We start from the raw sequence: 144,179 nt of genomic DNA, 5'->3' as shown, positions 1-144,179 counted from the left end.
CCAGCTCATCTACAGCCACAGCACACTGGATTTGCCCAATCTCTCCTGATCATGGAAGCTGAGCAGTGTTGGTCCTGGTTTTAGTACTTGGATGGGAGACCACAAGGAAATACCAGGAGCTGTGTGTATTTTTACAATACTAACACCGTTCTCTTGATGCATTCCATTTTGAAACATTGGGGCAGATCTATTAAGCCTGGTGAACTGATAAAGTGCAAGGTGATAAAGTACCAGCCAGTCAGCTCCTAACTGTCATTTTTCAAACCCAGCCTGTGACATGGCAATTAGGAGCTGATTGGCTGGTACTTTATCACCATGCAAATTATCATTTCACCAGGTTTAATAAATCGGCTGCTTACTCATTTATGTACGAGTAGTTAGAAGTAGAAGAACTCTAACAGAAACCACTAAGCTCATCTACAGCCACACCACACTGTATATGCCCAATATCACCTGATTTTGGGCCTGGTTTGTTCTTGGATGTGAGACCACCTGGGAATACCAGGTGCTGTAGGTAGTTTTATACTACCAACACCGTTCTCTTGATGCATTATATTTTGAAACTTATTCATTGATGTACCAGTAGTTAGAAGTAGAAGTTAGAAACAGCAAAAATCATCTACAGCCGCATCACACTGGATATGTCCAATCTCATCTGATGTTGGAAGCTAAGCAGTGTTGTGCCTGGTTAGTTTTTGGATCTCAGGTCCTGCCTTCTGGTTTGGCCACGGCACCTCGGAAATTCACCAAGGTCATGGCCGTGATGACGACCCTTCACCATCGGTGGACCAGGGAGGAATCTCTCCTCCCGATAAACATTCTGGAATTGCGGGCAGTGTTCAATTCATTGACACTGGCCCTGCCTCTAGTACAGAACAGGCCTGTTCAAGTACAATCGGACAACGACACCACGGTAGTGTACACAAATCATCAAGGCGGCACTCGAAATTGCATGGCAAAGCTAAAAGTATCAAAAATCCTCAGTTGGGTAGAACGTCATCTGCCAGCAATATCGGCAGTGTTCATTCCCGGAGTCCTCAACTGGGAAGCGGATTTCCTCAGTCGTCAGTACGTTCACGCTGGAGAGTGGAGAGGCCGCAGCAGAAATGTCTGCACTGGTGTCAGTAGGTGACTGAGGCAGGGATGACTGGGAGATAGTGGGTGACTGAAGCATGTATGACTGGGAGATAGTGGGTGACTGAGGCCGGGGTGACTGGGAGATAGTCAGTGACTAAGGCAGGGGTGATAGGGATATAGTGGATGACTGTGGCAGGGGTGACAGGGACAGTAGGAGACTGAGGCAGGGGTGACAGGGATAGTGGGTGACTGAGGCAGGGGTGATAGGGTGACAGTGGGTGACTGAGGCAGAGGTGACAGGGATAGTGGGTGACTGAGGTAGGGGTGATATGGAGATAGTGGTTGACTGAGGCAGGGGTGACAGAGATAGTGGGTGACTAAAGCAGGGGTGACTGGTATAGTAGGTGACTGAGGCAGGGGTCGCAGGTATAGTGGTTAACTGAGGCAGCGGTGACTGGGAGATAGTGGGTAACTGGGGCAGGGGTGACAGGGAAAGTGTGTGACTCAGGCAGGGGTGATAGGGAGATAGTGGGCAGCAGATCACTGCCTCGCTGACAGCAGCACATCCCTGCTTCACTGACAGCAGCACATCCCTGCCTCATTGACAGCAGCACATACCTGCCTCACTTATAGCAGCACATCCCTGCCTCACTGGCAGCAGCAGATCCCTGCCTCACTGGCAGCAGCAGATCACTGCTTCACTGACAGCAGCACATCCCTGCCTCACTGGCAGCAGCAGATCCCTGCCTTACTGACAGCTGTATTCAGACCTGATCTCTGCTGTGCATATTCACACAACAGGAGATCAGGTCTGAAGTGTGTGTGTGTGTGTGCTGGTGCCGCAGTGCACCGGCACATGCCAGAGATGCGATCAGCATCTCTGCCCAGTGAGCGCCTCTGCCAACACATACTTATCTTGCATATGAGATCTCTTGATCATGAAGATAGTTCTCACAGGGTGAGGTTCATCCATTACATTTTAAAGTAGGAAGGTACAAATTACATATTCAAATTACATATATGTGCTGGATTCAAATGTTTTTCCCCCTTCCTTTCTCCATTGTGCCCATCAGCAGCTATTCTAATGTTGCTGCCAATGGGTGTGACACATTCATTTCTTCTGTGGGGTACACTGGACTCCACAAGGATTCACATTGTGGTGTAGAGTAGGATCTTGATCTGAGGCACCAACAGGCTCAAAGCTTTTGACTGTTCCCAAGATGCTCAGCGCCCCCTGCTCTATAACCTCGCTTCCATGAACAGGGAGCTCAGTTTGTAGTTGGTGCCTTCAGTAGCAGGACACTTAACAGGGGGCTGCCTCAGGCAGCCTATACTTAGCTATTAATTTTGACAAGAAAAGAAGAACTTTTTTTATAAGAATGTACAAGGGCTGCAGCAGGCTAGGTCTAATAGACATCTTTACTGCAGCTCCATCACTCCCAGCGGCGCAGTATACTCCCGTGCCCTGGTTGCTGGGTCACTGCAGCGGAGGCTCCGGTTTCTTCCTAAGGTCAGTCACACACACACCGCCCTCCGGGATCACGAGGCCGCTGATGAAAGGGAGGTAAGGGGCTTCTGTGCCCACACTATACCGTGATCCAGCATGGCTGTAGGGGGCGGGCCGTGTGCGCACTGGCGTGGACACTGATTACTGGGCAGCCGCTCCACTAGCCACCAGGGACAGTTAAGGAGCACAGCTCTGGGGGGTTTTCTCCTATATTAACCCCATTTTGTACTACCTGCAGTGCATTGTGATAGGTAATAGAGCCTGATTCAGGTTGGATTGCAATCACAATAAGCAATCCAACTGCAAAAATTGCTAAGAGCATACGCATGCGCCTGCATTTTCTGTGACTGTCAATCGGTGCGGGGGGGGGGGGGGGGGGGTCAGCAACACTCCATTTCAAAGTCGGAGATGGAGCGGTGCGGGGGCAGGGCTTCAACGGAGAAACAGGAGGCGTGGTCAGAGCGGCTGCATGACATCACATGCAGCCGTTGCGATCACAAAAATGGTGGCGGCTTCCTGCGCACACGTACAGTCTGCACCAACAGGAGGCTAACCCATTTTTTATGATCACGCTGAACTGCACTGAGACTGCAATTTCAGCGTGGTCAAGAAGGGAGGCGGCATGCTGGGTGGCCATGCCCTGTGATGGGTGGCCCCAGCATGCGAACCAAAGGATTGCAAATTCTGTTACTTAGCAGAATTTGCAATCCTTACTGAATTAGGCCATTGATTACAAAATTGTAAACAATATTTGAAGTTTTTCTTCAGGGACTAACACAAAAGATGCTTGGGGCTACTAACACATGGGTAAGCCACGTAAAGCTTCCCATGGGTCAGTGGCATCACAACGGGGTTGCGGCACACACCCGAGTGTCACCCGCCAAGTGGGGTGACACCAAAGTGCCGGCTCTTCTTCAGTGACAGAATATGGGTGTTTTACTGTGACATTACGTGCAACACCCAGTTTCTGTCACTGTGCAGGAGCCAGCACCACTCACACACTAGTCCCCGGGTACAGCCCCCAACCCCCGGGATACCCGCAGCAACAAAATGGTGATTCAGGCCACGCCCCTACCTATGAGACCATGCCTCCTTTTTACCATTGCGCTGCTTATCTGCGCGCACTGCATTACAATCTCCCTCGCCGCCTCTCTGTGTGTCACCAGTGATAGTGACACCTCTGCCATGCTTGTAGCAGCTGGTCCTAAGATCTACGCCTCCAGCCCTGAGTGTTTTCCCTTGTGACTTGTTGATCATCATTGCGAAGCAGATGCTTACAGAAAACTGCAGGGGTTTAGATTGAAAAGAAAAACATTGACGAACCCATCATTTCAGCGACAGGGTCTGCCACACGACTGACTGAAATGACTGGTTGGTTTGGGCCCCCACCAAAAAAGAATCAATCAATCTCTCCTTGCACAAACTGGCTCTACAGAGGCAAGATGTCCACCTCATCATCCTCTGATTCCTCACCCCTTTCACTGTGTACATCCCCCTCCTCACAGATTATTAATTCGTCCCCACTGGAATCCACCATCTCAGATCCCTGTGTACTTTCTGGAGGCAATTGCTGGTGAATGTCTCCACGGAGGAATTGATTATAATTAATTTTGATGATCATCATCTTCTCCACATTTTCTGGAAGTAACCTTGTACGCCGATTGCCGACAAGGTGAGCGGCCGCACTAAACACTCTTTCGGAGTACACACTGGAGGGAGGGCAACTTAGGTAGAATAAAGCCACTTTGTGCAAGGGCCTCCAAATTGCCTCTTTTTCTCCACCATTCTTTCAAAGGTGACAGAATCATATGCAGTGACAGTAGACGACATGTCAGTAATCGTTGCCAGGTCATTCAGTCTGGACCAGATGTCAGCACTCACTCCAGACTGCCCTGCATCACCGCCAGCGGGTGGGCTCGGAATTCTTAGCCTTTTTCTCGCACCCCCAGTTGCGGGAGAATGTGAAGGAGGAGCTGTTGACGGGTCACGTTCCGCTTGACTTGACAATTTTCTCACCAGCAGGTCTTTGAACCTCTGCAGACTTGTGTCTGCCGGAAAGAGAGATACAATGTAGGTTTTAAATCTAGGATCGAGCACGGCGGCCAAAATGTAGTGCTCTGATTTCAACAGATTGAATCCTGGTTAAGCAAATTAAGGGCTCCAGCCACAAGTCCCACATGCCTAGTTGAATCGCTCTGTTTTAGCTCCTCCTTCAATGTCTCCAGCTTCTTCTGCAAAAGCCTGATGAGGGGAATGACCTGACTCAGGCTGGCAGTGTCTGAACTGACTTCACGTGTGGAAAGTTCAAAGGGTTGCAGAACCTTGCACAACGTTGAAATCATTCTCCACTGCGCTTGAGTCAGGTGCATTCCCCCTCCTTTGCCTATATCGTGGTGGGCAGATGTATAGGCTTGAATGGCCTTTTGCTGCTCCTCCATCCTCTGAAGCATATAGAGGGTTGAATTCCACCTCGTTACCACCTCTTGCTTCAGATGATGGCAGGGCAGGTTCAGGAATGTTTGGTGGTGCTCCAGTCTTCGGCATGCGGTGGCTGAAGGCAGAAAGTGGCCCGCAATTCTTCGGGCCACCGACAGCATCTCTTGCACGCCCCTGTCGTTTTTTAAATAATTCTGCACCACCAAGTTCAATGTATGTGCAAAACATGAGACGTGCTGGAATTTGCCCAGATGTAATGCACGCACAATATTGGTGGCGTTGTCCGATGTCACAAATCCCCAGGAGAGTTCAATTGGGGTAAGCCATTCTGCGATGATGTTCCTCAGTTTCCGTAAGTGGTTGTCAGCTGTGTGCCTCTTATGGAAAGCGGTGATACAAAGCGTAGCCTGCCTAGGAACGAGTTGGCAATTGCGAGATGCTGCTACTGGTGCCGCCGCTGCTGTTCTTGCTGCGGGAGGCAATACATCTACCCAGTGGGCTGTCACAGTCATATAGTCCTGAGTCTGCCCTGCTCCACTTAACCACAGACAAGTGGACATTGGGTACAACTGCATTTTTTAGGACACTGGTGACTCTTTTTCTGAGGTCTGTGTACATTTTCGGTATCGCCTGCCTAGAGAAATGGAACCTAGAGGGTATTTGGTACCGGGGACACAGTACCTCAATCAAGTCTCTAGTTGCCTCTAAATTAACAATGGATACCGGAACCACGTTTCTCACCACCCAGACCTGAGTTATCCGCTTTGCAGCAGGATGACTGCTGTGATATTTCATCTTCCTCGCAAAGGACTGTTGGACAGTCAATTGCTTACTGGAAGAAGTACAAGTGGTCTTCCGACTTCCCCTCTGGGATGACGATCGACTCCCAGCAGCAACAACAGCAGCGCCAGCAGCAGTAGGCGTTACACTCAAGGATGCATCGGAGGAATCCCAGGCAGGAGAGGACTCGTCAGACTTGCCAGTGACATGGCCTGCAGGACTATTGGCTCTCCTGTCTAAGGAGGAAATTGACACTGAGGGAGTTGGTGGTGTGGTTTGCAGGAGCTTGGTTACAAGAGGAAGGGATTTAGTGGTTAGTGGACTGCTTCCACTGTCATCCAAAGTTTTTGAACTTGTCACTGACTTATGATGAATGCGCTGCAGGTGACGTATAAGGGAGGATGTTCCGAGGTGGTTAACGTCCTTATCCCTACTTATTACAGCTTGACAAAGGCAACACACGGCTTGACACCTGTTGTCCGCATTTGTGTACAGGATGCATACCTTCATGTCCCCATTTATCCACCTCATCAGGCGTAACTCAGATTTGCGGTACAGGACTGTCATTGCCAATTTCAGACGTTGCTGTTTGGTCTCTCCATGGCCCTGAGAATTTTCACCAAGGTAATGGCGGAAATGATGGTGCTCCTGTGCAAGCAAGGTGTCACAATTATCCCGTACTTGGGCGATCTCATAAAAGCGAGATCAAGAGAGCAGTTGCTGAACAGCGTATCACTTTCACTGAAAGTGTTACAGCAACACGGCTGGATTCTCAATATCCCGAAGTCGCAGTTGATTCCTACTACTCGTCTGTCTTTCTTGGGCATGATTCTGGACACAGACCAGAAGAGGGTTTATCTCCTGATAGAAAAGGCCCAGGAACTCATGACTCTTGTCAGGAACCTATTGAAACCAAAACAGGTGTCAGTGCATCACTGCACTCGAGTCCTGGGAAAGATGGTGGCATCATACGAGGCCATTCCATTCGGCAGGTTCCATGCGAGGACTTTCCAATGGGACCTACTGGACAAGTGGTCCGGGTCACATTTACAGATGCATTGGTTGATCACCCTGTCCCCCAGGGTCAGGGTATCACTCTTGTGGTGGCTGCAGAGTGCTCACCTTCTCGAGGGACGCAGATTCAGCATTCAGGGCTGGATCCTGGTGACCACAGACGCAAGCCTCCAAGGTTGGGGAGCAGTCACACAGGGAAGAAATTTCCAAGGTCTTTGGTCAAGTCAAGAGACTTGTCTTCACATCAACATCCTGGAACTAAGGGCCATATACAATGCCCTACGTCAAGCGGAGACCTTACTTTGCGACCAACCGGTTCTGATCCAGTCAGACAACGTCACCGCAGTGGCTCATGTAAACCGCCAAGGCGGCACAAGAAGCAGAGTGGCGATGGCACAAGCCACCAGAATTCTTCGCTGGGTGGAGAATCACGCAAGCGCACTGTCAGCAGTGTTCATTCCGGGAGTGGACAACTGGGAAGCAGACATCCTCAGCAGACACGACCTACATCCGGGAGAGTGGGGACTTCATCAGGAAGTCTTTGCACAGATTACAAGTCGGTGGGAACTGCCACAGATAGACATGATGCCGTCCCGGTTCAACAAAAAGCTACAGAGGTATTGCGCAAGGTCAAGAGACCCTCAGGCAGTAGCTGTAGACGCCCTAGTGACACCGTGGGTGTTCCGGTCGGTCTATGTATTTCCTCCTCTTCCTCTCATACCCAAGGTGTTGAGGATAATAAGACAAAGAGGAGTGAGAACAATCCTCATTGTTCCAGATTGGCCACGGAGGACCTGGTATCCGGATCTGCAGGAAATGCTCACAGAAGATCTGTGGCCTCTCCCTCTAAGACAGGACCTGTTGCATCAGGGGCCCTGTCTGTTCCAAGACTTACCGCGGCTGCATTTGACGGCATGGCGGTTGAATGCCGGATCCTAGCATTCCGGTTGAGGTCATCCCTACGCTGATAAAGGCTAGGAAGGATGTAACGTTAAAACATTACACCGTATATGGCGAAATTATGTTTCTTGGTGTGAGGCCAGGAATGCTCCTACGGAAGAATTCCATCTGGGCCGTTTCCTTCACTTCCTACAAACTGGAGTGAATTTGGGCCTAAAATTAGGCTCTATTAAGGTCCAGATTTCAGCCTTATCCATTTTCTTTCAAAAAGAATTGGCTTCTCTTCCAGAAGTTCAGACTTTTGTAAAAGGAGTGCTGCATATTCAGCCTCCTTTTGTGCCTCCGGTGGCACCTTGGGACCTTAACGTGGTGTTAAGTTTTCTAAAATTACACTGGTTTGAACCACTTAAAACAGTGGAGTTAAAATATCTCACATGGAAGGTGGTCATGTTATTAGCCTTGGCTTCGGCTAGGCGAGTGTCGGAATTAGCGGCTTTGTCACATAAAAGCCCATATTTGGTATTCCATGTGGATAGAGCGGAATTGCAGACCCGTCCTCAATTCCTACCAAAAGTGGTCTCATCTTTTCATATGAACCAACCTATTGTGGTGCCTGTGGCTACGCGTGACTTGGAGGATTCCGAGTTACTTGATGTGGTTAGGGCTTTGAAAATTTACGTGGCCAGGACGGCTAGAGTCAGGAAAACTGAAGCGCTGTTTGTCCTGTATGCAACCAACAAGATTGGTGCCCCTGCTTCAAAGCAGGCTATTGCTCGCCGGATTTGTAACACGATTCAGCAAGCGCATTCTATGGCTGGATTGCAGTTACTGAAATCGGTCAAGGCCCATTCCACGAGGAAAGTGGGCTCTTCTTGGGCGGCTGCCCGAGGGGTCTCGGCACTACAGCTGTGTCAAGCTGCTACTTGGTCGGGTTCACACACCTTTGCAAAATACTATAAGTTTGATACCCTGGCTGAGGAGGAACTCATGTTTGCTCAATCGGTGCTGCAGAGTCATCCGCACTCTCCCGCCCGTTTTGGAGCATTGGTATAATCCCCATGGTCCTTACGGAGTCCCCAGCATCCTCTAGGACGTTAGAGAATATAAGATTTTAAACCTACTGGTAAATCTTTTTCTCGTAGTCCGTAGATGATGCTGGGCGCCCGTCCCAAGTGCGGACTACTTCTGCAATACTTGTATATAGTTATTGCTTCAATAAGGGTTATGTTATAGTTGCATCGGTCCTGCACTGATGCTATGTTGTTTTTTCATACTGATAACTGGGTAGTTTATCACAAGTTATACGGTGTGATTGGTGTGGCTGGTATGAATCTTGCCCTGGATTAACAAAATCCTTTCCTCATACTGTCCGTCTCCTCTGGGCACAGTTTCTCTAACTGTGGCATAGAGGGAGGAGCCAGTGCACACCCAGAACTAAAGTCTTTCTTAAAGTGCCCATGTCTCCTGTGGAGCCCGTCTATCCCCATGGTCCTTACGGAGTCCCCAGCATCCTCTACGGACTACGAGAAAAAGATTTACCGGTAGGTTTAAAATCTTATTTTCTACTTTATTCTTTTCTATCCTAGTTTATTACGACCAACTCTCATCCAAGGAGTTTGATATTCTACTACCTGCATGCAATTTAAATTGCTTAAATTGTTTATATGGTTGATTTGTCCTTCACAATCCATAATCTGCAACTTGGATGTACTTGTGTCATTGAAAATCTTATAATAAAAATGTATATACAGATACTCAACCTGTATATTGAAAAAAAAAAAAGTTATAAGACATATGCATTCAATATTTGAAGAAACAAAATAAAATAAAGCTATCTATTGGGTTTCACTAACAAGCACATTGGAAGACTTGACTACTGTTAAAAGACATGCATTACATGGTATAGAGCCACAAACCACAATGTAGTAAAATAAAAACAAACTTACATGTGTATCAAACCTATGTGAGGCTTACATTGATAGTGCAAGATCAACACTCTATCAACTGTGCAAACTAGACTGCACATAAATGCCATAAAATTTATCTGAGATTTTAGTAAATAAGGCCCGTTGCTGTCCGGGTCACGCAGCCGTCACGGCCCGCCCCCATACGGTCCGGTCATGTCTGCGTTGTCCTGACTGTGCCCCCAAAATGGCGGCACAACGCCGCTGGCCCGACTCCTCCTGCCCAGTGACCGCCTCTGCCTGTCAATCAGGCAGAGGCGCTCACTGGGCAGAGATGCTGATCGCATCTCTGGCATGTGCCGGTGCACTGCGGCACCAGCACACACGCACTTCAGACCTGATCTCCTGTTGTGTGAATATGCACAGCAGGGATCAGGTCTGAATTAGGCCCTATATACAGCTGTCAGTAAGGCAGGGATGTGCTGCTGCCAGTGAGGCAGGGATGTGCTGCTGGTAGTGAAGCAGTGATGTGCTGCTGTCAGCGAAGCAGTGCTGTGCTGCTGTCAGCGAGACAGGGATGTGCTGCTGTCAGCGAGACAGGGATGTGCTGCTGTCAGCGAGGCAGGGATGTGCTGCTGTCAGCGAAGCAGGGATGTGCTGCTGTCCAGTGCCAGATTAAGGTCCATATGGGCCTGGAGCTGAAATTTATGAAGGGCCTATTTTATGCCACGGCAGGGGATGTGAAAACACCATGGGTGTGTGACTAGTAATGTTAGGGGTGTGGTTGATGTTGTGAGGGCGTGGTCTGCACAGGAGGTGTGACTAGCACCTACCTTGAAAAACCTCAGTCTCCCTCACTTCTTCAATTATATCAACAGTGTAATGTGACAATCTAAAAATGACCAAAGGAAAACATCTCTTGTTAACGTGACTGTAATATAGAAAATGGTGCACTTAGTGATGACATAAATATGAAACCTCTCAACGAAAGAGGTTACAGGTCGCTCAGCGATGTCATGAATGTGAAATCTTTCTATATGTAAAAAAAAAGTTTACTTTTGTAATAAGTAGTTATACTGAGAAGGAATGGTGGGGTTGGATGTAGAGATGAGCGCCTGAAATTTTTCGGGTTTTGTGTTTTGGTTTTGGGTTCGGTTCCGCGGCCGTGTTTTGGGTTCGAACGCGTTTTGGCAAAACCTCACCGAATTATTTTTGTCGGATTCGGGTGTGTTTTGGATTCGGGTGTTTTTTTCAAAAAACACTAAAAAACAGCTTAAATCATAGAATTTGGGGGTCATTTTGATCCCAAAGTATTATTAACCTCAAAAACCATAATTTACACTCATTTTCAGTCTATTCTGAATACCTCACACCTCACAATATTATTTTTAGTCCTAAAATTTGCACAGAGGTCGCTGAATGACTAAGCTAAGCGACCCTAGTGGCCGACACAAACACCTGGCCCATCTAGGAGTGGCACTGCAGTGTCACGCAGGATGGCCCTTCCAAAAAACACACCCCATACAGCACATGACGTAAAGAAGAAAAAAAGAGGCGCAATGAGGTAGCTGTGTGAGTAAGCTAAGCGACCCTAGTGGCCGACACAAACACCTGGCCCATCTTGGAGTGGCACTGCAGTGTCACGCAGGATGGCCCTTCCAAAAAACACTCCCCAAACAGCACATGACGCAAAGAAGAAAAAAAGAGGCGCAATGAGGTAGCTGTGTGAGTAAGATAAGCGACCCTAGTGGCCGACACAAACACCTGGCCCATCTAGGAGTGGCACTGCAGTGTCACGCAGGATGGCCCTTCCAAAAAACCCTCCCCAAACAGCACATGACGCAAAGAAAAAAAGAGGCGCAATGAGGTAGCTGACTGTGTGAGTAAGATTAGCGACCCTAGTGGCCGACACAAACACCGGGCCCATCTAGGAGTGGCACTGCAGTATGTATGTATAAAGAAAGAAAAAAAAACCACGGTTAGGTGGTATATACAATTATGGACGGGCTGCCGAGTGCCGACACAGAGGTAGCCACAGCCGTGAACTACCGCACTGTACTGTGTCTGCTGCTAATATATAGACTGGTTGATAAAGAGATAGTATACTCGTAACTAGTATGTATGTATAAAGAATGAAAAAAAAACCACGGTTAGGTCACTGGTATATACAATTATGGACGGGCTGCCGAGTGCCGACACAGAGGTAGCCACAGCCGTGAACTACCGCACTGTACACTGGTTGATAAAGAGATAGTAGTATACTCGTAACAACTAGTATGACGACGGTATAAAGAATGAAAAAAAAACCACGGTTAGGTGGTATATAATACAATTATGGTTGGACGGACTGCCTGCCGAGTGCCGACACAGAGGTAGCCACAGCCGTGAACTACCGCACTGTACACTGGTTGATAAAGAGATAGTAGTATACTCGTAACAACTAGTATGACGACGGTATAAAGAATGAAAAAAAAACCACGGTTAGGTGGTATATAATACAATTATGGTTGGACGGACTGCCTGCCGAGTGCCGACACAGAGGTAGCCACAGCCGTGAACTACCGCACTGTACACTGGTTGATAAAGAGATAGTAGTATACTCGTAACAACTAGTATGACGACGGTATAAAGAACGAAAAAAAAACCACGGTTAGGTGGTATATATTATAATACAATTATGGATGGACGGACTGCCTGCCGAGTTCCGACACAGAGGTAGCCACAGCCGTGAACTACCGCACTGTACACTGGTTGATAAAGAGATAGTAGTATACTCGTAACAACTAGTATGACGACGGTATAAAGAACGAAAAAAAAAACACGGTTAGGTGGTATATATTATAATACAATTATGGATGGACGGACTGCCTGCCGAGTTCCGACACAGAGGTAGCCACAGCCGTGAACTACCGCACTGTACACTGGTTGATAAAGAGATAGTAGTATACTCGTAACAACTAGTATGACTGACTATGACGGTATAAAGAATGAAAAAAAAACCACGGTTAGGTGGTATATATTATAATACAATTATGGATGGACGGACTGCCTGCCGACTGCCGACACAGAGGTAGCCACAGCCGTGAACTACCGCACTGTACACTGGTTGATAAAGAGATAGTAGTATACTCGTAACAACTAGTATGACACTATGACGGTATAAAGAATGAAAAAAAAACCACGGTTAGGTGGTATATATTATAATACAATTATGGATGGACGGACTGCCTGCCGACTGCCGACACAGAGGTAGCCACAGCCGTGAACTACCGCACTGTACACTGGTTGATAAAGAGATAGTAGTATACTCGTAACAATTAGGATGACACTATGACGGTATAAAGAATGAAAAAAAAACCACGGTTAGGTGGTAGGTATATAATAATAAATAATACAATTCTGGTCGGACGGACTGCCTGCCGTGTGCCGACACAGAGGTAGCCACAGCCGTGAACTACCGCACTGTACACTGGTTGATAAAGAGATAGTAGTATACTCGTAACAATTAGGATGACACTATGACGGTATAAAGAATGAAAAAAAAACCACGGTTAGGTGGTAGGTATATAATAATAAATAATACAATTCTGGTCGGACGGACTGCCTGCCGTGTGCCGACACAGAGGTAGCCACAGCCGTGAACTACCGCACTGTACTGTGTCTGCTGCTAATATAGACTGGTTGATATTTAAAGAGATATTAGTAGTATACAACAATACTATACTGGTGGTCAGGCACTGGTCACCACTCCTGCAGCAAAAGTGTGCACTGTTAATTAATATAATTGTACTCCTGGCTCCTGCTAACAACCTGCAGTGCTCCCCAGTCTCCCCCACAATTAATTATAAGCTTTTAATTTATACATTGATGACTGTGCAGCACACTGGGCTGAGCTGAGTGCACACAGACTGAGTCACACTGTGTGACTGACTGTGCTGTGTATCGTTTTTTTTTTCAGGCAGAGAACGGATATAGCAGAGAGAAGTGAACGGATATATTATATTAAATAAAAGTTAACTAGCAACTGCACTGGTCACTGACTGTGGTAAACTAACTCTGTCTGCGACTCTGCACAATCTCTCTCTATCTAATCTATCTATCTCTATTCTAATGGAGAGGACGCCAGACACGTCCTCTCCCTATCAATCTCAATGCACGAGTGAAAATGGCGGCGACGCGCGGCTCCTTATATAGAATCCGAGTCTCGCGATAGAATCCGAGCCTCGCGAGAATCCGACAGCGTCATGATGACGTTCGGGCGCGCTCGGGTTAACCGAGCAAGGCGGGAAGATCCGAGTCGCTCGGACCCGTGGAAAAAAAAGTGAAGTTCGTGCGGGTTCGGATTCAAAGAAACCGAACCCGCTCATCTCTAGTTGGATGGTGTCGCCTGGACAGGGCAGAACAGGGAAAACTGAGGTGACCCAGCATATAGATAGATAGATAGATAGATAGATAGATAGATAGATAGATAGATAGATAGATAGATAGATAGATAGATAGATAGATAGATTCAAACCCAAATTGCTAATATCCAATACATAGCTACAGTATAATGTATTAGGGGCTCCTGACTGGGGAATGGCATAAGACACACGGAGACGCACCATCTTATGGACATGTTATAGGAGTGTCACTGCAGTTGTAGCGAAATCAGATGATTCATCGCTAACATTGGAGGCAGTAGGTCTGTCAGAGATCTGCACATAGCATGGGGCAGGTGCAGGTTTTGACGTTTGTGTTTTAAGATCAGGATAAAGTCGCACACACTACAGAGGCAAAAGATGCACACAAAGATGTGCCTGAGTTTGACTCAGAATCAGGCCCAATTTTTGGGTTATTATATATGTTTTAATGGGGTTGGTATCAGGATCCCGATGGTTGGCATGCTGGCTGTCAAAAATAAGATTTTACTCACCGGTAAATCTATTTCTCGTAGTCCGTAGTGGATGCTGGGAACTCCGTAAGGACCATGGGGAATAGACGGGCTCCGCAGGAGACTGGGCACTCTATAAGAAAGATTTGGTACTATCTGGTGTGCACTGGCTCCTCCCTCTATGCCCCTCCTCCAGACCTCAGTTAGGATACTGTGCCCGGAAGAGCTGACACAATAAGGAAGGATTTTGAATCCCGGGTAAGACTCATACCAGCCACACCAATCACACCATATAACTCGTGATACTATACCCAGTTAACAGTATGAAATATAACTGAGCCTCTCAACAGATGGCTCAACAATAACCCTTTAGTTAGGCAATAACTATATACAAGTATTGCAGACAATCCGCACTTGGGATGGGCGCCCAGCATCCACTACGGACTACGAGAAATAGATTTACCGGTGAGTAAAATCTTATTTTCTCTGACGTCCTAGTGGATGCTGGGAACTCCGTAAGGACCATGGGGATTATACCAAAACTCCCAAACGGGCGGGAGAGTGCGGATGACTCTGCAGCACCGAATGAGAGAACTCCAGGTCCTCCTCAGCCAGGGTATCAAATTTGTAGAATTTTGCAAACGTGTTTGCCCCTGACCAAGTAGCAGCTCGGCAAAGTTGTAAAGCCGAGACCCCTCGGGTAGCCGCCCAAGATGAGCCCACCTTCCTTGTGGAATGGGCTTTTACTGATTTAGGATGCGGCAATCCAGCCGCAGAATGCGCCAGCTGAATTGTGCTACAAATCCAGCGAGCAATAGTCTGCTTAGAAGCAGGAGCACCTATTTTGTTGGGTGCATACAGGATAAAAAGCGAGTCAGTTTTCCTGACTCCCGCCGTCCTGGAAACATAAATTTTCAAGGCCCTGACTACGTCCAGTAACTTGGAATCTTCCAAGTCCCTAGTAGCCCCAGGCACTACAATAGGTTGGTTCAAGTGAAAAGCTGATACCACCTTAGGGAGAAACTGGGGACGAGTCCTCAATTCTGCCCTATCCATATGGAAAATCAGATAAGGGCTTTTACATGACAAAGCCGCCAATTCTGACACTCGCCTGGCCGAAGCCAAGGCCAATAACATGACCACTTTCCACATGAGATATTTCAAATCCACAGTTTTAAGTGGCTCAAACCAATGTGATTTCAGGAAACTCAACACCACATTGAGATCCCAAGGTGCCACAGGAGGCACAAAAGGGGGCTGAATATGAAGCACTCCCTTAACAAAAGTCTGAACTTCAGGCAGTGAAGCCAGTTCTTTCTGGAAGAAAATCGACAGAGCCAAAATCTGAACCTTAATGGAACCCAATTTTAGGCCCATAGTCACTCCCGACTGTAGGAAGTGCAGAAAACGACCCAGCTGAAATTCCTCTGTAGGGCCCTTCCTGGCCTCACACCACGCAACATATTTTCGCCAAATACGGTGATAATGGTTTGCGGTTACTTCTTTCCTGGCTTTTATCAGCGTAGGAATGACTTCCTCCAGAATGCCCTTTTCCTTTAGGATCCGGAATTTAACCGTCATGCCGTCAAACGCAGCCGCGGTAAGTCTTGGAACAGACAGGGCCCCTGCTGTAGCAGATCCTGTCTGAGCGGTAGAGGCCATGGGTCCTCTGATATCATTTCTTGAAGTTCTGGGTACCAAGCTCTTCTTGGCCAATCCGGAACCACGAGTATCGTTCTTACTCCTCGCCTTCTTATTATTCTCAGTACCTTTGGTATGAGAGGCAGAGGAGGGAACACATAAACCGACTGGTACACCCACGGTGTCACTAGAGCGTCCACAGCTATCGCCTGAGGGTCCCTTGACCTGGCGCAATATCTCTTTAGCTTTTTGTTGAGGCGGGACGCCATCATGTCCACCTGTGGCCTTTCCCAACGGTTTACCAACAGTAGGAAGACTTCTGGATGAAGTCCCCACTCTCCCGGGTGTAGGTCGTGTCTGCTGAGGAAGTCTGCTTCCCAGTTGTCCACTCCCGGAATGAGTGATTTTCCGCCCATCGGAGAATCCTTGTGGCTTCTGCCATCGCCATCCTGCTTCTTGTGTCGCCCTTGTCCAAGAGGTCCCACTGGAAGGTCCTTGCATTGAACCTGCCGAATGGAATTGCTTCGTATGAAGCCACCATTTTTCCCAGGACTCGTGTGCAGTGATGCACCGATACCTGTTTTGGTTTCAGGAGGTCTCTGACTAGAGATGACAGCTCCTTGGCTTTCTCCTGCGGGAGAAACACTTTTTTCTGTTCTGTGTCCAGAATCATCCCCAGGAACAGTAAGCGTGTGGAAGGAACCAGCTGTGACTTTGGAATGTTTAGAATCCAGCCATGCTGTTGTAGCACTTCCCGAGATAGTGCTACTCCGACCAGCAACTGCTCCTTGGACCTCACCTTTATTAGGAGATCGTCCAAGTACGGGATAATTAAAACTCCCTTTTTTCGAAGGAGTATCATCATTTCTGCCATTACCTTGGTAAACACCCTCGGTGCCGTGGACAGTCCAAACGGTAGTGTCTGGAATTGGTAATGGCAATCCTGTACCACAAATCTGAGGTACTCCTGGTGAGGAAGGTAAATGGGGACATGCAGGTAAGCATCCTTGATGTCCAGGAATACCATGTAATCCCCCTCGTCCAGGCTTGCAATAACCGCCCTGAGCGATTCCATCTTGAACTTGAATCTTTTTATGTATGTGTTCAAGGATTTCAAATTTAAAATGGGTCTCACCGAACCGTCCGGTTTCGGTACCACAAACAGTCTGGAATAGTAACCCCGTCCTTGTTGAAGTAGGGGTACCTTGACTATCACCTGCTGGGAATACAGCTTGTGAATTGCCTCTAGCACAGCCTCCCTGCCCGAGGGAGTTGTCGGTAAGGCCGATTTGAGGAAACGGCGGGGGGGAGACGCCTCGAATTCCAGCTTGTACCCCTGAGATACTACTTGAAGGATCCAGGGATCCACCCGTGAGCGAACCCACTGATCGCTGAAATTTTTGAGGCGGCCCCCCACCGTACCTGGCTCCGCCTGTGGAGCCCCACCGTCATGCGGCGGATTTGGAAGAAGCGGGGAAGGACTTTTGTTCCTGGGAACCTGCTGTGTGTTGCAGCTTTTTTCCACTTCCTCTGCCTCTAGACAGAAAGGACCCGCCTTTTCCCCGCCTGTTTTTCTGGGGTCGAAAGGACTGTACCTGATAATACGGCGCTTTCTTAGGCTGTGAGGGGACATGGGGCAAAAATGCTGACTTCCCAGCTGTTGCTGTGGAAACAAGGTCTGAGAGACCATCCCCGAATAACTCCTCACCCTTATAAGGCAAAACTTCCATGTGCCTTTTCGAATCTGCATCCCCTGTCCACTGCCGAGTCCATAAGCCTCTCCTAGCAGAAATGGACAATGCACTTATTCTAGATGCCAGCCGGCAGATCTCCCTCTGTGCATCTCTCATGTATAAGACTGAGTCTTTTATATGCTCTACGGTTAGCAATATAGTGTCCCTGTCTAGGGTGTCAATATTTTCCGACAGGGAATCTGACCAAGCAGCAGCAGCACTGCACATCCACGCTGAAGCAATAGCTGGTCTCAGTATAACACCAGTGTGTGTATATATAGACTTTAGGATAGCCTCCTGCTTTCTATCAGCAGGTTCCTTTAGGGCGGCCGTATCCGGAGACGGTAGTGCCACCTTTTTTGACAAACGTGTGAGTGCTTTATCCACCCTAGGGGGAGTTTCCCAACGTGACCTATCCTCTGGCGAGAAAGGGAACGCCATTAGTAATTTTTTTGAAATCACCAATTTTTTATCGGGGAAAGCCCACGCTTCTTCACACACTTCATTTAATTCTTCAGATGGGGGAAAAACTATTGGTAGTTTTTTCTCCCCAAACATAATACCCTTTTTTGAGGTACCTGGGTTTATATCAGAAATGTGTAATACCTCTTTCATTGCCTCAATCATGCAACGAATGGCCCTAGTGGACATTAAATTTGACTCATCGTCGTCGACACTGGTATCAGTATCCGTGTCGACATCTGTGTCTGCCATCTGAGGTAGTGGGCGTTTCAGAGCCCCTGATGGCCTTTGAATTGTCTGGGCAGGCACGAGCTGAGAAGCTGGCTGTCCCGCGTTTGGCATGTCGTCAAATTTTTTATGTAAGGAGTCGACACTTGCACGTAATTCCTTCCATAAGTCCATCCACTCCGGTGTCTGCCCCGCAGGGGGTGACATCACATTTATAGGCATCTGCTCTGCCTCCACATAAGCCTCCTCATCAAATATGTCGACACAGCCGTACCGACACACCACACACACACACAGGGAATGCTCTTAAAGGAGACAGGACCCCACAAAAGCCCTTTGGGGAGACAGAGAAAGAGTATGCCAGCACACACCAGAGCGCTATATAATGCAGGGACTAACTGAATTATGTCCCCTTATAGCTGCTATAAGTTATACTGCGCCTAAATTTAGTGCCCCCCCTCTCTTTTTTACCCTTTCTGTAGTGTAGACTGCAGGGGAGAGCCAGGGAGCTTCCTTCCAGCGGAACTGTGAGGGAGAAATGGCGCCAGTGTGCTGAGGGAGATGGCTCCGCCCCTTTTTCGGCGGACTTTTCTCCCGCTTTTTTATGGATTCTGGCAGGGGTAATTACCACATATATAGCCTCTGGGGCTATATATTGTGGTTATTTTGTTAGCCAAGGTGTTTTTATTGCTGCTCAGGGCGCCCCCCCCAGCGCCCTGCACCCTCAGTGACCGGAGTGTGAAGTGTGTATGAGGAGCAATGGCGCACAGCTGCAGTGCTGTGCGCTACCTTGGTGAAGACTGAAGTCTTCTGCCGCCGATTTTCCGGACCATCTTCATGCTTCTGGCTCTGTAAGGGGGACGGCGGCGCGGCTCCGGGAACGAACACCAGGGACGGGTCCTGCGGTCGATCCCTCTGGAGCTAATGGTGTCCAGTAGCCTAAGAAGCCCAAGCTAGCTGCAAGCAGGTAGGTTCGCTTCTTCTCCCCTTAGTCCCTCGTTGCAGTGAGCCTGTTGCCAGCAGGTCTCACTGTAAAATAAAAAACCTAACATATACTTTCTTTCTAGGGGCTCAGGAGAGCCCCTAGTGTGCATCCAGCTCGGCCGGGCACAGAAATCTAACTGAGGTCTGGAGGAGGGGCATAGAGGGAGGAGCCAGTGCACACCAGATAGTACCAAATCTTTCTTATAGAGTGCCCAGTCTCCTGCGGAGCCCGTCTATTCCCCATGGTCCTTACGGAGTTCCCAGCATCCACTAGGACGTCAGAGAAATACCGACATAGGCATCCCGATGTTGAAAATACCTACATGAACTATTTAACTAAGCTAACCTCCCTAACCCTAACCCACCTTTCCCGTACCCTAAACCTAAACACCCCACCACCACCGCAGCCTAACCCTAACCATCCCCGGGGGTGCCTAACCCTAGCCCCCCCTCCCCGCAGCCTGACCCTAACCTCAAATCCCCCCCCCCCTCGCAGACACATTGGCACCGCCAGAAAAATACAAATAAAAATACTGGCCCCTACAGGTAAAATAAAACACACTGGACCCCAAAGGGGCGAAAAAAAAATGAATGGCCTCAGTAGGAAAAACACATTGGCCCCACACTCCCACCCCTCGCGGCCTGCGCTGTATCACACTCACACACTCCCTCCCCCCTGCACTCTATAACACTCACACACTCCCGCCCCCTGCACTCCATTACACTCACACACTCCCGCCCCCAGCGCTGTATCACACTCACACACTCCCTGCCCCTTGCACTCTATAACACTCACACACTCCCGCCCCCTGCACTCCATTACAATCACACATTCCCGCCCCCCACGCTGTATCACACTCACACACTCCCGCCCCTACACTCTATTACACTCATACACTCATAGAAACATAGAATTTGACGGCAGATAAGAACCACTTGGCCCATCTAGTCTGCCCCTTGCCCATCTAGTCTGCCCCTTAAACTCCTGCCCCTGCACTCTATTACACTCATACACTCCCGCCCCTGCACTCTATTACACTCCCACCCCCCACGCTGTATCACATTACAACCCCCGCACTCTAATACACCCACACACTCCCACCCCTGCACTCTATTACACTCACACTCCTGCCCCTCATGCTGTATCACACTCCCACCCCCGCACTCTACTACACTCACACACTCCCACCCCCTGCACTCTATTACACTCACACACTCCCGCCCCGCGCTGTATCACACTCGCACACTCCCTGCCCCCCGCACTCTATTACACTCATACTCCCGCCCCTGCACTCTATTACACTTACACACTCCCGCACCTTGCACTCTATTACACTCACACACTCCCGCCCCCTGTGCTGTATAACACTCACACATTCCCTGCCACCTGCACTCTATTACACTCACACACTCCCGCCCCCAGCGCGGTATCATACTCCCACACTCTCTGCCCCCCCACTCTATTACACTCACTCACTCCCGCCCCTGCACTCTATTACACTCACACACTCCCGCCCCCCGCGCTGTATCACTCACACACTCTCTGCCTCCTGCACTCTATTACACTCACTTACTCCTGCCCCCGCACTCTATTACAGTCACACATTCCCGTCCCCCGCACTCTATTATACTCACATACTCCTGCCCCCGCACTCTATTAGTCACACGCTCCTGTCCCCTGCACTCTATTATACTCACATACTCCTGCCCCCGCACTCTATTACACTCACACACTCCCGCCCCCTGCGCTGTATCACTCACACACTCCCACCCCTGCACTCTATTACACTCACACACTCCCGCCCCCGTGCTGTATCACACTCACACACTCCTTGTCCCCGCAATCTATTACACTCACTCTCTCACCCTTGCGCTATATTACGCTCACACACTCCCGCTCCCCGCACTCTATTACAGTCACTCACTCCCGCCCCCCGCGCTGTATCACACTCACACACTCCCTGCTCCCGCACTTTATTACACTTACACACTCTTACCCTTGCGCTATATTACACTCACACACTCCCTGCACCTGCACTCTCTCACCCTTGCTATATTATATCCTACTCCCTGCAGAACCTCACATACAAGACACACACACATATAGAAGTTCACATGGAAATCACATTCACAGAAGCTCACACACACACAATTCCCCCCCACTCACTCTTACCTTACACACTACAGCAGAGTTCACTCTCACTGGCTGCCCTGCATGTGCATCAGCTTCAACTCTCCCTCTCACAGCCAGCACAGCAGCAGCCATGTGACTCGCAGCAGGCAGCCTGAGACAGTCCCGTGTAGCTCCGCCCCCTGGACTCCGTGTAGCCACGCCCCCTGTTGAGTTTCCAGATCCTCTGCCGAAGTGTGGCTGTGTACTGCTGGCGTTTTGAGCCGTTCAGCCAGCTGTAGCAGACGCAGGCAGTCCAACTACTATCAATAATACATCTACGCGCCGGTGGGAGCGGTGCTTCAGACTATCACTTGCAAGCTGCTGTAGCAGGGGGAAAAAAATCCTTGCTGCAGCAGCACAGCAGATGCTGTGGGCCTATTGTGATGGGGGGGCCTGGAGCTGCAGCTCCATCCGCCCCATTGTTAATCCGGCCCTGCTGCTGTCAGCGAAGCAGGGATGTGCTGCTGTCAGTGAAGCAGGGATGTGCTGCTGTCAGCGAGGCAGGGATGTGCTGCTGTCAGCGAGGCAGGGATGTGCTGCTGTCAGCGAGGCAGGGATGTGCTGCTATAAGTGAGGTAGGGATGTGCTGCTGTCATTGAAGCAGGAATGTGCTGCTGCAGTGAGGCAGAGATATGCAGCCCACTATCTCCCTATCACCCCTGCCTGAGTCACACACTTTCCCTGTCACCCCTGCCTCAGTTACCCACTATCTCCCAGTCACCGCTGCCTCAGTCAACCACTATATCTGCGATCCCTGCCTCAGTCACCCACTATACCAGTCACCCCTGCTTTAGTCACCCACTGTCACCCTATCACCCCTGCTTCAGTCACCCACTATCCCTGTCAACCCTGCCTCAGTCACCCACTATCTCCCAGTCACCCCTGCCTCAGTCAGCCACTATCCCTGTCACCCCTGCCTCAGTCTCTTACTGTCCCTGTCACCCCTGCCACAGTCATCCACTATCTCCCTATCACCCCTGCCTTAGTCATTTATTATACCTGTCACCCACTTTCTTCCCATACTTACCCAACCCCTTCCTATCACCCCTCCCTCAGTAACCCACTATCTCCCTGTCACCCACTATCTCCCAGTCACCCCGGCCTCAGTCACCCACTATCTCCCACTCATACATGCTTCAGTCACCCACTATCTCCCAGTCATCCCTGCCTCAGTCACCTACTGACACCAGTGCAGACATTTCTGCAGCGGCCTCTCCACTCTCCAGCGTGAACGTCCTGACGACTGAGGAAATCCGCTTCCTAGTTGAGGACTCCGGGAATGAACACTGCCGATATTGCTGTCAGATGACTTTCTACCCAACGGAGGATTTTTGATACTTCCAGCTTTGCCATGCAGTTTCGAGTGCCGCCTTGATGATTTGTGTACACTACCGTGGTGGCGTTGTCAGATTGTACTTGAACAGGCCTGTTCTGTACTAGAGGCAGGGCCAGTGTCAATTAATTGAACACTGCCTGCAATTCCAGAATGTATATCAGGAGGAGAGATTCCTCCCTGGTCCACCGACCCTGGAGAAAGTGTTGCTCCAACACCATGGCCCAGCCCAAAAGACTGGCATCCATTGTCAGGAGGACACAGTTGGAGATCCAGAAGGGATGGCCCCTGCTCAACTGTTGGTCCTGTAGCCACCAGCTCAGTGTCAGACGAACCTCCGGAGTCAAGGAGATCATTTGAGACATCATCCGATGAGGCAGGCCGTCCCACTTGGAGAGGATTAACCTCTGCAGAGGGCGGTAATGAAATTGAGCGTACTCTACCATATCGAAAGCCGACACCATGAGGTCTAGTACTTGCATCGCTGTGTGTATCAACACTCTTGGGCGAGAGAGGACGATACTGTCCTGAATTTTCAGGACTTTCTCTGGAGACAGAAACAATTGTTGGCTGTGTGTGTCCAGCAGTGCCCCTAGGTGCACAATGTTCCGAGCAGGGACCAGCGAGGACTTTTTTCAGTTGATGAGCCACCCGTGGACTTTTAGGAATTGGACCGCCAGTTCCAGATAACTGTGGAGAACCTCTTGGGAGTTCACCAGGATCAGCAAGTCGTCCAGATTTGGCAGGATCCTGATTCTCTGATGGTGAAGGGTCGTCATCACGGCCATGACCTTGGTGAATATCCGAGGTGCCATGGCCAAACCAGAAGGCAGGACTTGAAATCCAAAAACAAACCAGGCACAACACTGCTTAGCTTCCATCATCAGATGAGATTGGACCAGTGGCGTAACTACTGCCCCCGCAGTCCTCGCGGTGGCTTGGGGGCGAGAGGCTGCGGGGGCGCCACTGATTTACAGCAGACTGACATGCGGACGAGCGTCCGCATGTCAGTCTGCAGTCTCCTTCCCTCCGCCGCTTTTTGGAGGGACACGGAGGGCACACAGCGCGCCTCCCTGTGTCCCTCCTGCTGCATCATCTCCGGCGGCCGCGGGTCTAATAGGGGGAAGTGCCGTCCGTGAGCTCTAATTGGCTCACGAACCGGCACTTCCCCCTATTAGACCCGCGTCCGCCGGAGATGATGCAGCAGGAGGGACACAGGAGAGACGAGCTGTGCCCTCCGTGTCCCTCCAAAAAGCGACGGCGGGGGGGGGGGGTAAATATCTGGCACTGGGGGCATATATGGCACGGGGGGGGGAGGGAGGAATATCTGGCACTGGGGCATTTCTGGCACTGGGGGGAATATCTGGCACTGGGGGCATATCTGGCAATGGGGGGGATATCTGGCACTGGGGCATATATGGCACTGGGGGGGAATATCTGGCACTGGGGGCATATATGGCACTGGGGGGGGGTATCTGGCACTGGGGGCATATATGGCAAGGGGGGCATATATGGCACTGGGGGGAATATCTGGCACTGGGGGCATATATGGCACTGGGGGGGAATATCTGGCACTGGGGGCATATGTGTACCTGGCACATGGGGGGACGACTATATTTGGCACTGGGGCATGTAAGTACCTGGCACCGTGGGGGAATATCTGGCACTGGGGACATATGTGGCACTGGGAGCACAGCCCTAGCAACAAAGACTACCTCCTAGCAACGAGCATGACACCCAGTGCATGAAACATCTGGCAACGAGCATGACACCCAGTGCATGAAACACCTGGCAACGAGCATGACACCCAGTGCATGAAACCCCTGGCAACGAGCATGACACCCTGAGCATGAAAACCCCTGGCACCGTGCATGGAACCAAGAGCATGAAACCCCTGGCAACGAGCATGACACCCAGTGCATGAAACCCCTGACAACGAGCAGGTAATTGAAAAGTAATTAGAAGCCTTACTGTAGGACTTAATGTGTAATGGGCATTACGGTGTGTGGCATAATGTATCACGGACATTGCGGTGTGTGTCATAATGTGTCGCAGGCATTACGGTGTATGGTATACTATATCGCGGGCATTGTGATATGTGGTATAATGTCTCAGGGTCATTGCAGTGTGTGGCATAATGTATCACGGACATTGCGGTGTGTGTCATAATGTGTCAGGCATTACGGTGTGTGGTATACTATATCACGGGCATTGTGGTATGTGGTATAATGTCTCAGGGTCATTGCAGTGTGGCATAATACATAACGGGCATTGCGATGTGTGGCATAGGGTATAACGGGCAGGGCATTGCGGTATGTGTCACAGGCATTACGGTGTATGGTATACTATATCACGGGCATTGTGGTATAATGTCTCAAGGTCATTGCAGTGTGTGGCATAATGTGTCACAGGCATTGTATGTGCTATAATGTATCGGGCATTGCAGTTAGAGATGAGCGCCGGAAATTTTTCGGGTTTTGTGTTTTGGTTTTGGGTTCGGTTCCGCGGCCGTGTTTTGGGTTCGACCGCGTTTTGGCAAAACCTCACCGAATTGTTTTTGTCGGATTCGGGTGTGTTTTGGATTCGGGTGTTTTTTTCCAAAAAACCTAAAAAACAGCTTAAATCATAGAATTTGGCGGTCATTTTGATCCCAAAGTATTATTAACCTCAAAAACCATAATTTCCACTCATTTTCAGTCTATTCTGAATACCTCACACCTCACAATATTATTTTTAGTCCTAAAATTTGCACCGAGGTCGCTGTGTGAGTAAGATAAGCGACCCTAGTGGCCGACACAAACACCGGGCCCATCTAGGAGTGGCACTGCAGTGTCACGCAGGATGGCCCTTCCAAAAAACCCTCCCCAAACAGCACATGACGCAAAGAAAAAAAGAGGCGCAATGAGGTAGCTGTGTGAGTAAGATTAGCGACCCTAGTGGCCGACACAAACACCGGGCCCATCTAGGAGTGTCACTGCAGTGTCACGCAGGATGTCCCTTCCAAAAAACCCTCCCCAAACAGCACATGACGCAAAGAAAAAAAGAGGCGCAATGAGGTAGCTGTGTGAGTAAGATAAGCGACCCTAGTGGCCGACACAAACACCGGGCCCATCTAGGAGTGGCACTGCAGTGTCACGCAGGATGTCCCTTCCAAGAAACCCTCCCCAAACAGCACATGACGAAAAGAAAAAGAAAAGAAAAAAGAGGTGCAAGATGGAATTGTCCTTGGGCCCTCCCACCCACCCTTATGTTGTATAAACAAAACAGGACATGCACACTTTAACCAACCCATCATTTCAGTGACAGGGTCTGCCACACGACTGTGACTGATATGACGGGTTGGTTTGGACCCCCCCAAAAAAAGAAGCAATTAATCTCTCCTTGCACAAACTGGCTCTACAGAGGCAAGATGTCCACCTCATCATCACCCTCCGATATATCACCGTGTACATCCCCCTCCTCACAGATTATCAATTCGTCCCCACTGGAATCCACCATCTCAGCTCCCTGTGTACTTTGTGGAGGCAATTGCTGCTGGTCAATGTCTCCGCGGAGGAATTGATTATAATTCATTTTAATGAACATCATCTTCTCCACATTTTCTGGATGTAACCTCGTACGCCGATTGCTGACAAGGTGAGCGGCGGCACTAAACACTCTTTCGGAGTACACACTTGTGGGAGGGCAACTTAGGTAGAATAAAGCCAGTTTGTGCAAGGGCCTCCAAATTGCCTCTTTTTCCTGCCAGTATAAGTACGGACTGTGTGACGTGCCTACTTGGATGCGGTCACTCATATAATCCTCCACCATTCTATCAATGTTGAGAGAATCATATGCAGTGACAGTAGACGACATGTCCGTAATCGTTGTCAGGTCCTTCAGTCCGGACCAGATGTCAGCATCAGCAGTCGCTCCAGACTGCCCTGCATCACCGCCAGCGGGTGGGCTCGGAATTCTGAGCCTTTTCCTCGCACCCCCAGTTGCGGGAGAATGTGAAGGAGGAGATGTTGACAGGTCGCGTTCCGCTTGACTTGACAATTTTGTCACCAGCAGGTCTTTCAACCCCAGCAGACTTGTGTCTGCCGGAAAGAGAGATCCAAGGTAGGCTTTAAATCTAGGATCGAGCACGGTGGCCAAAATGTAGTGCTCTGATTTCAACAGATTGACCACCCGTGAATCCTTGTTAAGCGAATTAAGGGCTCCATCCACAAGTCCCACATGCCTAGCGGAATCGCTCCGTGTTAGCTCCTCCTTCAATGTCTCCAGCTTCTTCTGCAAAAGCCTGATGAGGGGAATGACCTGACTCAGGCTGGCAGTGTCTGAACTGACTTCACGTGTGGCAAGTTCAAAGGGCATCAGAACCTTGCACAACGTTGAAATCATTCTCCACTGCGCTTGAGACAGGTGCATTCCACCTACTATATCGTGCTCAATTGTATAGGCTTGAATGGCCTTTTGCTGCTCCTCCAACCTCTGAAGCATATAGAGGGTTGAATTCCACCTCGTTACCACTTCTTGCTTCAGATGATGGCAGGGCAGGTTCAGTAGTTTTTGGTGGTGCTCCAGTCTTCTGTACGTGGTGCCTGTACGCCGAAAGTGTCCCGCAATTCTTCTGGCCACCGACAGCATCTCTTGCACGCCCCTGTCGTTTTTTAAAAAATTCTGCACCACCAAATTCAAGGTATGTGCAAAACATGGGACGTGCTGGAATTTGCCCATATTTAATGCACACACAATATTGCTGGCGTTGTCCGATGCCACAAATCCACAGGAGAGTCCAATTGGGGTAAGCCATTCCGCGATGATCTTCCTCAGTTGCCGTAAGAGGTTTTCAGCTGTGTGCGTATTCTGGAAAGCGGTGATACAAAGCGTAGCCTGCCTAGGAAAGAGTTGGCGTTTGCGAGATGCTGCTACTGGTGCCGCCGCTGCTGTTCTTGCGGCGGGAGTCCATACATCTACCCAGTGGGCTGTCACAGTCATATAGTCCTGACCCTGCCCTGCTCCACTTGTCCACATGTCCGTGGTTAAGTGGACATTGGGTACAACTGCATTTTTTAGGACACTGGTGAGTCTTTTTCTGACGTCCGTGTACATTCTCGGTATCGCCTGCCTAGAGAAGTGGAACCTAGATGGTATTTGGTAACGGGGGCACACTGCCTCAATAAATTGTCTAGTTCCCTGTGAACTAACGGCGGATACCGGACGCACGTCTAACACCAACATAGTTGTCAAGGCCTCAGTTATCCGCTTTGCAGCAGGATGACTGCTGTGATATTTCATCTTCCTCGCAAAGGACTGTTGAACAGTCAATTGCTTACTGGAAGTAGTACAAGTGGGCTTACGACTTCCCCTCTGGGATGACCATCGACTCCCAGCAGCAACAACAGCAGCGCCAGCAGCAGTAGGCGTTACACGCAAGGATGCATCGGAGGAATCCCAGGCAGGAGAGGACTCGTCAGAATTGCCAGTGACATTGCCTGCAGGACTATTGGCATTCCTGGGGAAGGAGGAAATTGACACTGAGGGAGTTGGTGGGGTGGTTTGCGTGAGCTTGGTTACAAGAGGAAGGGATTTACTGGTCAGTGGACTGCTTCCGCTGTCACCCAAAGTTTTTGAACTTGTCACTGACTTATTATGAATGTGCTGCAGGTGACGTATAAGGGAGGATGTTCCAAGGTGGTTAACGTCCTTACCCCTACTTATTACAGCTTGACAAAGGGAACACACGGCTTGACACCTGTTGTCCGCATTTCTGGTGAAATACTTCCACACCGAAGAGCTGATTTTTTTGGTATTTTCACCAGGCATGTCAACGGCCATATTCCTACCACGGACAACAGGTGTCTCCCCGGGTGCCTGACTTAAACAAACCACCTCACCATCAGAATCCTCCTGGTCAATTTCCTCCCCAGCGCCAGCAACACCCATATCCTCCTCATCCTGGTGTACTTCAACACTGACATCTTCAATCTGACTATCAGGAACTGGACTGCGGGTGCTCCTTCCATCACTTGCAGGGGGCGTGCAAATGGTGGAAGGCGCATGCTCTTCACGTCCAGTGTTGGGAAGGTCAGGCATCGCAACCGACACAATTGGAGTCGGACTCTCCTTGTGGATTTGGGATTTCGAAGAACGCACAGTTCTTTGCGGTGCTACTGCTTTTGCCAGCTTGAGTCTTTTCATTTTTCTAGCGAGAGGCTGAGTGCTTCCATCCTCATGTGAAGCTGAACCACTAGCCATGAACATAGGCCAGGGCCTCAGCCGTTCCTTGCCACTCCGTGTGGTAAATGGCATATTGGCAAGTTTACGCTTCTCCTCCGACAATTTTATTTTAGGTTTTGGAGTCCTTTTTTTACTGATATTTGGTGTTTTGGATTTGACATGCTCTGTACTATGACATTGGGCATCGGCCTTGGCAGACGACGTTGCTGGCATTTCATCGTCTCGGCCATGACTAGTGGCAGCAGCTTCAGCACGAGGTGGAAGTGGATCTTGATCTTTCCCTAATTTTGGAACCTCAACATTTTTGTTCTCCATATTTTAATAGGCACAACTAAAAGGCACCTCAGGTAAACAATGGAGATGGATGGATTGGATACTAGTATACAATTATGGACGGGCTGCCGAGTGCCGACACAGAGGTAGCCACAGCCGTGAACTACCGCACTGTACTGTGTCTGCTGCTAATATATAGACTGGTTGATAAAGAGATAGTATACTCGTAACTAGTATGTATGTATAAAGAAAGAAAAAAAAACCACGGTTAGGTGGTATATACAATTATGGACGGGCTGCCGAGTGCCGACACAGAGGTAGCCACAGCCGTGAACTACCGCACTGTACTGTGTCTGCTGCTAATATAGACTGGTTGATAAAGAGATAGTATACTCGTAACTAGTATGACTATAAAGAAAGAAAAAAAAACCACGGTTAGGTGGTATATACAATTATGGACGGGCTGCCGAGTGCCGACACAGAGGTAGCCACAGCCGTGAACTACCGCACTGTACTGTGTCTGCTGCTAATATATAGACTGGTTGATAAAGAGATAGTATACTCGTAACTAGTATGTATGTATAAAGAAAGAAAAAAAAAACACGGTTAGGTGGTATATACAATTATGGACGGGCTGCCGAGTGCCGACACAGAGGTAGCCACAGCCGTGAACTACCGCACTGTACTGTGTCTGCTGCTAATATAGACTGGTTGATAAAGAGATAGTATACTCGTAACTAGTATGACTATAAAGAAAGAAAAAAAAACCACGGTTAGGTGGTATATACAATTATGGACGGGCTGCCGAGTGCCGACACAGAGGTTGCCACAGCCGTGAACTACCGCACTGTACTGTGTCTGCTGCTAATATATAGACTGGTTGATAAAGAGATAGTATACTCGTAACTAGTATGTATGTATAAAGAAAGAAAAAAAAACCACGGTTAGGTGGTATATACAATTATGGACGGGCTGCCGAGTGCCGACACAGAGGTAGCCACAGCCGTGAACTACCGCACTGTACTGTGTCTGCTGCTAATATAGACTGGTTGATAAAGAGATAGTATACTCGTAACTAGTATGTATGTATAAAGAAAGAAAAAAAAACCACGGTTAGGTGGTATATACAATTATGGACGGGCTGCCGAGTGCCGACACAGAGGTAGCCACATCCGTGAACTACCGCACTGTACTGTGTCTGCTGCTAATATATAGACTGGTTGATAAAGAGATAGTATACTCGTAACTAGTATGTATGTATAAAGAAAGAAAAAAAAAAACCACGGTTAGGTGGTATATACAATTATGGACGGGCTGCCGAGTGCCGACACAGAGGTAGCCACAGCCGTGAACTACCGCACTGTACTGTGTCTGCTGCTAATATATAGACTGGTTGATAAAGAGATAGTATACTCGTAACTAGTATGTATGTATAAAGAAAGAAAAAAAAACCACGGTTAGGTGGTATATACAATTATGGACGGGCTGCCGAGTGCCGACACAGAGGTAGCCACAGCCGTGAACTACCGCACTGTACTGTGTCTGCTGCTAATATAGACTGGTTGATAAAGAGATAGTATACTCGTAACTAGTATGTATGTATAAAGAAAGAAAAAAAAACCACGGTTAGGTGGTATATACAATTATGGACGGGCTGCCGAGTGCCGACACAGAGGTAGCCACAGCCGTGAACTACCGCACTGTACTGTGTCTGCTGCTAATATAGACTGGTTGATAAAAGAGATAGTATACTCGTAACTAGTATGACTATAAAGAAAGAAAAAAAAACCACGGTTAGGTGGTATATACAATTATGGACGGGCTGCCGAGTGCCGACACAGAGGTAGCCACAGCCGTGAACTACCGCACTGTACTGTGTCTGCTGCTAATATAGACTGGTTGATAAAGAGATAGTATACTACTAATATTATATATACTGGTGGTCAGGTCACTGGTCACTAGTCACACTGGCAGTGGCACTCCTGCAGCAAAAGTGTGCACTGTTTAATTTTAATATAATATTATGTACTCCTGGCTCCTGCTATAACCTATAACTGGCACTGCAGTGCTCCCAGTCTCCCCCACAATTATAAGCTGTGTGAGCTGAGCACAGTCAGATATATATATACATTGATGCAGCACACTGGGCTGAGCAGTGCACACAGATATGGTATGTGACTGAGTCACTGTGTGTATCGTTTTTTTCAGGCAGAGAACGGATATATTAAATAAAACAAACAACTGCACTGTCTGGTGGTCACTGTGGTCGTCAGTCACTAAACTCTGCACTCTCTTCTACAGTATCACAGCCTCAGGTCAATCTCTCTCTCTCTCTCTCAACCCTAATCTAAATGGAGAGGACGCCAGCCACGTCCTCTCCCTATCAATCTCAATGCACGTGTGAAAATGGCGGCGACGCGCGGCTCCTTATATAGAATCCGAGTCTCGCGAGAATCCGACAGCGTTATGATGACGTTCGGGCGCGCTCGGGTTAACCGAGCAAGGCGGGAGGATCCGAGTCTGCTCGGACCCGTGAAAAAAACATGAAGTTCGTGCGGGTTCGGATTCAGAGAAACCGAACCCGCTCATCTCTAATTGCAGTGTGTGGCATAATGTATCACGGACATTGCGGTGTGTGTCATAATGTGTCACAGACATTGTATGTGCTATAATGTATCAGGGGCATTGCAGTGTGTAGCATAATGTATAACGGGCATTGCGATTCCTGTCATAATGTGTCACAGGCATTACGGTGTGTGGCATAATGTGTCACAGACATTACGGTGTGGCATAATGTGTCGGGGGCATTACAGTGTGTGCATATTGTGTCGTGCATTATTGTGTGCGGCATAATGTCTAAGGGCCATTGCAGTATGTGGCATAATGTATACTGAGCATTACTATAAGGAGGAAAAATGACAAATAATGTAAGGGGCATGAATCAGGATTATTTTTCTTTCCTGTGGTGGCCAACGTATGGGCGTGCAGGTTGCAAAACTGGGGTATAAGGTAGTCTTTCCCTGCAATGCCACGCCCCTTTATGTGAAACCACGCCCACTCCAACAAAACCACGCCCCTTTTTTGACGCACGCGCCTTAGGCGCGCGCATATTTATCCCTTTCTTGCTCCCAATTATGGAGCATGAAGGGGGGGGGGGGGCGCCGAAGAATTTTTTGGCTTGGGGGAGAAAAATTTCTAGTTACGCCACTGGATTGGACATATCCAGTGTGATGCGGCTGTAGATGATTTTTGCTGTTTCTAACTTCTACATCAATGAATAAGTTTCAAAATAGAATGCATCAAGAGAACGGTGTTGGTAGTATAAAACTACCTACAGCACCTGGTATTCCCAGGTGGTCTCACATCCAAGAACAAACCAGGCCTAAGATCAGGTGATATTGGGCATATACAGTGTGGTGTGGCTGTAGATGAGCTTAGTGGTTTCTGTTAGAGTTCTTCTACTTCTAACTACTCGTACATAAATGAATAAGCGGACGATTTATTAAACCTGGTGAAATGATAATTTGCATGGTGATAAAGTACCAGCCAATCAACTCCTAATTGCCATGTCACAGGCTGGGTTTGAAAAATGACAGTTAGGAGCTGACTGGCTGGTACTTTATCACCTTGCACTTTATCAGTTCACCAGGCTTAATAGATCTGCCCCAATGTTTCAAAATGGAATGCATCAAGAGAACGGTGTTGGTATTGTAAAAATACACACAGCTCCTGGTATTTCCTGGTGGTCTCCCATCCAAGTACTAAAACCAGGACCAACACTGCTCAGCTTCCATGATCAGGAGAGATTGGGCAAATCCAGTGTGCTGTGGCTGTAGATGAGCTCGTGGTTTCTGTTAGAGCTCTTCTACTTCTAACTTCTGGTACATAAAAGAATATGTGTAAAAATTAAATGTACAGTACCAAGAAAAGGGTGTTGATAGTTTAAAAACACCTAAAGAATCTGATAATACATGGATGGGAGACTGCTTGGTAGTAACAAAGTCCAATACTGCTTTGCTTCAAAGATCAAATGAGATTGGGCATATCCAGTGTGGTGTGGCTTTAGATAAGCTTTGTGGTTTCTGTTAGAGCTCTTCTACTTCTAACTACTGGTACATTAATGAACATGTATAAGGTTGTAGTTTATCCAATATCCCTTTACTACCTTACCTCCCCCCCCCCCTCCCCTCCCCTCCTTATAGCTTCCTTTGTTCTCTCCTCCTCGTGTGTGCGTTATTTGTTTTCTCATACGTCCTAGAGGATGCTGGGATCACATTAAGAACCATGGGGTATAGACGGGATCCGCAGGAGACATGGGCACTTTAAGACTTTCAAAGGGTGTGAACTGTCTCCTCCCTCTATGCCCCTCCTCCAGACTCCAGTTTTAGAATTGTGCCCAGTGAGACTGGATGCACTACAGGGGAGCTCTACTGAGTTTCTCTGAAAAGACTTATGCTAGTTTTTCTTATTTTCAGGGAGGCTGCTGGCAACAGTCTCCCTGCTTCGTGGAACTTAGGGGAGAGAAGTATGACCAACTTCTAGTGAGTTCAATGGCTCTGCTTCTGGCTGACAGGACACCATTAGCTCCTGAGGGTGCTGATCGCTGGGTACGCCTAGATGCCCACTCCCGTAGCCTGCCATCACCCCCTTACAGAGCCAGAAGTCAGAAGACAGGCGAGTAGCAGAAGAACAGAAGACTTCTTCTCCAGTGACGGCATTCGGAGGTACCACGCAGCGAGCGGAATGCTGTGCGCCATGCTTCCACACAAACACAGGCACTGCAGGGTGCAGGGCATGTGGGTGGGTGGGGGGGGGGCACCGTGGGCAGCATAAATTCCTCACAAAAGGCTGGCAAAAGTGGACATTAGTGCCTGGGCACTGTCCTTACCCCGCCAGCGTAATTAATTATTTGTTTCTGAGCGGGACAGAAGCGTGCCATTACAGCGGCGGGGCTTCTTCCTCACCTCACCAGCACATCTATAGAGCGTTACAAGTCTATCACTATAGAGTTTATTATTTCCCAGACTGTGTACTTTTGACGCTGGGTTGTGAGCTGAAAAATCCTCTCTGTCCCTCTGACAGATTTACTGTAGGTCTATCCCCCATAAGCCGATGTGTCTGTGGGTACTTGGTACATGTGTGTCAACATGTCGGTGGCTGAATGTTTTTCCCAAGAGGAAACTATATTAGGAATGCAGACATATGATGGTGGCCCTGTTGGCACCACCAATAACTGACTGGGTGAAAGTTTCAATAATATCAGAGTGAGGTTGGATAAATCTGTGTCCCAGACACAGACGTAGAGAATAGATGTGATGTTCATGGCTATGCTTCTTTTCCCTCAGGCCCGCAATAATGTTACTACACACTGATACTGACTCGGATACTGATTCCTATGTCGACCATAATATTTCCTGATTAGATCCAATATTGGCAAGGAGCATTCAGTACATGATTGTGGATATTAAGGACATATTAACATCACTGAGGACCCTGCTGTTCCTGACAAAGGGGTCTATATGTATGTATATATAGATATATAATGAAAGCTGATGTAACATTCCTCCATCTCTGTTTGAGAAAGTCTGATCCAGCTCGACAAGATGGTTTCAAATCCCAAAAGGTTTCCGATTGTTTATTCATTTCCTGCTGCGGACAGAATAAAGTGGGAGTCACCCCCTGTTCTGCACGGGGCCCTGTCACAAATCCAGCGGATCATATGCAGGAAGCTACATTATTTCTAGTTATGTAACCACGGGTACATTACTTAGACCTGCCATTACATGCGCATGGGTGAGTAGTAGTATTCAAGAATTGGTCGAATACCTTGTCTTCCGATATAGATATCTTGGAGAGATGGGATACTCCTTACGTTGGATCATATCAAGGACACTGCAGCATACTTACGACTGCAAGGGATATAGGACTCTTGAGTTCACGGGCCAATTTCATGGCAGTCTCGGATAGGAGGGCATTGTGGATTCACCAAGGGAATGCTGATGCTGACTCCAAGAAGAAAGGGAGTCTCTTCCCTATGAAGGTGAAGCCTTGTTTGGCAACGGCCTAGTTAATTTGATCTCGGCAGCTCCCGCAGGTAAGTCATCCTTCTTGCCCTATGTTCCCTCTCAACGGATGAAGACGCATCATTGTCTAACGCAGTCATTTTGTCCCAATAGATATGCAAGAAGTTAAGATTCCCCTTTCTTTGCAGGTAGAGGAAGGAGAAGAGGGAAGAGGTCTGTAGCCTCTTCAAGATCGCAGGAGCAGAGATCGTCCTCTGCTTCTGCCAAATCCACTGCATGACGCTGGGGCTCTCTTGCAGGAGCCCACACCAGTGGGGGCACGTCTAAAACACTTCAGTCAGTTCTGGATTAATTTGGACCTGGACTCGTGGGTTTTACAAATAGTGTCACAAGGGTACAAACTGGGGTTTCAAGACGTTCCCCCTCACCGATTGTTCAAATCGGCCTTAGTCAGCAGGGAGAAGGTTTTTATTCAAGCCTCTTCGTGCTCCCGAAGCCGGACGGCTCAGTCAGACCAATCTTAAATCTGAAATCCCTCAATTTCTACCTAAAGAAATTCAATTTCAAGATGGAATCTCTCAGGGTAGGGATCTCCAGTCCGGAGGAAGGAGATTTCATGGTTTTGGTAGACATAAGGATGCCTAATTACATGTTCCCGTTTAGCCACTGCATCAAGCTACCTGAGGTTTGCAATTCAGGATTGTCATTACCAATTTCAGACGTTGCCGTTTGGTCTGTCCACGGCTCCGAGGATTTTCACCAGGGTGATGGTGGAAATGATGGTTCTCCTTCGCAAGCAAGGAGTCACAATTATGCCGTACTTGGATGATCTCCTGATAAAGGCGAGATCCAGGGACCAGTTGGTGCAAAACATCTACTCTCCCTGACAGTTCTTCAACAACATGGTTGGCTCCTAAACTTGCCAAAATCGCAGTTGGTCCCAATGACGCGGTTGTTGTTTCTGGGAGTAATACTGGACACAGAAGAGGCTTTCTTCCAGTGGAAAGGCTATGGAGTTCCAGAGTCTGGTCAAACAAATTCTGAAACCAGCAAGAGTGTTAATCCATCAATGCATTCTGTTGCTGGGGAAGATGGTTGCGGCCTACGAGGCCATTCAGTTTGGCAGGTTCCATGCCAGAGTGTTCCAGTGGGACCTGTTGGACAAGTGGTCCGGATCCCACCTACACATGCACCGGAGGATAATCCTGTCTTCCAAGACCAGAATCTTACTCCATTGGTGGCTGCACAGTTCTCACCTCCTAGAGGGGCCATGGTTCGGGATCCAGGACTGGATCCTAGGGACCATGGATGCAACCCTCCGAGGCTGGGGAGCAGTCACACAGGGGGAAAACATCCAAGGAAGATGGTCAAGTCAGGAAAGTTTTCTCCACATAAATGTTCTGGAGTTAAGGGCCATTTAATAACTGCAGACACAGTACGCACTGGGACGGGTGCCCAGCATCCTCTACGGACTAAGAGAAAAGGATTTACCGGTAGGTATTAAAATCCTATTTTCTCTAACGTCCTAGAGGATGCTGGGGACTCCGTAAGGACCATGGGGATAGATAGGCTCCGCAGGAGACATGGGTACTTTAAGAAAGACTTTAGTTCTGGGTTTGCACTGGCTCCTCCCTCTATGCCCCTCCTCCAGACCTCAGTTTGATACTGTGCCCAGTGGAGACTGGGTGCTTTTCAGGAGCTCTCCTGAGCTTTCTGACAGAAAGTATTTTGTTAAGTTTTTAATTTTCAGGGAGCACTGCTGGCAACAGACTCCCTCATCGAGGGACTGAGGGGAGAGAAGCAGCCCTACTCTCTGAGTTGCAAGGTCCTGCTTCTTAGGCTACTGGACACCATTAGCTCCAGAGGGATTGGTACGCAGGATCTCACCCTCGCCGTCCGTCCCAGAGCCGCGCCTCCGTCCCCCTTGCAGAGCCGGAAGATAGAAGCCGGGTGAGTATGAGAAGAAAAGAAGACTTCAGAGGCGGCAGAAGACTTCATGATCTTCACTGAAGTAACGCACAGCACTGCAGCTGTGCGCCATTGCTCCCATACACCTCACACACTCCGGTCACTGTAAGGGTGCAGGGCGCAGGGGGGGGCACCCTGGGCAGCAATATAAACCTCTTTTTGGCAAAAATATAACACATATACAGCGGGGCACTGTATATATGTATGAGCCCCCGCCAATTTTACAGTTTAAGCGGGACAGAAGCCTGCCGCCGAGGGTGCGGGGCTTCTCCCTCAGCACTCACCAGCGCCATTTTTTCTTCACAGCACCGCTGAGAGGAAGCTCCCCGGACTCTCCCCTGCTTATACCACGGTAGACAAGAGAGTTGAAAAGAGGGGGGGGGGGGCACATAATTTGGCGCAAATTACATGCTGCAGTACTACTGGGCAAACATTAAGTTACTGTGTATTCCTGGGTTATATAGCGCTGGGGGGTGTGCTGGCATACTCTCTCTCTGTCTCTCCAAAGGGCCTTGTGGGGAAACTGTCTTCAGAAAAAGCATTCCCTGTGTGTGTGGTGTGTCGGTACACGTGTGTCGACATGTCTGAGGAAGAAGGCTATATTAGAGAGGAGCAGGAGCAAATGAATGTGGTGTCTCCGCCGACAGCTGATTGGATGGATATGTGGAATGTTTTAAATGCTAGTGTAAACTCATTGCACAAAAGATTAGACAAGGCTGAAGCTTTGGGACAGTCAGGGTCTCAACCCATGCCTGATCCTATGTTGCAGGGACTGTCAGGGTCTCATAAGCGCCCACTATCCCAGATTGTTGACACAGATACAGACACGGATTCTGACTCCAGTGTCGATTACGATGATGCAAAGTTACAGCCAAAATTGGCAAAATCCATTCGATATATGATTATGGCAATAAAAGATGTTTTGCACATCAGAGAGGAACCCCCTGTCCCTGACAAGAGGGTACATATGTACAAGGTGAAAAAGCCTGAGGTAACCTTTGAGGGGGTCACACGAGCTGAACGAGTTATGTGAAAAAGCTTGGGAATCTCCAGATAAAAGACTGCAGATTTCCAAAAGGATTCTTATGGCGTATCCTTTCCCATCAATGGATAGGTTACGATGGGATTCCTCCCCTAGGGTGGACAAAGCATTAACACGCTTATCCAAGAAGGTAGCCCTCCCGTCCCAGTATACGGCTACCCTCAAAGAGTCTGCTGACCGCAAACAGGAGATTACCCTGAAGTCCATTTATACACATTCAGGTACCTTACTCAGACCGACAATTGCGTCGGCCTGGGTGTGTAGTGCTGTAGCGGCATGGACGGATACCTTATCTGAGGGGATGGATACCCTAGATAAGGATACTATTTTATTGACCCTGGGGCATATAAGAGATGCTGTCCTATATATGTGTGTATGCAAACTACAGGTGGTGTTGGGATAGGGCTGGGGAGGGCGGCTGCTCGGGCACACCCCCGTCAAGTTAAGGAGATTTAACTGAGGAAGCACAAGGGAACTCTCGTCTGGGGACAACAACTACAGGGAGACCACATCTTTTCAGATGAACATGGGAGGGCGGAAGGCTGCCTAATACTGAAGCACCCTCAGACATTAAACCATATGCAACAACTATTGCAAGCATTCCTGGGGGAAGGTCTGCAGCAGACGGATTTGCATACGGTGATGTCATCCAAGCAGTGGGCCAAAGTTGGCTGGAACCCTCATCTGTATATGAAAAGAGAAAAGGGGCATGCAGGGCATGGCCTTTTGCGGCGCTTGGATAACCCCAAGTTTGCATTAAACACCCCCACCCTCCTTCGGTGTGGGGCTCATGTTGGCCATGCCCAAGCCCCTGAAGCATTCAAGCTGATTTCTTGCAGCAGCTGGGCACTGTAACAGCTTCAGAGCTGCTCTACAAGACAAGTAAAAGGGTGTGGGCCCTGCAGCACCACCTGTAGTTTGCATACACACATATATAGGACAGCATCTCTTATATGCCCCAGGGTCAATAAAATAGTATCCTTGTCTAGGCTATCCATCCCCTCAGATAAGGTATTTGTCCATGCCGCTACAGCACTACACACCCAGGCCGACGCAATTGCCGGTCTGAGTAAGGTACCTGAATGTGTATAAATGGACTTCAGGGTAATCTCCTGTTTGCGGTCAGCACACTCTTTGAGGGTAGCCGTATCCTGGGACGGGAGGGCTACCTTCTTGGATAAGCGTGTTAATGCTTTGTCCACCCTAGGGGAGGATTCCCATCGTAACCTATCCGTTGATGGGAAAGGATACGCCATAAGAATCCTTTTGGAAATCTGCAGTCTTTTATCTGGAGATTCCCAAGCTTTTTCACATAACTCGTTCAGCTCGTGTGAGGGGGGAAAGGTTACCTCAGGCTTCTTACCCTTGTACATATGTACCCTCTTGTCAGCGACAGGGGGTTCCTCTGTGATGTGCAAAACATCTTTTATTGCCATAATCATAAATCGAATGGATTTTGCCAATTTTGGCTGTAACTTTGCATCATCGTAATCGACACTGGAGTCAGAATCCGTGTCGGTATCTGTGTCAACAATCTGGGATAGTGGGCGCTTATGAGACCCTGACAGTCCCTGCAACATAGGATCAGGCATGGGTTTAAACCCCGACTGTCCCAAAGCTTCTGCCTTGTCTAATCTTTTGTGCAATGAGTTTACACTAGCATTTAAAACATTCCACATATCCATCCAATCAGCTGTCGGCGGAGACACCACATTCATTTGCTCCCGCTCCTCTCTAATATAGCCTTCTTCCTCAGACATGTCGACACACGTGTACCGACACACTACACACACAGGGAATGCTTTTTCTGAAGACAGTTTCCCCACAAGGCCCTTTGGAGAGACAGAGAGAGAGTATGCCAGCACACCCCCCAGCGCTATATAACCCAGGAATAAAACAGTAACTTAATGTTTGCCCAGTAGTGCTGCTGTATGTAATTTGCGAATTATGTGCCCCCCCCCCCCCTCTTTTCAACCCTCTTGTCTAACGTGGTATAAGCAGGGGAGAGTCCGGAGAGCTTCCTCTCAGCGGTGCTGTGGAGAAAAAATGGCGCTGGTGAGTGCTGAGGGAGAAGCCCCGCCCCCTCGGAGGCGGGCTTCTGTCCCGCTTAAACTAAAATTGGTGGGGGCTTATACATATATAAAGTGCCCAGCTGTATATATGTTATATTTTTGCGAAAGAGGTTTATATTGCTGCCCAGGGCGCCCCCCCTGCGCCCTGCACCCTTACAGTGACCGGAGTATGTGAGGTGTATGGGAGCAAAGGCGCACAGCTGCAGTGCTGTGCGTTACCTCAGTGAAGATCATGAAGTCTTCTGCCGCTTCTGAAGTCTTCTTTTCTTCTCATACTCACCCGGCTTCTATCTTCCGGCTCTGCGAGGGGGACGGCGGCGCGGCTCTGGGACGGACGGCGAGGGTGAGATCCTGCGTACCAATCCCACTGGAGCTAGTGGTGTCCAGTAGCCTAAGAAGCAGGACCTTGCAACTCAGAGAGTAGGGCTGCTTCTCTCCCCTCAGTCCCTCGATGAGGGAGTCTGTTGCCAGCAGTGCTCCCTGAAAATTAAATACCCAACAAAATACTTTCTGTCAGAAAGCTCAGGAGAGCTCCTGAAAAGCACCCAATCTCCACTGGGTACAGTATCAAACTGAGGTCTGGAGGAGGGGCATAGAGGGAGGAGCCAGTGCACACCCAGAACTAAAGTCTTTCTTAAAGTGCCCATGTCTCCTGCGGAGCCCGTCTATCCCCATGGTCCTTACGGAGTCCCCAGCATCCTCTAGGACGTTAGAGAAAATAGGATTTTAATACCTACCGGTAAATCCTTTTCTCTTAGTCCGTAGAGGATGCTGGGCACCCGTCCCAGTGCGTACTGTGTCTGCAGTTATTAAATGGCCCTTAACTCCAGAACATTTATGTGGAGATGAAAACATCCAAGGAAGACTTGACCATCTTCCTTGGATGTTTTCCCCCTGTGTGACTGCTCTCCAGCCTCGGAGGGTTGCATCCGTGGTCCCTAGGATCCCGTCCTGGATCCCGAACCATCGCCCCTCTAGGTGGTGAGAACTGTGCAGCCACCAATGGAGTGAGATTCTGGTCTTGGAAGACAGGATTATCCTCCGGTGCATGTGTAGGTGGGATCCGGACCACTTGTCCAACAGGTCCAACTGGAACACTCTGGCATGGAACCTGCCAAACTGAATGGCCTCGTAGGCCGCGACCATCTTCCCCAGCAACTGAATGCATTGATGGATTAACACTCTTGCTGGTTTCAGAATTTGTTTGACCAGACTCTGGATCTCCAGAGCCTTTCCACTAGAAGAAAACCTCTTCTGTGTCCAGTATCACTCCCAAAAACAACAACCGCGTCATTGGGACCAACTGCGATTTTGGCAAGTTTAGGAGCCAACCATGTTGTTGAAGAACTGTCAGGGAGAGTAGATGTTTTGCACCAACTGGTCCCTGGATCTCGCCTTTATCAGGAGATCATCCAAGTACGGGATAATTGTGACTCCTTGCTTGCGAAGGAGGACCATCATTTCCGCCATCACCCTGGTGAAAATCCTCGGAGCCGTGGACAGACCAAACGGCAACGTCTGAAATTGGTAATGACAATCCTGAATTGCAAACCTCAGGTAGCTTGATGCAGTGGCTAAATGGGAACATATAAGTAGGCATCCTTTATGTCTACCAAAACCATGAAATCTCCTTTATCCCCCGGACTGGAGATCACTACCCTGAGAGATTCCATCTTGAAATTGAATTTCTTTAGGTAGAAATTAAGGGATTTCAGATTTAAGATTGGTCTGACTGAGCCGTCCGGCTTCGGGACCACGAAGAGGCTTGAATAAAAACCTTCTCCCTGCTGACTAAGGCTGATTTGAACAATCGGTGAGGGGGAACGTCTTGAAACCCCAGTTTGTACCCTTGGGACACTATTTGTAAAACCCACGAGTCCAGGTCCGAATGAATCTAGAACTGACTGAAGAGTTTTAGACGTGCCCCCACTGGTGCGGGCTCCTGCAAGAGAGCCCCAGCGTCATGCAGTGGATTTGGCAGAAGCAGAGGACGATCTCTGCTCCTGCGATCTTGAAGAGGCTACAGACCTCTTCCCTCTTTTCCTTCCTCTACCTGCAAAGAAAGGGGAATCTTAACTTCTTGCATATCTATTGGGCCGAAATGACTGCGTCAGATAATGATGCGTCTTCATCCGTTGAGAGGGAACATAGGGCAAGAAGGATGACTTACCTGCGGGAGCTGCCGAGATCAAATTAACTAGGCCGTCGCCAAACAAGGCTTCACCTTCATAGGGAAGAGACTCCCTTTCTTCTTGGAGTCAGCATCAGCATTCCCTTGGTGAATCCACAATGCCCTCCTATCCGAGACTGCCATGAAATTGGCCCGTGAGCACTTGTGCCCGGTGTAGGATTTTTAAATATGTGTAGTTTACTGTATGCAAGGGTTTAAAACCTTTTAGGAACTGAGATCTAAGGTGTATTACATGTAGTTTAAAAAAAACAAAAAAGGTTTATTTTATGGCAGTAGTTTCCAAACTGGGGTTCTTGCACTGGTAGCATAGTTTGGTGGTCCAGGACCAATTAAAATTATTTATACTTTATTAAATTGGCAAAACCATTCCCTCACAACATAACTGAACCTGAGGATGACATGCTATAAACACAATTTACTTAATTTTATATTTTTTTCTGAATTTCTCAATAAAAAAAACTTTGGCCTAGGGGTGCCGTGAAACAAATTTTGATACTCTAGGGCAGGGGTGTCAAACCCATGGGCCGCATGCCGCCCCCAATGCATCCTTTTGTGGCCCACAGGCCGAGGTCCGACAGGGTCCTTTTGTGGCCCGATCACCTTGCTTAGAGCGAGGGCAGGAGAGTGCAGCCAGAGTCTTTGCTTTCTATGTGCGGCACCATCTTCCCGAAGAGATCACCGGGAAGATAGTGCCCCTTCCACTGGCTACAGCACAGGTATACTGGGGTGGGGTAGCAAACTGGGGGCCCCAATGGGCCCCTCCAGCAGTCCCTCTACCAAAACACGTCTTTTGGTGGTTTTGCGGTGTTGTTATAACTACATGGTGACGATACTGTAGCACAGAGATTTTCAACCATTTACAACTCACGTCACACAGAACAAGATTTAAATATTGACAAGGCACACTGAAATATAATGGTGATGCATGGTGCAGTATCGTGTCCTAGGATGTCATGTCGCAGCTTCTCCATAGGTAACGCCTGAACAGGCCCAGTGACAGGGGGGACAAAGGGGACACTTGTTCAGGGCTCCAAGTATTAAGAACAGAAATAATGGGGCCACAGTGCCAATATTGCTTTTTAAAGTGTATCCACCAACTGCTCAATTTAAGCAGGAAAACAATTAACAGGCCAACTAAACCCTCCCCCCTCCTTTTACCCCATCACTTTGTCCAGTCCCTGTGGTCCATACTGTATTGCCATTATTATGCATTTTGCTGTGCTGGCCCTTTTCTGAATGTCCCTGCCACCGCCACCGAAGAGCTGGATAGCCCAGTATGAAAACCACCTGCCGGCCTCACTGACGGTCCGAGTCAAAGGCTCCATTTTTTTGTGGGGTAAAGAGGGGTCAGTAAAGATACTAAGCTGAAGTACTTAGAACACTTCTTGAATTAAGACACAACCTGCAAGAAAAAGTATGCAATATGGGTGAAAAGGCAAATGTCAGAGGTCTGATACAAGTGACCAGCTCCACACCTTGCACCACATAGCGTTATGTTAAACTGGGATATGTTCTTTTTTGGTGTGTGTGTGTGTGTGTGTGTGTGTGTGTATGTGTGTGGGGGGGGGGGGTGCCAAAGGAAATTTTTGCCATTGGCTCCTTTGGTCTAGAACCAGCCCTGATCACAAAATATTTTTGTCTGAGCAGACTGGACACTGATCAGCGTTGGCTCATTCTCAGCCCCCCGCCCAGCCTCTGCTGCCAACAGACTGCTATTAGCTAGTTAACCTTCTGCCTTCCCTATCTATGACACAGACTGCTGCTAATGCTACCAGACTGTTCCCAGTGGCTTCACACCAACAGTGAATCCCAGCCGATGATGTAGGGCAGCGTGTGGGGGAGGGGGTCAGTTGCTGTGGCTCCAACATGGTAACCGCCAATGGACTGCAATGCTTTATCGAAAGGGGGGGCGCCAGTCCCTTACTTTGCCAGGGGCGCTTGGACCCCTAGCTACACCTCTGTTGACCCTAACCGATACCCCTAAACTAACCATAATTCCTGCAGTAAAAATCCATGTTTCTATGTATATAGGGGGTCATTCCGAGTTGATCGCATGCTGCCGTTGTTCGCTGCGTAGCAATCAGTTGAAAAAAAATGGCTAATCTGTGCATGCGCATGCTCCGTAATGTGCATGCGCATCGTACGGGTACAAAGTCCATTGTGGTTTTGCACTAGTTCTAGCGATTTTTCCAATCACAGAACAGGCCACAAGGAGATTGACAGAAAGAGGGCGTTTCTGGGTGTCAACTGACCGTTTTCAGGGAGTGCTTGGAAAAATGCAGGCGTGGCAGAAGAAATGCAGACGTGGCTGGGCATTCGCTGGATGGGTGTGTGACATCAAAAGCCGTCCCTCGGTTGTTAGAATCAACGCACACGAAGTGTAACTACAGTGCTGGTCTTATTTTGAAACGATTTTGCAGGCGCTCTGCTGCTCAAGTGTTCGCACTTCTCCAAAGTGAATATACACTCTCCAGTGGGCAGCGACAATGCGTTTGCATGGCTGCTAAAAACTGCTAGCGAGCAATCAACTCAGAATGACCCCCATAGTGTATTGCAAGAAAATATCTGTAAATCCAATGGTACCGTAAGTGCGGTATATACTCGCACTTCTTTGCGGGGTGAGAACATCTCCCCTAAGTGAAGTCAGCCCTATGAATAAAGTTTGTGTGATCCCTGTGCAGCAGTCACAGAAAGGGTTCATCTCTGCAGTTTGTCACTCAAATTACATTGCTGCATTTTTTCTAGAAGTTGATCTGAGAGCTGTTACCCGCAGACCAGCTACAATAATTATCCTGGGTACTCACTAGACCAGTGGTTCTCAAACGGCACCCTGGGGTGCCTCAGGACACTTGCAGGGGTGCCTTGGATTGGTGGTCCAGGACCAATTCAAAATATTTATAGTTAGTGTTATAGGCAAAACCAGTGCTGTTGGCTGGCAATCATAACATATGTGCACAAGCAGAAGCAAATCCTGTCCCCTACCAAAGGGCCAGTGCTAGGGTGTTTGGCGCCTCCCTGCAAACTATTAATTTGGGCCCTCTCTCCAATACTTAATAAAGGGACAGTGCGCTCCTTAAAAAAAGAAGGTGTGGTATCACAAGGAAGGGGCATGGCCACACAATAGCACCCCAAATCAAAATACGCCACACAGTAGCACTATCTTATTGTCATTACACCGCATGTAATAATAATAATAATAATAATAATACCCACAGTCGCAGTGCCCTTTATACACATAACCACCATATCAGTGCAGCTTACACACATAATGCCAACAGTAGCAGTGCCCCTTCTACACATGCCCACGGTGGCAATCCTTTACATGGCAAATATCAACCTGGTTTTGCCATGTAAAGGATTGCCACTTTAAAAACAAACAATCAAACAAAAACAAAAAAAAACAACAGGAAAAAACACAAAATCTCTCACTTTCTGATTCTCACACCCTATTACATTCCTCCCTATATATTTAAATGTTTCTATTACTGTATGTTCCCTCTTCCCTTCTCCAAACTATACACATCAACATTTTTTAGTATTTCCAGGTAAGTTTTGTGATGTAGGCCATGCACAATTTTAGTTGCCCTAATGTATTTACAGCCTTCTGGAGATATGGCTTCTGGAACTGAACACAGGATTCTAAATGTGGCTGTACCAAGGACCTATACAGTGGCATTACAGGTTGAGTATCCCTTATCCAAAATGCTTGGGACCAGAGGAATTTTGGATATCGGATTTTTCTGTATTTTGGAATAATTGCATACCATAACGAGATATTATGGTGATGGGACCTAAATCTAAGCACAGAAGGCATTTATGTTTCATATACACCTTATACACACAGCCTGAAGGTCATTTTAGCCAATATTTTTTATAACTTTGTGCATTAAACAAAGTGTGTGTACATTCACAGAATTCATTTGTTTCATATACACCTTATACACACAGTCTGAAGTTCATTTAATACAACATTTTTAATAACTTGAGTATTAAACAAAGTTTGTGTACACTGAGCCATCAAAACACAAAGGTTTCACTATCTCAGTCTCACTCAAAAAAGTCCGTATTTCGGAATATTCCGTATTTCGGAATATTTGGATATGGGATACTCAACCTGTATTACTTTTTTCTGCTACTGGTTCTTTAACCTATGCAAACAAGCATCTGACTTGCCTTTCCTATTGCTTTGTTACATTGCTCACCTGAAATAGTAATACTTAGATAGCTTTCCTCTTGCCATTATAATGCCCTTAATATTATAGTTAGCCTTTGCATTTTTGAGACGTGTATGATTTTGCATTTTTTGGCATTAAATGTTGCCATGTTCTTGACCATTCCTCTAGTCCAGGGGCGGAACTGCCAGAGACAACGGAGTCAGTTGCCGCCGGGCTCCAGCCCTAAAGGGGCTTCCTCCATTGCCCCCCGGCTGTTACATGCCCTTCCTACTAAATAGACAAAGGCGCTACCAGCAGGGTCTCGCAGTTTGTACATTCCATGCCGTAATACCCTTCTTTCCACCTTCACAATGAAGCTATTGGTACTTTGCAAAAAAAAAAAATTATTAGCATTGCAACTCAGCAGATCAATGCAGTGTGCAGCCACACACTCCATATATCTGCTCAGCCACAAAGCTGATTATTTCTTCACAAAGTACAAGGTGAGCTCCAAATAGAATTCTCTAGCTTAGATTATACCTTTCTATGCAAGGGTAAATAGCTCAATTGTTTGACTGCAATGCCACAGGAAATGGTTTGGATCCAAGACAGTGTGACTGAATAATAAAGAAACCTTAAGATAAGTTCATGAATGTTGTATAAGTATTAGTGAGAGAAGGGGTCAGGAGCATGCTAGGCTGCAAAAAATAAGGTAGGCTGCAAGTGAAAGTAATGATCTCCTATATATTTTCCCTGATCTGTCACTCTGTGTGGCTAACTCTGGGGGAAGTCACAGCAATGGGCGGAGACGGCAACTGCAGGACGATACACCAGTGCCAGCAGCAGACCGTAACAAAGTGACAGATCAGGGAGAATATATAGGATGTAGGGAGGTGGCCATGGTACATGGCTGGCCAAGGGACACTAGCTCATGTACCCCTTTACCACTGAGGCTGGCCACCAATGATGGACCTGTCACCAGTGCACATGCAATAACCTCTTCTGCTGCCCTCTTTGCAACTCAGATTGCCCAGTGCTCCCCTTCGCTAACAGTCCACAAAGTTTCCCCATCTCACGATCTGCCTCCTCACCCCCACTTTCATCTCTACAGCACACGCGCATATCATACAAGATCCCATCATGCGTACGTAGGTCTGAAATGCAAGAGGGAGGTTGGGGGGAGATTGGCATGCGCCAGCAACACCACACAGCTCACTGTGACCACAGTGGAGAGGCGCTGCAACAGGACAATACACCAACCTCGGAGCAAGGAACTGCGTCGGTCAGGAGGAGAACTATTTCAATAGCATAAAAAGGTTAATGCGTCCCACCCTATGGACACCAGACTCATCAAGTCACTGTTGCCAGAGTCTCATACAATGACTCTGAACCTCTAAGCACACTATTTGACTGTCCACACCCTGCTGTGCCTATTACCCATCTCCTCCACCACCCTCAACACTGACCCACACATCATTCACCCACAAAGATACAATAAAGGTAGTTTGGATAAATTAGCTAAATGAAATGGATTTAACCAATTTATCTAAATGACCATTTTTGGATGTTTTCCAGTGTTTGTGAGCAAATGGTCAATTGTCATTTGCTGCCACATATTAGCATAATTTTGTTTCAACTAGAAAAAAAAATTGGACAGATAATCTAAGTGTGGATCCAGTTTTAAGGTCCGTATTCACGGCCTGATTTTGGGGAGAGATGTGTGCTGAGCGAACTGCTCAGCACACATCTCTCCCCCCGCTCAGCACAGCGTGATGTGTGCTGAGCGTACGGGGGGTGGGGGGGGGCGCTCATTTCACCCCCTGTGTAGGGCATTCTGTGTGTATCCAGCTTAACAGGTGTGAGCATCATACAACTACTGACTTGCGAGTAACTATACAGCAGCTCCATACCTTGTGACTTGAAGAAACACCAGTTAACCCCGGGAATGCTGCAGTCAAAGCAACAATTCCTCTTCTTACATTCCGCTGCACTTATTGTGGGGTAGCCGCAATCCCTTCTGCTGTACGGTTCCACATTACATTGTTTCTTGTCACTTCCTGTTGATGCAGTAAGGAAACATCCAGGAATTACAGCAGCTTAGTTTTTTTTTTTTTTTTTACTGGGGCAATTTAGCTAGATCACAGGGCAATTTAGCTCCTTTGGTCCTTTTTTAGGACCAGTTAATCAGACAGTTGAGCAAACTGAAAAACAGCTAACAGGAAATTTCCACTTAAATGGTATTTTCTAATCTTATCTGACCATGACTAAGAATAAAGGATACACAAGATAAACTCTTAGAGCCATGGACCTTATCCATGTTTAAGCTCCATCAAATCTGTAATCAATAGCACTACATGCTCCCACTTTACCACTGTACTATATACTCTACCTGTGTTTTTAAGGTAAAAACACCATTTAACCCCAGTGACACTTGAATTAAAGCAGCAGCCTCTGGAATAGCATTCTTTAGCATTAATCCCAGGAAATCTGCAAACTTCACGCTCTTTGATAGCCATGCTACATTGCTGTTTACTTGGATGGAGCAGAGAGCACAACATCAGGACATAGGAAATATTACAATGCATGATAAGAAAGGTGTGAGCTCTACAGCAAGGCCTCTAACCCTTTGCCAGTGCCAAATACATAGGGCTTAACTCAGATCTGATCACAGCAGCAAATTTATTAGCTAAAACCATGTACACTGCAGGGGTGGGGGGGGGGGTGTATAATATGTGCAGAGAGAGTTAGATTTTGGTGCGGTGTGTTCAAACTGAAATCTAAATTGCAGTGTAAAAACAAAACAGCCAGTATTTACCCTGCACACAAACAATATAACCCACCTAAATCTCTCTGCAAATGTTATATCTGCCCCCCCCCCCCCCCCCCCCCCCCCATCCCTGCAGTGCACATGGTTTTGCCCACTAGCTAACAAATTTGCTGCATCTGGGAATTACAGCAGCTTAATATTTCTTTTTACAGAAGGTTCAGCAAATTAAATTATTTAGTGAAATACTGTAATCATAACAGTTACAGGGATATTGTAGGTAGATTTATTGTCAGTGGATAAATGTAAAAATTAAACCCTTAGGCATAGTTCCAAAATGCTGTCATTGCAATCCAGATTTTAAGGATATCATGCTTGAGCACAGGTGACTTAATTAGAACTTCGGTCAATGTGAATTAACCATTGGACTCAACCATGGTTATCCTTAAAACCCAGGGGTCTATTTAAGATCGATCTTAATCGATGTTGGGCTTACAGGTTGAAAAACACACACACATTTACTAACATTTTAAAATGTATATAAAAAAATCATCTGTTCGTAAATGCAGTGCACATGGTTTTGCCCAACTGCTAACAAAAATCCTGCTGCGATCAACTCAGAATTACCCCCCATGGCCCTCATTCCGAGTTGTTCGCTCGCAAGCTGCTTTTAGCAGCATTGCACACGCTAAGCTGCCGCCTACTGGGAGTGAATCTTAGCATCTTAAAATTGCGAACGAAAGATTTGCAATATTGCGATAAGACATCTCTGTGCAGTTTCTGAGTAGCTCGAGACTTACTCTGCCAGTGCGATCAGTTCAGTGCTTGTCGTTCCTGGTTTGACGTCACAAACACACCCAGCATTCGCCCAGACACTCCTCCGTTTCTCCAGCCACTCCCGCGTTTTTCCCAGAAACGGTAGCATTTTTTCCCACACGCCCATAAAGCGGCCTGTTTCCGCCCAGAAACACCCACTTCCTGTCAATCACATTACGATCACCAGAACGATGAAAAAACCGTGAGTAATATTCCTAACTGCATAGCAAATTTACTTGGCGCAGTCGCAGTGTGAACATTGCGCATGCGCATTAAGCGGAAAATCGCTGCGATGCGAAGAAAATTACAGAGCGAACAACTCGGAATGACCACCTATGTGCACTGCAGGGAAGGCAGATTTAACATGTGCAGAGAGAGTTAGATTTGGGTGTGGTGTGTTCAATCTGCAATCTAATTTGCAGTGTAAAAATAAAGCAGTCAGTATTTACCCTGCACAGAAACAAAATAACTCACCCAAATCTAACTCTTTCTGCACGTTATATCTGCCTCCCCTGCAGTACACATGGTTTTGCCCAACTGCTAACAAAATTCCTGCTGCGATCATCTTGGAATTACCCCCATCGATTGATGTTTTCACACTGCTCGTGTATATAAGACATAGGGCCTAATTCAGTTTGGATCGTAATACGCGTTCCAACCGCAAAAACTATGAAGAGGATGGGGGCATATACGCAGGGTCCATCCTGTGCGTGTGCCTACATTTTCTCCGGGTGCCCCGCAGAAAATGCGAATGCCTCTGCCTGTCAATCAGTAGAGGGCGTACCTTCGCAGGTATATCGCGATCATGAGCCATGTCTCCCATTTTTGTCATTATAGGTGCTCTGTGAGCTGCTGGCCATGCCCCAGCCCCTCTGTCTCCCGTGAATAGACATTGAGGCTTATTCAGACCAGATCGCTTCAATTTATTTTCACCCAGCGGGCAATCTGGTCTGCACTGCACATGCGTATGCGCCACAATGCGTAAGTGCGACGGTCCGGAGATCACAAGAAGATTGACAAGAAGAGGGTGTTTGTGTGGGTGGCAACTGAATGTTTCTAGGGAGTGTCCGGAAAAACACTGGAGGGACCCGGCGTTTTGTGGGAGGATTTGTGACGTCACCTCAATGGCTGAGTAAGTGCTGAGCTGTGCAGCTCTTGTGCACATGTGATCACACACCTGCACAGCAAATTTTCCCTTCCGCTGTAGGCGGCAACTACCTGATTACAGGGATGCAAAAAACACACCCTAGCGATCAGGTCTGAATTACCCACAATGTGCATATTTGCAGAGCAACAAGCTACAGGGAGCCTTCCACCCCCCCCCCCATTCCCCATGGGAAGGGGGGGGGGGGGTTGTTTGGGTTAGCTGGACATTCCCCAAAAAAGTGACTGTCCTGCAAAAATTGGGATAGTTGGGAGGTATGTTCAAATACATTTATTGTTTTGCATGCAGGGTAAATACTGGCTTCTTTGACATTTAGCCACAAATGCTGCACAGCTGAATTACAGTATTACACTGCAATTAACAGTTATGCTAGGACATTCCCCCTCCCAAATCTACCTCTCTCTGCATGTTACATCTGTCCCACAGTGGCGTGCGGTGAGGTCAGTGGCTAGTGAGGCACTACAGCCATAATGTCCGCCGAATCCTGCCGATGACCCTTAGCCAATGCCCGCTACTGCCTCTGAGCCGATACCCGCTGCCACCGCCAATGGCTTACAAACTCGCCCACAATCAACTGACCCAGCCCTCCACCACTAATTTCTATCTCAGTCCGATGCCGCCAATGCCCGCTGCCTGCTTGCTCATTGTTCTCGTTATATATTATAAATTTTTAAAGAAAAAAAAATGAGTGTTTGGGACTGGGAAGGGTGAGGGAGGAGGACATGAATGCAATTTTGTTGTCCAGGGCTTCCATTAACTTAAAGGAGAAGGGTCTGAATGGGTTAAAAAAAAATGCGTGAGGTCCCCCCTCCTTAGTATAACCAGCCTCGGGCTCTTTGAGCCGGTCCTGGTTATTTAAATACTGGGGGAAAAATTGGACAGGGGTTCCCCGTATTTAGACAACTAGCACCGGGCTCTTAGACCGGTCCAGGTTCCAAAAATACGTGGGACAATAGATGTAGGGGTCCCCCATATTTTTAAAACCAGCACCGGGCTCCACTAGCCAGAGAGATAATGCCACAGCCGGGGGATACTTTTATGTAGGTCCCTGCGGCCCTGGCATTACCCCTCCAACTAGTCACCCCTGGCCGGGGTTCCCTGGAGGAGTGGGGACCCCTTAAATCAAGAGGTTCCTCCCCTCGAGGCACCCAAGGGCCAGGGGTGAAGCCCGAGGCTGTCCCCAGCACCCCTGGGTGGTGGGTGCCGGGCTGATAGCCATGTGTGTAAAAAAAGAATATTGTTTTTTCGTTGTGGAACTACAAGGCCCAGCAAGCCTCCCCCGCTTGCTGGTACTTGGAGAACCTCAAGTACCAGCAGGCGGGGAAATAACGGGCTTGCTGGTACCTGTAGTTCTACAACAACAAAAAATACCCAAATAAAAACACAAACACACACAGCGTGACAGTAAAATTATTGAGACAGGCTGTAGCATGTGGGTGCATGTAACCCTATAAAAGTGATGGATTGGGTGACTATTACAATACCCACTGTTGCTGTCTGAAAAATGATGGATTTATAGATTGCTCTGCCGAGACATGTTTTTTTCTAAAATGCACCACAGGTATGGATGGATAGTATACTTGACGACACAGAGGTAGGTAGAGCAGTGGCCTACTGTACCGTACTGCTATATATTATATTATTTATTATTATTATTATCCTTTATTTATATGGCGCCACAAGGGTTCCGCAGTGCCCAATTACAGAGTACATAAACAAATAATCAAACAGGAAAACAGCAACTTACAGTTGACGACAATATAGGACAAGTACAGGGTAAATAAACATAGCTACATCAGCAGATGACACTGGAATAAGTATCAGGTGGCAGAAGACTGCTGGATTTGGTGCAGCTGAAGATTATTAAAGTAAGAAAAGAGTAAGCACATGAGGGAAGAGGGCCCTGCTCGTGAGAGCTTACATTCTAAAAGGGAGGGGTAGACAGACAGGGGTGAGACAGATGGGGTACATAGAGAGCATGGAACAGAGGTTTAGGATGAGATTTGGCTGGGTTTGGTGAAGAAGTGGGTCTTGAGAGCCCGTTTGAAGCTTTGTAGAGAGGTGGAGAGTCTGAGGGGGAGAGGTAGGGAATTCCAGAGAAGTGGTGCAGCACGTGAAAAATCTTGGAGGTAGGAGTGGGAGGAAGTAATCCGTAGGCAGGAGAGTCGGTGTGCATTAGCAGAGCGAAGAGGACGGGTGGGAGTGTAAAGCGAGATAAGATCAGAGATGTAGATGGGAGAGGAGTGGGTGAGGGCTTTGTAAGCAAGTGTGAGAAGCTTGAAATGGATTCTGAAAGGGAAGGGGAGCCAGTGAAGGACTAGTAAGAGAGGAGAGGTGGACGTAGTGCGTTTGGTGAGGAAAATGAGCCGGGCAGCAGCATTGAGGATAGATTGGAGTGGAGAGAGGTATTTGTCAGGAATGCCAGTCAGGAAGAGATTACAGCAGTCCAGTCTGGAGATGACCAGTGAGTGGATAAGAGTCTTAGTAGCATCCTGGGTCAGAAAGGGTCTGATCCTGGAAATATTTTTTAGATGAAAACGGCAGGTTTGTGAGAGGTGCTGAATGTGTGGTTTGAAGGAGAGGGAGGAGTCAAGGATTACTCCAAGACAGCGCGCTTGGGGGTAGAGGAGATAGTAGTGCGATTGTAGGAGGTGAGATTATGCGGGAGGGAGGGAAGATGATCAGCTCGGTCTTAGACATGTTAAGTTTAAGAAAGCGCTGGGACATCCAGGAAGAGATAGCAGAGAGACAGTTGGAGATACGAGTGAGGAGAGTAGGGGAGAGGTCTGGAGAGGAAAGATAGATTTGAGTGTCATCAGCATAGAGATGATATTGGAAACCAAAAGAACTAATGAGCTTACCTAGTGAGGACGTATAGAGAGAGAAGAGAAGAGGACCAAGGACAGAACCTTGGGGTACCCCTACAGTTAGTGGAAGTGAGGGGGAGGTGGAGTCATGAGAGGAGACAGAGAATGAACGGTCAGAAAGGTAGGACGACAACCAAGAGAGGGCAGTGTTACGCAGACCAATGGAGTGAAGGATTTGCAGTAGGAGAGGATGGTCCACAGTGTCAAAAGCAGCAGAGAGATCAAGTAGAATAAGTAGAGAGTAGTGTCTCTTAGATTTAGCAGCATGGAGGTCATTGCATACTTTTGTAAGGGCAGTTTCAGTGGAGTGGAGAGGACGGAAGCCAGACTGGAATGGGTCAAGCAGTGAGTGTGAGGAAAGAAAGGAAGTAAGGCGGTTGTAGACAATACGCTCAAGGAGTTTGGAGGCAAAAGGGAGGAGAGAGATGGGTCGGTAGTTGGAGAGAGTGTTTGGATCAAGGGTAGGTTTTTTAAGAATAGGAGAGATGAGAGCGTGCTTGAAGGCAGAGGGGACAGTGCCTGATGAGAGGGAGAGATTGAGAAGGTGGGAAAGATGGGAACAAGCAGAAGAAGAGAGGTGGCAAAGGAGGCGGGAGGGGATAGGGTCAAGTGGGGAGGTGGTGAGGGGACAGGAACGAATGAGGGCCATGACTTCCTCTCCAGATGCATGGGAGAAAGATGACAGAGTTGGTACGAGGGATGGGGAGGGTTGGTAAGGGATGGGAGAAGGCTGGTTACTGATAGTCTGGTGTGATGTGATGTCCTGACGTATGGAGTCAATTTTGGATGTGAAGTAAGTGGCAAAGTCAAGAGCAGAGAGTGAGGAAGGGAGACGAGGTGGAGGTGGGCAGAGGAGTGAGTTGAGAGTGGCAAAGAGGCGCCGGGGGTTGGAAGACTGGGAGGAGATGAGGTTCTTGAAGTATGACTGTTTAGCAAGAGAAAGGGCAGCACTGAAGGATGAGAGCATAAGTTTGAAATGGAGGAAGTCTGCCTTAGAGCGTGATTTCCTCCAGTGTCACTCAGCAGTACATGAGCATTTTTGCAGATATCTGGTGCATTTGGTGTGCCAGGGTTGAGGTGTTAATTTGCAAGGGTGAATAGTGGTTGGTGGAGCAACAGAGTCAAGAGCAGAAGTAAGGGAAGCATTGTATGTGGAAGTGGCTTGCTCAGGGCATGAGAGAGAGAGAATAGGAGAGAGAAGTGAGTCAAACAGGGAGGAAAGGAATGTGGTGTCAATAGCTTCAATGTTACGCTTAGTGATGGTAGCCTTAGGAGGTAGAGATGGGGAAGTCGAGAGAGATAGGTTGAAGGAGAGCAGGTGGTGGTCAGAGAGGGGAAATGGGGAGTTGGAAAAATCAGAAATATCACAGCGGTGAGTGAAGACCAGATCCAGTGAGCTCCCATTCACATGGGAGGGTGAGGAGGTCCACTGGGAGAGACCAAGTGAAGAGGTGAGGTTAAGGAGTTTAGAGGCAGGGGATTGTGTGGGGATGTCAATAGGGATGTTGAAATCGCCTAGGATAATGGTGGGAATGTCAGAAGTGAGGAAGCCAGGAAGCAAAGTTGTCGATGAATTTGGAAGCAGTACCAGGGGGGCGGTAAATGACAGCTACTCTAAGATGGACTGGTTGGAAGAGGCATATGGCGTGGTCCTCAAATGTAGAGAATATAAGGGATGGTTCTGGTGGTATGAGTTGGTAGGAGTAACTAGAAGGTAAAAGGACCCCAACACCACCCCCATGGCGACCCCCAGGTCGGGGTGTGTGTGTGAATGTAAGGCCCCCAGCAGAGAGAGCAGCAGCAGAAGTAGTGTCAGAGGGCGTAATCCAAGTTTCAGTAATGGCTAGTAGGTGTAGGGAGTTGGAAATGAAAAGGTCATGAGTGGGGACCAGTTTGTTACAAACAGATCTGGCATTCCAGAGGGCACAGGATAGGGGGTATGAGTTTGTGGGAGAGATGTGAATTAGATTTTCAGGGTTGCTGTAGCGATGAGGTGGGATTAACTTTGAGGGCAGGGATGATGAGAGAGTAGTGATGGTACGGGTGCCTGAGCTAGGAGGGGAAACTGCAGGAGGTGGGCAGGGAGGGAGGTCAGTGTGATGTGGATGGGGGTGTGGGGAGGTGACAGGGAAGGGAGAGAGGGAGCAGGGCTGAGTTGTGGGGTAGCAGGACCATGGGGCAGAGGTGAATGAAAGTGGGGTAACAGGAAAGGTGGGGGAAGGAAACAGAGGGATGGAGGGGAGACAGAGGAGGGGAGAGAGGAGGAGGTGGAGGAGACTAGTGGGGAAGGATAAAGATACATTATTAGGTAGACACTGAGTGATGTGGGGAGTATAAGAAAACCTTGACATAGTGTTAAGTAGGTAAATAGGTTGAAGTAGTGGAAGTAGGAGAGGAGACTGTAAGGCAATCCGAGCAGAAGAATTGCAGAAATGCAGGTGAGAAAAGCAGTGTAGGCTCAAGGGGTGTAGATTTAGTATGAAATGAGTCAAAAGCGTAGATAAAGTGGGTGCAGAAATGTATTTGGAGTGTAAGAAATGAAAGGATTGTGAGAGGTTTAAGAAGCAATGGTAATTATGTTAGATGTTTTAAGTGTTTGCAGGTAAAATTGCATTGGTGCAGCTGTGCTTAAAAAACAAAATTACAATAATACAGATACAGGCATTTGTAGGTGAAATGGATGGTTTATGAAATGTCCAAGTAAGGTAGTTCTGTGCTATGTAATCAGATGCAACAATCAGGAGGTGAGTGATCTGAGGAGTAAGTGACTCACATTTGTTATTAGTTCTTCAGTTTTCTTTGTTTTGTTAGATTGGTGTGCTTCTGTTTTCCTTCTTTTTCACTTCGATTGAACGCTGATTGAACACTGCTGTTATGTGTCAATTTTATCACGCTTTGATAAAAATGCACGCTTAGATCAATAAATACACAGCCAAATGGCTTTGCACAGCCTACACCATTGGACTTAAGTAGAAGACTATTACAAGTGAAACCAATAATTGAAATCTGTAACCACACCCCACCCCCTCAAATGCCAGGCAATAAATTACCTTAAAAACAACAACCAGGCATTCCACAAAGATTAAACTGGGTCTATATCATTCAAAACTTTAAAAAAGTACTTCAAAATCACATACTATGCAATAATGTTTCAATTTGCATTACCCAGCAGAATTAGCTTTGCATATATAGATATAGTGCAGCAGAATATATTGGTGGTTGTAGTCAATTGTAATTACCTGGAGGTGACAAGAAGAGAAGAAACGTCAATTCACAATCGATATCAGCTGAAGATAAATTAATGCTGATTGAACACTGCTGTTATGTGTCAATTTTATCACGCTTTGATAAAAATGCATGCTTAGATCAATAAATGCACAGCCAAACGGCTTTGCACAGCCTACACCATTGGACTTAAGTAGAAGACTATTACAAGTGAAACCAATAATTGAAATCTGTAACCACACCCCACCCCCTCAAATGCCAGGCAATAAATTACCTTAAAAACAACAACCAGGCATTCCACAAAGATTAAACTGGGTCTTTATCATTCAAAACTTTAAAAAAGTACTTAAAAATCACATACTATGCAATAATGTTTCAATTTACATTACCCAGCAGAATTAGCTTTGCATATATAGATATAGTGCAGCAGAATATATTGGTGGTTGTAGTCAATTGTAATTACTCAGCAGAATTAGCTTTGCATATATAGATATAGTGCAGCAGAATATATTGGTGGTTGTAGTCAATTGTAATTACCCAGCAGAATTAGCTTTGCAAATATAGATATAGTGCAGCAGAATATATTGGTGGTTGTAGTCAATTGTAATTACCCAGCAGAATTAGCTTTGCATATATATAGTGCAGCAGAATATATTGGTGGTTGTAGTAAATTGTAATTACCCAGCAGCAGCTCTACTGCACTCAACATCACCAGTGCTCACAATATATATAATGCTATATACTATGCCATAGTGGTGCTTACTATATAACACCTCCTACTGCGTTCCCCCTGGCAATGAGCATGACACCCAGAGAGTGAAACCCCTGGCAATGAGCATGACACCCAGCACGTGAAACTCTTGGCGTTGAGCAGTTTTTGTAAAAGTAATTAGAAGCTTTACTGTAGGGCATAGTGTATCACAGATATTGTGGTGTGTGACATAATATGTCCCAAAGGGCATTAATGTGTGGGGCTTAACATGGTGGAAATTACTGTACTTTTTTCCCTGTGGTGGCCGAGGTCTGTTGGTGCAGGGTCAAGAACTAGGGTGTAAGGTAGTCTTTGCCTGCAAGGCTACGCTCATTTTATGGAGACCATACCCATACATTTAAGTGTGGCATATACCTGCGCTTGCTCGCGGGGTGAGAACATCTCCCTAATTGAATTCAGCGATATGAATAGAGGTTGTGCAGCAGCCACAGAAAGGGTTAATCTCTGCAGCTTGTCACTAAATTACATTGTTGCAATTTTAGCTGGGAGCTGCAATAATTACTCTAATACATAACACAGCCAACACTTCTATATTCACACAATATACTGCATGGTGAATATAGAAGTGGTGCTTGCTAAACAGCACCTCCTACTGCATTCCACATCACCGCTGGTCACACTCATATCAGGCCCATAATGCTGTATACTATGCCATAGTGGTGCTTACTATATAACACCAGGTGCTGTGCAGTGGTTAAAACTAGAGATGAGCGCCTGAAATTTTTCGGGTTTTGTGTTTTGGTTTTGGGTTCGGTTCCGCGGCCGAGTTTTGGGTTCGAACGCGTTTTGGCAAAACCTCACCGAATTTTTTTTGTCGGATTCGGGTGTGTTTTGGATTCGGGTGTTTTTTTTCAAAAACACTAAAAAACAGCTTAAATCATAGAATTTGGGGGTCATTTTGATCCCAAAGTATTATTAACCTCAAAAACCATAATTTACACTCATTTTCAGTCTATTCTGAATACCTCACACCTCACAATATTATTTTTAGTCCTAAAATTTGCACCGAGGTCGCTGTGTGAGTAAGATAAGCGACCCTAGTGGCCGACACAAACACCGGGCCCATCTAGGAGTGGCACTGCAGTGTCACGCAGGATGTCCCTTCCAAAAAACCCTCCCCAAACAGCACATGACGCAAAGAAAAAAAGAGGCGCAATGAGGTAGCTGTGTGAGTAAGATTAGCGACCCTAGTGGCCGACACAAACACCGGGCCCATCTAGGAGTGGCACTGCAGTGTCACGCAGGATGGCCCTTCCAAAAAACCCTCCCCAAACAGCACATGACGCAAAGAAAAAAAGAGGCGCAATGAGGTAGCTGTGTGAGTAAGATTAGCGACCCTAGTGGCCGACACAAACACCGGGCCCATCTAGGAGTGGCACTGCAGTGTCACGCAGGATGTCCCTTCCAAACAACCCTCCCCAAACAGCACATGACGCAAAGAAAAAAAGAGGCGCAATGAGGTAGCTGTGTGAGTAAGATTAGCGACCCTAGTGGCCGACACAAACACCGGGCCCATCTAGGAGTGGCACTGCAGTGTCACGCAGGATGTCCCTTCCAAAAAACCCTCCCCAAACAGCACATGACGCAAAGAAAAAAAGAGGCGCAATGAGGTAGCTGACTGTGTGAGTAAGATTAGCGACCCTAGTGGCCGACACAAACACCGGGCCCATCTAGGAGTGGCACTGCAGTGTCACGCAGGATGTCCCTTCCAAAAAACTCTCCCCAATCAGCACATGATGCAAAGAAAAAGAAAAGAAAAAAGAGGTGCAAGATGGAATTGTCCTTGGGCCCTCCCACCCACCCTTATGTTGTATAAACAAAACAGGACATGCACACTTTAACCAACCCATCATTTCAGTGACAGGGTCTGCCACACGACTGTGACTGATATGACGGGTTGGTTTGGACCCCCCCCAAAAAAGAAGCAATTAATCTCTCCTTGCACAAACTGGCTCTACAGAGGCAAGATGTCCACCTCATCTTCACCCTCCGATATATCACCGTGTACATCCCCCTCCTCACAGATTATCAATTCGTCCCCACTGGAATCCACCATCTCAGCTCCCTGTGTACTTTGTGGAGGCAATTGCTGCTGGTCAATGTCTCCGCGGAGGAATTGATTATAATTCATTTTAATGAACATCATCTTCTCCACATTTTCTGGATGTAACCTCGTACGCCGATTGCTGACAAGGTGAGCGGCGGCACTAAACACTCTTTCGGAGTACACACTTGTGGGAGGGCAACTTAGGTAGAATAAAGCCAGTTTGTGCAAGGGCCTCCAAATTGCCTCTTTTTCCTGCCAGTATAAGTACGGACTGTGTGACGTGCCTACTTGGATGCGGTCACTCATATAATCCTCCACCATTCTATCAATGTTGAGAGAATCATATGCAGTGACAGTAGACGACATGTCCGTAATCGTTGTCAGGTCCTTCAGTCCGGACCAGATGTCAGCATCAGCAGTCGCTCCAGACTGCCCTGCATCACCGCCAGCGGGTGGGCTCGGAATTCTGAGCCTTTTCCTCGCACCCCCAGTTGCGGGAGAATGTGAAGGAGGAGATGTTGACAGGTCGCGTTCCGCTTGACTTGACAATTTTGTCACCAGCAGGTCTTTCAACCCCAGCAGACCTGTGTCTGCCGGAAAGAGAGATCCAAGGTAGGCTTTAAATCTAGGATCGAGCACGGTGGCCAAAATGTAGTGCTCTGATTTCAACAGATTGACCACCCGTGAATCCTTGTTAAGCGAATTAAGGGCTGCATCCACAAGTCCCACATGCCTAGCGGAATCGCTCCCTTTTAGCTCCTCCTTCAATGCCTCCAGCTTCTTCTGCAAAAGCCTGATGAGGGGAATGACCTGACTCAGGCTGGCAGTGTCTGAACTGACTTCACGTGTGGCAAGTTCAAAGGGCATCAGAACCTTGCACAACGTTGAAATCATTCTCCACTGCACTTGAGACAGGTGCATTCCACCTACTATATCGTGCTCAATTGTATAGGCTTGAATGGCCTTTTGCTGCTCCTCCAACCTCTGAAGCATATAGAGGGTTGAATTCCACCTCGTTACCACTTCTTGCTTCAGATGATGGCAGGGCAGGTTCAGTAGTTTTTGGTGGTGCTCCAGTCTTCTGTACGTGGTGCCTGTACGCCGAAAGTGTCCCGCAATTTTTCTGGCCACCGACAGCATCTCTTGCACGCCCCTGTCGTTTTTTTAAAAATTCTGCACCACCAAATTCAAGGTATGTGCAAAACATGGGACGTGCTGGAATTTGCCCATATTTAATGCACACACAATATTGCTGGCGTTGTCCGATGCCACAAATCCACAGGAGAGTCCAATTGGGGTAAGCCATTCCGCGATGATCTTCCTCAGTTGCCGTAAGAGGTTTTCAGCTGTGTGCGTATTCTGGAAAGCGGTGATACAAAGCGTAGCCTGCCTAGGAAAGAGTTGGCGTTTGCGAGATGCTGCTACTGGTGCCGCCGCTGCTGTTCTTGCGGCGGGAGTCCATACATCTACCCAGTGGGCTGTCACAGTCATATAGTCCTGACCCTGCCCTGCTCCACTTGTCCACATGTCCGTGGTTAAGTGGACATTGGGTACAACTGCATTTTTTAGGACACTGGTGAGTCTTTTTCTGACGTCCGTGTACATTCTCGGTATCGCCTGCCTAGAGAAGTGGAACCTAGATGGTATTTGGTAACGGGGGCACACTGCCTCAATAAATTGTCTAGTTCCCTGTGAACTAACGGCGGATACCGGACGCACGTCTAACACCAACATAGTTGTCAAGGACTCAGTTATCCGCTTTGCAGTAGGATGACTGCTGTGATATTTCATCTTCCTCGCAAAGGACTGTTGAACAGTCAATTGCTTACTGGAAGTAGTACAAGTGGGCTTACGACTTCCCCTCTGGGATGACCATCGACTCCCAGCGGCAACAACAGCAGCACCAGCAGCAGTAGGCGTTACACGCAAGGATGCATCGGAGGAATCCCAGGCAGGAGAGGACTCGTCAGAATTGCCAGTGACATGGCCTGCAGGACTATTGGCATTCCTGGGGAAGGAGGAAATTGACACTGAGGGAGTTGGTGGGGTGGTTTGCGTGAGCTTGGTTACAAGAGGAAGGGATTTACTGGTCAGTGGACTGCTTCCGCTGTCACCCAAAGTTTTTGAACTTGTCACTGACTTATTATGAATGCGCTGCAGGTGACGTATAAGGGAGGATGTTCCGAGGTGGTTAACGTCCTTACCCCTACTTATTACAGCTTGACAAAGGGAACACACGGCTTGACACCTGTTGTCCGCATTTCTGGTGAAATACCTCCACACCGAAGAGCTGATTTTTATGGTATTTTCACCTGGCATGTCAACGGCCATATTCCTCCCACGGACAACAGGTGTCTCCCCGGGTGCCTGACTTAAACAAACCACCTCACCATCAGAATCCTCCTGGTCAATTTCCTCCCCAGCGCCAGCAACACCCATATCCTCCTCATCCTGGTGTACTTCAACACTGACATCTTCAATCTGACTATCAGGAACTGGACTGCGGGTGCTCCTTCCAGCACTTGCAGGGGGCGTGCAAATGGTGGAAGGCGCATGCTCTTCACGTCCAGTGTTGGGAAGGTCAGGCATCGCAACCGACACAATTGGACTCTCCTTGTGGATTTGGGATTTCAAAGAACGCACAGTTCTTTGCGGTGCTTTTGCCAGCTTGAGTCTTTTCAGTTTTCTAGCGAGAGGCTGAGTGCCTCCATCCTCATGTGAAGCTGAACCACTAGCCATGAACATAGGCCAGGGCCTCAGCCGTTCCTTGCCACTCCGTGTGGTAAATGGCATATTGGCAAGTTTACGCTTCTCCTCCGACAATTTTATTTTAGGTTTTGGAGTCCTTTTTTTACTGATATTTGGTGTTTTGGTTTTGACAGGCTCTGTACTATGCCATTGGGCATCGGCCTTGGCAGACGACGTTGCTGGCATTTCATCGTCTCGGCCATGACTAGTGGCAGCAGCTTCAGCACGAGGTGGAAGTGGATCTTGATCTTTCCCTAATTTTGGAACCTCAACATTTTTGTTCTCCATATTTTAATAGGCACAACTAAAAGGCACCTCAGGTAAACAATGGAGATGGATGGATTGGATACTAGTATACAATTATGGACGGGCTGCCGAGTGCCGACACAGAGGTAGCCACAGCCGTGAACTACCGCACTGTACTGTGTCTGCTGCTAATATATAGACTGGTTGATAAAGAGATAGTATACTCGTAACTAGTATGTATGTATAAAGAAAGAAAAAAAAACCACGGTTAGGTGGTATATACAATTATGGACGGGCTGCCGAGTGCCGACACAGAGGTAGCCACAGCCGTGAACTACCGCACTGTACTGTGTCTGCTGCTAATATATAGACTGGTTGATAAAGAGATAGTATACTCGTAACTAGTATGTATGTATAAAGAAAGAAAAAAAAACCACGGTTAGGTGGTATATACAATTATGGACGGGCTGCCGAGTGCCGACACAGAGGTAGCCACAGCCGTGAACTACCGCACTGTACTGTGTCTGCTGCTAATATATAGACTGGTTGATAAAGAGATAGTATACTCGTAACTAGTATGTATGTATAAAGAAAGAAAAAAAAACCACGGTTAGGTGGTATATACAATTATGGACGGGCTGCCGAGTGCCGACACAGAGGTAGCCACAGCCGTGAACTACCGCACTGTACTGTGTCTGCTGCTAATATAGACTGGTTGATAAAGAGATAGTATACTACTAATATTATATACTGGTGGTCAGGTCACTGGTCACTAGTCACACTGGCAGTGGCACTCCTGCAGCAAAAGTGTGCACTGTTTAATTTTAATATAATATTATGTACTCCTGGCTCCTGCTATAACCTATAACTGGCACTGCAGTAGTGCTCCCCAGTCTCCCCCACAATTATAAGCTGTGTGAGCTGAGCAGTCAGACAGATATATAATATATATAGATGATGCAGCACACTGGCCTGAGCCTGAGCAGTGCACACAGATATGGTATGTGACTGACTGAGTCACTGTGTGTATCGCTTTTTTCAGGCAGAGAACGGATATATTAAATAAACTGCACTGTGTGTCTGGTGGTCACTCACTATATAATATATTATGTACTCCTGGCTCCTGCTATAACCTATAACTGGCACTGCAGTAGTGCTCCCCAGTCTCCCCCACAATTATAAGCTGTGTGAGCTGAGCAGTCAGACAGATATATATAATATTATATATAGATAATAGATGATGCAGCACACTGGCCTGAGCCTGAGCAGTGCACACAGATATGGTATGTGACTGAGTCACTGTGTGCTGTGTATCGCTTTTTTCAGGCAGAGAACGGATTATAAATAAAAGTGGTGGTCACTGGTCACTATCAGCAAAACTCTGCACTGTACACTACTGAGTACTCCTAATGCTCCCCAAAATTAGTAAATCAAGTGTCTCTCTAATCTATTCTAATTCTAAACGGAGAGGACGCCAGCCACGTCCTCTCCCTATCAATCTCAATGCACGTGTGAAAATGGCGGCGACGCGCGGCTCCTTATATAGAATCCGAGTCTCGCGATAGAATCCGAGCCTCGCGAGAATCCGACAGCGTCATGATGACGTTCGGGCGCGCTCGGGTTAACCGAGCAAGGCGGGAAGATCCGAGTCGCTCGGACCCGTGAAAAAAAACATGAAGTTCTGGCGGGTTCGGATTCAGAGAAACCGAACCCGCTCATCTCTAGTCAAAACACACTAACTGGTCCCATGCTGTTGTTGAACTAAAGGCCTATACACACGATGAGATTCGGTCTATGCTAATAGGTTTAAAAAGGTTACATAAAAGCTACTTTATGTATTTATTCATTAAAGTTTTTAAGTTGTATTTTACAACCATACAATGATATGATATATAATGTATCGTATAATCATTACATAATGTTGATGGCATTGAATTGTCTCTGCCTTGACTAGTGGCAGCAGCTTCAGCACTAGGTGGAAGTGGATCTTGATCTTTCCCTATTTTACTCTCCACCTTTTTGTTCTCCATTTTTTAATGTGTGGAATTATATGCCAGTAATATATCTGGAATTAGACGGTGGTAATGTCTGGAATTAGATACCACTAGATAGATACCAGATATCACTGTGACTGGAATGATGACATATGCACAGTGACAGGACACTACCACAGCACCCTACAGCAGCCATATGCGGCACAAGACACTGGAGTATTAGTAATGTACTGTAGTATACTGAGCACCACAAGACAATGAGCAGTGATACGGAGCACTGATGAGATTACTAGAACTGACACTGAGCAGCCAGATGCAGCACTGGACTATTAGTAATGTTCTGTAGTATACTGAGCACCACAATGCAGCACAAGACAGTGAGCAGTGATACTGAGCACTGATGAGGATACTAGAACTGACACTGAGCAGCAAGATGCAGCACTGGACTATTAGTAATGTACTCTAGTATACTGAGCACCACATTGCAGCACAAGACAATGAGCAGTGATACTGAGCACTGATGAGGATACTACTGAGAACTGACACTGAGCAGGAGAGACACACTACAATTTCATCTTGCGCCTCTTTTTTTATTTATCTTTGCATCATGTGCTGTTTGGGGCTATTTTTTTAAGTGCCATCCTGTCTGACACTGCAGTGCCACTCCTAGATGGGCCAGGTGTTTGTGCTGCCCACTTGGGTCGCTTAGCTTAGTCATCCAGGGACCTTGGTGCAAATTTTAGGACTAAAAATAATATTGGGAGGTGTGAGGTGTTCAGAATAGACTGGAAAGGAGTAGAAATTATGGTTATTGAGCTTAATACTATAGGATCAAAATTACCCCCAAATTCTATGATTTTAGCTGTTTGAGGTTTTAAAAAAAAATCACCCGAATACAAAACCCGAAAGGGTGGTTTTGCCAAAACGCGTCCGTATCCAAAACACAACTGCGGATCCGAAACCAAAACCAAAACATGAAACACGAAAAATGCCCGCTGCACATCTCTAGTTAGGGGAGAAGCATGTAGCCTTGTAGACTATGCACAGCTATATCTAGAAAAATATACGATCTAATCTTTAACCAACCAATGCAAGAAAGTATTTAATGTGAAAATACGAAACACTAGACTAATTGGAGGTGCGCCCTAAAGCAAATTACAATGTTAGGATTAGGGGGTTCGGAAAGACCTCTAGTGTAAACACTACTTTATACATTTTAAGATAGGAAGGTACAAATTACATATTCACATTGCATCTATGGGCTGGATTCAAATGTCCCTTTCCTCCCTCAATCGTGCCCGTCAGCAGCTATTCTAATGTTGCTGCCAACGGGTGCGACATGTTTATTTCAGCTCGCTACCCCCAGGGGAAACAAGCTGAAATGTGTGCAAAGAGACCCATTTGGGCAACCAAACGGTGTCTTTTCATGATCGCGCCCATTACTTTATTCAGGTTTAGGTGCTTTGTGCACCTAAACCAGAGTGTAATGGGCGCAATAATTGAGGGCATTTGAATTTCCCTTATATGTGTGTGTGTGTGATATACACACAGACACACATACTGTATTTCTTTATATAATGGACACCTCAGTTTCTCAGTATTCTATTTCTATTCATTCATGTCCTGCCCCCTACTCTGTCAGACCCCTTCCCCTCTACTTTTCTGACCCCAAACGCCACTCATTCTTGTTGAGTGCTGGTGGGCCCATTCAGAATTTTGCTATGGGGCCCACAAAGGTCTAGTTACGCCACTGGGCAGGGTTGTAGAGGAGGCGGTGCAAGGCATCCTGGGAACAGTCAAAGCTTTAGCCTGTTGGTGCCTTGGATCAAGATCCAACTCTACACCCCGATGTTAGTGTAGTGCCTTTTGGGGTTAAGGTTTTACAGAAAGTTACAGGTTTTTTTAATTTAGTAAAATATGCCCCATTTTAAAGATAGGGCATTTACATTTGTTGCACCTGTTGCAGTACATAGCAGCCTGCAGGGCATGTACAGTGGCTTCATTTGGGTGCACATACATTGCCGGCTCCTGGTCGCAAACTGAAATTATTGTGTGTAAGTGGAATTAGCGGTGTTTATGTCATACAGGGGGGTGGGGGAGGTTTGTGGTTGGTGGGGGGCACGCTGTGTGATTATTATCCTGCATCTATACATACATGCGCTAACACCTGGCCGTGCCCTTATAATATGTATCTATCTATCTATCTATCTATCTATCTATCTATCTATCTATCTATCGTATGTGTGTGTATATATACATCTATACATACATGCGCTAACACCTGGACATACACTGATGTACCCACACCTAATATCCATACATACACGCCCTGACACCTGGACATACACCAACATTCCCACACCTGCATCTATACATACACATGCTGACACCTGGACACACACCAACATACAAGCACCTGCATCTATATATACACGCGCTGACAAATGGACATACACCGACGTACCCACACTTGCATCTATACATACATGCACTGACATCTGGACATACAAGCACCTGCATCTATACATACACGCGCTGACACCTGAACCTACACTGACGTTCCCACACCTGCATCTATACATACACATTCTGACACCTGGACATACACAGACGTACCCACACCTGCATCTATACATATACGCGTTGACACCTGGACGTACACTGACGTACACACACCTACATCTATATATGCATGGATGCAAATGTGGGTACGTCTGTATACGTCCAGGTGTTAGCATGTATATGTATAGATGTTAGGTGTGGGTACATCAGTGTATGTCCAGGTGTCAGCACATGTATGTATAGATTCACATGTGGGTAAGCCGGTGTACGTCCACGTGTCAGCATGTGTAGGTATAGATGCAGGTGTGGGTACGTTGGTGTACGTTTAGGGGTCAGCGTGTTTATCTATAGATGTTGGTGTGTGTATGTCAGTGTACGTACAGATATAGGTGTGTGTATGTATGTATGTATGTATGTATGTATATGTATAGAGGAAGGTGTGATACATACATATAACACATACATGATAGATACATACATATATCACACACACGATAGATAGATAGATAGATAGATAGAACACATACATACAAGATAGATACATACATACATACATGATAGATACATATATATACACACACATACGATAGATAGATAGATAGATAGATAGATACATACATATATATATATATATATCACAAACATATATGATTCATACATATATCACACACACATACATGATACATACATGAGAAAGACCTGGGATGTTGATGAGGCCAGGGCCCCCTGCTGATGTTGCGTTGAGGAAGGCAGTGTTCCAGGGCGGATGCCAGTCGGGGAGAGCGCCGCGCAGCCCGGGAAAAATACTGCTGAGGAGCTACATCTGGAAGAGCCCCTGGGAGGGAGAGTGCCACATGCCCAATCCTGCGTGGCAGACTCTGCAGGCCTGCACATGGGAAGGGAGGTCTCTGGCCACACATACTCACCCTTCTGCTGAAGCCCCGCTGCTGTCCCCATCAGCGCTCTCCAGCGGGGAGCGGGGCCAGGATGAACCTCAACCTGTGAGAACTATCTTCATGATCAAGAGATCTCATATGCAAGATAAGTATGTGTTGGGATAGGGCTGGGGAGGGCGGCTGCTCGGGCACACCCCCGTCAAGTTAAGGAGATTTAACTGAGGAAGCACAAGGGAACTCTCGTCTGGGGACAACAACTGCAGGGAGACCACATCTTTTCAGATGAACATGGGAGGGCGGAAGGCTGCCTAATACTGAAGCACCCTCAGACATTAAACCATATGCAACAACTATTGCAAGCATTCCTGGGGGAAGGTCTGCAGCAGACGGATTTGCATACGGTGATGTCATCCAAGCAGTGGGCCAAAGTTGGCTGGAACCCTCATCTGTATATGAAAAGAGAAAAGGGGCATGCAGGGCATGGCGGCCTTTTGCGGCGCTTGTATAACCCCAAGTTTGCATTAAACACCCCCACCCTCTTTCGGTGTGGGGCTCATGTTGGCCATGCCCAAGCCCCTGAAGCATTCAAGCTGATTTCTTGCAGCAGCTGGGCACTGTAACAGCTTCAGAGCTGCTCTACAAGACAAGTAAAAGGGTGTGGGCCCTGCAGCACCACCTGTAGTTTGCATACACACATATATAGGACAGCATCTCTTATATGCCCCAGGGTCAATAAAATAGTATCCTTGTCTAGGCTATCCATCCCCTCAGATAAGGTATTTGTCCATGCCGCTACAGCACTACACACCCAGGCCGACGCAATTGCCGGTCTGAGTAAGGTACCTGAATGTGTATAAATGGACTTCAGGGTAATCTCCTGTTTGCGGTCAGCACACTCTTTGAAGGTAGCCGTATCCTGGGACGGGAGGGCTACCTTCTTGGATAAGCGTGTTAATGCTTTGTCCACCCTAGGGGAGCATTCCCATCGTAACCTATCCGTTGATGGGAAAGGATACGCCATAAGAATCCTTTTGGAAATCTGCAGTCTTTTATCTGGAGACTCCCAAGCTTTTTCACATAACTCGTTCAGCTCGTGTGAGGGGGGAAAGGTTACCTCAGGCTTCTTTCCCTTGTACATATGTACCCTCTTGTCAGCGACAGGGGGTTCCTCTGTGATGTGCAAAACATCTTTTATTGCCATAATCATAAATCGAATGGATTTTGCCAATTTTGGCTGTAACTTTGCATCATCGTAATCGACACTGGAGTCAGAATCCGTGTCGGTATCTGTGTCAACAATCTGGGATAGTGGGCGCTTATGAGACCCTGACAGTCCCTGCAACATAGGATCAGGCATGGGTTGAAACCCTGACTGTCCCAAAGCTTCTGCCATGTCTAATCTTTTGTGCAATGAGTTTACACTAGCATTTAAAACATTCCACATATCCATCCAATCAGCTGTCGGCGGAGACACCACATTCATTTGCTCCCGCTCCTCTCTAATATAGCCTTCTTCCTCAGACATGTCGACACACGTGTACCGACACACTACACACACAGGGAATGCTTTTTCTGAAGACAGTTTCCCCACAAGGCCCTTTGGAGAGACAGAGAGAGAGTATGCCAGCACACCCCCCAGCGCTATATAACCCAGGAATAAAACAGTAACTTAATGTTTGCCCAGTAGTGCTGCTGTATGTAATTTGCGAATTATGTGCCCCCCCCACCCCTCTTTTCAACCCTCTTGTCTAACGTGGTATAAGCAGGGTAGAGTCCGGGGAGCTTCCTCTCAGCTGTGCTGTGGAGAAAAAATGGCGCTGGTGAGTGCTGAGGGAGAAGCCCCGCCCCCTCGGAGGCGGGCTTCTGTCCCGCTTAAACTGTAAAATTGGTGGGGGCTTATACATATATAAAGTGCCCAGCTGTATATATGTTATATTTTTGCGAAAGAGGTTTATATTGCTGCCCAGGGCGCCCCCCCTGCGCCCTGCACCCTTACAGTGACCGGAGTATGTGAGGTGTATGGGAGCAAAGGCGCACAGCTGCAGTGCTATGCGTTACCTCAGTGAAGATCATGAAGTCTTCTGCCGCCTCTGAAGTCTTCTTTTCTTCTCATACTCACCCGGCTTCTATCTTCCGGCTCTGCGAGGGGGACGGCGGCGCGGCTCTGGGACGGACGGCGAGGGTGAGATCCTGCGTACCAATCCCACTGGAGCTAATGGTGTCCAGTAGCCTAAGAAGCAGGACCTTGCAACTCAGAGAGTAGGGCTGCTTCTCTCCCCTCAGTCCCTCGATGAGGGAGTCTGTTGCCAGCAGTGCTCCCTGAAAATTAAAAACCTAACAAAATACTTTCTGTCAGAAAGCTCAGGAGAGCTCCTGAAAAGCACCCAGTCTCCACTGGGTACAGTATCAAACTGAGTTCTGGAGGAGGGGCATAGAGGGAGGAGCCAGTGCACACCCAGAACTAAAGTCTTTCTTAAAGTGCCCATGTCTCCTGCGGAGCCCGTCTATCCCCATGGTCCTTACGGAGTCCACAGCATTCTCTAGGACGTTAGAGAAAATAGGATTTTAATACCTACCGGTAAATCCTTTTCTCTTAGTCCGTAGAGGATGATGGGCACCCGTCCCAGTGCGTACTGTGTCTGCAGTTATTAAATGGCCCTTAACTCCAGAACATTTATGTGGAGATGAAAACATCCAAGGAAGACTTGACCATCTTCCTTGGATGTTTTCCCCCTGTGTGACTGCTCTCCAGCCTCGGAGGGTTGCATCCGTGGTCCCTAGGATCCCGTCCTGGATCCCGAACCATCGCCCCTCTAGGTGGTGAGAACTGTGCAGCCACCAATGGAGTGAGATTCTGGTCTTGGAAGACAGGATTATCCTCCGGTGCATGTGTAGGTGGGATCCGGACCACTTGTCCAACAGGTCTCACTGGAACACTCTGGCATGGAACCTGCCAAACTGAATGGGCTCGTAGGCCGCAACCATCTTCCCCAGCAACTGAATGCATTGATGGATTAACACTCTTGCTGGTTTCAGAATTTGTTTGACCAGACTCTGGATCTCCAGAGCCTTTCCACTAGAAGAAAACCTCTTCTGTGTCCAGTATCACTCCCAAAAACAACAACCGCGTCATTGGGACCAACTGCGATTTTGGCAAATTTAGGAGCCAACCATGTTGTTGAAGAACTGTCAGGGAGAGTAGATGTTTTGCACTAACTGGTCCCTGGATCTCGCCTTAATCAGGAGATCATCCAAGTACGGGATAATTGTGACTCCTTGCTTGCGAAGGAGAACCATCATTTCCGCCATCACCCTGGTGAAAATCCTCGGAGCCGTGGACAGACCAAACGGCAACGTCTGAAATTGGTAATGACAATCCTGAATTGCAAACCTCAGGTAGCTTGATGCAGTGGCTAAATGGGAACATATAAGTAGGCATCCTTTATGTCTACCAAAACCATGAAATCTCCTTTATCCCCCGGACTGGAGATCACTACCCTGAGAGATTCCATCTTGAAATTGAATTTCTTTAGGTAGAAATTAAGGGATTTCAGATTTAAGATTGGTCTGACTGAGCCGTCCGGCTTCGGGACCACGAAGAGGCTTGAATAAAAACCTTCTCCCTGCTGACTAAGGCTGATTTGAACAATCGGTGAGGGGGAACGTCTTGAAACCCCAGTTTGTACCCTTGGGACACTATTTGTAAAACCCACGAGTCCAGGTCCGAATGAATCCAGAACTGACTGAAGAGTTTTAGACGTGCCCCCCACTGGTGCGGGCTCCTGCAAGAGAGCCCCAGCGTCATGCAGTGGATTTGGCAGAAGCAGAGGACGATCTCTGCTCCTGCGATCTTGAAGAGGCTACAGACCTCTTCCCTCTTTTCCTTCCTCTACCTGCAAAGAAAGGGGAATCTTAACTTCTTGCATATCTATTGGGCCGAAATGACTGCGTCAGATAATGATGCGTCTTCATCCGTTGAGAGGGAACATAGGGCAAGAAGGATGACTTACCTGCGGGAGCTGCCGAGATCAAATGAACTAGGCCGTCGCCAAACAAGGCTTCACCTTCATAGGGAAGAGACTCCCTTTCTTCTTGGAGTCAGCATCAGCATTCCCTTGGTGAATCCACAATGCCCTCCTATCCGAGACTGCCATGAAATTGGCCCGTGAGCACTTGTGCCCGGTGTAGGATTTTTAAATATGTGTAGTTTACTGTATGCAAGGGTTTAAAACCTTTTAGGAACTGAGCTCTAAGGTGTATTACATGTAGTTTAAAAAAAACAAAAAAGGTTTATTTTATGGCAGTAGTTTCCAAACTGGGGTTCTTGCACTAGTAGCATAGTTTGGTGGTCCAGGACCAATTAAAATTATTTATACTTTATTAAATTGGCAAAACCATTCCCTCACAACATAACTGAACCTGAGGATGACATGCTATAAACACAATTTACTTAATTTTATATTTTTTTCTGAATTTCTCAATAAAAAAAACTTTGGCCTAGGGGTGGCGTGAAACAAATTTTGATACTCTAGGGCAGGGGTGTCAAACCCATGGGCCGCATGCCGCCCCCAATGCATCCTTTTGAGGCCCACAGGCCGGGGTCCGGCAGGGGTCCGACAGGGGTCCTTTTGTGGCCCGATCACCTTGCTTAGAGCGAGGGCAGGAGAGTGCAGCCAGAGTCTTTGCTTTCTATGTGCGGCACCATCTTCCCGAAGAGATCACCGGGAAGATAGTGCCCCTTCCACTGGCTACAGCACAGGTATACTGGGGTGGGGTAGCAAACTGGGGGCCCCAATGGGCCCCTCCAGCAGTCCCTCTACCAAAACACGTCTTTTGGTGGTTTTGCGGTGTTGTTATAACTACATGGTGACGATACTGTAGCACAGAGATTTTCAACCATTTACAACTCACGTCACACAGAACAAGATTTAAATATTGACAAGGCACACTGAAATATAATGGTGATGCATGGTGCAGTATCGTGTCCTAGGATGTCATGTCGCAGCTTCTCCATAGGTAACGCCTGAACAGGCCCGGTGACAGGGGGGACAAAGGGGACACTTGTTCAGGGCTCCAAGTATTAAGAACAGAAATAATGGGGCCACAGTGCCAATATTGCTTTTTAAAGTGTATCCACCAACTGCTCAATTTAAGCAGGAAAACAATTAACAGGCCAACTAAACCCTCCCCCCTCCTTTTACCCCATCACTTTGTCCAGTCCCTGTGGTCCATACTGTATTGCCATTATTATGCATGTTGCTGTGCTGGCCCTTTTCTGAATGTCCCTGCCACCGTCACCGAAGAGCTGGATAGCCCAGTATGAAAACCACCTGCCGGCCTCACTGACGGTCCGAGTCAAAGGCTCCATTTTTTTTAAAGATCCCTCTGCCAAGTTAAGGGGGGGTTGAGGGGGCCCCAGAGATATCAGTGTACTGGGCCCCAAGATTTCTGTTGCTGGCCCTGACCCTCAGGGGCGTATCTACCCCTTGGCCAGGATGGCACTTGCCAGGGGCACCATCCAGCTGTGCCAACCGTGGCTAAGGGATAGAGTTCTGCAGTCTCGAAAAGGGCGCTATGGCAATCAGCGTGGGACTGACCAATTAGACGGTGAGGGAAGGATACTGAAATTGTCCCAACCCTGTTACAGTTTGAAACGCCCCTCAACTGCTGTCCACTGCTTCACTCCTAGCTCTGCCCCTTTGAAATTATTAATCCCTACCCCCCGGTAGGCGGAGTTCTCCAGGCCCATACTCAGGAGTCACCACTGCTGTACATTATGTGCCGGTTGTAGAGGCAGAGCGGGGAACATCAGAGAACGCCACAAATTACACAGTGGGCAAGGAGATGGCTGGAGACAGCTGCACAGCCATGCCTTGCAAGTTCGAGAGAGCTGTTGAATTTCAGCACTTCAAGTCAGAGCCTGCCCCCTGCTGCCCAAGCAGTCCGTGACAGTTAGTGTCGAGGAAGGGGGGATTTGTGCATGTGTGCTATCAGTGTGTGTGTGGGGGGGTGGGGGGGTGGAGGATGTGTGTGACTGTGAGGGAGCTGTCAGTGTCAGTGGGGAGAGGAGCAGGAGGGAGTTGTCAGTGTGTGGAAGTGATGAGAGTTGTCAGTACTGGGGAAATGTGTGTGTGTGTGTGTGTGTGTGTGTGTGTGTGTGTGTGTGTGTGTGTGTGTGTGTGTGTGTGTGTGTACTAGATTTAGGAGTGTGTGTTTGTGAGAGGTTTCAGTTGGGGAATTAGAGTTCATACAGTAATTAAATGTTTTCATATTGAGAACTACATCTCCCAGCATATACAGTGTGCTGGGGATGCTAACAAGCTTTATTTAAAAGTTTAAAAAACATTGCTTTTATGACTGCAATGGTTAAAAAGGGAGAGCTATAAATCAATTTATCAGTGAATGATCGCAGTTTGAGCTGTTACATTTTACTGAACCACCTATCCCTCCACACTCACTACCTGTCCTCAGGATACATTTACCATCCCGGCAGACGGTATACCGGCGGTCATTTGACAGATGTTGGAATCCTGACACCACTTGGGAGACTGGTGCCGGCACACAGACAGCCAACATCCCGAAGGCGAGTATTGGAGGGAGGGTTAGGACCGGGGGAGCGGGTGTTAGGGAAGGCACTAGGAGGGGGGGGGGGGTTAGTCCTAGCTGCCACCCCCTGAGGGTTAGCCCTATCCGCCACCCCCCCAGAGGGTTAGGATTAGGATTAGGTATCATGTGACTGCTGGAATCCCGAGCGCCGGATGCCATACCCAACCCCCTTTACTTTTTCAGGCATTTCTATCTCTCCTCTCTCTATGGTGTTCCGATTGCCCACTTTCCCTTGTGCTTTTCTCTCTCTCTCCTTTGTTTAGAGCATCAGTTTCTGTAGTCCACTTTATCCTTATTTTTTCCAGTGTTTCACTATCTCTCTGATGTAATGAGGATGTATGGTCTAGAGGGATCAGTAATGCATTGTACTGTATAGAGGCGTCAGGGATGTAGCGTAGGGTATAGAGGCGTCAGGGATGTAGCGTAGGTTATAGAGGCATCAGGAATGTAGCGTAGGGAATAGAGGCATCAGGGATGTAGCGTAGGGTATAGAGGCGTCAGGGATGTAGCATAGGGAATAGAGGCGTCAGGGATGTAGCGTAGGGAATAGAGGCATCAGGGATTTAGCTTAGGGAATATAGGCATCAGGGATGTACTAGCAGGTATATAGAGGTCAGTGTACTGTATAGAGGGGTCAGTAATGCAGTGATGGTTATAGAAAGGTCAGTGATGTAGTGTAGGGTATAGAGGGGTCAGTTATGTAGTGTGGGGTAAAGAGGGGTCAGTAAAGATACTAAGCTGAAGTACTTAGAACACTTCTTGAATTAAGACACAACCTGCAAGAAAAAGTATGCAATATGGGTGAAAAGGCAAATGTCAGAGGTCTGATACAAGTGACCAGCTCCACACCTTGCACCACATAGCGTTATGTTAAACTGGGATATGTTCTTTTTTGGTGTGTGTGTGTGTGTGTGTGTGTGTGTGTGTGTATGTGTGTGTGTGTGTGTGTGTGTGTGGGGGGGGGGTGCCAAAGGAAATTTTTGCTATTGGCTCCTTTGGTCTAGAACCAGCCCTGATCACAAAATATTTTTGTCTGAGCAGACTGGACACTGATCAGCGTTGGCTCATTCTCAGCCCCCCGCCCAGCCTCTGCTGCCAACAGACTGCTATTAGCTAGTTAACCTTCTGCCTTCCCTATCTATGACACAGACTGCTGCTAATGCTACCAGAATGTTCCCAGTGGCTTCACACCAACAGTGAATCCCAGCCGATGATGTAGGGCAGCGTGTGGGGGAGGGGGTCAGTTGCTGTGGCTCCAACATGGTAACCGCCAATGGACTGCAATGCTTTATCGAAAGGGGGGGCGCCAGTCCCTTACTTTGCCAGGGGCGCTTGGACCCCTAGCTACACCTCTGTTGACCCTAACCGATACCCCTAAACTAACCATAATTCCTGCAGTAAAAATCCATGTTTCTATGTATATAGGGGGTCATTCCGAGTTGATCGCTTGCTGCCGTTGTTCGCTGCGTAGCAATCAGTTGAAAAAAAATGGCTAATCTGTGCATGCGCATGCTCCGTAATGTGCATGCGCATCGTACGGGTACAAAGTCCATTGTGGTTTTGCACTAGTTCTAGCGATTATTCCAATCACAGAACAGGCCACAAGGAGATTGACAGAAAGAGGGCGTTTCTGGGTGTCAACTGACCGTTTTCAGGGAGTGCTTGGAAAAATGCAGGCGTGGCAGAAGAAATGCAGACGTGGCTGGGCATTCGCTGGATGGGTGTGTGACATCAAAAGCCGTCCCTCGGTTGTTAGAATCAACGCACACGAAGTGTAACTACAGTGCTGGTCTTATTTTGAAACGATTTTGCAGGCGCTCTGCTGCTCAAGTGTTCGCACTTCTCCAAAGTGAATATACACTCTCCAGTGGGCAGCGACAATGCGTTTGCATGGCTGCTAAAAACTGCTAGCGAGCAATCAACTCAGAATGACCCCCATAGTGTATTGCAAGAAAATATCTGTAAATCCAATGGTACCGTAAGTGCGGTATATACTCGCACTTCTTTGCGGGGTGAGAACATCTCCCCTAAGTGAAGTCAGCCCTATGAATAGAGTTTGTGTGATCCCTGTGCAGCAGTCACAGAAAGGGTTCATCTCTGCAGTTTGTCACTCAAATTACATTGCTGCATTTTTTCTAGAAGTGGATCTGAGAGCTGTTACCCGCAGACCAGCTACAATAATTATCCTGGGTACTCACTAGACCAGTGGTTCTCAAACTGCACCCTGGGGTGCCTCAGGACACTTGCAGGGGTGCCTTGGATTGGTGGTCCAGGACCAATTCAAAATATTTATAGTTAGTGTTATAGGCAAAACCAGTGCTGTTGGCTGGCAATCATAACAGATGTGCACAAGCAGAAGCAAATCCTGTCCCCTACCAAAGGGCCAGTGCTAGGGTGTTTGGCGCCTCCCTGCAAACTATTAATTTGGGCCCTCTCTCCAATACTTAATAAAGGGACAGTGCGCTCCTTAAAAAAAGAAGGTGTGGTATCACAAGGAAGGGGCATGGCCACACAATAGCACCCCAAATCAAAATACGCCACACAGTAGCACTATCTTATTGTCATTACACCGCATGTAATAATAATAATAATAATAATAATAATAATAATAATAATACCCACAGTCGCAGTGCCCTTTATACACATAACCACCATATCAGTGCAGCTTACACACATAATGCCAACAGTAGCAGTGCCCCTTCTACACATGCCCACGGTGGCAATCCTTTACATGGCAAATATCAACCTGGTTTTGCCATGTAAAGGATTGCCACTTTAAAAAACAAACAATGAAAAAAAAAAAAAAACAACAGGAAAAAACACAAAATCTCTCACTTTCTGATTCTCACACCCTATTACATTCCTCCCTATATATTTAAATGTTTCTATTACTGTATGTTCCCTCTTCCCTTCTCCAAACTATACACATAATCTTTTAGTATTTCCAGGTAAGTTTTGTGATGTAGGCCATGCACAATTTTAGTTGCCCTAATGTATTTACAGCCTTCTGGAGATATGGCTTCTGGAACTGAACACAGGATTCTAAATGTGGCTGTACCAAGGACCTATACAGTGGCATTACAGGTTGAGTATCCCTTATCCAAAATGCTTGGGACCAGAGGAATTTTGGATATCGGATTTTTCTGTATTTTGGAATAATTGCATACCATAACGAGATATTATGGTGATGGGACCTAAATCTAAGCACAAAATGCATTTATGTTTCATATACACCTTATACACACAGCCTGAAGGTCATTTTAGCCAATATTTTTTATAACTTTGTGCATTAAACAAAGTGTGTGTACATTCACAGAATTCATTCATGTGTCATATACACCTTATACACACAGTCTGAAGTTCATTTAATACAATATTTTTAATAACTTTGAGTATTAAACAAAGTTTGTGTACACTGAGCCATCAAAAAACAAAGGTTTCACTATCTCAGTCTCACTCAAAAAAGTCCGTATTTCGGAATATTCCGTATTTCGGAATATTTGCATATGGGATACTCAACCTGTATTACTTTTTTCTGCTACTGGTTCTTTAACCTATGCAAACAAGCATCTGACTTGCCTTTCCTATTGCTTTGTTACATTGCTCACCTGAAATAGTAATACTTAGATAGCTTTCCTCTTGCCATTATAATGCCCTTAATATTATAGTTAGCCTTTGCATTTTTGAGACGTGTATGATTTTGCATTTTTTGGCATTAAATGTTGCCATGTTCTTGACCATTCCTCTAGTCCAGGGGCAGAACTGCCAGAGACAACGGAGTCAGTTGCCGCCGGGCTCCAGCCCTGAAGGGGCTCCAGCCCTAAAGGGGCTTCCTCCATTGCCCCCCGGCTGTTACGTGCCCTTCCTACTAAATAGACAAAGGCGCTACCAGCAGGGTCTCGCAGTTTGTACATTCCATGCCGTAACACCCTCCTTTCCACCTTTTTCAAGACCCAGCCCAGCAGCCTCGCCGCTGCCACCACCGCTAGCTGCAGCACTGCCAGCGGTGGGGTGCCCCTGCTTCTTCTCACACCACAGATAGCTGGGCAGCACTGCAACTGCCTGCCTGATTGCTCCGCCCCCTTCCGGCTCCCAAGCACCTCTGCTGCCCAGTGATCCAGTAGCCTGCTGCTAGGAAGAAGTGGCCGAGCTTCAGCAAGCGAGTCTGGACACTGGAGGAGGAAGCCATGATAACCAGATAATGGGGAGTGGAGAGCCAGTTCCAAGGTAATACTTTATACAGCTGGTTGAGATCCTGGTCGGTGGATATGGATTCCAAGAAAACCCTGGAGGTGCTTCCTTTCAAGGGAGACACTCTCTTTGGAGAAGACCTCAATAAGATTGTAGCTGATCTGGCTACTGCTAAAACAGCTTGCCTACCTCGTATGACTCCTACCACGCAGAAGGCTAAAAGTACTTTCCCTTGGCCCTTTCATCCCTCAGGTAAAGCGTACCCAAGGTCAGGCATACCCAAAGCAAGCTCATGCTTCCAGACCTGCCAAGCCCAGACTGAAGCAAGCCTGGGCTGCCCATCAGCCTGCTTCCAAAACGGACAAGCCTGCCGCATGACGGTGCAGGCCTCCCTCTGGGGGATCCCAGGGTGGGGGGCCCGACTTTTAGGTTTGGCATAGAAAGGTATAATTCTAAGCTAGAGAATTCTGTTTGGAGCTCACCTTGTACTTTGTGAAGAAATAATCAGCATTGTTGCTGAGCAGATACATGTAGTGTGTGGCTGCAAACTGCATGGATCTGCTGCGTTGTAATGCTGATACTTTTTTTTTTGCAAAGTACCAATAGCTTCATATAATGTTCACAATTTTTATGCAGGATCAAATAGCTCAATAGGTAGGGTGTTTGATTAGAATTCAACAGGTTATGGGTTTGAATCCTGGGTATGGTAGTTTGAGATGTGTTATTTAATAAAGTATGTTGTTCTGACTGCTGGGATATCATACTAAATAAATGGAGTTGATCAATTTTTTTTTTATTTTTTTTTTAAACTAGGGACAATTTCCAGATACTTTTCTTTATAACTGAGATTGCCCCCTGGAACTTCACATCAGTTGACAACTATGCATGAGTGGGCAGTGCTTGCTCTGGATCTGCCCACCCATTTATGTGCCGTCATAAAAGAAAGCACAACTGACAGTTATCCTGGGCGTACACTACACAATTATCTGTCAGGCTATCTATCCAGTCTGGATGGATGGAATGAAAATCTGGTAATGTATAGTAGCAAATGTCAATTAACCATTTGCTCCCAAACACTAGAAAAGTGGTCAAAAATGGTCATTACACAAATTGGTTAAACCCAAAATTTAACCAATTTGTTTAGGGGACCATGTTTGTCCATTTTCTAGTGTTTGAGAGTAAATCGTTGATGGTCATTTGCTCACATAGATAACCGGATTTCTATTCCAACCAGCCAGTGTTGGAGATATGGTCTGCCAGATTACATAATGCATACCAGAGCCATAACTAGACTTTTTGGTGCCCTGTGACAGAGAATTATATGCCCCCCCCCCCTCCCCTCCCCATTTTTGCAATATGGACAAAAGGCGCATGCCTTGTGGGGAAGGGGCATAACAAGATTGGTCTCAGAGAAAGCACATGAGATATGAAGATATATCTAGTATACTTGACACTCAATGGTTTGTGGTATTGCCGGGGTGCCCTCCTTAAATGCATATACAGTCACACATGGCGTGTTTGTGCAAATGGCATATCAGCAGTCAGCACTAACTGGTGACATGCCATTTGTACAAGTAAGCCATGTGTGACTAATATATAAACATACTTTATTAAATAACACCTCAAACTATCATACCCAGGATTCAAATCTATAACCTGTTGAATTCTAATCAAACACCCTACCCATTGAGCTACTTGATCCTGCATCTATTCTAACCTCCAAAAACAGATTCAGTTGCATTTTCCAGCGTGTTTTGTTTGCGCCTTTGCAAATGTCTTACATCGACAAACTTATTTAGTACTATTTTGCAAATAGGGTTACATTGTCGCAACATTGTGTTCCCTAATTGCTTGATTTTTTAAATGCAACAATTGATAAAGACACCTGATAATTGCTCTGTGGAGTGTTATTTTGTGTCTACTTCTTATCTACATTTAATTCCCTACCTCTAATCAAGGCATTTTTAAATGCTGGGGGCTGCCAGGACGTGAGGCCTACCTAGACTTTAGATCGGAATTTGAATGTACTTGTGAACTAACTTAATTTCCTACTTCTAAATTCATTCCAAAATTCACTACTTACATTAATCCTGTAGTTGGGCATTTTGAGCCTTCAATTGTGGGTATTGTTTTGTGTCCAGACCAGCAGCTGGTGGTGTGCATTTGCTGGAAAGGCATCGAAGACCTCCGATATGCTGCATCTCCTGATGTGTGTCTCCCTCAAGTGGCTGTCAGCAAATGCATGCTAGACACCCCATTCCAAGCTGATTGTGACATCACGGAACATGCATCATAGAACAGGCATGCTAGAATATGGGTCTTCAACCTGCGACCCTCCAGCTGCTGTGGAACTACATATACCAGCATGCCCTGCCTCAGTTTTAGCATACCTTAATAGCAAAACTGTGGCAGGGCATGCTGGGATGTGTAGTTTCACAGCAGCTGGAGGGCCACAGGATGAAGACCCATATGCTAGAGCCAAGCCGCAGGTACATTGAATGCTAGCAAGCTGAATGTTTAAATCCTTTTTGTTCCGCAGCATTCCAATGCGGAAGATTCCATGGAACCAGAGATTATTCCATTGAGAAGGACATGCTGCCTGGATGACTGCACTGTGCAAATTAAATCACGGAGCCAGTTGGCTTGTGGGTGGCTCTGGTGACTGGGTGGTTGGGTGGGCGGTGTGTCAGAGGTGGAGCACATGCAAATGAATGTGTATCATCCTGCTAGTGAGAGTGAAAACTCATGCAGGAGTGTGCCTGCTTGTCAGTGGGTTATGCACCTTGCCAGGCGTCAAATCTACATGGAGCAGCTGGAGGGGACAAGAGCAGGTTTGCAAAATATAGATAGAAGAGCATATATGCTGGCTCATTCTCCATGATTGTGTCAGCTTATGTTTTGGTGCACTGCCATTTTGGTTAAACGCAAGTGTAGTTGCTTCTCGCCCTTTTGGCTGTGATCTTGTATCGTGGTTGAAGAGTCTGCTGGAGGGATTGTTTTCTTCATTGACGAGAGACTGAAGATATTACAGGATGGAAGGCTTGGGAACACTATCTGTTTTTCAGTTGTGGAAGAGTTGAAAGACAGCTTTTCCTTGCCAATATCTCTCTTTTGCAAAGAGCTGCACATTGGAAAATTCAGGGCTATGCCGTGTAGATGAAGCACTAACAGGGGGCTTTAAAATTTTCATTCTAGTTTCCTTCGTTTGGGAGAAAAATGCAAAGGTACAAGACAGCTTTTCCTTGCCAATATCTCTCTTTTGCAAAGAGCTACGCATTGGAAAATTCAGGGCTATGCCGTGTAGATGATGGCCTAACAGGAGGCTTTAAAATTTTCTTTCTAGTGTCCTTCGTTTGGGAGAAAAATGCAAAGGTACAAGACAGCTTTTCCTTGCCAATATCTCTCTTTTGCAAAGAGCTACGCATTGGAAAATTCAGGGCTATACCGTGTAGATGAAGCACTAACAGGAGGCTTTAAAATTTTCATTCTAGTGTCCTTCGTTTGGGAGAAAAATGCAAAGGTAGCTTGTGCCATCGCCACTCTGCTCCTTGTGCCGCCTTGACGGTTTACATGAGCCACTGCGGTGACGTTGTCTGACTGGATCAGAACCGGTTGGTCGCAAAGTAAGGTCTCCGCTTGACGTAGGGCATTGTATATGGCCCCTAGTTTCAGGATGTTGATGTGAAGACAAGTCTCTTGACTTGACCAAAGCCCTTGGAAATTTCTTCCCTGTGTGACTGCTCCCCAACCTTGGAGGCTTGCATCTGTGGTCACCAGGATCCAGTACTGAATGCCGAATCTGCGTCACTCGAGAAGGTGAGCACTCTGCAGCCACCACAGGAGTGATACCCTGACCCTGGGGGACAGGGTGATCAACCAATGCATCTGTAAATGTGACCCAGACCACTTGTCCAGTAGGTCCCATTGGAAAGTATTCGCATGGAACCTGCCGAATGGAATGGCTTTGTATGATGCCACCATCTTTCCCAGGACTCGAGTGCAGTGATGCACTGACACAAGTTTTGGTTTCAATAGGTTCCTGACAAGAGTCATGAGTTCCTGGGCCTTTTCTATCGGGAGATAAACCCTCTTCTGGTCTGTGTCCAGAATCATGCCCAAGAAAGACAGACGAGTCGTAGGAACCAACTGCGACTTTGGGATATTGAAAATCCAGCCGTGTTGCTGTAACACTTTCAGTGAAAGTGATACGCTGTTCAGCAACTGCTCTCTTGATCTCGCTTTTATGAGATCGCTCAAGTACGGGATAATTGTGACACCTTGCTTGCGCAGGAAAACCATCATTTCCACCATTACCTTGGTGAAAATTCTCTGGGCCGTGGAGAGACCAAACAGCAACGTCTGAAATTGGCAATGACAGTCCTGTACCGCAAATCTGACGTACGACTGATGAGATGGATAAATTTGGACATGAAGGTATGCATCCTGTACACAAATGCTGACAACAGGTGTCAAGCCGTGTGTTGCCTTTGTCAAGCTGTAATAAGTAGGGGTAAGGACGTTAACCACCTCAGAACATCCTCCCTTATACGTCACCTGCAGCGCATTAATCATAAGTCAGTGACAAGTTCAAAAACTTTGGATGACAGCGGAAGCAGTCCACTGACCACTAAATCCCTTCCTCTTGTAACCAATCTCCTGCAAACCACACCACCAACTCCCTCAGTGTCAATTTCCTCCTTAGACAGGAGAGCCAATAGTCCTGCAGGCCATGTCACTGGCAAGTCTGACGAGTCCTCTCCTGCCTGGGATTCCTCCGATGCATCCTTGAGTGTAACGCCTACTGCTGCTGGCGCTGCTGTTGTTGCTGCTGGGAGTCGATCGTCATCCCAGAGGGGAAGTCGGAAGACCACTTGTACTACTTCCAGTAGGCAATTGACTGTCCAACAGTCCTTTGCGAGGAAGATGAAATATCACAGCAGTCATCCTGCTGCAAAGCGGATAACTCAGGTCTTGTCAGCCTGGGTGGTGAGAAACGTGGTTCCGGTATCCATCGTTAATTCAGAGGCAACTAGAGACTTGATTGAGGTACTGTGTCCCCGGTACCAAATGCCATCTAGGTTCCATTTCTCTAGGCAGGCGATACCGAAAATGTACACAGACCTCAGAAAAAGAGTCACCAGTGTCCTAAAAAATGCAGTTGTACCCAATGTCCACTAGTCCACATGTCCGTGGTTAAGTGGAGCAGGGCAGACTCAGGACTATATGACTGTGACAGCCCACTGGGTAGATGTATTGCCTCCCGCAGCAAGAACAGCAGCGGCGGCACCAGTAGCAGCATCTCGCAAATGCCAACTCGTTCCTAGGCAGGCTACGCTTTGTATCACCGCTTTCCATAAGAGGCACACAGCTGACAACCTCTTACGGAAACTGAGGAACATCATCGCAGAATGGCTTACCCCAATTTGACTCTCCTGGGGATTTGTGACATCGGACAACGCCACCAATATTGTGCGTGCATTACATCTGGGCAAATTCCAGCACGTCCCATGTTTTGCACATACATTGAATTTGGTGGTGCAGAATTATTTAAAAAATGACAGGGGCGTGCAAGAGATGCTGTCGGTGGCCCGAAGAATTGCGGGCCACTTTCTGCATTCAGCCACCGCGTGCCGAAGACTGGAGCACCACCAAACATTCCTGAACCTGCCCTGCCATCCTCTGAAGCAAGAGGTGGTAACGAGGTGGAATTCAACCCTCTATATGCTTCAGAGGATGGAGGAGCAGCAAAAGGCCATTCAAGCCTATACATCTACCCACGATATAGGCAAAGGAGGGGGAATGCACCTGACTCAAGCGCAGTGGAGAATGATTTCAACGTTGTGCAAGGTTCTGCAATCCTTTGAACTTGCCACACGTGAAGTCAGTTCAGACACTGCCAGCCTGAGTCAGGTCATTCCCCTCATCAGGCTTTTGCAGAAGAAGCTGGAGACATTGAAGGAGGAGCTAAAACAGAGCGATTCCGCTAGGCATGTGGGACTTGTGGATGGAGCCCTTAATTCGCTTAACCAGGATTCAATCTGTTGAAATCAGAGCAATAAATTTTGGCCACCGTGCTCGATCCTAGATTTAAAACCTACATTGTATCTCTCTTTCCTGCAGACACAAGTCTGCAGAGGTTCAAAGACCTGCTGGTGAGAAAATTGTCAAGTCAAGCGGAACGTGACCCGTCAACAGCTCCTCCTTCACATTCTCCCGCAACTGGGGGTGCGAGGAAAAGGCTAAGAATTCCGAGCCCACCCGCTGGCGGTGATGCAGGGCAGTCTGGAGTGAGTGCTGACATCTGGTCCGGACTGAAGGACCTGGCAACGATTACTGACATGTCGTCTACTGTCACTGCATATGATTCTGTCACCTTTGAAAGAATGGTGGAGGATTATATGAGTGACCGCATCCAGGTAGGCACGTCAGACAGTCCGTATGTATACTGGCAGGAAAAAGAGGCAATTTGGAGGCCCTTGCACAAACTGGCTTTATTCTACCTAAGTTGCCCTCCCTCCAGTGTGTACTCCAAAAGAGTGTTTAGTGCAGCCGCTCACCTTGTCAGCAATCGGCGTACGAGGTTACTTCCAGAAAATGTGGAGAAGATGATGATCATCAAAATGAATTATAATCAATTCCTCCGTGGAGACATTCACCAGCAATTGCCTCCAGAAAGTACACAGGGATCTGAGATGGTGGATTCCAGTGGGGACGAATTAATAATCTGTGAGGAGGGCGATGTACACAGTGAAAGGGGTGAGGAATCGGAGGATGATGAGGTGAACATCTTGCCTCTGTAGAGCCAGTTTGTGCAAGGAGAGATTGATTGCTTCTTTTTTGGTGGGGGTCCAAACCAACCAGTCATTTCAGTCAGCCGTGTGGCAGACCCTGTTGCTGAAATGATGGGTTCGTCAATGTTTTTCTTTTCAATCTAAGCCCCTGCAGTTTTTTGTAAGAATCTGCTTCGCTATGATGATCAACAAGTCACAAGGGCAAACACTCAGGGCTGGAGGCGTAGATCTTAGGACCAGCTGCTACAAGCATGGCAAAGGTGTCACTATCATTGGTGACACCCAGAAAGGCAGCGAGGGAGATTGTAATGCAGTGCGCGCAGATAAGCAGCGCAATGGTAAAATGGAGGCATGGTCTCATAGGTAGGGGTGTGGCCTGTTGGCCTGAATCTCCATTTTGTTTCTCCGGGTATCCCGGGGGTTGAGTGCTGCACCCGGGGACTAGTGTGTGAGTGGTGCTGGCTCCTGCACAGTGACAGAAACTGGGTGTTGCACGTAATGTCACAGTAAAACACCCATATTCTGTCACTGAAGAGGAGCCGGCACTTTGGTGTCACCCCCCTTGGCGGGTGACACTCGGGTGTGGGCCGCAACCCCGTTGTGATGCCACTGACCCATGGGAAGCTTTACGTGGCTTACCCATGTGTTAGTAGCCCCAAGCATCTTTTGTGTTAGTCCCTGAAGAAAAACTTCAAATATTTACAAATAAATTTTGTAATCAATGGGCCTAATTCAGTAAGGATTGCAAATTCTGCTAAGTAACAGAATTTGCAATCCTTTGGTTCGCATGCTGGGGCCACCCAGCATGCCGCCTCCCTTCTTGACCACGCTGAAATTGCAGTCGCAGTGCAGTTCAGCGTGATCATAAAAAATGGGTTAGCCTCCTGTTGGTGCAGACTGTATGTGTGCGCAGGAAGCCGCCACCATTTTTGTGATCGCAGCTGCTGCATGTGATGTCATGCAACCGCTCTGACCACGCCTCCTGTTTCTCCGTTGCCGACCCCATTTTGAAGCCCTGCCCACGCACCGCTCCATCTCCGACTTGGAAATGGAGTGTTGCTGACCCCCCCCCCCCCAGCACCGATTGACAGTCAGAGGCGATCGCATTAACTGCGGGGTGCCACAGAAAATGCAGGCGCATGCGTATGCTCTTAGCAATTTTTGCAGTTGGACTGCTTATTGCGATTGCAATCCAACCTGAATCAGGCTCTATTACCTATCACAATGCACTGCGGGTAGTACAAAATGGGGTTAATATAAGAGAAAACCCCCCAGAGCTGTGCTCCTTAACTGTCCCTGGTGGCTAGTGGAGCGGCTGCCCAGTAATCAGTGTCCACGCCAGTGCGCACATGGCCCGCCCCCTACAGCCACGCTGGATCACGGTATAGTGTGGGCACAGAAGTCCCTTACCTCCCTTTCATCAGCGGCCTCGTGATCCCGGAGGGCGGTGTGTGTGTGACTGACCTTAGGAAGAAACCGGAGCCTCCGCTGCAGTGACCCAGCAACCAGGGCGCGGGAGTATACTGCGCCGCTGGGAGTGATGGAGCTGCAGTAAAGATGTCTATTAGACCTAGCCTGCTGCAGCCCTTGTAGATTCTTATAAAAAAAAGTTCTTCTTTTCTTGTCAAAATTAATAGCTAAGAATAGGCTGCCTGAGGCAGCCCCCTCTTAAGTGTCCTGCTACTGAAGGCACCAACTACAAACTGAGCTCCCTGTTCATGGAAGCGAGGTTATAGAGGAGGGGGCGCTGAGCATCTTGGGAACAGTCAAAAGCTTTGAGCCTGTTGGTGCCTCAGATCAAGATCCTACTCTACACCCCAATGTGAATCCTTGTGGAGTCCAGTGTACCCCACAGAAGAAATGAATGTGTCACACCCATTGGCAGCAACATTAGAATAGCTGCTGATGGGCACAATTGAGAAAGGAAGGGGGGAAAACATTTGAATCCAGCACATATATGTAATTTGAATATGTAATTTGTACCTTCCTACTTTAAAATGTAATGGATGAACCTCACCCTGTGAGAACTATCTTCATGATCAAGAGATCTCATACGCAAGAAAAGCATGTGCTGGGATAGGGCTGTGGAGGGCGGCTGCTCGGGCACACACCCGTCAAGTTAAGGAGATTCAACTGAGGAAGCACAAGGGAACTGCAGGGAGACCACATATTTTCAGATGAACATGAGAGGGCGGAAAGCTGCCTAATACTGAAGCACCCTCAAACATCAAACCATATGCAACAACTAGTACAAGCATTCCTGGGGAAAGGTCTGCAGCAGACGGATTTGCATACAGTGATGTCATCCAAGCAATGGGCATAGTTGGCTGCAACCCTCGTCTGCATATGAAAAGAGAAAATGGTCACGCAGGGCATGGCGGCCTTTGTGGGGTTGCGCTTGGATGACCCCTAGATCGCTTTATACACCCCCATCAGTGTGGGGCTCATGTTGGCCATGCCCAAGCCCCTGAAGCATTCAAGCTGATTTCTTGCAGCAGCTGGACCCAGTAACAGCTCCAGAGTTGCTCTACAAGACAAGTAAAAGGGTGTGAGCCCTGCAGCACCACCTGTAGTTTGCATACACACATATATAGGACAGCATCTCTTATATGCCCCAGGGGCAATAAAATAGTAGCCTTATCTAGGGTATCCGTCCATGCCGCTACAGCACTACACACCCAGGCCGACGCAATTGCCGGTCTGAGTAAGGTACCTGAATGTGTATAAATGGACTTCAGGGTAATCTCCTGTTTGCGGTCAGCAGACTCTTTGAGGGTAGCCGTATCCTGGGACGGGAGGGCTACCTTCTTGGATAAGCGTGTTAATGCTTTGTCCACCCAAGGGGAGGATTCCCATCGTAACCTATCCGTTGATGGGAAAGGGGAATCCTTTTGGAAATCTGCAGGAGATTCCCAAGCTTTTTCACATAACTCGTTCAGCTCGTGTGAGGGGGGAAAGGTTACCTCAGGCTTCTTTCCCTTGTACATATGTACCCTCTTGTCAGGGACAGGGGGCTCCTCTGTGATGTGCAAAACATCTTTTATTGCCATAATCATATATCAAATGTATTTTGCCAATTTTGGCTGTAACTTTGCATCATCGTAATCGACACTGGAGTCAGAATCCGTGTCGGTATCTGTGTCAACAATCTGGATAGTGGGCGCTTATGAGACCCTGACAGTCCCTGCGACATAGGATTAGGCATTGGTTGAGACCCTGACTGTCCCAAAGCTTCTGCCTTGTCTAATCTTTTGTGCAATGAGTTTACACTAGCATTTAAAACATTCCACATATCCATCCAATCAGGTGTCGGCGGAGACACCACGTTCATTTGCTCCCGCTCCTCTCTAATATAGCCTTCTTCCTCAGACATGTCGACACACGCGTACCGACACACCACACACACAGGGAATACTTTTACTGAAGACATTTCCCCCACAAGGCCCTTTGGAGAGACAGAGAGAGAGTATGCCAGCACATACCCCAGCGCTATATAACCAAGGAATAGCACAGTAACTTAATGTTTGAACAATCGGTGAGGGGGAACATCTTGAAACCCCAGTTTGTACCCTTGGGACACTATTTGTAAAACACACGAGTCCATGTCCGAATGAATCCAGAACTGACTGAAGAGTTTTAGACGTGCCCCCACTGGTGCGGGCTCCTGCAAGAGAGCCCCAGCGTCATGCAGTGGATTTGGCAGAAGCAGAGGATGATCTCTGCTCCTGCGATCTTGAAGAGGATGCAGACCTCTTCTCTCTTCTCCTTCCTCTACCTGCAAAGAAAGGGGAATCTTAACTTCTTGCATATCTATTGGGCCGAAATGACTGCATCAGATAATGATGCGTCTTCATCCGTTGGGAGGGAACATAGGGCAAGAAGGTTGACTTACCTGCGGGAGCTGCCGAGATCAAATTAACTAGGCAGTCACCAAACAAGGCTTCACCTTCATAGGGAAGAGACTCCCTTTCTTCTTGGAGTCAGCATCAGCATTCTCTTGGTGAATCCACAATGCCCTCCTATCCGACACTGCCATGAAATTGGCCCGTGAACTCAAGAGTCCTATATCCCTTGCAGTCTCACGTAAGTATGCTGCAGTGTCCTTGATATGATACAACGTAAGGAGTATCCCATCTCTCCAGGGTATCTATATCGGATGACAAGGTATTCGACCAATTCTTGAATACTACTACTCACCCATGCACATGTAATGGCAGGTCTAAGTAATGTACCCGTGGTTACATAACTAGAAATAATGTAGCTTCCTGCATACGATCCGCTGGATTTGTGACAGGGCCCCGTGCAGAACAGGGGGTGACTCCCACTTTATTCTGTCCGCGGCGGGAAATGAATAAACAACCAGAATCCTTTTGGGGATTTGAAACCATCTTGTCGAGCTGGCCCAGACTTTCTCAAACAGAGATGGAGGAACGTTACATCAGCTTTCATTATATATCTATATATACATACATATAGACCCCTTTGTCAGGAACAGCAGGGTCTTCAGTGATTTTAATATGTCCTTAATATCCACAATCATGTACTGAATGCTCCTTGCCAATATTGGATCTAATCAGGAAACATTATGGTCGACATAAGTATCAGTATCCGTGTCAGTATCAGTGTGTAGTAACTGGGCAAAATAACATTTTTGCGACCCAGCGGGGCCTGAGGGAAAAGAAACATAGCCATGAATATCACATCTATTCTCTACGTCTGTGTCTGGGACACAGATTTATCCAACCTTACTCTGATATTACTGAAACATTTACCCAGTCAGTTATTGGTGGTGCCAACAGGGCCACCATCATATGTCTGCATTCCTAATATAGTTTCCTCTTGGGAAAAAAATTCAGCCACCGACATGTTGACACACATATACCAAGTACCCACAGACACACCGGCTTATGGGGGACAGACCGTCAGTAAATCTGTCAGAGGGACACAGAGGATTTTTCAGCTCACAATCCAGCGCCAAAAGTACACAGTCTGGGAAATAATAAACTCTATAGTGATAGACTTGTAATGCTCTAAAGATGTTCTGGTGAGGTGAGGAAGAAGCCCCGCCGCTGTAATGGCGCGTATCTGTCCCGCTCAGAAATAATTAATTACGCTAGTGGGGTAAGGACAGTGCCCAGGCACTAATGTCCACTTTTTCCAGCCTTTTGTGAGGAATTTATGCTGCCCAGGGTGCCCCCCCCCCCCGTGCCCTGCACCCTGCAGTGCCTGTGTTTGTGTGTGAGCATGGCGCGCAGCGTTCCGCTCGCTGCTCGGTACCTCAGAATGCCGTCACTGAAGAAGAAGTCTTCTGTTCTTCTGCTACTCACCTGTCTTCTGGCTCTGTAAGGGGGTGACGGCAGGCTGCGGGAGTGTGCATCTAGGCGTACCCAGCGATCAGCACCCTCAGGAGCTAATGGTGTCCTGTCAGCCTGAAGCAGAGCCATTGAACTCACTAGAAGTTGGTCATACTTCTCTCCCCTAAGTCCCACGAAGCAGGGAGACTGTTGCCAGCAGCCTCCCTGAAAATAAAAAAAACTAACAAGTCTTTTCAGAGAAACTCAGTAGAGCTCCCCAGTAGTGCATCCAGTATCACTGCGCACAATACTAAAACTGGAGTCTGGAGGAGGGGCATAGAGGGAGGAGACAGTTCACACCCTTTGAAAGTCTTAAAGTGCCCATGTCTCCTGCGGATCCCGTCTATACCCCATGGTTCTTAATGTGACCCCAGCATCCTCTAGGACGTATGAGAAAACAAATAACGCACACACGAGGAGGAGAGAACTAAGGAAGCTATAAGGAGAAGAGGGGAGGGAGGGGGGGTTGAAAGGTAAGGTAGTAAAGGCATATTGGATAAACTACAACCTTATACATATTCATTAATGTACCAGTAGTTAGAAGTAGAAGAGCTCTAACAGAAACCACAAAGCTTATCTAAAGCCACACCACACTGGATATGCCCAATCTCATTTGATTTTTGAAGCAAAGCAGTATTGGACTTTGTTAATACATGGATGGGAGACTGCTTGGTAGTATCAGATTCTTTAGGTGTTTTTAAACTACCAACACCATTTTCTTGGTACATTTAATTTTTACATGTATTCTTTTATGTACCAGAAGTTAGAAGTAGAAGAGCTGTAACAGAAACCACCAGCTCATCTACAGCCACAGCACACTGGATTTGCCCAATCTCTCCTGATCATGGAAGCTGAGCAGTGTTGGTCCTGGTTTTAGTACTTGGATGGGAGACCACAAGGAAATACCAGGAGCTGTGTGTATTTTTACAATACTAACACCGTTCTCTTGATGCATTCCATTTTGAAACATTGGGGCAGATCTATTAAGCCTGGTGAACTGATAAAGTGCAAGGTGATAAAGTACCAGCCAGTCAGCTCCTAACTGTCATTTTTCAAACCCAGCCTGTGACATGGCAATTAGGAGCTGATTGGCTGGTACTTTATCACCATGCAAATTATCATTTCACCAGGTTTAATAAATCGGCTGCTTACTCATTTATGTACGAGTAGTTAGAAGTAGAAGAACTCTAACAGAAACCACTAAGCTCATCTACAGCCACACCACACTGTATATGCCCAATATCACCTGATTTTGGGCCTGGTTTGTTCTTGGATGTGAGACCACCTGGGAATACCAGGTGCTGTAGGTAGTTTTATACTACCAACACCGTTCTCTTGATGCATTATATTTTGAAACTTATTCATTGATGTACCAGTAGTTAGAAGTAGAAGTTAGAAACAGCAAAAATCATCTACAGCCGCATCACACTGGATATGTCCAATCTCATCTGATGTTGGAAGCTAAGCAGTGTTGTGCCTGGTTAGTTTTTGGATCTCAGGTCCTGCCTTCTGGTTTGGCCACGGCACCTCGGAAATTCACCAAGGTCATGGCCGTGATGACGACCCTTCACCATCGGTGGACCAGGGAGGAATCTCTCCTCCCGATAAACATTCTGGAATTGCGGGCAGTGTTCAATTCATTGACACTGGCCCTGCCTCTAGTACAGAACAGGCCTGTTCAAGTACAATCGGACAACGACACCACGGTAGTGTACACAAATCATCAAGGCGGCACTCGAAATTGCATGGCAAAGCTAAAAGTATCAAAAATCCTCAGTTGGGTAGAACGTCATCTGCCAGCAATATCGGCAGTGTTCATTCCCGGAGTCCTCAACTGGGAAGCGGATTTCCTCAGTCGTCAGTACGTTCACGCTGGAGAGTGGAGAGGCCGCAGCAGAAATGTCTGCACTGGTGTCAGTAGGTGACTGAGGCAGGGATGACTGGGAGATAGTGGGTGACTGAAGCATGTATGACTGGGAGATAGTGGGTGACTGAGGCCGGGGTGACTGGGAGATAGTCAGTGACTAAGGCAGGGGTGATAGGGATATAGTGGATGACTGTGGCAGGGGTGACAGGGACAGTAGGAGACTGAGGCAGGGGTGACAGGGATAGTGGGTGACTGAGGCAGGGGTGATAGGGTGACAGTGGGTGACTGAGGCAGAGGTGACAGGGATAGTGGGTGACTGAGGTTGGGGTGATATGGAGATAGTGGTTGACTGAGGCAGGGGTGACAGAGATAGTGGGTGACTAAAGCAGGGGTGACTGGTATAGTAGGTGACTGAGGCAGGGGTCGCAGGTATAGTGGTTAACTGAGGCAGCGGTGACTGGGAGATAGTGGGTAACTGGGGCAGGGGTGACAGGGAAAGTGTGTGACTCAGGCAGGGGTGATAGGGAGATAGTGGGCAGCAGATCACTGCCTCGCTGACAGCAGCACATCCCTGCTTCACTGACAGCAGCACATCCCTGCCTCATTGACAGCAGCACATACCTGCCTCACTTATAGCAGCACATCCCTGCCTCACTGGCAGCAGCAGATCCCTGCCTCACTGGCAGCAGCAGATCACTGCTTCACTGACAGCAGCACATCCCTGCCTCACTGGCAGCAGCAGATCCCTGCCTTACTGACAGCTGTATTCAGACCTGATCTCTGCTGTGCATATTCACACAACAGGAGATCAGGTCTGAAGTGTGTGTGTGTGTGTGCTGGTGCCGCAGTGCACCGGCACATGCCAGAGATGCGATCAGCATCTCTGCCCAGTGAGCGCCTCTGCCAACACATACTTATCTTGCATATGAGATCTCTTGATCATGAAGATAGTTCTCACAGGGTGAGGTTCATCCATTACATTTTAAAGTAGGAAGGTACAAATTACATATTCAAATTACATATATGTGCTGGATTCAAATGTTTTTCCCCCTTCCTTTCTCCATTGTGCCCATCAGCAGCTATTCTAATGTTGCTGCCAATGGGTGTGACACATTCATTTCTTCTGTGGGGTACACTGGACTCCACAAGGATTCACATTGTGGTGTAGAGTAGGATCTTGATCTGAGGCACCAACAGGCTCAAAGCTTTTGACTGTTCCCAAGATGCTCAGCGCCCCCTGCTCTATAACCTCGCTTCCATGAACAGGGAGCTCAGTTTGTAGTTGGTGCCTTCAGTAGCAGGACACTTAACAGGGGGCTGCCTCAGGCAGCCTATACTTAGCTATTAATTTTGACAAGAAAAGAAGAACTTTTTTTATAAGAATGTACAAGGGCTGCAGCAGGCTAGGTCTAATAGACATCTTTACTGCAGCTCCATCACTCCCAGCGGCGCAGTATACTCCCGTGCCCTGGTTGCTGGGTCACTGCAGCGGAGGCTCCGGTTTCTTCCTAAGGTCAGTCACACACACACCGCCCTCCGGGATCACGAGGCCGCTGATGAAAGGGAGGTAAGGGGCTTCTGTGCCCACACTATACCGTGATCCAGCATGGCTGTAGGGGGCGGGCCGTGTGCGCACTGGCGTGGACACTGATTACTGGGCAGCCGCTCCACTAGCCACCAGGGACAGTTAAGGAGCACAGCTCTGGGGGGTTTTCTCCTATATTAACCCCATTTTGTACTACCTGCAGTGCATTGTGATAGGTAATAGAGCCTGATTCAGGTTGGATTGCAATCACAATAAGCAATCCAACTGCAAAAATTGCTAAGAGCATACGCATGCGCCTGCATTTTCTGTGACTGTCAATCGGTGCGGGGGGGGGAGGGTCAGCAACACTCCATTTCAAAGTCGGAGATGGAGCGGTGCGGGGGCAGGGCTTCAACGGAGAAACAGGAGGCGTGGTCAGAGCGGCTGCATGACATCACATGCAGCCGTTGCGATCACAAAAATGGTGGCGGCTTCCTGCGCACACGTACAGTCTGCACCAACAGGAGGCTAACCCATTTTTTATGATCACGCTGAACTGCACTGCGACTGCAATTTATTTGTAAATATTTTAAGTTTTTCTTCAGGGACTTACACAAAAGATGCTTGGGGCTACTAACACATGGGTAAGCCACGTAAAGCTTCCCATGGGTCAGTGGCATCACAACGGGGTTGCGGCCCACACCCGAGTGTCACCCGCCAAGGGGGGTGACACCAAAGTGCCGGCTCCTCTTCAGTGACAGAATATGGGTGTTTCACTGTGACATTACGTGCAACACCCAGTTTCTGTCACTGTGCAGGAGCCAGCACCACTCACACACTAGTCCCCGGGTGCAGCACTCAACCCCCGGGATACCCGGAGCAACAAAATGGAGATTCAGGCCAACAGGCCACACCCCTACCTATGAGACCATGCCTCCATTTTACCATTGCGCTGCTTATCTGCGCGCACTGCTTTACAATCTCCCTCGCTGCCTCTCTGGGTGTCACCAATGATAGTGACACCTTTGCCATGCTTGTAGCAGCTGGTCCTAAGATCTACGCCTCCAGCCCTGAGTGTTTGCCCTTGTGACTTGTTGATCATCATAGCGAAGCAGATTATTACAGAAAACTGCAGGGGCTTAGATTGAAAAGAAAAACATTGACGAACCCATCATTTCAGCAACAGGGTCTGCCACACGGCTGACTGAAATGACTGGTTGGTTTGGACCCCCACCAAAAAAGAAGCAATCAATCTCTCCTTGCACAAACTGGCTCTACAGAGGCAAGATGTCCACCTCATCATCCTCCGATTCCTCACCCCTTTCACTGTGTACATCGCCCTCCTCACAGATTATTAATTCGTCCCCACTGGAATCCACCATCTCAGATCCCTGTGTACTTTCTGGAGGCAATTGCTGGTGAATGTCTCCACGGAGGAATTGATTATAATTAATTTTGATGATCATCATCTTCTCCACATTTTCTGGAAGTAACCTTGTACGCCGATTGCTGACAAGGTGAGCGGCTGCACTAAACACTCTTTTGGAGTACACACTGGAGGGAGGGCAACTTAGGTAGAATAAAGCCAGTTTGTGCAAGGGCCTCCAAATTGCCTCTTTTTCCTGCCAGTATACATACGGACTGTCTGACGTGCCTACCTGGATGCGGTCACTCATATAATCCTCCACCATTCTTTCAAAGGTGACAGAATCATATGCAGTGACAGTAGACGACATGTCAGTAATCGTTGCCAGGTCCTTCAGTCCGGACCAGATGTCAGCACTCACTCCAGACTGCCCTGCATCACCGCCAGCGGGTGGGCTCGGAATTCTTAGCCTTTTCCTCGCACCCCCAGTTGCGGGAGAATGTGAAGGAGGAGCTGTTGACGGGTCACGTTCCGCTTGACTTGACAATTTTCTCACCAGCAGGTCTTTGAACCTCTACAGACTTGTGTCTGCAGGAAAGAGAGATACAATGTAGGTTTTAAATCTAGGATCGAGCACGGTGGCCAAAATTTATTGCTCTGATTTCAACAGATTGAATCCTGGTTAAGCGAATTAAGGGCTCCATCCACAAGTCCCACATGCCTAGCGGAATCGCTCTGTTTTAGCTCCTCCTTCAATGTCTCCAGCTTCTTCTGCAAAAGCCTGATGAGGGGAATGACCTGACTCAGGCTGGCAGTGTCTGAACTGACTTCACGTGTGGCAAGTTCAAAGGACTGCAGAACCTTGCACAACGTTGAAATCATTCTCCACTGCGCTTGAGTCAGGTGCATTCCCCCTCCTTTGCCTATATCGTGGGTAGATGTATAGGCTTGAATGGCCTTTTGCTGCTCCTCCATCCTCTGAAGCATATAGAGGGTTGAATTCCACCTCGTTACCACCTCTTGCTTCAGAGGATGGCAGGGCAGGTTCAGGAATGTTTGGTGGTGCTCCAGTCTTCGGCACGCGGTGGCTGAATGCAGAAAGTGGCCCGCAATTCTTCGGGCCACCGACAGCATCTCTTGCACGCCCCTGTCGTTTTTTAAATAATTCTGCACCACCAAGTTCAATGTATGTGCAAAACATGGGACGTGCTGGAATTTGCCCAGATGTAATGCACGCACAATATTGGTGGCGTTGTCCGATGTCACAAATCCCCAGGAGAGTTCAATTGGGGTAAGCCATTCTGCGATGATGTTCCTCAGTTTCCGTAAGTGGTTGTCAGCTGTGTGCCTCTTATGGAAAGCGGTGATACAAAGCGTAGCCTGCCTAGGAACGAGTTGGCAATTGCGAGATGCTGCTACTGGTGCCGCCGCTGCTGTTCTTGCTGCGGGAGGCAATACATCTACCCAGTGGGCTGTCACAGTCATATAGTCCTGAGTCTGCCCTGCTCCACTTAACCACAGACAAGTGGACATTGGGTACAACTGCATTTTTTAGGACACTGGTGACTCTTTTTCTGAGGTCTGTGTACATTTTCGGTATCGCCTGCCTAGAGAAATGGAACCTAGAGGGTATTTGGTACCGGGGACACAGTACCTCAATCAAGTCTCTAGTTGCCTCTAAATTAACGATGGATACCGGAACCACGTTTCTCACCACCCAGACCTGAGTTATCCGCTTTGCAGCAGGATGACTGCTGTGATATTTCATCTTCCTCGCAAAGGACTGTTGGACAGTCAATTGCTTACTGGAAGAAGTACAAGTGGTCTTCCGACTTCCCCTCTGGGATGACGATCGACTCCCAGCAGCAACAACAGCAGCGCCAGCAGCAGTAGGCGTTACACTCAAGGATGCATCGGAGGAATCCCAGGCAGGAGAGGACTCGTCAGACTTGCCAGTGACATGGCCTGCAGGACTATTGGCTCTCCTGTCTAAGGAGGAAATTGACACTGAGGGAGTTGGTGGTGTGGTTTGCAGGAGCTTGGTTACAAGCGGAAGGGATTTAGTGGTTAGTGGACTGCTTCCGCTGTCATCCAAAGTTTTTGAACTTGTCACTGACTTATGATGAATGCGCTGCAGGTGACGTATAAGGGAGGATGTTCCGAGGTGGTTAACGTCCTTATCCCTACTTATTACAGCTTGACAAAGGCAACACACGGCTTGACACCTGTTGTCCGCATTTGTGTACAGGATGCATACCTTCATGTCCCCATTTATCCACCTCATCAGGCGTAACTCAGATTTGCGGTACAGGACTGTCATTGCCAATTTCAGACGTTGCTGTTTGGTCTCTCCATGGCCCTGAGAATTTTCACCAAGGTAATGGCGGAAATGATGGTGCTCCTGTGCAAGCAAGGTGTCACAATTAGCCCGTACTTGGGCGATCTCATAAAAGCGAGATCAAGAGAGCAGTTGCTGAACAGCGTATCACTTTCACTGAAAGTGTTACAGCAACACAGCTGGATTCTCAATATCCCGAAGTCGCAGTTGATTCCTACTACTCGTCTGTCTTTCTTGGGCATGATTCTGGACACAGACCAGAAGAGGGTTTATCTCCTGATAGAAAAGGCCCAGGAACTCATGACTCTTGTCAGGAACCTATTGAAACCAAAACTTGTGTCAGTGCATCACTGCACTCGAGTCCTGGGAAAGATGGTGGCATCATACGAGGCCATTCCATTCGGCAGGTTCCATGCGAGGACTTTCCAATGGGACCTACTGGACAAGTGGTCCGGGTCACATTTACAGATGCATTGGTTGATCACCCTGTCCCCCAGGGTCAGGGTATCACTCTTGTGGTGGCTGCAGAGTGCTCACCTTCTCGAGGGACGCAGATTCAGCATTCAGGGCTGGATCCTGGTGACCACAGACGCAAGCCTCCAAGGTTGGGGAGCAGTCACACAGGGAAGAAATTTCCAAGGTCTTTGGTCAAGTCAAGAGACTTGTCTTCACATCAACATCCTGGAACTAAGGGCCATATACAATGCCCTACGTCAAGCGGAGACCTTACTTTGCGACCAACTGGTTCTGATCCAGTCAGACAACGTCACCGCAGTGGCTCATGTAAACCGCCAAGGCGGCACAAGAAGCAGAGTGGCGATGGCACAAGCCACCAGAATTCTTCGCTGGGTGGAGAATCACGCAAGCGCACTGTCAGCAGTGTTCATTCCGGGAGTGGACAACTGGGAAGCAGACATCCTCAGCAGACACGACCTACATCCGGGAGAGTGGGGACTTCATCAGGAAGTCTTTGCACAGATTACAAGTCGGTGGGAACTGCCACAGATAGACATGATGCCGTCCTGGCTCAACAAAAAGCTACAGAGGTATTGCGCAAGGTCAAGAGACCCTCAGGCAGTAGCTGTAGACGCCCTAGTGACACCGTGGGTGTTCCGGTCGGTCTATGTATTTCCTCCTCTTCCTCTCATACCCAAGGTGTTGAGGATAATAAGACAAAGAGGAGTGAGAACAATCCTCATTGTTCCAGATTGGCCACGGAGGACCTGGTATCCGGATCTGCAGGAAATGCTCACAGAAGATCTGTGGCCTCTCCCTCTAAGACAGGACCTGTTGCATCAGGGGCCCTGTCTGTTCCAAGACTTACCGCGGCTGCATTTGACGGCATGGCGGTTGAATGCCGGATCCTAGCATTCCGGTTGAGGTCATCCCTACGCTGATAAAGGCTAGGAAGGATGTAACGTTAAAACATTACACCGTATATGGCGAAATTATGTTTCTTGGTGTGAGGCCAGGAATGCTCCTACGGAAGAATTCCATCTGGGCCGTTTCCTTCACTTCCTACAAACTGGAGTGAATTTGGGCCTAAAATTAGGCTCTATTAAGGTCCAGATTTCAGCCTTATCCATTTTCTTTCAAAAAGAATTGGCTTCTCTTCCAGAAGTTCAGACTTTTGTAAAAGGAGTGCTGCATATTCAGCCTCCTTTTGTGCCTCCGGTGGCACCTTGGGACCTTAACGTGGTGTTAAGTTTTCTAAAATTACACTGGTTTGAACCACTTAAAACAGTGGAGTTAAAATATCTCACATGGAAGGTGGTCATGTTATTAGCCTTGGCTTCGGCTAGGCGAGTGTCGGAATTAGCGGCTTTGTCACATAAAAGCCCATATTTGGTATTCCATGTGGATAGAGCGGAATTGCAGACCCGTCCTCAATTCCTACCAAAAGTGGTCTCATCTTTTCATATGAACCAACCTATTGTGGTGCCTGTGGCTACGCGTGACTTGGAGGATTCCGAGTTACTTGATGTGGTTAGGGCTTTGAAAATTTACGTGGCCAGGACGGCTAGAGTCAGGAAAACTGAAGCGCTGTTTGTCCTGTATGCAACCAACAAGATTGGTGCCCCTGCTTCAAAGCAGGCTATTGCTCGCCGGATTTGTAACACGATTCAGCAAGCGCATTCTATGGCTGGATTGCAGTTACTGAAATCGGTCAAGGCCCATTCCACGAGGAAAGTGGGCTCTTCTTGGGCGGCTGCCCGAGGGGTCTTGGCACTACAGCTGTGTCAAGCTGCTACTTGGTCGGGTTCACACACCTTTGCAAAATACTATAAGTTTGATACCCTGGCTGAGGAGGAACTCATGTTTGCTCAATCGGTGCTGCAGAGTCATCCGCACTCTCCCGCCCGTTTTGGAGCATTGGTATAATCCCCATGGTCCTTACGGAGTCCCCAGCATCCTCTAGGACGTTAGAGAAAATAAGATTTTAAACCTACTGGTAAATCTTTTTCTCGTAGTCCGTAGATGATGCTGGGCGCCCGTCCCAAGTGCGGACTACTTCTGCAATACTTGTATATAGTTATTGCTTCAATAAGGGTTATGTTATAGTTGCATCGGTCCTGCACTGATGCTATGTTGTTTTTTCATTCTGATAACTGGGTAGTTTATCACAAGTTATACGGTGTGATTGGTGTGGCTGGTATGAATCTTGCCCTGGATTAACAAATTCCTTTCCTCATACTGTCCGTCTCCTCTGGGCACAGTTTCTCTAACTGTGGCATAGAGGGAGGAGCCAGTGCACACCCAGAACTAAAGTCTTTCTTAAAGTGCCCATGTCTCCTGTGGAGCCCGTCTATCCCCATGGTCCTTACGGAGTCCCCAGCATCCTCTACGGACTACGAGAAAAAGATTTACCGGTAGGTTTAAAATCTTATTTTCTACTTTATTCTTTTCTATCCTAGTTTATTACGACCAACTCTCATCCAAGGAGTTTGATATTCTACTACCTGCATGCAATTTAAATTGCTTAAATTGTTTATATGGTTGATTTGTCCTTCACAATCCATAATCTGCAACTTGGATGTACTTGTGTCATTGAAAATCTTATAATAAAAATGTATATACAGATACTCAACCTGTATATTGAAAAAAAAAAAAAGTTATAAGACATATGCATTCAATATTTGAAGAAACAAAATAAAATAAAGCTATCTATTGGGTTTCACTAACAAGCACATTGGAAGACTTGACTACTGTTAAAAGACATGCATTACATGGTATAGAGCCACAAACCACAATGTAGTAAAATAAAAACAAACTTACATGTGTATCAAACCTATGTGAGGCTTACATTGATAGTGCAAGATCAACACTCTATCAACTGTGCAAACTAGACTGCACATAAATGCCATAAAATTTATCTGAGATTTTAGTAAATAAGGCCCGTTGCTGTCCGGGTCACGCAGCCGTCACGGCCCGCCCCCATACGGTCCGGTCATGTCTGCGTTGTCCTGACTGTGCCCCCAAAATGGCGGCACAACGCCGCTGGCCCGACTCCTCCTGCCCAGTGACCGCCTCTGCCTGTCAATCAGGCAGAGGCGCTCACTGGGCAGAGATGCTGATCGCATCTCTGGCATGTGCCGGTGCACTGCGGCACCAGCACACACGCACTTCAGACCTGATCTCCTGTTGTGTGAATATGCACAGCAGGGATCAGGTCTGAATTAGGCCCTATATACAGCTGTCAGTAAGGCAGGGATGTGCTGCTGCCAGTGAGGCAGGGATGTGCTGCTGGTAGTGAAGCAGTGATGTGCTGCTGTCAGCGAAGCAGTGCTGTGCTGCTGTCAGCGAGACAGGGATGTGCTGCTGTTAGCGAGGCAGGGATGTGCTGCTGTCAGCGAAGCAGGGATGTGCTGCTGTCAGCGAAGCAGGGATGTGCTGCTGTCAGCGAAGCAGGGATGTACTGCTGTCAGTGAAGCAGGGATGTGCTGCTGTCAGCGAGGCAGGGATGTGCTGCTGTCAGCGAGGCAGGGATGTGCTGCTGTCAGCGAGGCAGGGATGTGCTGCTATAAGTGAGGTAGGGATGTGCTGCTGTCATTGAAGCAGGAATGTGCTGCTGCAGTGAGGCAGAGATATGCAGCCCACTATCTCCCTATCACCCCTGCCTGAGTCACACACTTTCCCTGTCACCCCTGCCTCAGTTACCCACTATCTCCCAGTCACCGCTGCCTCAGTCAACCACTATATCTGCGATCCCTGCCTCAGTCACCCACTATACCAGTCACCCCTGCTTTAGTCACCCACTGTCACCCTATCACCCCTGCTTCAGTCACCCACTATCCCTGTCAACCCTGCCTCAGTCACCCACTATCTCCCAGTCACCCCTGCCTCAGTCAGCCACTATCCCTGTCACCCCTGCCTCAGTCTCTTACTGTCCCTGTCACCCCTGCCACAGTCATCCACTATCTCCCTATCACCCCTGCCTTAGTCATTTATTATACCTGTCACCCACTTTCTTCCCATACTTACCCAACCCCTTCCTATCACCCCTCCCTCAGTAACCCACTATCTCCCTGTCACCCACTATCTCCCAGTCACCCCGGCCTCAGTCACCCACTATCTCCCACTCATACATGCTTCAGTCACCCACTATCTCCCAGTCATCCCTGCCTCAGTCACCTACTGACACCAGTGCAGACATTTCTGCTGCGGCCTCTCCACTCTCCAGCGTGAACGTCCTGACGACTGAGGAAATCCGCTTCCTAGTTGAGGACTCCGGGAATGAACACTGCCGATATTGCTGTCAGATGACTTTCTACCCAACGGAGGATTTTTGATACTTCCAGCTTTGCCATGCAGTTTCGAGTGCCGCCTTGATGATTTGTGTACACTACCGTGGTGGCGTTGTCAGATTGTACTTGAACAGGCCTGTTCTGTACTAGAGGCAGGGCCAGTGTCAATTAATTGAACACTGCCTGCAATTCCAGAATGTATATCAGGAGGAGAGATTCCTCCCTGGTCCACCGACCCTGGAGAAAGTGTTGCTCCAACACCATGGCCCAGCCCAAAAGACTGGCATCCATTGTCAGGAGGACACAGTTGGAGATCCAGAAGGGATGGCCCCTGCTCAACTGTTGGTCCTGTAGCCACCAGCTCAGTGTCAGACGAACCTCCGGAGTCAAGGAGATCATTTGAGACATCATCCGATGAGGCAGGCCGTCCCACTTGGAGAGGATTAACCTCTGCAGAGGGCGGTAATGAAATTGAGCGTACTCTACCATATCGAAAGCCGACACCATGAGGTCTAGTACTTGCATCGCTGTGTGTATCAACACTCTTGGGCGAGAGAGGACGATACTGTCCTGAATTTTCAGGACTTTCTCTGGAGACAGAAACAATTGTTGGCTGTGTGTGTCCAGCAGTGCCCCTAGGTGCACAATGTTCCGAGCAGGGACCAGCGAGGACTTTTTTCAGTTGATGAGCCACCCGTGGACTTTTAGGAATTGGACCGCCAGTTCCAGATAACTGTGGAGAACCTCTTGGGAGTTCACCAGGATCAGCAAGTCGTCCAGATTTGGCAGGATCCTGATTCTCTGATGGTGAAGGGTCGTCATCACGGCCATGACCTTGGTGAATATCCGAGGTGCCGTGGCCAAACCAGAAGGCAGGACTTGAAATCCAAAAACAAACCAGGCACAACACTGCTTAGCTTCCATCATCAGATGAGATTGGACCAGTGGCGTAACTACTGCCCCCGCAGTCCTCGCGGTGGCTTGGGGGCGAGGGGCTGCGGGGGCGCCACTGATTTACAGCAGACTGACATGCGGACGAGCGTCCGCATGTCAGTCTGCAGTCTCCTTCCCTCCGCCGCTTTTTGGAGGGACACGGAGGGCACACAGCGCGCCTCCCTGTGTCCCTCCTGCTGCATCATCTCCGGCGGCCGCGGGTCTAATAGGGGGAAGTGCCGTCCGTGAGCTCTAATTGGCTCACGAACCGGCACTTCCCCCTATTAGACTGGCGGCCGCCGGAGATGATGCAGCAGGAGGGACACAGGAGAGACGAGCTGTGCCCTCCGTGTCCCTCCAAAAAGCGACGGCGGGGGGGGGGGGTAAATATCTGGCACTGGGGGCATATATGGCACGGGGGGGGGAGGGAGGAATATCTGGCACTGGGGCATTTCTGGCACTGGGGGGAATATCTGGCACTGGGGGCATATCTGGCACTGGGGGGGATATCTGGCACTGGGGCATATATGGCACTGGGGGGGAATATCTGGCACTGGGGGCATATATGGCACTCGGGGGGGGATCTGGCACTGGGGGCATATATGGCACGGGGGGCATATATGGCACTGGGGGGAATATCTGGCACTGGGGGCATATATGGCACTGGGGGGGAATATCTGGCACTGGGGGCATATGTGTACCTGGCACATGGGGACGACGACTATATTTGGCACTGGGGCATGTAAGTACCTGGCACCGTGGGGGAATATCTGGCACTGGGGACATATGTGGCACTGGGAGCACAGCCCTAGCAACAAGGACTACCTCCTAGCAACGAGCATGACACCCAGTGCATGAAACATCTGGCAACGAGCATGACACCCAGTGCATGAAACACCTGGCAACGAGCATGACACCCAGTGCATGAAACCCCTGGCAACGAGCATGACACCCTGAGCATGAAAACCCCTGGCACCGTGCATGGAACCAAGAGCATGAAACCCCTGGCAACGAGCATGACACCCAGTGCATGAAACCCCTGACAACGAGCAGGTAATTGAAAAGTAATTAGAAGCCTTACTGTAGGACTTAATGTGTAATGGGCATTACGGTGTGTGGCATAATGTATCACGGACATTGCGGTGTGTGTCATAATGTGTCGCAGGCATTACGGTGTATGGTATACTATATCGCGGGCATTGTGATATGTGGTATAATGTCTCAGGGTCATTGCAGTGTGTGGCATAATGTATCACGGACATTGCGGTGTGTGTCATAATGTGTCAGGCATTACGGTGTGTGGTATACTATATCACGGGCATTGTGGTATGTGGTATAATGTCTCAGGGTCATTGCAGTGTGGCATAATACATAACGGGCATTGCGATGTGTGGCATAGGGTATAACGGGCAGGTCATTGTGGTATGTGTCACAGGCATTACGGTGTATGGTATACTATATCACGGGCATTGTGGTATAATGTCTCAAGGTCATTGCAGTGTGTGGCATAATGTGTCACAGGCATTGTATGTGCTATAATGTATCGGGCATTGCAGTGTGTGGCATAATGTATCACGGACATTGCGGTGTGTGTCATAATGTGTCACAGACATTGTATGTGCTATAATGTATCAGGGGCATTGCAGTGTGTAGCATAATGTATAACGGGCATTGCGATTCCTGTCATAATGTGTCACAGGCATTACGGTGTGTGGCATAATGTGTCACAGACATTACGGTGTGTGGCATAATGTGTCGGGGGCATTACAGTGTGTGCATATTGTGTCGTGCATTATTGTGTGCGGCATAATGTCTAAGGGCCATTGCAGTATGTGGCATAATGTATACTGGGCATTACTATAAGGAGGAAAAATGACAAATAATGTAAGGGGCATGAATCAGGATTATTTTTCTTTCCTGTGGTGGCCAACGTATGGGCGTGCAGGTTGCAAAACTGGGGTATAAGGTAGTCTTTTCCTGCAATGCCACGCCCCTTTATGTGAAACCACGCCCACTCCAACAAAACCACGCCCCTTTTTTGACGCGCGCGCCTTAGGCGCGCGCATATTTATCCCTTTCTTGCTCCCAATTATGAAGCATGAAGGGGGGGGGGGGGGCGCCGAAGAATTTCTTGGCTTGGGGGAGAAAAATTTCTAGTTACGCCACTGGATTGGACATATCCAGTGTGGTGCGGCTGTAGATGATTTTTGCTGTTTCTAACTTCTACATCAATGAATAAGTTTCAAAATAGAATGCATCAAGAGAACGGTGTTGGTAGTATAAAACTACCTACAGCACCTGGTATTCCCAGGTGGTCTCACATCCAAGAACAAACCAGGCCTAAGATCAGGTGATATTGGGCATATACAGTGTGGTGTGGCTGTAGATGAGCTTAGTGGTTTCTGTTAGAGTTCTTCTACTTCTAACTACTCGTACATAAATGAATAAGCGGACGATTTATTAAACCTGGTGAAATGATAATTTGCATGGTGATAAAGTACCAGCCAATCAGCTCCTAATTGCCATGTCACAGGCTGGGTTTGAAAAATGACAGTTAGGAGCTGACTGGCTGGTACTTTATCACCTTGCACTTTATCAGTTCACCAGGCTTAATAGATCTGCCCCAATGTTTCAAAATGGAATGCATCAAGAGAACGGTGTTGGTATTGTAAAAATACACACAACTCCTGGTATTTCCTGGTGGTCTCCCATCCAAGTACTAAAACCAGGACCAACACTGCTCAGCTTCCATGATCAGGAGAGATTGGGCAAATCCAGTGTGCTGTGGCTGTAGATGAGCTCGTGGTTTCTGTTAGAGCTCTTCTACTTCTAACTTCTGGTACATAAAAGAATATGTGTAAAAATTAAATGTACAGTACCAAGAAAAGGGTGTTGATAGTTTAAAAACACCTAAAGAATCTGATAATACATGGATGGGAGACTGCTTGGTAGTAACAAAGTCCAATACTGCTTTGCTTCAAAGATCAAATGAGATTGGGCATATCCAGTGTGGTGTGGCTTTAGATAAGCTTTGTGGTTTCTGTTAGAGCTCTTCTACTTCTAACTACTGGTACATTAATGAATATGTATAAGGTTGTAGTTTATCCAATATCCCTTTACTACCTTACCCCCCCCCCCCTCCCCTCCCCTCCCCTCCTTATAGCTTCCTTTGTTCTCTCCTCCTCGTGTGTGCGTTATTTGTTTTCTCATACGTCCTAGAGGATGCTGGGATCACATTAAGAACCATGGGGTATAGACGGGATCCGCAGGAGACATGGGCACTTTAAGACTTTCAAAGGGTGTGAACTGTCTCCTCCCTCTATGCCCCTCCTCCAGACTCCAGTTTTAGAATTGTGCCCAGTGAGACTGGATGCACTACAGGGGAGCTCTACTGAGTTTCTCTGAAAAGACTTATGTTAGTTTTTCTTATTTTCAGGGAGGCTGCTGGCAACAGTCTCCCTGCTTCGTGGAACTTAGGGGAGAGAAGTATGACCAACTTCTAGTGAGTTCAATGGCTCTGCTTCTGGCTGACAGGACACCATTAGCTCCTGAGGGTGCTGATCGCTGGGTACGCCTAGATGCCCACTCCCGTAGCCTGCCATCACCCCCTTACAGAGCCAGAAGTCAGAAGACAGGCGAGTAGCAGAAGAACAGAAGACTTCTTCTCCAGTGACGGCATTCTGAGGTACCACGCAGCGAGCGGAATGCTGTGCGCCATGCTTCCACACAAACACAGGCACTGCAGGGTGCAGGGCATGTGGGTGGGTGGGGGGGGGCACCGTGGGCAGCATAAATTCCTCACAAAAGGCTGGCAAAAGTGGACATTAGTGCCTGGGCACTGTCCTTACCCCGCCAGCGTAATTAATTATTTGTTTCTGAGCGGGACAGAAGCGTGCCATTACAGCGGCGGGGCTTCTTCCTCACCTCACCAGCACATCTATAGAGCGTTACAAGTCTATCACTATAGAGTTTATTATTTCCCAGACTGTGTACTTTTGGCGCTGGGTTGTGAGCTGAAAAATCCTCTCTGTCCCTCTGACAGATTTACTGTAGGTCTATCCCCCATAAGCCGATGTGTCTGTGGGTACTTGGTACATGTGTGTCAACATGTCGGTCGCTGAATGTTTTTCCCAAGAGGAAACTATATTAGGAATGCAGACATATGATGGTGGCCCTGTTGGCACCACCAATAACTGACTGGGTGAAAGTTTCAATAATATCAGAGTGAGGTTGGATAAATCTGTGTCCCAGACACAGACGTAGAGAATAGATGTGATGGCGTTACCTATGGAGAAGCTGCGACATGACATCCTAGGACACGATACTGCACCATGCATCACCGTTATATTTCAGTGTGCCTTGTCAATATTTAAATCTTGTTCTGTGAGACGTGAGTTGTAAATTGCTAGGAGGTAGTCCTTGTTGCATGGCTGTTGAACACCGGATCCTGAAGGAAAAGGGCATTCCGGAGGAAGTCATTCCTACGCTGATCAAAGCCAGGAAGGACGTGACCGCAAAACATTATCACCACATATGGCGAAAATATGTTGCTTGGTGTGAGGACAGGAAGGCCCCAACGGAGGAATTTCAACTGGGTCGATTCCTGCACTTCCTACAGTCAGGGGTGAATATGGGCCTCAAATTGGGGTCCATTAAGGTCCAGATTTCGGCTCTGTCGATTTTCTTCCAAAAAGAACTGGCTTCCCTGCCGGAAGTTCAGACTTTTGTTAAAGGAGTGCTGCATATTCAGCCTCCTTTTGTGCCTCCAGTGGCACCTTGGGATCTCAACGTGGTGTTGGATTTCCTTAAATCACATTGGTTTGAGCCACTTAAAACCGTGGAGTTAAAATATCTCACGTCGAAAGTGGTCATGCTATTGGCCCTGGCTTCGGCCAGGCGTGTGTCAGAGTTGGCGGCTTTGTCATGTAAAAGCCCTTATGTGATTTTCCATATGGATAGGGCGGAATTGAGGACTCATCCCCAATTTCTGCCTAAGGTGGTTTCAGCGTTTCATTTGAACCAACCTATTGTGGTGCCTGCGGCTACTCGGAACTTGGAGGATTCCAAGTTGCTGGATGTAGTCAGGGCCCTGAAAATTTATGTTTCCAGAATGGCTGGAGTCAGGAAAACTGACTCGCTGTTTATCCTCTACGCACCAAACAAGATGGGTGCTCCTGCTTCAAAGCAGACTATTGCTCGCTGGATATGTAGCACAATTCAGCTTGCACATTCTGCGGCGGGACTGCCGCATTCTAGATCAGTAAAAGCCCATTCCACGAGGAAGGTGGGCTCTTCTTCGGCGGCTGCCCGAGGGGTCTCTGCTTTACAACTTTGCCGAGCTGCTACTTGGTCGGGGTCAAACACATTTGCAAGATTTTACAAGTTTGACACCCTGGCTGAGGAGGACCTGGAGTTCGCTCATTCGGTGCTGCAGAGTCATCCGCACTCTCCCTCCCGTTTGGGAGCTTTGATATAATCCCCATGGTCCTTACGGAGTCCCAGCATCCACTTAGGACGTCAGAGAAAATAAGATTTTACTCACCGGTAAATCTATTTCTCGTAGTCCGTAGTGGATGCTGGGCGCCCATCCCAAGTACTTGTACATAGTTATTGTTAACAAAAGGGTTATTGTTGAGAGCCATCTGTGCAGAGGCTCCGTTGTTGTCATACTGTTAACTGGGTATAATATCACGAGTTGTACGGTGTGATTGGTGTGGCTGGTATGAGTCTTACCCGGGATTCAAAATCCTTCCTTAGTGTCAGCTCTTCCGGGCACAGTATCCTAACTGAGGTCTGGAGGAGGGTCATAGGGGGAGGAGCCAGTGCACACCAGGTAGTCCTAAAGCTCTCTTTAGTTGTGCCAAGTCTCCTGCGGAGCCGCTATTCCCCATGGTCCTTACGGAGTCCCAGCATCCACTACGGACTACGAGAAATAGATTTACCGGTGAGTAAAATCTTATTATATATATATATATATATATATATATATATATATATATATATATGACTTGGGGTTTGTTTTATTAGATAGAGCATGTCCCTGTGAAGTGCCTTTTGGGGTTGTGGTTTTTCAGAAAGTTACAGGTTTTTTTTAATTAAGAGAAATATGCCCCATTATAGAGATCGGGCATTTCAATTTGTTGCGCCTGCGCAGTGGCCGCCAGCAGGGGGTGTACTAGAGTGCCTTCTCTTGAGAGCCGCAATGTGGCCGCCTTCTCCCCGGTTATTCTGTAAATAGGAAAATAACCTCACAGGTTCACATAGGGCAGAGTTGCCACTACTAGTGCAGGGCTGTAACTTACAGTACTAAGGAAAAGCCATATACTAAAGCGGCACGGTGACCTCACCCCTCTCAGAGACACCAGGGCGCAGCACACTGGTACACACACCTGTTAGCTCAGGGCAGCACTATAGGACCCTCCTGTAATGCTGTGCTGGCGGCGTGTAGTGATCAGGGCACTGGGAGACTGGCTGGCTGGTCTCCGTCTCTGTTGCCTATAGAACTTCCACCTCTGTTATATATCAGGGCTGCTCTCCTGTTGTTATGATTCCAATACTCTGGTCTGGGGATATCTTATAGCAAGGACCTGAGTACTGGAACGTAATGCTTGGAAAGGGAGTGGGAACGGGAATAGCCCCTGGCGCCCTATCTCCGTTGTCTCGCCCGTGCTGTCAGAAATCTCTTGCGAGACTATGGTTGCTTGGGCCCATGGCAGCCGCGTTTGAAGGGCGGATTACGTCTGCCCAACTCCGATGCCCCCTCAGGTCTTAATGGGAGACAAAGAGAAATCCGAGACAGGGTGATAACAAGGGGCCCTCTACTAAACAACAAAGCCAGGGGCTCAAAACTAACTTTAAACTAGAGTATGTGCGGAAAACCACCAGGGAAAAGGACAACCAAAATACCCACTTGTCCACTCTTCTACCCGGCACCGGCGAGTTCCGGAGAGGAGTGTGGGAGCGTAAACCTCCGCAAATGCACCAACACAGAATACAAAATAAAGCGGCCTAGGCCGCAGCACGCGGCAGAGCCGCCACTCACGAAAACCACACGAGATCCTCTAGCGACTGTTGCGGGTAAATGAGGACTGGAAGACTCCTTGGGAAGAGATGACAACACTAAGATTCAGGAACTCTGAGGACAGGAATGACCGGACACAGCAGAACTGGAACAGACGTCAGCAAACCAAAGCAGCATGCAGGAAGCTATTACCGGCGTCTGTGTGAAGCACTGAGAAGGTATTTAGCAGGGAGTCCTTCAATCAGAAGTTCAGAGCCTGATTAGCACAATGCCGTGCAGCTGCCTTGCTGCACGACCAGAAGACAAGTGTGTGTGTGTAGTTCACTTGATTGACCCTGCAAGGGGAGCGCAGTCCGTCCGTGGCGTCCCCGTTGCTAGGGTCCAGGCGGCTCAGCGCGCCCGGCGTCCTAGCGTTGCTAGGGAGCCGGCGGCTAGCACGCTCGGCGTCCCTAGTTGCTAGGCGCCGGGCCGCGAGGACATCGCGGACCACGGCGCCTAACACCTGTGTGTTCTCTTCCTCTCCTACCTCACACTGGAACTGGCCGCCCAGAGAACGAGAGGGCAGCGGCTGACATCAGAGAGGGTGCAGCAATCTGTGTGGGCAGAGCCCCTCACAGCAAGGTGTCCTTATGCTGTGCCCCGTGTAATCACTGTGATCCATACAGACTCTCACCCTGGTATGCTCTCTATTATTTATTTTTTTACACTGCGGCATGCTCGAGGGAAGGGAGCAGGCACCACCCCACCGCCACTACTCCTCCGCCAGCATCACTGCCGAGCCGGTCAGTGTTCCGGCGGCAATGAGCAGTAGGCAGCCACCAGCAGCAACAGTCAGGAAGCTGTTACTCCCGGCAGCAGTAGCGTCAAGCTGCAATTCAGCCAGCGGCACGATGATCCGGGAGACAGTGGCAGCACAGGGAAGCAGTACCCCCTCCAATCGCAGCACCAACTAGGAGACTGAGGCAGCAACCTGCCCCCAGCAGCAGCACCACCCTGATGATAGGTAAGATGCATTTTGGTGTCACAAGAAGGTGGCCGGAGTAGTGGCTGGCTGTGGTCACACCCCGGGGAAAAGTGATAGTGATTTCAGTGTTCCCTTGCGCGGGGATTGGATGTGTAGATGTATGGAGGCTATGTATGTATAGATGTGAGCGGCAGTGTGCGGATGTATGAGAGCGGCAGTGTGCGGATGTATGAGAGCGGCAATGTACGGCTGTATAACTGCGTCGGTGTGCGGCTGTATGAGTGCGATGGTGTGCGGCTGTATGCGTGCGGCGGTGTGCTGCTGTAAGAGTGCGGCAGTCTGCGGCTGTAAGAGTACGGCTGTAAGAGTGCGGGGTTGTACGGATGTATGAGAGCGGGGTTGTACGGATGTATGAGAGCGGGGTTGTACGGATGTATGAGAGCGGGGTTGTACGGATGTATGAGAGCGGCAGTGTATGGATGTATGAGAGCAACAGTGTACAGTTGTGTGAGAGCGGCAGTGTGCGGATGTATGAGAGTGGCGGTGTACGGATGTATGAGAGCAGCAGTGTATGGATGGCAGCGTCATAGGGAGGGATGTCGGAATGCTGTTATAGGGTTCCTAATACAAAATGCCACGTTGGGCTTGATGGGCAGGTAGTGCGGCAAGCACACCCAAATTGGCATCTGACGTCGCCTGCAGTCCACACTGTTGTGAGGAGTCAGAGTTAATTTTGACTGTGTAGTGTACTCACAGAGGACCTACCGCCCGTCCCCTCCTCGCATCTGAGCAGCAGGTCAGGCTCTTATTTTCTTTTTAATCAGGAGAGGCCGAGTGAACTGTGAGCAGGGGGGCAGAGCTACATGGGACCCAGAGGGGCTGCTGTGCTGTCAGAGAGGGAGAGGAAGAGAGAGATGAAGCTACTGCAGATCCCCAGCTGATTGTGAGGTGCCGGGTTGAAGGGTGATGTGATCACCCTTCTCCCTCGCTGCCGCTGGGGACCGCATCTAGGCTTCCTCCATCGAGGGCATGCGGCGCAGCAGTGGGCAGCGTGTAATGAGTTTGTCTGACTCATTATACTGCTGCCTGTTGTGGACACCTCCGTCCGTACGGACTGGTGTACATGCCCAGCACAGAGGTGACAGTGTTGGTGGAAGTGCTGCCCAGTTCTGACCCTGCAGGCCTCCCTGATCTGACTGCGGCCGCTGCTACTGCTGCGGCCCGAAACCCCTGCCGGTCCCCTCCATAGACTTCTGCCTGTCCAGCGCTGAGGTACTAGGGGTATCCCAGCTGCGGGAAGGGTATGTCTCTGGCTTTCTCTCCGGCAGGGGAAGGTGACAGCGGCGGAGGAAGTGTTGCCCACCTCAGACACTGCAGGCCTCTCCGATCCAGCTGCGGCCACAGCTGATGCTGCCAGAACCCCCTGCTGGTCTCCTTTGTTGACTGCCGCATGGCCAGTGCTGAAGTACTGGGGGTAGGCCAGCTACGGGAAGAGTGTCTCTGCCTCGGGCTCTCTCTCTCTCTGTCAGGGGAAGGAAGGGCTGATTCTCTGGCACAACAGGGAGGGCTAGGCTGCAGGAACACAGCACTGGAAGAAACAGGAGGCCGAACTCATGACCAAAAAGTGAGCAGTGCAGTGATCAGCCCCCTAGTCTTTCCCTCTCTCTGGGTGCAGAGCTGTATTCTACAGAGAGAGCTGGGATGGGAAGAAGGGGAACGGCACCTGACACACACATACACGCGCGGCACCTGACACACACATACACGCGCAACACCTGACACACACACATACACGTGCGGCACCTGACACACACACACGTAGCATCAGACACAATAAAATAAACATGCAGCACTTGACCCACACATACAAGCGCAACACCTGACACACACACATACACGTGCGGCACCTGACACACACACGTAGCATCAGACACAATAAAATAAACATGCAGCACCTGACCCACACATACACGCGCAACACCTGACACACACACATATACACGTGCGGCACCTGACACACACACGTACCATCAGACACAATAAAATAAACATGCAGCACCTGACACATGCATATACACGCAGCACCTGACACATGCATATACACGCAGCACCTGACACATACATATACACGCACACCATCAGACACACACATACACACGCAGTGCCTTACTCACACACACATAGACACGTGCAGCACCTGACACAGACATACGTATTCATGCACAGCACCAGACATACACTTGTACACACGCGGAGCACCTGATACTCACACACATATACACCCGCAACACCTGACACACACACACACACACACACGTGCGGCAGCTGACGCATACACACGCACCATCAGACACACTCATATATACACGCAGCACCTGTCACACACATACACACAGGAGCTGACACACACATACACAGGCAGCACCTGACACACACACACATATACACGCGCAGCACCTGACACCACGCACTCACACGTACAAGCAATGCATTTCACGCCTACCTCCAGCCTCAGTTACAGGCTGCTGCCGCCTACCCCCCTCCCTGCATCAGCTGCAAAGGCAGCAAAATATTTTGACCAAAGTCTAAAGGCCCGTACACATTAAACGATGTCGCTCTGTGAGCGACATCGTCTAATGTTTCCCCTCCCGGGCCGGCCGGCGGCCGACTGTACACACTGAGCGATATGACCGCTCATATCGCTCAGTGACGTCACGCCCCCGCCAGCCCTGCATGAAGGTCGTGGACGACAGTCCACATCCTTCCTGCATGCCCTACCGACAGCGAAGATTGTTGCCGACCCGCGGGGCCGCGCATCGTTTGTCGCTGGCTGCATACACACTTAACGATAAAATGAGCGACGTCGCTCATTAAATCGTTAAGTGTGTACGGACCTTAAACAATTTGGTTTGGTTAATAAAATAATTTTGCACAGAACAGTGATGTTATACGAACATTTTCATTAAACATTTAAAAAATCAAATGTTTATTCTTACAGTGAAATTTTACATTTCTGAATAAAAAAAATAAATTTAAAAAAAGCGATGAAATTCCATAGACAAAAAACCTTATGGTTTCACATGTCCCATTAAGGCTTCTTAGACATGATCGAAATTTCAGAAACCTGTTGTAACTCTTCCACTCAAACTCCAAAAAGCAATGAAATTCCGATCATTAAGGCTGACGCCTTAATGGACGTGTTCCTTGCGCAATACAGATATGGTATGCCATCACAGCCTGTGGGTAAGTGCAGATTCAGCACTCTCACAGAGTGAGATTGCTGTCACTCACACAATGGTGGAGCTGCTAATTCACAGATTTGTGTGCTCATTGGAATACACACATGCAGTCTATGCAACTGAAGGTCTGAGCAGTTTTGTGGTGCTCCCATCCCACACAGTGCCCACAACCATCCCATTCAGTCAACACAACAAAGCCACCTTGTTACAACATCCTTCTAACTCCATACATCCATCTCACTTAGTATACACATTTAGCTCCCTCAAACATGTCTATGCAACTGAAGGTCTGAGCGGAAGACAAAGCTGCTCAGATGAGGTAAGAGTGTTGTTGATTGGAGGGAGGAGAGCGGTGTGGATGGGGGAACAGAAGTGTGTGGATAGAGGGAACACTAAGCAGCACTAATGGGGGGGACAGAGAAACACAGGGGGTAATTCAGACCGCAGCAGCAGCAGCGATTGCAGTCTGAATTAGTTTGTGAGGTGCGCACGTGCAATGGCCGCACTGCGCGTGCGTACCCCAGGAGCCCAGTGAGATGCTATCACCCTGCCTGATTGATAGGCAGAGGTGGTTGCGGGGAAGGAGGGGGGCGTGCAAACAGCGTTAGAATGCCATTGGCAGGGCATGGTCTGCACAACGGAGGCGTTTCCGGACCACTGGGGGGTGGGCTGTGGCGGTTATCCCCCTGCCAAGAGCGCAGGATCCACTAAATTTACCTTCAGGATGTCAGCTACATGAATAGGGTAAGAGTGGTGTGGATAGGGGGTAGATTAAGCAGCAAGTATGGGAAGGGAGACAGAGCGGTGCAGATGGGGGAAATGGTGCAGATGGGTTGAAAACACTGGCATGGATGGGTAGAAAACTGGTGCAGATGGGAGAGAAGACAGTGTGCCATGTACTGGAGGAGGCAGAGTGACGTTGAAGAAGGAAACACTGAGCAGCACAGAGAGAAGGAAACGGTGGTACAGACAATGCACAGGTGGGGAAAGACAGATGGTACAGATAAGTTAGTACAGACTAGCACAGATGGGAGAACACAGCAGTAGGGATTGGGGAAGACCGGGCAGCATGGGGGTGTATAGGGGAAGTAAGTGTAGATGCATAGACCGTAGATGGGGTATTATAGTTTAGCAATTAACCAAGATGTTTGAGGGAGCTAAATGTGTATACTAAGTGAGATGGATGTATGGAGTTAGAAGGATGTTGTAACAAGGTGGCTTTGTTGTGTTGACTGAATGGGATGGTTGTGGGCACTGTGTGGGATGGGAGCACCACAAAACTGCTCAGACCTTCAGTTGCATAGACTGCATGTGTGTATTCCAATGAGCACACAAATCTGTGAATTAGCAGCTCCACCATTGTGTGAGTGACAGCAATCTCACTCTGTGAGAGTGCTGAATCTGCACTTACCCACAGGCTGTGATGGCATACCATATCTGTATTGCGCAAGGAACACGTCCATTAAGGCGTCAGCCTTAATGATCGGAATTTCATTGCTTTTTGGAGTTTGAGTGGAAGAGTTACAACAGGTTTCTGAAATTTCGATCATGTCTAAGAAGCCTTAATGGGACATGTGAAACCGTAAGGTTTTTTGTCTATGGAATATATATATATATCACAAACATATATGATTCATACATATATCACACACACATACATGATACATACATGAGAAAGACCTGGGATGGTGATGAGGCCAGGGCCCCCTGCTGATGTTGCATTGAGGAAGGCAGTGTTCCAGGGCGGATGCCAGTCGGGGAGAGCGCCGCGCAGCCCGGGAAAAATACTGCTGAGGAGCTACATCTGGAAGAGCCCCTGGGAGGGAGAGTGCCACATGCCCCATCCTGCGCGGCAGACTCTGCAGGCCTGCACATGGGAAGGGAGGTCTCTGGCCACACATACTCACCCTTCTGCTGAAGCCCCGCTGCTGTCCCCATCAGCGATCTCCAGCGGGGAGCGGGGCCAGGATGAACCTCAACCTGTGAGAACTATCTTCATGATCAAGAGATCTCATATGCAAGATAAGTATGTGTTGGGATAGGGCTGGGGAGGGCGGCTGCTCGGGCACACCCCCGTCAAGTTAAGGAGATTTAACTGAGGAAGCACAAGGGAACTCTCGTCTGGGGACAACAACTGCAGGGAGACCACATCTTTTCAGATGAACATGGGAGGGCGGAAGGCTGCCTAATACTGAAGCACCCTCAGACATTAAACCATATGCAACAACTATTGCAATCATTCCTGGGGGAAGGTCTGCAGCAGACGGATTTGCATACGGTGATGTCATCCAAGCAGTGGGCCAAAGTTGGCTGGAACCCTCATCTGTATATGAAAAGAGAAAAGGGGCATGCAGGGCATGGCGGCCTTTTGCGGCGCTTGGATAACCCCAAGTTTGCATTAAACACCCCCACCCTCCTTCGGTGTGGGGCTCATGTTGGCCATGCCCAAGCCCCTGAAGCATTCAAGCTGATTTCTTGCAGCAGCTGGGCACTGTAACAGCTTCAGAGCTGCTCTACAAGACAAGTAAAAGGGTGTGGGCCCTGCAGCACCACCTGTAGTTTGCATACACACATATATAGGACAGCATCTCTTATATGCCCCAGGGTCAATAAAATAGTATCCTTATCTAGGGTATCCATCCCCTCAGATAAGGTATTTGTCCATGCCGCTACAGCACTACACACCCAGGCCGACGCAATTGCCGGTCTGAGTAAGGTACCTGAATGTGTATAAATGGACTTCAGGGTAATCTCCTGTTTGCGGTCAGCACACTCTTTGAGGGTAGCCGTATCCTGGGACGGGAGGGCTACCTTCTTGGATAAGCGTGTTAATGCTTTGTCCACCCTAGGGGAGGATTCCCATCGTAACCTATCCGTTGATGGGAAAGGATACGCCATAAGAATCCTTTTGGAAATCTGCAGTCTTTTATCTGGAGATTCCCAAGCTTTTTCACATAACTCGTTCAGCTCGTGTGAGGGGGGAAAGGTTACCTCAGGCTTCTTACCCTTGTACATATGTACCCTCTTGTCAGCGACAGGGGGTTCCTCTGTGATGTGCAAAACATCTTTTATTGCCATAATCATAAATCGAATGGATTTTGCCAATTTTGGCTGTAACTTTGCATCATCGTAATCGACACTGGAGTCAGAATCCGTGTCGGTATCTGTGTCAACAATCTGGGATAGTGGGCGCTTATGAGACCCTGACAGTCCCTGCAACATAGGATCAGGCATGGGTTTAAACCCTGACTGTCCCAAAGCTTCTGCCTTGTCTAATCTTTTGTGCAATGAGTTTACACTAGCATTTAAAACATTCCACATATCCATCCAATCAGCTGTCGGCGGAGACACCACATTCATTTGCTCCCGCTCCTCTCTAATATAGCCTTCTTCCTCAGACATGTCGACACACGTGTACCGACACACTACACACACAGGGAATGCTTTTTCTGAAGACAGTTTCCCCACAAGGCCCTTTGGAGAGACAGAGAGAGAGTATGCCAGCACACACCCCAGCGCTATATAACCCAGGAATAAAACAGTAACTTAATGTTTGCCCAGTAGTGCTGCTGTATGTAATTTGCGAATTATGTGCCCCCCCCTCTTTTCAACCCTCTTGTCTAACGTGGTATAAGCAGGGTAGAGTCCGGGGAGCTTCCTCTCAGCGGTGCTGTGGAGAAAAAATGGCGCTGGTGAGTGCTGAGGGAGAAGCCCCGCCCCCTCGGAGGCGGGCTTCTGTCCCGCTTAAACTGTAAAATTGGTGGGGGCTTATACATATATAAAGTGCCCAGCTGTATATATGTTATATTTTTGCGAAAGAGGTTTATATTGCTGCCCAGGGCGCCCCCCCTGCGCCCTGCACCCTTACAGTGACCGGAGTATGTGAGGTGTATGGGAGCAAAGGCGCACAGCTGCAGTGCTGTGCGTTACCTCAGTGAAGATCATGAAGTCTTCTGCCGCCTCTGAAGTCTTCTTTTCTTCTCATACTCACCCGGCTTCTATCTTCCGGCTCTGCGAGGGGGACGGCGGCGCGGCTCTGGGACGGACGGCGAGGGTGAGATCCTGCGTACCAATCCCACTGGAGCTAATGGTGTCCAGTAGCCTAAGAAGCAGGACCTTGCAACTCAGAGAGTAGGGCTGCTTCTCTCCCCTCAGTCCCTCGATGAGGGAGTCTGTTGCCAGCAGTGCTCCCTGAAAATTAAAAACCTAACAAAATACTTTCTGTCAGAAAGCTCAGGAGAGCTCCTGAAAAGCACCCAGTCTCCACTGGGTACAGTATCAAACTGAGGTCTGGAGGAGGGGCATAGAGGGAGGAGCCAGTGCACACCCAGAACTAAAGTCTTTCTTAAAGTGCCCATGTCTCCTGCGGAGCCCGTCTATCCCCATGGTCCTTACGGAGTCCCCAGCATCCTCTAGGACGTTAGAGAAAATAGGATTTTAATACCTACCGGTAAATCCTTTTCTCTTATTCCGTAGAGGATGCTGGGCACCCGTCCCAGTGCGTACTGTGTCTGCAGTTATTAAATGGCCCTTAACTCCAGAACATTTATGTGGAGATGAAAACATCCAAGGAAGACTTGACCATCTTCCTTGGATGTTTTTCCCCTGTGTGACTGCTCTCCAGCCTCGGAGGGTTGCATCCGTGGTCCCTAACCATCGCCCCTCTAGGTGGTGAGAACTGTGCAGCCACCAATGGAGTGAGATTCTGGTCTTGGAAGACAGGATTATCCTCCGGTGCATGTGTAGGTGGGATCCGGACCACTTGTCCAACAGGTCCCACTGGAACACTCTGGCATGGAACCTGCCAAACTGAATGGCCTCGTAGGCCGCAACCATCTTCCCCAGCAACTGAATGCATTGATGGATTAACACTCTTGCTGGTTTCAGAATTTGTTTGACCAGACTCTGGATCTCCAGAGCCTTTCCACTAGAAGAAAACCTCTTCTGTGTCCAGTATCACTCCCAAAAACAACAACCGCGTCATTGGGACCAACTGCGATTTTGGCAAGTTTAGGAGCCAACCATGTTGTTAAAGAACTGTCAGGGAGAGTAGATGTTTTGCACCAACTGGTCCCTGGATCTCGCCTTTATCAGGAGATCATCCAAGTACGGGATAATTGTGACTCCTTGCTTGCGAAGGAGGACCATCATTTCCGCCATCACCCTGGTGAAAATCCTCGGAGCCGTGGACAGACCAAACGGCAACGTCTGAAATTGGTAATGACAATCCTGAATTGCAAACCTCAGGTAGCTTGATGCAGTGGCTAAATGGGAACATATAAGTAGGCATCCTTTATGTCTACCAAAACCATGAAATCTCCTTTATCCCCCGGACTGGAGATCACTACCCTGAGAGATTCCATCTTGAAATTGAATTTCTTTAGGTAGAAATTAAGGGATTTCAGATTTAAGATTGGTCTGACTGAGCCGTCCGGCTTCGGGACCACGAAGAGGCTTGAATAAAAACCTTCTCCCTGCTGACTAAGGCTGATTTGAACAATCGGTGAGGGGGAACGTCTTGAAACCCCAGTTTGTACCCTTGGGACACTATTTGTAAAACCCACGAGTCCAGGTCCGAATGAATCTAGAACTGACTGAAGAGTTTTAGACGTGCCCCCCACTGGTGCGGGCTCCTGCAAGAGAGCCCCAGCGTCATGCAGTGGATTTGGCAGAAGCAGAGGACGATCTCTGCTCCTGCGATCTTGAAGAGGCTACAGACCTCTTCCCTCTTTTCCTTCCTCTACCTGCAAAGAAAGGGGAATCTTAACTTCTTGCATATCTATTGGGCCGAAATGACTGCGTCAGATAATGATGCGTCTTCATCCGTTGAGAGGGAACATAGGGCAAGAAGGATGACTTACCTGCGGGAGCTGCCGAGATCAAATTAACTAGGCCGTCGCCAAACAAGGCTTCACCTTCATAGGGAAGAGACTCCCTTTCTTCTTGGAGTCAGCATCAGCATTCCCTTGGTGAATCCACAATGCCCTCCTATCCCAAACTGCCATGAAATTGGCCCGTGAGCACTTGTGCCCGGTGTAGGATTTTTAAATATGTGTAGTTTACTGTATGCAAGGGTTTAAAACCTTTTAGGAACTGAGATCTAAGGTGTATTACATGTAGTTTAAAAAAAACAAAAAAGGTTTATTTTATGGCAGTAGTTTCCAAACTGGGGTTCTTGCACTGGTAGCATAGTTTGGTGGTCCAGGACCAATTAAAATTATTTATACTTTATTAAAGTGGCAAAACCATTCCCTCACAACATAACTGAACCTGAGGATGACATGCTATAAACACAATTTACTTAATTTTATATTTTTTTCTGAATTTCTCAATAAAAAAAACTTTGGCCTAGGGGTGCCGTGAAACAAATTTTGATACTCTAGGGCAGGGGTGTCAAACCCATGGGCCGCATGCCGCCCCCAATGCATCCTTTTGTGGCCCACAGGCCGAGGTCCGACAGGGGTCCTTTTGTGGCCCGATCACCTTGCTTAGAGCGAGGGCAGGAGAGTGCAGCCAGAGTCTTTGCTTTCTATGTGCGGCACCATCTTCCCGAAGAGATCACCGGGAAGATAGTGCCCCTTCCACTGGCTACAGCACAGGTATACTGGGGTGGGGTAGCAAACTGGGGGCCCCAATGGGCCCCTCCAGCAGTCCCTCTACCAAAACACGTCTTTTGGTGGTTTTGCGGTGTTGTTATAACTACATGGTGACGATACTGTAGCACAGAGATTTTCAACCATTTACAACTCACGTCACACAGAACAAGATTTAAATATTGACAAGGCACACTGAAATATAATGGTGATGCATGGTGCAGTATCGTGTCCTAGGATGTCATGTCGCAGCTTCTCCATAGGTAACGCCTGAACAGGCCCGGTGACAGGGGGGACAAAGGGGACACTTGTTCAGGGCTCCAAGTATTAAGAACAGAAATAATGGGGCCACAGTGCCAATATTGCTTTTTAAAGTGTATCCACCAACTGCTCAATTTAAGCAGGAAAACAATTAACAGGCCAACTAAACCCTCCCCCCTCCTTTTACCCCATCACTTTGTCCAGTCCCTGTGGTCCATACTGTATTGCCATTATTATGCATTTTGCTGTGCTGGCCCTTTTCTGAATGTCCCTGCCACCGCCACCGAAGAGCTGGATAGCCCAGTATGAAAACCACCTGCCGGCCTCACTGACGGTCCGAGTCAAAGGCTCCATTTTTTTTAAAGATCCCTCTGCCAAGTTAAGGGGGGGTTGAGGGGGCCCCAGAGATATCAGTGTACTGGGCCCCGAGATTTCTGTTGCTGGCCCTGACCCTCAGGGGTGTATCTACCCCTTGGCCAGGATGGCACTTGCCAGGGGCACCATCCAGCTGTGCCAACCGTGGCTAAGGGATAGAGTTCTGCAGTCTCGAAAGGGCGCCATGGCAATCAGCGTGGGACTGAACAATTAGACGGTGAGGGAAGGATACTGAAATTGTCCCAACCCTGTTACAGTTTGAAACGCCCCTCAACTGCTGTCCACTGCTTCACTCCTAGCTCTGCCCCTTTGAAATTATTAATCCCTACCCCCCGGTAGGCGGAGTTCTCCAGGCCCATACTCAGGAGTCACCACTGCTGTACATTATGTGCCGGTTGTAGAGGCAGAGCGGGGAACATCAGAGAACGCCACAAATTACACAGTGGGCAAGGAGATGGCTGGAGACAGCTGCACAGCCATGCCTTGCAAGTTCGAGAGAGCTGTTGAATTTCAGCACTTCAAGTCAGAGCCTGCCCCCTGCTGCCCAAGCAGTCCGTGACAGTTAGTGTCGAGGAGGGGGGGATTTGTGCATGTGTGCTATCAGTGTGTGTGTGGGGGGGGTGGGGGGGTGGAGGATGTGTGTGACTGTGAGGGAGCTGTCAGTGTCAGTGGGGAGAGGAGCAGGAGGGAGTTGTCAGTGTGTGGAAGTGATGAGAGTTGTCAGTACTGGGGAAATGTGTGTGTGTGTGTGTGTGTGTGTGTGTGTGTGTGTGTGTGTGTGTGTGTACTAGATTTAGGAGTGTGTGTTTGTGAGAGGTTTCAGTTGGGGAATTAGAGTTCATACAGTAATTAAATGTTTTCATATTGAGAACTACATCTCCCAGCATATACAGTGTGCTGGGGATGCTAACAAGCTTTATTTAAAAGTTTAAAAAACATTGCTTTTATGACTGCAATGGTTAAAAAGGGAGAGCTATAAATCAATTTATCAGTGAATGATCGCAGTTTGAGCTGTTACATTTTACTGAACCACCTATCCCTCCACACTCACTACCTGTCCTCAGGATACATTTACCATCCCGGCAGACGGTATACCGGCGGTCATTTGACCGATGTTGGAATCCTGACACCACTTGGGAGACTGGTGCCGGCACACAGACAGCCAACATCCCGAAGGCGAGTATTGGAGGGAGGGTTAGGACCGGGGGAGCGGGTGTTAGGGAAGGCACTAGGAGGGGGGGGGGGTTAGTCCTAGCTGCCACCCCCTGAGGGTTAGCCCTATCCGCCGCCCCCCCAGAGGATTAGGATTAGGTATCATGTGACTGCTGGAATCCCGAGCGCCGGATGCCATACCCAACCCCCTTTACTTTTTCAGGCATTTCTATCTCTCCTCTCTCTATGGTGTTCCGATTGCCCACTTTCCCTTGTGCTTTTCTCTCTCTCTCTCTCCTTTGTTTAGAGCATCAGTTTCTGTAGTCCACTTTATCCTTATTTTTTCCAGTGTTTCACTATCTCTCTGATGTAATGAGGATGTATGGTCTAGAGGGATCAGTAATGCATTGTACTGTATAGAGGCGTCAGGGATGTAGCGTAGGGTATAGAGGCGTCAGGGATGTAGCGTAGGTTATAGAGGCATCAGGAATGTAGCGTAGGGAATAGAGGCATCAGGGATGTAGCGTAGGGTATAGAGGCGTCAGGGATGTAGCATAGGGAATAGAGGCGTCAGGGATGTAGCGTAGGGAATAGAGGCGTCAGGGATGTAGCGTAGGGAATATAGGCATCAGGGATGTACTAGCAGGTATATAGAGGTCAGTGTACTGTATAGAGGGGTCAGTAATGCAGTGATGGTTATAGAAAGGTCAGTGATGTAGTGTAGGGTATAGAGGGGTCAGTTATGTAGTGTGGGGTAAAGAGGGGTCAGTAAAGATACTAAGCTGAAGTACTTAGAACACTTCTTGAATTAAGACACAACCTGCAAGAAAAAGTATGCAATATGGGTGAAAAGGCAAATGTCAGAGGTCTGATACAAGTGACCAGCTCCACACCTTGCACCACATAGCGTTATGTTAAACTGGGATATGTTCTTTTTTGGTGTGTGTGTGTGTGTGTGTGTGTGTGTCTGTGTGTGTATGTGTGTGTGGGGGGGGGGGGGGTGCCAAAGGAAATTTTTGCCATTGGCTCCTTTGGTCTAGAACCAGCCCTGATCACAAAATATTTTTGTCTGAGCAGACTGGACACTGATCAGCGTTGGCTCATTCTCAGCCCCCCGCCCAGCCTCTGCTGCCAACAGACTGCTATTAGCTAGTTAACCTTCTGCCTTCCCTATCTATGACAAAGACTTCTGCTAATGCTACCAGACTGTTCCCAGTGGCTTCACACCAACAGTGAATCCCAGCCGATGATGTAGGGCAGCGTGTGGGGGAGGGGGTCAGTTGCTGTGGCTCCAACATGGTAACCGCCAATGGACTGCAATGCTTTATCGATAGGGGGGGCGCCAGTGCCTTACTTTGCCAGGGGCGCTTGGACCCCTAGCTACACCTCTGTTGACCCTAACCGATACCCCTAAACTAACCATAATTCCTGCAGTAAAAATCCATGTTTCTATGTATATAGGGGGTCATTCCGAGTTGATCGCATGCTGCCGTTGTTCGCTGCGTAGCAATCAGTTGAAAAAAAATGGCTAATCTGTGCATGCGCATGCTCCGTAATGTGCATGCGCATCGTACGAGTACAAAGTCCATTGTGGTTTTGCACTAGTTCTAGCGATTATTCCAATCACAGAACAGGCCACAAGGAGATTGACAGAAAGAGGGCGTTTCTGGGTGTCAACTGACCGTTTTCAGGGAGTGCTTGGAAAAATGCAGGCGTGGCAGAAGAAATGCAGACGTGGCTGGGCATTCGCTGGATGGGTGTGTGACATCAAAAGCCGTCCCTCGGTTGTTAGAATCAACGCACACGAAGTGTAACTACAGTGCTGGTCTTATTTTGAAACGATTTTGCAGGCGCTCTGCTACTCAAGTATTCGCACTTCTCCAAAGTGAATATACACTCTCCAGTGGGCAGCGACAATGCGTTTGCATGGCTGCTAAAAACTGCTAGCGAGCAATCAACTCAGAATGACCCCCATAGTGTATTGCAAGAAAATATCTGTAAATCCAATGGTACCGTAAGTGCGGTATATACTCGCACTTCTTTGCGGGGTGAGAACATCTCCCCTAAGTGAAGTCAGCCCTATGAATAGAGTTTGTGTGATCCCTGTGCAGCAGTCACAGAAAGGGTTCATCTCTGCAGTTTGTCACTCAAATTACATTGCTGCATTTTTTCTAGAAGTGGATCTGAGAGCTGTTACCCGCAGACCAGCTACAATAATTATCCTGGGTACTCACTAGACCAGTGGTTTCTTAAACTGCACCCTGGGGTGCCTCAGGACACTTGCAGGGGTGCCTTGGATTGGTGGTCCAGGACCAATTCAAAATATTTATAGTTAGTGTTATAGGCAAAACCAGTGCTGTTGGCTGGCAATCATAACATATGTGCACAAGCAGAAGCAAATCCTGTCCCCTACCAAAGGGCCAGTGCTAGGGTGTTTGGCGCCTCCCTGCAAACTATTAATTTGGGCCCTCTCTCCAATACTTAATAAAGGGACAGTGCGCTCCTTAAAAAAAGAAGGTGTGGTATCACAAGGAAGGGGCATGGCCACACAATAGCACCCCAAATCAAAATACGCCACACAGTAGCACTATCTTATTGTCATTACACCGCATGTAATAATAATAATAATAATACCCACAGTCGCAGTGCCCTTTATACACATAACCACCATATCAGTGCAGCTTACATACATAATGCCAACAGTAGCAGTGCCCCTTCTACACATGCCCATGGTGGCAATCCTTTACATGGCAAATATCAACCTGGTTTTGCCATGTAAAGGATTGCCACTTTAAAAACAAACAATCAAACAAAAACAAAAAAAAACAACAGGAAAAAACACAAAATCTCTCACTTTCTGATTCTCACACCCTATTACATTCCTCCCTATATATTTAAATGTTTCTATTACTGTATGTTCCCTCTTCCCTTCTCCAAACTATACACATCAACATTTTTTTGTATTTCCAGGTAAGTTTTGTGATGTAGGCCATGCACAATTTTAGTTGCCCTAATGTATTTACAGCCTTCTGGAGATATGGCTTCTGGAACTGAACACAGGATTCTAAATGTGGCTGTACCAAGGACCTATACAGTGGCATTACAGGTTGAGTATCCCTTATCCAAAATGCTTGGGACCAGAGGAATTTTGGATATCGGATTTTTCTGTATTTTGGAATAATTGCATACCATAATGAGATATTATGGTGATGGGACCTAAATCTAAGCACAGAAGGCATTTATGTTTCATATACACCTTATACACACAGCCTGAAGGTCATTTTAGCCAATATTTTTTATAACTTTGTGCATTAAACAAAGTGTGTGTACATTCACAGAATTCATTTATGTTTCATATACACCTTATACACACAGTCTGAAGTTCATTTAATACAATATTTTTAATAACTTTGAGTATTAAACAAAGTTTGTGTACACTGAGCCATCAAAACACAAAGGTTTCACTATCTCAGTCTCACTCAAAAAAGTCCGTATTTCGGAATATTCCGTATTTCGGAATATTTGGATATGGGATACTCAACCTGTATTACTTTTTTCTGCTACTGGTTCTTTAACCTATGCAAACAAGCATCTGACTTGCCTTTCCTATTGCTTTGTTACATTGCTTACCTGAAATAGTAATACTTAGATAGCTTTCCTCTTGCCATTATAATGCCCTTAATATTATAGTTAGCCTTTGCATTTTTGAGACGTGTATGATTTTGCATTTTTTGGCATTAAATGTTGCCATGTTCTTGACCATTCCTCTAGTCCAGGGGCGGAACTGCCAGAGACAACGGAGTCAGTTGCCGCCGGGCTCCAGCCCTAAAGGGGCTTCCTCCATTGCCCCCCGGCTGTTACGTGCCCTTCCTACTAAATAGACAAAGGCGCTACCAGCAGGGTCTCGCAGTTTGTACATTCCATGCCGTAACACCCTTCTTTCCACCTTCACAATGAAGCTATTGGTACTTTGCAAAAAAAAAAAAATTATTAGCATTGCAACTCAGCAGATCAATGCAGTGTGCAGCCACACACTCCATATATCTGCTCAGCCACAAAGCTGATTATTTCTTCACAAAGTACAAGGTGAGCTCCAAATAGAGTTCTCTAGCTTAGATTATACCTTTCTATGCAAGGGTAAATAGCTCAATTGTTTGACTGCAATGCCACAGGAAATGGTTTGGATCCAAGACAGTGTGACTGAATAATAAAGAAACCTTAAGATGAGTTCATGAATGTTGTATAAGTATTAGTGAGAGAAGGGGTCAGGAGCATGCTAGGCTGCAAAAAATAAGGTAGGCTGCAAGTGAAAGTAATGATCTCCTATATATTTTCCCAGATCTGTCACTCTGTGTGGCTAACTCTGGGGGAAGTCACAGCAATTAGCGGAGACGGCAACTGCAGGACGATACACCAGTGCCAGCAGCAGACCGTAACAAAGTGACAGATCAAGGAGAATATATAGGAGGTAGGGAGGTGGCCATGGTACATGGCTGGCCAAGGGACACTAGCTCATGTACCCCTTTACCACTGAGGCTGGCCACCAAGGATGGACCTGTCACCAGTGCACATGCAATAACCTCTTCTGCTGCCCTCTTTGCAACTCAGATTGCCCAGTGCTCCCCTTCGCTAACAGTCCACAAAGTTTCCCCATCTCACGATCTGCCTCCTCACCCCCACTTTCATCTCTACAGCACACGCGCATATCATACAAGATCCCATCATGCGTACGTAGGTCTGAAATGCAAGAGGGAGGTTGGGGGGAGATTGGCATGCGCCAGCAACACCACACAGCTCACTGTGACCACAGTGGAGAGGCGCTGCAACAGGACAATACACCAACCTCGGAGCAAGGAACTGCGTCGGTCAGGAGGAGAACTATTTCAATAGCATAAAAAGGTTAATGCGTCCCACCCTATGGACACCAGACTCATCAAGTCACTGTTGCCAGAGTCTCATACAATGACTCTGAACCTCTAAGCACACTATTTGACTGTCCACACCCTGCTGTGCCTATTACCCATCTCCTCCACCACCCTCAACACTGACCCACACATCATTCACCCACAAAGATACAATAAAGGTAGTTTGGATAAATTAGCTAAATGAAATGGATTTAACCAATTTATCTAAATGACCATTTTTGGATGTTTTCCAGTGTTTGTGAGCAAATGGTCAATTGTCATTTGCTGCCACATATTAGCATAATTTTGTTTCAACTAGAAAAAAAAATTGGACAGATAATCTAAGTGTGGATCCAGTTTAAAGGTCCGTATTCACGGCCCGATTTTGGGGAGAGATGTGTGCTGAGCGAACTGCTCAGCACACATCTCTCCACCCGCTCAGCACAGCGTGATGTGTGCTGAGCATACGGGGGGTGGGGGGGCGCTCATTTCACCCCCTGTGTAGGGCATTCTGTGTGTATCCAGCTTAACAGGTGTGAGCATCATACAACTACTGACTTGCGAGTAACTATACAGCAGCTCCATACCTTGTGACTTGAAGAAACACCAGTTAACCCCGGGAATGCTGCAGTCAAAGCAACAATTCCTCTTCTTACATTCCGCTGCACTTATTGTGGGGTAGCCGCAATCCCTTCTGCTGTACGGTTCCACATTACATTGTTTCTTGTCACTTCCTGTTGATGCAGTAAGGAAACATCCAGGAATTACAGCAGCTTAGTTTTTTTTTTTTTAACTGGGGCAATTTAGCTAGATCACAGGGCAATTTAGCTCCTTTGGTCCTTTTTTAGGACCCGTTAATCAGACAGTTGAGCAAACTGAAAAACAGCTAACAGGAAATTTCCACTTAAATGGTATTTTCTAATCTTATCTGACCATGACTAAGAATAAAGGATACACAAGATAAACTCTTAGAGCCATGGACCTTATCCATGTTTAAGCTCCATCAAATCTGTAATCAATAGCACTACATGCTCCCACTTTACCACTGTACTATATACTCTACCTGTGTTTTTAAGGTAAAAACACCATTTAACCCCAGTGACACTTGAATTAAAGCAGCAGCCTCTGGAATAGCATTCCTTAGCATTAATCCCAGGAAATCTGCAATCTTCACGCTCTTTGATAGCCATGCTACATTGCTGTTTACTTGGATGGAGCAGAGAGCACAACATCAGGACATAGGAAATATTACAATGCATGATAAGAAAGGTGTGAGCTCTACAGCAAGGCCTCTAACCCTTCGCCAGTGCCAAATACATAGGGCTTAACTCAGATCTGATCACAGCAGCAAATTTATTAGCTAAAACCATGTACACTGCAGGGGGGGGGGGTATAATATGTGCAGAGAGAGTTAGATTTTGGTGCGGTGTGTTCAAACTGAAATCTAAATTGCAGTGTAAAAACAAAACAGCCAGTATTTACCCTGCACACAAACAATATAACCCACCTAAATCTCTCTGCAAATGTTATATCTGCCCCCCCATCCCTGCAGTGCACATGGTTTTGCCCACTAGCTAACAAATTTGCTGCATCTGGGAATTACAGCATCTTAATATTTCTTTTTACAGAAGGTTCAGCAAATTAAATTATTTAGTGAAATACTGTAATCATAACAGTTACAGGGATATTGTAGGTAGATTTATTGTCAGTGGATAAATGTAAAAATTAAACCCTTAGGCATAGTTCCAAAATGCTGTCATTGCAATCCAGATTTTAAGGATATCATGCTTGAGCACAGGTGACTTAATTAGAACTTCGGTCAATGTGAATTAACCATTGGACTCAACCATGGTTATCCTTAAAACCCAGGGGTCTATTTAAGATCGATCTTAATCGATGTTGGGCTTCCAGGTTGAAAAAAACACACACATTTACTAACATTTTAAAATTTATATAAAAAAATCATCTGTTCGTAAATGCAGTGCACATGGTTTTGCCCAACTGCTAACAAAAATCCTGCTGCGATCAACTCAGAATTACCCCCCATGGCCCTCATTCCGAGTTGTTCGCTCGCAAGCTGCTTTAAGCAGCATTGCACACGCTAAGCTGCCGCCTACTGGGAGTGAATCTTAGCATCTTAAAATTGCGAATGAAAGATTTGCAATATTGCGATAAGACATCTCTGTGCAGTTTCTGAGTAGCTCGAGACTTACTCTGCCAGTGCGATCAGTTCAGTGCTTGTCGTTCCTGGTTTGACGTCACAAACACACCCAGCGTTCGCCCAGACACTCCTCCGTTTCTCCAGCCACTCCCGCGTTTTTCCCAGAAACGGTAGCATTTTTTCCCACACGCACCTAAAGCGGCCTGTTTCCGCCCAGAAACACCCACTTCCTGTCAATCACATTACGATCACCAGAACGATGAAAAAACCGTGAGTAATATTCCTAACTGCATAGCAAATTTACTTGGCGCAGTCGCAGTGTGAACATTGCGCATGCGCATTAAGCGGAAAATCGCTGCGATGCGAAGAAAATTACAGAGCGAACAACTCGGAATGACCACCTATGTGCACTGCAGGGAAGGCAGATTTAACATGTGCAGAGAGAGTTAGATTTGGGTGTGGTGTGTTCAATCTGCAATCTAATTTGCAGTGTAAAAATAAAGCAGTCAGTATTTACCCTGCACAGAAACAAAATAACTCACCCAAATCTAACTCTTTCTGCACATGTTATATCTGCCTCCCCTGCAGTACACATGGTTTTGCCCAACTGCTAACAAAATTCCTGCTGCGATTATCTTGGAATTACCCCCATCGATTGATGTTTTCACACTGCTCGTGTATATAAGACATAGGGCCTAATTCAGTTTGGATCGTAATACGCGTTCCAACCGCAAAACCTATGAAGAGGATGGGGGCATATACGCAGGGTCCATCCTGTGCGTGTGCCTACATTTTCTCCGGGTGCCCCGCAGAAAATGCGAATGCCTCTGCCTGTCAATCAGTAGAGGGCGTACCTTCGCAGGTATATCGCGATCATGAGCCATGTCTCCCATTTTTGTCATTATAGGTGCTCTGTGAGCTGCTGGCCATGCCCCAGCCCCTCTGTCTCCCGTGAATAGACATTGAGGCTTATTCAGACCAGGTTATTGAGCTTAATACTATAGGATCAAAATTACCCCCAAATTCTATGATTTTAGCTGTTTGAGGTTTTTAAAAAAAATCACCCGAATACAAAATCCGAAAGGGTGGTTTTGCCAAAACGCGTCCGTATCCAAAACACAACTGCGGATCCGAAACCAAAACCAAAACATGAAACACGAACAATGCCCGCTGCACATCTCTAGTTAGGGGAGAAGCATGTAGCCTTGTAGACTATGCACAGCTATATCTAGAAAAATATATGATCTAATCTTTAACCAACCAATGCAAGAAAGTATTTAATGTGAAAATACGAAACACTAGACTAATTGGAGGTGCGCCCTAAAGCAAATTACAATGTTAGGATTAGGGGGTTCGGAAAGACCTCTAGTGTAAACACTACTATATACATTTTAAGATAGGAAGGTACAAATTACATATTCACATTGCATCTATGGGCTGGATTCAAATGTCCCTTTCCTCCCTCAATCGTGCCCGTCAGCAGCTATTCTAATGTTGCTGCCAACGGGTGCGACATGTTTATTTCAGCTCGCTACCCCCAGGGGAAACAAGCTGAAATGTGTGCAAAGAGACCCATTTGGGCAACCAAACGGTGTCTTTTCATGATCGCGCCCATTACTTTATTCAGGTTTAGGTGCTTTGTGCACCTAAACCAGAGTGTAATGGGCGCAATAATTGAGGGCATTTGAATTTCCCTTATATGTGTGTGTGTGTGTGTGTGTGATATACACACAGACACACATACTGTATTTCTTTATATAATGGACACCTCAGTTTCTATTCATTCATGTCCTGCCCCCTACTCTGTCAGACCCCTTCCCCTCTACTTTTCTGACCCCAAACGCCACTCATTCTTGTTGAGTGCTGGTGGGCCCATTCAGAATTTTGCTATGGGGCCCACAAAGGTCTAGTTACGCCACTGGGCAGGGTTATAGAGGAGGCGGTGCAAGGCATCCTGGGAACAGTCAAAGCTTTAGCCTGTTGGTGCCTTGGATCAAGATCCAACTCTACACCCCGATGTTAGTGTAGTGCCTTTTGGGGTTAAGGTTTTACAGAAAGTTACAGGTTTTTTTAATTTAGTAAAATATGCCCCATTTTAAAGATAGGGCATTTACATTTGTTGCACCTGTGCAGTACATAGCAGCCTGCAGGGCATGTACAGTGGCTTCATTTGGGTGCACATACATTGCCGGCTCCTGGTCGCAAACTGAAATTATTGTGTGTAAGTGGAATTAGCGGTGTTTATGTCATACAGGGGGGTTGGGGAGGTTTGTGGTTGGTGGGGGGCACGCTGTGTGATTATTATCCTGCATCTATACATACATGCGCTAACACCTGGACATACACTGATGTACCCACACCTAATATCCATACATACACGCCCTGACACCTGGACATACACCAACATTTCCACACCTGCATCTATACATACACATGCTGACACCTGGACATACACCAACATACAAGCACCTGCATCTATATATACACGCGCTGACAAATGGACATACACCGACGTACCCACACTTGCATCTATACATACATGCACTGACATCTGGACATACAAGCACCTGCATCTATACATACACGCGCTGACACCTGCACCTACACTGACCTTCCCACACCTGCATCTATACATACACATTCTGACACCTGGACATACACAGACGTACCCACACCTGCATCTATACATACACGCGTTGACACCTGGACGTACACTGACGTACACACACCTACATCTATATATGCATGGATGCAAATGTGGGTACGTCTGTATACGTCCAGGTGTTAGCATGTGTATGTATAGATGTTAGGTGTGGGTACATCAGTGTATGTCCAGGTGTCAGCACATGTATGTATAGATTCACATGTGGGTAAGCCGGTGTACGTCCACGTGTCAGCATGTGTAGGTATAGATGCAGGTGTGGGTACGTTGGTGTACGTTTAGGGGTCAGCGTGTTTATGTATAGATGTTTGTGTGTGTATGTCAGTGTACGTACAGATATAGGTGTGTGTATGTATGTATGTATGTATGTATATGTATAGAGGAAGGTGTGATACATACATATAACACATACATGATAGATACATACATATATCACACACACGATAGATAGATAGATAGATAGATAGATAGATAGATAGATAGATAGAACACATACATACAAGATAGATAGATACATATATATACACACACATACGATAGATAGATAGATAGATAGATAGATAGATAGATAGATAGATAGATAGATAGATAGATAGATAGATACACATATATATATATATATATCACAAACATATATGATTCATACATATATCACACACACATACATGATACATACATGAGAAAGACCTGGGATGGTGATGAGGCCAGGGCCCCCTGCTGATGTTGCATTGAGGAAGGCAGTGTTCCAGGGCGGATGCCAGTCGGGGAGAGCGCCGCGCAGCCCGGGAAAAATACTGCTGAGGAGCTACATCTGGAAGAGCCCCTGGGAGGGAGAGTGCCACATGCCCCATCTTGCGTGGCAGACTCTGCAGGCCTGCACATGGGAAGGGAGGTCTCTGGCCACACATACTCACCCTTCTGCTGGAGCCCCGCTGCTGTCCCCATCAGCGCTCTCCAGCGGGGAGCGGGGCCAGGATGAACCTCAACCTGTGAGAACTATCTTCATGATCAAGAGATCTCATATGCAAGATAAGTATGTGTTGGAATAGGGCTGGGGAGGGCGGCTGCTCGGGCACCCCCCCGTCAAGTTAAGGAGATTTAACTGAGGAAGCACAAGGGAACTCTCGTCTGGGGACAACAACTGCAGGGAGACCACATCTTTTCAGATGAACATGGGAGGGCGGAAGGCTGCCTAATACTGAAGCACCCTCAGACATTAAACCATATGCAACAACTATTGCAAGCATTCCTTGGGGAAGGTCTGCAGCAGACGGATTTGCATACGGTGATGTCATCCAAGCAGTGGGCCAAAGTTGGCTGGAACCCTCATCTGTATATGAAAAGAGAAAAGGGGCATGCAGGGCATGGCGGCCTTTTGCGGCGCTTGTATAACCCCAAGTTTGCATTAAACACCCCCACCCTCCTTCGGTGTGGGGCTCATGTTGGCCATGCCCAAGCCCCTGAAGCATTCAAGCTGATTTCTTGCAGCAGCTGGGCACTGTAACAGCTTCAGAGCTGCTCTACAAGACAAGTAAAAGGGTGTGGGCCCTGCAGCACCACCTGTAGTTTGCATACACACATATATAGGACAGCATCTCTTATATGCCCCAGGGTCAATAAAATAGTATCCTTGTCTAGGCTATCCATCCCCTCAGATAAGGTATTTGTCCATGCCGCTACAGCACTACACACCCAGGCCGACGCAATTGCCGGTCTGAGTAAGGTACCTGAATGTGTATAAATGGACTTCAGTGTAATCTCCTGTTTGCGGTTAGCACACTCTTTGAGGGTAGCCGTATCCTGGGACGGGAGGGCTACCTTCTTGGATAAGCGTGTTAATGCTTTGTCCACCCTAGGGGAGGATTCCCATCGTAACCTATCCGTTGATGGGAAAGGATACGCCATAAGAATCCTTTTGGAAATCTGCAGTCTTTTATCTGGAGATTCCCAAGCTTTTTCACATAACTCGTTCAGCTCGTGTGAGGGGGGAAAGGTTACCTCAGGCTTCTTTCCCTTGTACATATGTACCCTCTTGTCAGCGACAGGGGGTTCCTCTGTGATGTGCAAAACATCTTTTATTGCCATAATCATAAATCGAATGGATTTTGCCAATTTTGGCTGTAACTTTGCATCATCGTAATCGACACTGGAGTCAGAATCCGTGTCGGTATCTGTGTCAACAATCTGGGATAGTGGGCGCTTATGAGACCCTGACAGTCCCTGCAACATAGGATCAGGCATGGGTTGAAACCCTGACTGACCCAAAGCTTCTGCCTTGTCTAATCTTTTGTGCAATGAGTTTACACTAGCATTTAAAACATTCCACATATCCATCCAATCAGCTGTCGGCGGAGACACCACATTCATTTGCTCCCGCTCCTCTCTAATATAGCCTTCTTCCTCAGACATGTCGACACACGTGTACCGACACACTACACACACAGGGAATGCTTTTTCTGAAGACAGTTTCCCCACAAGGCCCTTTGGAGAGACAGAGAGAGAGTATGCCAGCACACCCCCCAGCGCTATATAACCCAGGAATAAAACAGTAACTTAATGTTTGCCCAGTAGTGCTGCTGTATGTAATTTGCGAATTATGTGCCCCCCCCCACCCCTCTTTTCAACCCTCTTGTCTAACGTGGTATAAGCAGGGTAGAGTCCGGGGAGCTTCCTCTCAGCGGTGCTGTGGAGAAAAAATGGCGCTGGTGAGTGCTGAGGGAGAAGCCCCGCCCCCTCGGAGGCGGGCTTCTGTCCCGCTTAAACTGTAAAATTGGTGGGGGCTTATACATATATAAAGTGCCCAGCTGTATATATGTTATATTTTTGCGAAAGAGGTTTATATTGCTGCCCAGGGCGCCCCCCCTGCGCCCTGCACCCTTACAGTGACCGGAGTATGTGAGGTGTATGGGAGCAAAGGCGCACAGCTGCAGTGCTGTGCGTTACCTCAGTGAAGATCATGAAGTCTTCTGCCGCCTCTGAAGTCTTCTTTTCTTCTCATACTCACCCGGCTTCTATCTTCCGGCTCTGCGAGGGGGACGGCGGCGCGGATCTGGGACGGACGGCGAGGGTGAGATCCTGCGTACCAATCCCACTGGAACTAATGGTGTCCAGTAGCCTAAGAAGCAGGACCTTGCAACTCAGAGAGTAGGGCTGCTTCTCTCCCCTCAGTCCCTCGATGAGGGAGTCTGTTGCCAGCAGTGCTCCCTGAAAATTAAAAACCTAACAAAATACTTTCTGTCAGAAAGCTCAGGAGAGCTCCTGAAAAGCATCCAGTCTCCACTGGGTACAGTATCAAACTGAGTTCTGGAGGAGGGGCATAGAGGGAGGAGCCAGTGCACACCCAGAACTAAAGTCTTTCTTAAAGTGCCCATGTCTCCTGCGGAGCCCGTCTATCCCCATGGTCCTTACGGAGTCCCCAGCATCCTCTAGGACGTTAGAGAAAATAGGATTTTAATACCTACCGGTAAATCCTTTTCTCTTAGTCCGTAGAGGATGCTGGGCACCCGTCCCAGTGCGTACTGTGTCTGCAGTTATTAAATGGCCCTTAACTCCAGAACATTTATGTGGAGATGAAAACATCCAAGGAAGACTTGACCATCTTCCTTGGATGTTTTCCCCCTGTGTGACTGCTCTCCAGCCTCGGAGGGTTGCATCCGTGGTCCCTAGGATCCCGTCCTGGATCCCGAACCTTCGCCCCTCTAGGTGGTGAGAACTGTGCAGCCACCAATGGAGTGAGATTCTAGTCTTGGAAGACAGGATTATCCTCCGGTGCATGTGTAGGTGGGATCCGGACCACTTGTCCAACAGGTCCCACTGGAACACTCTGGCATGGAACCTGCCAAACTGAATGGCCTCGTAGGCCGCAACCATCTTCCCCAGCAACTGAATGCATTGATGGATTAACACTCTTGCTGGTTTCAGAATTTGTTTGACCAGACTCTGGATCTCCAGAGCCTTTCCACTAGAAGAAAACCTCTTCTGTGTCCAGTATCACTCCCAAAAACAACAACCGCGTCATTGGGACCAACTGCGATTTTGGCAAGTTTAGGAGCCAACCATGTTGTTGAAGAACTGTCAGGGAGAGTAGATGTTTTGCACCAACTGGTCCCTGGATCTCGCCTTTATCAGGAGATCATCCAAGTACGGGATAATTGTGACTCCTTGCTTGCGAAGGAGAACCATCATTTCCGCCATCACCCTGGTGAAAATCCTCGGAGCCGTGGACAGACCAAACGGCAACGTCTGAAATTGGTAATGACAATCCTGAATTGCAAACCTCAGGTAGCTTGATGCAGTGGCTAAATGGGAACATATAAGTAGGCATCCTTTATGTCTACCAAAACCATGAAATCTCCTTTATCCCCCTGACTGGAGATCACTACCCTGAGAGATTCCATCTTGAAATTGAATTTCTTTAGGTAGAAATTAAGGGATTTCAGATTTAAGATTGGTCTGACTGAGCCATCCGGCTTCGGGACCACGAAGAGGCTTGAATAAAAACCTTCTCCCTGCTGACTAAGGCTGATTTGAACAATCGGTGAGGGGGATACTGTAGCACAGAGATTTTCAACCATTTAGTTAATTTGATCTCGGCAGCTCCCGCAGGTAAGTCAACCTTCTTGCCCTATGTTCCCTCTCAACGGATGAAGACGCATCATTGTCTAACGCAGTCATTTTGTCCCAATAGATATGCAAGAAGTTAAGATTCCCCTTTCTTTGCAGGTAGAGGAAGGAGAAGAGGGAAGAGGTCTGTAGCCTCTTCAAGATCGCAGGAGCAGAGATCGTCCTCTGCTTCTGCCAAATCCACTGCATGACGCTGGGGCTCTCTTGCAGGAGCCCACACCAGTGGGGGCACGTCTAAAACACTTCAGTCAGTTCTGGATTAATTTGGACCTGGACTCGTGGGTTTTACAAATAGTGTCACAAGGGTACAAACTGGGGTTTCAAGACGTTCCCCCTCACCGATTGTTCAAATCGGCCTTAGTCAGCAGGGAGAAGGTTTTTATTCAAGCCTCTTCGTGCTCCCGAAGCCGGACGGCTCAGTCAGACCAATCTTAAATCTGAAATCCCTCAATTTCTACCTAAAGAAATTCAATTTCAAGATGGAATCTCTCAGGGTAGGGATCTCCAGTCCGGAGGAAGGAGATTTCATGGTTTTGGTAGACATAAGGATGCCTAATTACATGTTCCCGTTTAGCCACTGCATCAAGCTACCTGAGGTTTGCAATTCAGGATTGTCATTACCAATTTCAGACGTTGCCGTTTGGTCTGTCCACGGCTCCGAGGATTTTCACCAGGGTGATGGTGGAAATGATGGTTCTCCTTCGCAAGCAAGGAGTCACAATTATCCCGTACTTGGATGATCTCCTGATAAAGGCGAGATCCAGGGACCAGTTGGTGCAAAACATCTACTCTCCCTGACAGTTCTTCAACAACATGGTTGGCTCCTAAACTTGCCAAAATCGCAGTTGGTCCCAATGACGCGGTTGTTGTTTTTGGGAGTGATACTGGACACAGAAGAGGTTTTCTTCTAGTGGAAAGGCTCTGGAGATCCAGAGTCTGGTCAAACAAATTCTGAAACCAGCAAGAGTGTTAATCCATCAATGCATTCTGTTGCTGGGGAAGATGGTTGCGGCCTACGAGGCCATTCAGTTTGGCAGGTTCCATGCCAGAGTGTTCCAGTGGGACCTGTTGGACAAGTGGTCCGGATCCCACCTACACATGCACCGGAGGATAATCCTGTCTTCCAAGACCAGAATCTTACTCCATTGGTGGCTGCACAGTTCTCACCTCCTAGAGGGGCGATGGTTCGGGATCCAGGACTGGATCCTAGGGACCATGGATGCAACCCTCCGAGGCTGGGGAGCAGTCACACAGGGGGAAAACATCCAAGGAAGATGGTCAAGTCAGGAAAGTTTTCTCCACATAAATGTTCTGGAGTTAAGGGCCATTTAATAACTGCAGACACAGTACGCACTGGGACGGGTGCCCAGCATCCTCTACGGACTAAGAGAAAAGGATTTACCGGTAGGTATTAAAATCCTATTTTCTCTAACGTCCTAGAGTATGCTGGGGACTCCGTAAGGACCATGGGGATAGATAGGCTCCGCAGGAGACATGGGTACTTTAAGAAAGACTTTAGTTCTGGGTGTGCACTGGCTCCTCCCTCTATGCCCCTCCTCCAGACCTCAGTTTGATACTGTGCCCAGTGGAGACTGGGTGCTTTTCAGGAGCTCTCCTGAGCTTTCTGACAGAAAGTATTTTGTTAGGTTTTTAATTTTCAGGGAGCACTGCTGGCAACAGACTCCCTCATCGAGGGACTGAGGGGAGAGAAGCAGCCCTACTCTCTGAGTTGCAAGGTCCTGCTTCTTAGGCTACTGGACACCATTAGCTCCAGAGGGATTGGTACGCAGGATCTCACCCTCGCCGTCCGTCCCAGAGCCGCGCCTCCGTCCCCCTTGCAGAGCCGGAAGATAGAAGCCGGGTGAGTATGAGAAGAAAAGAAGACTTCAGAGGCGGCAGAAGACTTCATGATCTTCACTGAAGTAACGCACAGCACTGCAGCTGTGCGCCATTGCTCCCATACACCTCACACACTCCGGTCACTGTAAGGGTGCAGGGCGCAGGGGGGGGGGGCACCCTGGGCAGCAATATAAACCTCTTTTTGGCAAAAATATAACACATATACAGCCGGGCACTGTATATATGTATGAGCCCCCGCCAATTTTACAGTTTAAGCGGGACAGAAGCCTGCCGCCGAGGGTGCGGGGCTTCTCCCTCAGCACTCACCAGCGCCATTTTTTCTTCACAGCACCGCTGAGAGGAAGCTCCCCGGACTCTCCCCTGCTTATACCACGGTAGACAAGAGAGTTGAAAAGAGGGGAGGGGGGCACATAATTTGGCGCAAATTACATGCTGCAGTACTACTGGGCAAACATTAAGTTACTGTGTATTCCTGGGTTATATAGCGCTGGGGTGTGTGCTGGCATACTCTCTCTCTGTCTCTCCAAAGGGCCTTGTGGGGAAACTGTCTTCAGAAAAAGCATTCCCTGTGTGTGTGGTGTGTCGGTACACGTGTGTCGACATGTCTGAGGAAGAAGGCTATATTAGAGAGGAGCAGGAGCAAATGAATGTGGTGTCTCCGCCGACAGCTGATTGGATGGATATGTGGAATGTTTTAAATTCTAGTGTAAACTCATTGCACAAAAGATTAGACAAGGCTGAAGCTTTGGGACAGTCAGGGTCTCAACCCATGCCTGATCCTATGTTGCAGGGACTGTCAGGGTCTCATAAGCGCCCACTATCCCAGATTGTTGACACAGATACAGACACGGATTCTGACTCCAGTGTCGATTACGATGATGCAAAGTTACAGCCAAAATTGGCAAAATCCATTCGATATATGATTATGGCAATAAAAGATGTTTTGCACATCAGAGAGGAACCCCCTGTCCCTGACAAGAGGGTACATATGTACAAGGTGAAAAAGCCTGAGGTAACCTTTGAGGGGGTCACACGAGCTGAACGAGTTATGTGAAAAAGCTTGGGAATCTCCAGATAAAAGACTGCAGATTTCCAAAAGGATTCTTATGGCGTATCCTTTCCCATCAATGGATAGGTTACGATGGGAATCCTCCCCTAGGGTGGACAAAGCATTAACACGCTTATCCAAGAAGAAAGCCCTCCCGTCCCAGTATACGGCTACCCTCAAAGAGTCTGCTGACCGCAAACAGGAGATTACCCTGAAGTCCATTTATACACATTCAGGTACCTTACTCAGACCGGCAATTGCGTCGGCCTGGGTGTGTAGTGCTGTAGCGGCATGGACGGATACCTTATCTGAGGGGATGGATACCCTAGATAAGGATACTATTTTATTGACCCTGGGGCATATAAGAGATGCTGTCCTATATATGTGTGTATGCAAACTACAGGTGGTGCTGCAGGGCTCACACCCTTTTACTTGTCTTGTAGAGCAACTCTGGAGCTGTTTCTGGGTCCAGCTGCTGCAAGAAATCAGCTTGAATGCTTCAGGGGCTGGGGCATGGCCAACATGAGCCCACACTGATGGGGGGTGGGGGTGTATAAAGCGATTTAGGGGTCATCCAAGCGCAACCCCACAAAGGCCGCCATGCCCTGCGTGACCCTTTTCTCTTTTCATATGCAGACGAGGGTTGCAGCCAACTATGCCCACTGCTTGGATGACATCACTATATGCAAATCCATCTGCTGCAGGCCTTCCCCCAGGAATGCTTGCAGTAGTTGTTGCATTTGGTTTGTTGTTAGGGGGTGTTTCAGTATTAGGCAGCCTTCTGCCCTCCCACATTCGTCTGAAAATGTGTTCTCCCTGCAGTTGTTGTTCCCAGATGAGAGTTCCCTTGTGCTTCCTCAGTTGAATCTCCTTAACTTGACAGGGGTGTGCCCGAGCAGCCGCCCTCCACAGCCCTATCCCAACACATACTTATCTTGCATATGAGATCTCTTGATCATGAAGATAGTTCTCACAGGGTGAGTTTCATCCATTACATTTTAAAGTAGGAAGGTACAAATTACATATTCAAATTACATATATGTGCTGGATTCAAATGTTTTCCCCCCTTCCTTTCTCAATTGTGCCCATCAGCAGCTATTCTAATGTTGCTGCCAATGGGTGTGACGCATTCATTTCTTCTGTGGGGTACACTGGACTCCACAAGGATTCACATTGTATGTACACCAGAGTAGGATCTTGATCTGAGGCACCCACAGGCTCAAAGCTTTTGACTGTTCCCAAGATGCTCAGTGCCCCCTCCTCTATAACCTCGCTTCCATGAACAGGGAGCTCAGTTTGTAGTTGGTGCCTTCAGTAGCAGGCCACTTAACAGGGGGCTGCCTCAGGCAGCCTATTCTTAGCTATTAATTTTGGCAAGAAAAGAATAATTTTTTTTATAAGAATCTACAAGGGCTGCAGCAGGCTAGGTCTAATAGACCTCTTTACTGCAGCTCCATCACTCCCAGTGGCGCAGTATACTCCCGTGCCCCGGTTGCTGGGTCACTGCAGCGGAGGCTCCGGTTTCTTCCTAAGGTCAGTCACACACACACCGCCCTCCGGGATCACGAGGCCGCTGATGGGGGCGGGCCGTGTGCGCACTGGCGTGGACACTGATTACTGGGCAGCCGCTCCACTAGCCACCAGGGACAGTTAAGGAGCACAGCTCTGGGGTTTTTTCTCCTATATTAACCCCATTTTGTACTACCCGCAGTGCATTGTGATAGGTAATGGGGCCTGATTCAGGTTGGATCGCAATCCAACTGCAAAAACTGCTAAGAGCATACGCATCCGCCTGCATTTTCTGCGGCACCCCGCAGATAATGCGATCACCTCTGCCTGTGAATCGGTGAAGGGGGGGGTGGAGGGGGGTCAACAACACTCCATTTCCAAGTCGGAGATGGAGCGGTGCGGGGGCACGGTTTCAAAATGGGGTCGGCAACGGAGAAACAGGAGGCGTGGTCAGAGCAGCTGCATGACATCACATGGGCCGGACTCTGCCAGTGGAGCCCCAGCGTCATGAGGTAGATTTTGTAGAGGCCGGGGAGGACTTCTGTTCCTGGGAACTAGCTGTGTTGTGCAGCTTTATTCCTCTGCCCCTACCTCTGGCAAGAAAGGACGCACCTCGCACTTTCTTGTTTCTTTGTGACCGAAAGGACTGCATTTGATAATGCGGAGCTTTCTTATGCTGTGAGGGAACATAAGGTAAAAAATTTGATTTTCCAACTGTAGCTGTGCGTGTTAATGCTTTGTCCATCCTACGGGAGGATTTCCATCGTAACCTATCCGTTGATGGAAAAGGATACGCCATAAGAATCCTTTTGGAAATCTGCAGTCTTTTATCTGGAGATTCCCAAGCTTTTTCACATAACTCGTTCAGCTCGTGTGACCCCCTCAAAGGTTACCTCAGGCTTCTTTCCCTTGTACATATGTACCCTCTTGTCAGGGACAGGGGGTTCCTCTGTGATGTGCAAAACATCTTTTATTGCCATAATCATATATCGAACGGAT

Source organism: Pseudophryne corroboree, unplaced genomic scaffold (genome assembly GCF_028390025.1).
Source record: "Pseudophryne corroboree isolate aPseCor3 unplaced genomic scaffold, aPseCor3.hap2 scaffold_448, whole genome shotgun sequence".
Classification (NCBI taxonomy): Eukaryota; Metazoa; Chordata; class Amphibia; order Anura; family Myobatrachidae; genus Pseudophryne; species Pseudophryne corroboree.
Note: the sequence above shows the minus strand (reverse complement) of the source record.